Source organism: Pipistrellus hanaki, assembly GCF_964339955.1.
Source record: "Pipistrellus hanaki genome assembly, chromosome: 2".
NCBI lineage: Eukaryota > Metazoa > Chordata > Mammalia > Chiroptera > Vespertilionidae > Pipistrellus > Pipistrellus hanaki.
In genome coordinates this window covers 116,307,603-116,451,781 of record NC_140504.1, presented here as the reverse complement: position 1 = coordinate 116,451,781, position 144,179 = coordinate 116,307,603, and the positions used below count along the sequence as shown (strand labels likewise).

Genomic DNA, 144,179 nt, shown 5'->3' with positions numbered 1-144,179 from the left:
TATAAAATTAAATATATACTTACCATAAGAACTAGCATTTATCTCAGAGAGATTCATTTTCTCCATGAGAAATAAGAAAATTTCCACATAAGGACTTGACGACTAATGTTCAAAACATTATTTATAGCAGCTTCAAGCTGGAATCAACCCAATTGTCTATCAGTGTGCGAATGAATAAACAAGGTGTGTATATCTATACAACGAGTCACTATTTCACAATAAAAAGAAACAAACTGCTGAAATATGCAACCACTATGAGTGAATTGCAAAGGCATTATCCTGCAAAGAAGATGCCAGACACACATATTGCAGAATTTTGTTTATACAAACACTTGAAAAGACAAACCTAATCTATGATGATAGAAAGCAGGTTGGTGGTTGCTGAGCATGAAGACTGGCTGGTAAGGAGACTTACAGGTGCATTTTGAGGTGATTGAAATGTTTTATACCTTGATTGTGATGATAGTTACATAGGTATATATTTGTCAAATAGGAGCATTTTATTGAATGTCAACTATAGCTCAATAAAATTGATACAACTTTAAAAACAAAAAAGAATGAGTCACATATGAGTACTTTAAAAAGAGGTCACAGTAAAAGCCTATAATTACATTAAAAAACAATACAATCTTAATCATCTCCTGATCTATGTAAATGCTTGATAAAGGGTCCAGAAAAATTGCAACAAAGTGATAAGTGGATATCACTCAAGGGGAAAGGAGTAAGATGGAGAGGACCATTCCCTAAAGATGGATATATTTTCACTCAGCGTTGTTAGGTTTTTATAATCAATTGTATGTATTGTTTGTCCACTTTTTGAGAAAAATAAAAATGAAACACGTGCACATGCACAGGCACACGTAAATGCACACGCACACACACACACTTGTTTCACCTGAAGTTGAGCCTGCTTCTGACTCCAGAGCAGGGTGCTAAGAGCCACTAGGGGTGGAGATTCTGCTGAGAAGGACCACAGTTATCCCTCCAGCACTCCAGGCACAGGACATGGGCTGCAGGGCAGGGTGGTCCAGCAGTCACCTTATATGCTCTTCTGGGTTCTGGTCACGGTGGTGGCTCGGCAGGTCCTGGTGGAGCAGGAGCCAGGGTAAAGGGATGCCTCGACTCTCTCACTTCCCCATAGTACTTGATAGGAAAGCCAAAAATAATTGTGAACATTTTTTTAAGTGTGTTGTCTAGTGATAACCCAATAATCCAGTTTGCCATAGACCATTGGTTCTGCACTGGGGGCATTTGTCCCTCAGAAAACACCTGGCAATATCTAAAGACACTTTTGGCTGTCACCTCATCCCTAGTGGGTAGAGACCAGGGATGCTGCTAAACATCCCTCAAGGCCCACAATGGTCCACCACAAAGGATCGTCATGCCAAAATTGTCAGAAGTGCCCTGATATGGGCAACATGCTTCTACAACACTCTCCAATCTTATTGGAGAAATAAAAAGAAATCACTCACTTGGTGTTAGTGATGGAGGTTGATTCTTACAGCAGTGTTTTATCTTCAAATTTTTTGAGTGGTGATGTGGAAATAGAAACAGAAGTTGTCTTTCTACTTTGTTTTGGACAAAAGTCAGTCTTGGGCAAATCTACATGAAAGATGACTCTAGGAAGTTAGGAATTGTGTTGGAAGAGATTGCTGGGGGCACAGGGCCCTGGGGCACAGGGCTTGGATCCCCAAGCACACTTGCTTCCTGTCTTTGGGAGTACCCCTGGGGAGGGGAACAGAGCATCCTCTGGTTCCACAGTTTTTATTCTCCAACAAGTTCATGCACCAGTCAGTTTAGAGAGTTGCTCAAGCACAAGAAACTATGATGGAATAAGGAAGAAGAAACCACTACATTGCCTTCCACTCCCAGCATGTGCTACCCTGTGACCAGCTTCCTCTCTTCTGCTGAAAGAGGAGGAGGTCAGGCAAGCAGGAAGGCTGGCAGGGGTGAGATCCAGGGATGGGTGTGGGAGGGGGGCTGGTCCTGTGAGAGTGGAAGGGACAGAGGAAAGCCTGGGGTGCTTGTTTTCACAGTGGGACCCATGGGGACCAGAGGGAAAGAAATAGTGACTGGTTTCTGACACTATTTTGAGAAGATGTCCTTTTTTGCACTGATGGATACTTCTTTCTGGGATGAACTATAGCTCACTTGGGATATATTTTATTAGTGTAACTCCAGATGCTAAATTTTCTTTTTCAATTTTTATTAAAAAGGTTTGAGTGTTTTGTTTTCAGAAACAAGTAAGGTTATTTTAAAAGTTTCATTTATCTTTATTGAATTTATTGGGGTTGCATTGGTTAATAAAATCACATATGTTCAATGTACAATTGCATTGTGTGCACACCATCCCAACCCTGGTCTCTTTACCTCACCATTTATCCCCCTTTAATCTTCTACCTGCCCCTACTCTCTCTTCCTTCTGGTAATCACCATACTGTTGTCTGTGTTCAGGAGTTGATGTTATTGTTTCTGTTTAATTTCTTCAAGTTAATTTAATTTCCTTAAATTCTGGGTGATTTAAAAAAATATTTACATATTAAATCCTTTTAATACAGAATCTATGTAATTTAAATATTTAAAAAGAATACAGTGAAAAATAAGTCTTCTTCCCAGCTCTGAGGCAGATAATCCTTGTTTCCTTCCAAAAATGGGTTTGGGAGGACTGAAGAAGTTGGAGAGCTGCTGCTTTAGGGGGGTGAAAGCCAAATCAAGGAGAATGGGTTCTGTGACTGCTTAGAAAAGGAGGACAGGAGGGCGTGCCACCAGCTGGAGGCCCGATGGGAGAGCTTCCTGGAAGATGATATTCTGTTCTGGGCAGACGTTCACAGGGCACTCAACTGTTGCACACAGCTTAGGTGGTTGACTGCTGCTAAAAGAAGGCAACAGAAACAAGGGCTAGGAACAAGACAAGAAATTGGAGGCTTTTGGCGTTACAGGGTAGAGTTTTTATTGGGTTTTCTCCTGGATTAGTCAGTCCTTCAGGTATAATAGCCAACCACTCAGTCTTTCCTTATATGTCATCAATTTCAGAGTAAGAGACTATTACCGGAAAGTAACACAAGTTAGAAAGAATAATGTAGGGTTTGTTGGTCTTTTGTGTTTTCTTAGAACTCTATTGTTTTCTTTTTGTGTTCAAAGCAAGTTCTGGTTTGGACAGAAAGTATGGCCTTTAGGGGTTGTGGATGCTGCCACTTACTCAGAATAGGCTTATAATGCTTACGTTGTACCAGCTTTGGTTCTCACTGGGTTCCAACTCTCCGTGGGTCCACTGAAGTTTGTAGAGGGCTGCCTGAGAAGGCATATGGACATTCTTTAAATTGTTAGCTGAGCCCAAGGTACTGGCAGAGTACCTTTGTCCAGGTGTCAGCAGGGGCGGGTCTAGTAATACTAGAGCCTAGTTAAGAATGCAGAAAAGCTCCTTTGACCCTATAAATAAACCTGTGTGGCTTGGGGGGTTGCTTGCTGCCTCTCCATCAGAGAGATGGCACCCACCTAGCGCCCAGCTTGATGAATCTATTTCTGCCTCCATGGTCTCTTCTTTCTTTCTCCAATTTCTTAATCCCCACCTCCTCCACTCAGGAACCTGTCGTTTTCCGTGATGGACACGGAAAACAGAGAAACAGCCCACCACAGGGGTTCTATTCTCATGGAACATCATGAACACTACTCATGAATGGGGCAGCAGGGAAGAGTGGACACACATATTGTGCATATCTTCTCTGCTCATGTGCATACTCTTCTGCCTTATAGAACTTCACTCACAAAACACACGTTCAAAGATGAAATTAAGAATTTCAAGATGGCCACAGCAAAACATTAAACCAAATGTAGAGCCTCTCCTAACCCAGGGCCTTGTAAAGCTGCACAGACTGATGGCCCATGAAACAAGCCCTGCAGATCTGGATGTGAAATCAGGACTGCCAAGGGGTCTTGAAATGATGAGATGAATTATTTGAGGCCAACACCAACACCTGGAGGATGGCAGAGCCACGAGCTGGAAGAACTCAGTTCCTGATGACATTGCTATTCGTGATTTTCATCCTCTTGAAACTTGCCAGACTTCTTATCATATGAAATAAAAATGTCCTTTCTTTAAAAGAAAATAATTTCTTTTATTTTTCAATTTCTGTTGACAAAAAGTTGCTTTTAAATCTGGCTTGAATTGAGTGTTTTCCTACTTGCTGTTGAAATCATTCTACTGTGTATAGGAGTACATTCTGTTCATGAGTGATTGCCTCACCTCCCTTTTTCTTACCTGGCTGAATGTCTCATTCCATGCAATTGATGAAGGTGGATACATAAAACTAGGGGCCACCTACTTAGGCCTGATAAGATTTTTGGACTTGAATGCTAAAGAACACTAAAGGGATCGAGCTGGCAATCGGGACCTGCAATCGGATTCCAGGTGGAATGCTATTCCAAACAATGACAGCCTCCTCATTCGCACTCCATAAAGAGTACATGTGCATGTACTGCCCTCTTTGGGTAGATAACTACCTTGTAAGAATCACCGATGACCTGAAGAAGTAGTAGTCCAGTCATAATCAGGGTTAAGTTAACCCACTGAGTCTCACTGTCTCTCTTCCAACTTTACGATCATTCAGTTTAAAAGGTGAACAAAATAATAGTAAAAAAATAGTTAATCTGAGACTCTCAGAATGTGATCTCAGAAAACATTAGCTAAGCAGAAGAGCTGTAGAAAATTCTTGCAGATAATTAGACAATTCCACTAGCCTTCAAATGTTTAATCACCGTTCCTGGACTTGGTACGTGCTCACATATGCCAAAATTGCTTTAATCATAGTGCAAAGATCTCTGGGAGATATTGTACAGACTGGTCTTAAAGACTCAAAGCCATCCCCTTTTCCTTCATACAGACTCCAAACCTTGCCAACAACCTAAGGTGTGTTACTAATGTCACAGTTGAATATTTAGAGATAATGAACACAAATAGTTGAAAAATGCTAATACAGTCATGAGCCACATATTTTGCTTCATAATGGATTACATATATGATGGTGGTCCCGTAAACTTATAATGTTTCTGAAAATATTCTATCACTTAGTTACATTTTAGCCATTGTAACATTGTGCTGCAACACATTATTCATGTGTTTGTGGTAATGCTGGTATAAACAAACTACTGTGCTTCCAGTTATATAAAAGTATTGCACATACAGTATACAATACTTGATAATGATAATAAACAATTGGTTTGTGCATTTACTGTATTATACTTTTATTGTTATTTCAGAGTATACTCTTTCTACTTATAAAAAACGTTTGCTGTAAAAACAGTTTCTGTGTTACCCCAGCAGCAGCCTCATATATCTTCTTTTGTCCATGTCTCTTGATTATATAATTTTATCTTATGCTTGATTTAACCTCATGTTTTGTTCTGTAACTATACAAAATCTACTGCTAAGGCTGCCAGAAGAGGCCATATATTGATAGATTGATGGACCTGGAACCAAAATTAAAAGTGATTAGAAACTATACAGGTGGAAAATCAGTGACTGGTATTGCTCTCCAATCAGGCATGTCCCATTCTACCACAGCTATGACACTGAAGAACGAAAACAAAGTGACTGAAGCTGTTAAAGGATCTGCTTCCATGAAGACAACGAGACTAATAAAAACTTTGAGAAGAGCCTATATCAGACATGGAGAAACTTCTAATGACCTAGTCTTCAATCTAGTCACAGAGGTTGATCCTTCTCAGCATTATAATAATTATGGCCAAAGCAAAAAGTTTGTGATGTTGAAAGAAGAGATTGAACCCAACTACAATGTTGAATTCATTGCTTTAATCATTATTTATTACATAATGTGAAAGTGAGTGGCGAGTCTTGAGTGCTGATGTAAAGGCAACTGAAGAATTTATGAAGACTGTAGATAAACGGATTATTGGAAAATTACTTGCCAGAGCAAATATCAATATGGATGAAACCTCCCTTGCCTGGAAACAGATGCCTAAAAGGACTTTCATTCATAACCAAGCCAAGTCAATGCCAGGTTTCAAGGCTTTTAAGGACAGGATAACAGTCTTGCTTGGGGCAATGTTTCAGACTACGATGGAAACCCCTTGTGATCTGTCACAGTGAGAACTGCAGGGTCTCTAAATATATCAATGAACACACACTGTCAGTGTGCTATAGGGATAATAAAAAGTCATGGACCAAGATGCCCTTCTGAATTGCCCTGCCAGAGAAATGCATAAATACTGTTTAGAGAATAACATACCATTCAAGATTTTGCTTATCAATATTTTTTTTAATGCTCCTGGATGTCTTCATTCTATCCGTGATCTTTGGCCCAATATATAAAGCTGTGTTACTCTCTCCAAATACCACCTTTTTGATCAAGGAGTTATAGCAGCTTTTAATGTCTACTACCTGAGAAGAACCTTTGCTGAGGCTATTGCTAGAACTGAGGAAGACACAATATCCTTGCTTGGGCTTGGGGTGATGTCACCAAGGAGTAACACTCAAAAGGTTAGTCCATGACTTCAAAAGATTTGCAAAAGATGAGGAGGTGGTAAAAATCAACAAAGTGGTGGTTGAGAGAGCAAACAACTTTAAACTGGGCATGGATGAGAATGACATTGAATAGATCCTAGAGTTGGTACCTGAGGAGCTGACTAATGAGAAGCTGTAGGAACTGGAATGATATGCACAGCAACTAGTAAAGAAGAGGCAAGAGAAAAGGAAACTGCAGGCAAAGAAGAAGAAGGAGAAGGAAAGGAGGAGAAGGAAAAGAAGAACTGTAAAGAAAATTCACAGTGAAGGACTTAGCAGACACTTTTGCAGACCTTAACAAGATCCTATGGACCCCAACACCAAAAGGTTTTCATTAATAGAAATGTTCATGGTGCATCATCTGTTTGCAAGCGAATCCACGATGACAAAAAGAAATAAACCAAGCGAACCACCATGGACACATTTCTTAAGGAGTGACACCTCCTCAAGAAGAGCCTCAGGCAGGTCCTTCAGGAGCAGCTCCAGAGGAAGGCACTTCTGTCATAGCTGACAGCTCCCTGTGTGGTACTGCCTCGAACACCTCCCACTGGGACAGGGTGTGGAGGTGGGAGGTGATCCTGGTCTTGTGCGGGCCTAGGCTATTGTGTGTGTTTGTGTCTTAATTTTTAACCCAAAAGTTTAAAAAGTTAAAAAAAAATTAAAGATAGAATAGGATCTAAAAATATTTTTGCACAGCTGTATATTTATTTTTAAGCTATTTGTTAATAAATAAAAGTAAAAAAGGTTTTTTTTAAAAAAAACTAAAGTTTCAAAGTAAAAATATTATATGTTATTATTGAAAAAGAAAAATATTTTTATAAATTTATTGTAACCTAAGTGTACAGTGTTTATAAAGTCTACAATAGTGTACAGTAATGTCCTAAGCTTTCACATTCACTCACCACTTACTCACTCACTGTCTCATCCAGAGAAACTTCTAGTCCTGCAAACTTCATTCATGATAAGTGCCTTATATAGAAATACCATTTTTATCTTTTGTTTTTATATTGTACCTTTTCTATGTTTAGATATGTTTCGATACACAAATAAGTACCATTGTGTTACAATTGTCTACAGGGTCGGTATAGTAATATCCTGTACTAGCTTGTAGCTTGGGAGCAATGGGCTATTCATTATAGCCTAGGTGTGTAATAGGCAATATCATCTAGGCTTGTGTAAGTGCCCTCTATGATGTTCATGCATCGAAATTGCCTACTGACACATTTCTCTGAATGTATCTGTTCGTTAAGTGAAGCATGACAGTACTGAGAGTTGGACACCATTGTTAACAACATTCTTAAGTACCTGCAGTTTTTAGAATCACAGATGTTAATGGCTGGAAAAGTCCCAGAGAGGTTACCTGGTCTTGCCAAACCAAAGAAGTAATTGAGACACAGGTGTGATTTGCTCAAGGTCAGCAGTTAACGTGGGCCTGGGATTAGGTATTTTGATTTCCTGCCCAGTGCTCTTTCCCCACATCCTACCACCCCTTTATTGGCTCAGGCTAATTTATTGCAGGTCCTGCTTCTACAGTCTTTTCTAATTGGTTTATGTTTACCTGACACTCTCTTCGGGGTAAGATTACATTTTCCCATATTACTTCCCTGTCTTCTCCTCTCTCCCCCAATGCTGAAGAGTTGCTGCTGCTGAGTCTCCAGCTGAAACCAGTTAAAAGGAACTTCCTGCCAAGTGACTTTTACCCAGGCAGCAGCTCAGAGGGGCCGGGCATGAAGGAGAGTCTTGGTTGTGTTTTTGTTTGTTTGTTTGTTTTTTGAGATGTGTTACACATCAGCCTTGAGCTAATTTTGTCAGGCTCAATCCTGTGCACAAGTCACTCTGTAAACACTCAGTCTCAAAGTGTCACACTTAGAGACCTAGAGTGTAATCCAGTGGTTCTCTAACTGAGCTCCAAGGAACCTTAGATTTCCTCAGGGGGTGCCTTCCATTCAACTTCTAAAAGCAGGTGGGCTGAGGAGCTGAGCAGACCCAGAAGAGGGCCTTCATCCTCTCCCTGAGTGATGTTATTCGGTTGGGGGGTTCTGTATAAGATTCCTTGTGAAGAAAGTTTTGATGCTATAAAATGTTTACACTAGGGATCCAGTCCAGCTCTCTCATTTTAAAGAAGGAGAAAATTAATGTTCAGAAGGAGCTGTAATCACTGTGCAAAGCTTCCTAACTAGTTAGTCAGCAGACTCTCCCCCACACCTGGCAGGGGTGGCCAGGCCCCTCGGAGAAGCTGTATTTTTGGCTTGGTCTCGAGGTTATTGGAACCAGCTCTCTAGTGGCTGCTTGTCAGGGAAAGGAAAGGGATAAAAATCAGTGCTCATTGAATAACTACGCCATGGCAGACACTGAAAGTATAGACATTCACTCATTCAGAGCAGATTTATTGAGCACTTCTTATGTGCCAGCCACTCTGAACAGATACCGCCCCTTTCTACCCCACAAATTCTTTCATTAAAACCTCACACCAACACAGCAGGAAAAGATGTAACGTAAGCATGTCAAACTCAAAGGCTAATTAATATGGACCAAATAAATGAGGCACGTGGCCCTCGGGCCACAAGTTTGACATGCTTGCGTGTAATGTGTTTCAGAGATGAATGTTCCAAGAAGGTGACTCAGAGGGTAGCACAGCTGGTAAGTGGCAGAGCTACATCCGAACTGACATCTATTGAACTCTAAATCTGTGCCTTAATACACTGTGTTTTTTTTTTTTTAATAAAGATTTAAAAATATGTTTTATTGATTTTTAGAAAGAGCGGAAGGGAGAGGGAAAGAGAGAAACATTCATGTGAGAGAGAAACATCAATCAATTGCCTCCCACAAGCAAACCCTACTGGGGATGGAACCCGAAACCTAGGTATGTACCCTGACCTGCACTCGAAGTGGTCATGGGGTGATATTCAGCCAACTGAGTCACACTGGCCAGGGCTACCCTGGTTATTTTCTAAAGGCTCGGGAAGTCAGCAGCTGCCAGTTAGTTACATATGAGCCTTCCAAATATTTGAAACTCAGTCAAACACCTTGATTTTCTGCTATCTATTTGGAAAGTAGTAAATCTCCCTCCATGCCTTCATGCAGTGGAGTTCCCCAGTGGACCTGATCTGTCTTCCAAGTCAGGCTCGCATGATTCACCCACAGGCAGCTCAGCCCGCCTCCTGCTCGCAGTGGAGAACATTGCTCATCCAGCTGCTTGGTGTCAGGCTGGGCCTTGGAGCAGCTGTCCCTCGGGGGATTTGGGCGAGTCTAAGCACTGTGCATGTGAGTATGAGTGATGGAGAGCTAACAGCCATGTGCTGGGGAGGGAGAAAGTGCCTGTGTGCACAATGGGCTAACCTTTGGTGGTACAAGAAGTTTCCAACTGTCCTTGTCTTTCAAAAGACAGCAAGTCTCCAGAGTGCCAGCAACTTCGGAAGATATTTCAGCCGGATTTGTTCAGCCATATTTAGGCTTCTCCCTGCTGGCCCTTCAGCCTCTAGTCATCTAAATATTCCTTCAGTGAGATCAGGAGTCATTTTGAATAAATTGGGCTTATGTGGGTGCCCAGAGGGGAGGGGATGAGGAAGAGAATGGGAAGAGAGGCACAGGGTTTGTGCTGGCTCTACTGGGAGAAGTGACGGTTGCCATCCTTTGAACATTCATTTTCAATCTTCGGACCTGGAATCTATTTACCCTGCTTTCAGAGGATGTTGTTAAGTTGGTGGGAGTGATGGTTTGATGGGAACTGTGTCACAGTCATGTGGTCTGAATATTAAGGCTTGTCCTTGAGGCTTGCTTTACAAGCTATAGAGGTAAACATGTCCCTCAACTTAAATATTAAATCATGCATCTTTATGAAAATGTTTATACTTAAAAAAAAACTTACATAGTAAGCTGAAAAAATTATTTCAAGTGAGCACTAAAAATTATGAAGAAATTGAGACCACAGCATCTTTTGCATCATTCTCATTAATTTTTGACTAGTTAGTAACTTATGATCCTATTCTTTCTCACTGGAAAGAGGTAATTTTCTAAATTACCTCTTTAAAAAATATATATGTATATATTTATATTGATTTCAGAGAGGAAGAAGGAGAGAGAAAAAAAGAGAGAGAGAGAAACATCAATGATGAGAGAGCATCATTGATCAGCTGCCTCCTGCATGCCCCACATTGGGGACTGAGTCTGAAACCCAGGCATGTACCCTGACAGGGAATTGAACCATGGCCTCCTGGTTCATAGGTCAATGCTCAACCACTGAGCCACACTGGGCAGGCCTAAATTACTTCTACAAAAGAATAAAGCACCTTCTTCCCCCAAGCAGCTCAGCTCTATTTTTAAAAATTTTATTTATCAACTTTTTAGCAAAGACACGTGACCTTCAACAAAATCCCTCTGGGCAGGAAAACCAATGCCAAAAGTGAGACCTGGCGGGGTCCATGGCCCTGGCCAGCAGAAGGTGGTTGGAACTGCTGTGGTTTGGCCAGCAGAAGTAGCTGCTACTCTCCTGTCCCCATCTCTTGTCACATCTGTGAACACACCCCTCCTCGCTCCCCGCCCCCAGGCCAGGCTCTGGAACTCTGTGGACACATGCTGGACACTGGGGCAGGGACCGGCGGGTCCTGATTTGTGAGTACCAGTGGCAGAGCAGAGGGGATGAACAGTGACAGCAACATTCTCCATTTCTGTGCTGTGATCTGCCTGCCTGTTCTCCTTAGAGGGTGCTGAGTAGAATCTGGACCGGGATAAAGCAGGTTGTCCACCCTGAGAGACAGCTGCCATTTGGCAGTGTTGGCACGCTCTGCAGGGCCCTCCCCTGGCCTCGCTGTGGCAATGGCAGTGAAGCAAGCCTGGGCCAGCGTAAACCCCCGGGACGGCTGTTGTTTAGGCCAGGGTACACGCGGCGGGTTTGTCTCTGTTTCTTTTTAAAAGGAGTCCATCTCTATTCCTCCAGGGCTGCTTTGGCTTCTCTGCCACGGACTTCTTTCTTTCCAGGAGAGCTCTTGGGCTGCGTTTCTCACCGCTCTTTGAAGACTTCAAAGATGTGGAATTGGTGCCGTTTACAGTGCTTGGTACCCAGCCAGGCTCCTGAGCCCTGGGAACAGCCTTATTTAGCGCTAGGAGATTTGGGTCAGAGGCTCCCCAGAAGCCAGTGCAGGGAGAGACGTGAACAATCGCTGCCCAGCCAGCCGGCAGCCAAAGGGACAGAGGGGAAGACTCAGCCGGCAGCGGAGAGTCCCACCAAGTAGCCTTGGGCCCGCTTTCCGAGGAGGCTGTTTTCTTCCCAACCGCTCTGCATCTGCCTGGATGGCAGCCAGAGGCTGGGAACAGCATGGCTGGTATGCTCTGGGTGAGGCTGGTGGCCATGGCAACAGGAGGGGAGTGACTGTCCCTGAGGGTGAGAACAGTGGGTAAGATTAGGATTAGGCGGGAGAGGCGGGGGAGGAGAGGTGAAGGTTGGACCTGCACGGAGAAGGGCCGTCTTATTGTGGACAAAGCCGCAGGCAGAGCAGCAGTGAAGGCCTGTCTCAGACTTGGATTGTGGCTCAGACTTAGACTCCTCCCCTCCAATAAGCAGGGAGCCTGCTAGACCTCGAGATCATCATCACCTGGTGACTGTTCCCATCAAACAGAGTAAACGAATGGAGAACCACCCACCTCCTGTGGGCTCACCCCTGTGAGATATTCCTGTGACAGACTCTCTCCAAGGACATGGTGCCCCATAAGAGAGGGCATGTTATCTCCTTTGGCCCATTCTTCAGTAAGTCTCCTTCTCACGCTGGTGTGAAGGGGAAGAGTGAAACCCACTCTGCCCAGCGATGTGGTGCATGTGCGAAGCATGTGATTTGAGCTCTGGGTTCAGGTTCAAGGGTGTGAGTTCTAATCCCAGCAATGCCATGCCCCTTCCCATGCCCCTCTGTGCCTCGTTTTCTTCATTCATCAAAGGAAGGTGGCCAGGCACTCTACAGGGCCTCTCCTTTCTGACTTTCTGTACGTCTATAGACATAGGATAAAAGATTATAAGGTACTTTTATTGGTTCAGTCTTCTTCATTTTCTACTTTTATTTCCTGGAAGCCACCAGCTGGAGTTGAGGACAAGTTTTTAAAATGGACAGGTTTCTTTTTCTACCTTCGCCCCCTGCCTCCCTCCTCTTTTCCTTCCTTTCTTCCTAACTGTTGCAAGAGTCATCAAGCCTAACCTCTGGAAGGCAGTTTGTTAAGGTAGCAACTGTAAAAGCCATTTCTCTTTGGTCTGTCTTACCTCCTCACCTCTCAGGAGGTGAGCACATACTCCTTAAGGCCTGTACCCCCCGCTGACTTTTTTTGTCCATATTCCACAGCAGGTCCCCATCAAAATCCCAAGCTGCCCAGCCCACACCTTCTTTTGTCCCCTCTGACCTCCACCCCGGCCCTGCCATTATAGCATTTGAAATTGTTCATCTGAGCAGTAATTCTCAACCCCAGCTCTTTAATGAAATCAGCCCAGAAATTAAAAATAAAACTAAAAACAAAACAAAACAATGCCTGGAGGTTCTGATTCAATTGACCCTCATTGGTGTTTTTATCTCTCTCCCCCCCCCCCCCAATAGTATTTTTAATGTTCGCCAAGTGATGTCATTGTGGAGTCACTCTGAAAGCTACTATTAAAAGGGGATAAGCCTGCTATTACTGGATGTCTCTCATTCTTAACGTATGACAGTGGAGGTTACTGTCTTGTGTTCTGATACGTTGCCCTGTTGGGGCATGCCCCTTAGATGTGAGATCATTACCCGAGGGAGGCGGCTAACTGTTCTCAGTGATCCCCACTGTCAATACCGGAGATCCCTGGTATTTACACCCTGTGTAATCTGCTCCCGTCAGCCTGGGCTGGATCTAGTGACTTGCTTCTAACTAATAGCACATGAAAAAAAAGTGATGGAATGTCACTTCCAAGGTTTGGTTACAAAAGACTGTGACTTCTGTCTTGCATGCCCTGTCAATCTCTCTCTACTGTGCCCTCTCCCCTTCCAGAGCTCGTGCGCCGAAGGAAGCGAGTTATTATGTTGTGATTAATGCTGTGGAGAGGACCACGTGACAGGCTTAATGTTACTGACCAGTCGCCAGCAGGGACCTGAGGCTGGCTGAGTTCCTAACAGGAGTGAGCTCGAGAGTGAAGTGCCTGCAGTGGAGCCTATCTCCGCTGCTGACACTGCAGCCTGGCGAGAAGACCCTGTGTCAGAGTTTCCCAGCCATGCCATGCCCAGGATTCTAGCCCAGAGGACTTGTGAGATAATAAATGTTTGTTGTTTTAAATTAAGTGTGGGGGTCATTTGTCGCACAGCAGTAGATAGCTAATACACCGTGAGAGTAAAAGGGGACCCATAGGCAGGGAGGTGTTACCAGGAGGGCCAAGCCTTCTGTCTATTTTTGAGGAGTGGAGTGTCTAAGGGCATTCTGGGGAGGATGTTACCCAGCTTGCTGATGTTAGAAAGGCAGATGCTCAATAATCAGAATCTCGCCCACTAGACCGGAGCTTCTTAATTATTGCAGGCACTCAGATCACCTGGGGCAATCTTGTTAAAATGCCAATTCTGATTCAGTAGGACTGGTTACGGCCAGGAAAGCCTCAAGCTCCTAGGACCTAGGTGGGGGAAAAGGGGCTATACTGCCCAGATTCCTGTGTCTTTCTATGGTTACTTCTTTTAAAAGTCTTTTTGTTCTAAGCCTGACTTAGTGCTGCTTTAGGAAGTCAAGAAGCAGCCTTTGTCTTGAGGACAGAGTTTAGAAGGAGGAGCAGTGCCCCCTGGAGGCCATATGGTGGCGGCAGTGATGAGGCAGAGACCTCCAAAGTGAATCTGAGATTTAGGTTTGGTCACAACAAGTAACCATTTTTACTTATATAAAAGGCTATGTAATTATTGGCAATGTCATAAAGTTCCAATAATCACAGGGTCAAAGCTGGCCCTGCTGAGAGGTCCTGCTCTCAGTGCCAGTCTCGGTGTCTCTGCTTTCATGGGCAGATTGCTCAGCAGCGCTGCTCAAACGGCTCCTTTCAAGTTCTGCTAACCACAGAGGAGCACGAACCCGGGCGTGCAGCCCGTAGCAGCCAAGAGAAAAGCCTTTGAAGTCTTTTTGGAAAAAATCTTATGATTTCATGTGAATTGATGGAATGTGTTTATTATAATATAAAAATAATTTCCTCCCCAAATACATGTGTAAAGCGCTGCCTCAGGAAGATGTGCTGGGTCTAATCGGTGACCTGGGGATATGTCTCTCCCAGCTGAGCAGTGACGCGTACACACAAACTCCCCGATGTTTAACTTTGAAATTCCCATCTCCTATGTAAGCCCCTCCCGTTTCCTCACTCTCACGGACCTCAGGATCTTGACCCTGCTCCCTCCACTTCTCCTGTTCTCATAGTCTGTCAGTTCTCTCTTGCTTTCACTCTGGTGTCTGCCAAGTGTGGGTCCAAGGGCAAGCATTTGGACTGCTCACAGGTACCGCCCCACATGCCCTGGACCTCCCACCACACTCTCACTAAAGACCCCTGCCTAGTGCATGGGCCTCACCCTCCTGAGTAGATTCCATTCTCTTGCTCAGATCCCAGTGTTATGGCTGAACCCCACCACCGGTTTTCTCCAAGTGGGCATTGGGCAGCAGAGCTTTGCTGTGAGAAGGATACTGAATTATTCCCCTCAATTTCCCGTTATCCAGCCTCTCCCGGTTGCTCAGCAGTTCTTTAACTCACCGCTCCTTTGAACTTGCCCAGGGTTAAGTACATGCTCAGGCTGTCCTCATCATGCAGATTTTGGTGTTATCCATTCCGTGTACCGACTCCATCTCCAGGGAAGGAGCTGGGGAATGTGCATTGTGATACTCCTCGCCAGGGATTCTTCAATTCTTCATATGAGGCAAGCTTGGCAAATGCTGCTGTTACTCACCCAGGACGTCCTATTCTAGGCCCTCTGTGGCCGCCTCCCCTTTCAGCCCTGCCTTCGCCCCCGAAGCCCCCTGTCAGTTTTGATGTTGCCTCCTTTCCCACTTAGAAGATTAAGGCATCTGCTCTGTGCTTCCTGGAATGTCCCACCCGTCCACCTTCAAACACTCCCTCCCCACACACCAGCTTTCCCCTGGCTCCCTGGCTGACTTTTCTCCCTAGATCTGGACACACCCCCCTCTGCCACCCCATCTCCCTGGCATACTGCCTTTCTCTATTTCTTCGTGTGCAGTCAGTGTTTCCCTCACCAAAGGATTTAAAAAAAAATATTTCAGTTGTTTGTCTTCTCTCAAAAAAACAAAACATCTTATAGTTAAAGTAGCTTCTTCCTCAGGCTGCCACCCTCTTCTTGTCCCCTCATCACTTCCCCACTGACAGGCCTCATCTTCCCACCTGGCAGCTTTCCCCTTTGCCCTCGCTGGTCCAGCAGCCTGAGCAGTGATGTTAGCCTCTGTGATGCCCCAGGGGCCCACTGTGGCATTGCCAAGTGGAGGTCATGCTCAGAAAGCTGAGGACGCCTGGCTCTGCCACTTAACTTGGTGTCTCTCTGCAAACAGGTCTGTCTTTGTAGGAATAAGTGCAGGAGCCCAGGGAGGATGAGAAAAACGGCTGCCATGCATGGCTCTGGAGGACAGAGTGGCTGGTGCTGTGCACAGATTGTGGTTAGGCCCCCAGAAAAGACCTTCAGGAACTGGGAGGATCTGGGCAAATTCCACCTCTGGACCAGACACCCCCCCCCCCCCCGCCTAATTATTTTTATTCTTACTCACACCCACCAGCCTGACTGCATATATATATATATTTTGTACTTTGAAAAAATAAATTATTGAGGGGAAATTCACATAACATAAATTTAACCATTTTAAAGTAATCATTTAGTGGCATTTAGTACATTCACGGTGTTGTATAAGCACCCCATTCCAGTTCTAAGTTTTCATCACAAGAAAAAATGTTTTGTAACGATGTGTGGTGAAAAAAATTGCTTTCATGTGAAAATTAATTATTTCCTTGCAAAAGTGAATTTTATAGTATATGGTAAAGGTAGAAGAACATATTTTTTCCAAATGTGTGTTATCTTAATCCTTTAGGTTTTAATCCTATACCACTGGAATGTGTTCTCTTTGCATGCTGCCTCCACCCCTGCCTTCACACACCACCAGCAATGGGAGGACAGCCAGGAGCCCTGGGTGTAGTAACCAGAGGGTTCCATTCAGCAAGGAAGGTCCATCCCTCCTCCAGCAGAGCCTGAGCCTCAGGGAGCATGGCATCATCACAGTGACTGGAATCAAGAGAGGACCTGCATTGGTAGGGTGCACTGGCAATGCAGAATGGTGGTGATAAAACCCTCAGAGGCTTTTCCACAGCCCCCAGAAGATTGCCTGACATGGCCATGGAGGAGGGAGAGCTGTTGTGTGGGCCACCAATGCTGCTCAAACCAAGGGTCTGTGATAGACTGTTGTTTTCCAAGAGCACTGAACCATCCTGTATCTGATGTGGGTGAGAGTCAGCCTGTGAGTACTACCCTGATGGCTCAATCTCGCCCAACCCAGAGGAAATCCCTAGGAGGCGAGCTGGAGCGCTCAGCTCAGGCGGTTTCCCTTCGGACAATGCGCCTGACAAGGGAGCCCTAGGACAGCCTCATAGGCACAAGTCTCAGAACTCTTCAGAGCATCTGAGGTGGAGAATTGGAGAGTGTTCTGAAGTAGGAAATGGGGACTGCCATCCACCTAAGTTTCAGGCAGGCCCAGGAGCCCCACCTCGGTGGCACCATCAGCCTGGCAGAGGAGGATAAGAAAGTTTGGAGAGGGCACTCTAAAGCACAGGACCAGGTGATGCCTGGGGCCGGCCCAAGGACCCTGCCTGCCTAGATCTGAGGGGCACCAGTGAATGACCCAGGGGTCAGTTCAGGTTCTCCAAGAAGCAGGTGCTAAGACAGGATTAGATGTGCAAGACATTTGCTTGGGGAACATGCCTCTGCGGGAGTGGGGATGTGGCAGGCTACATAATGTCACAAAGATGTCAATGTCCTAGTCCCCAGAACTTGTTACCGCACGTGATCCTCCCATGCCACTGCCCTAGTGCTGGAGCTTAGAGGGAGCAGGGCCATGCAAGTTCATGTGCTTGCCCTCGAAAAGAAACTTTCTGGGTCTCCAGTAGCCTCCGTGCCACTCAACCACCTCCCTGGTGGTTTTTACAGCCCAAAGTTACAGGGGCTTCTTTTCCAAGCTCTGAACTAGGGCTGTGGTATAGAGCTGGGACTCCTTGTTCCTCACGGGAGGCCTCTGCAGCCAAAATATCCCTCCTGACTAAACAAACATGGGTGTAGGACCAGCCCAATTTATGCCTCAGCTCTCCTACCAGTCTCAATGTACTTTCTTCTTTACTTCTCTAGTTGTAGCACTTCAATTCAGCAATATCTCAGGCAATTATGAGTGATGGTTGTTCTGTATTTTATTTGTAATTTTGATATGGTTGTGGGTGGTGGTGAGTACCGACATTTACCTATGCCATCATCTTGGTTCTCTATTACTCTTTCTTTTTATTTTTAATTTATTTTATTTTTATTGATTTCAGAGACAAAGGGAGAGGGAGAGAGAAATAGAAGCATCAATGATGAGAGGATTATTGATTGGCTGCCTTCTGCATGCCCCTCACTGGGGATTGAGCCCACAACCCAGGCATATGCCCTGACTGGGAATCGAACTGTGATCTCCTGGTTCATAGAACAATGCTCAACCACTGAGCCATTCAGGCAGGGCTCTAATTCTCTTTCTTGATTGAAATTGAAAAGATGTGCAAATTCTACCAGTTTAATGAGTGAATGCCATGAATGATGACCAGTATAGCACCCGTGATCAGGACTAGTATTTGTTTAATTTGTTGTAGATTACAGTCATTCCCTCAGAGCTATTCAGTTTCTGCAGGGCCGGACTGATGAACTAAATAGAAATATGATTGGTATCACCACTTTATATACTTGAAGTCTTTAATGATGGTATAAAGTTCTATCAGCCACCTCAGAATACAATATTATTTTTGATTTACCACCTTGAGTGATAGGGGTATTTTCAGAGTTTTATATTTGGTATTAATCACTATGATAGGTCTTATCCTAGAACTAGGGACCCAATGTTGAAGCTAATCCAATTAATGGGAATGTCAATCACAATTTTATAATTAGGGATCAAGGAAATGACCACAGGGATGTCAGTGGACTCAGCAGGCCCACAGTGAGCTATATATTAATCTGGACTCCATTTATTGCCTGGCTCTGTAGACTTACACACAAACAAGAATCTCCAAGTGTCAATGTCAACACAGATCCTATGTGTCCAATATACCTTGAATTGTCTAGGTCTTTCCCTTTCTCCAGTGATTACTCACTAGTGAAAGACCTTTGAGGAGGATTTATTATCATGGATCAAATTGTGTCTCCTCAAAGAAGATATTTCGAAGTCCTGTGAATGTGAATAGGATTTTTGCAGGTTACACCAGGCTGAGAAAGTTCAGTTCATCAGGGTGGGCCTTAATCCAGTATGACTGGAGTCCTTATAACAAGGGGAAAATTGGACACAGAGACAGACATTCACAGAGGGAAGATGGTGTGAAAACATGGAAAAGTTAATGTGAAGATGGAGGATTGGAGTGATACATCAAGGAATAGCAAAGATTGTTGGAAAACCACCAGAAACTAGCAAAAACAAGGAAGAATTCTCCTCCAGGTTTTAGAGGGAGCATGGCCCTGCCAACATTTTGATTTCAGACTTCTGGCCTTCAGAGAATAATTTTTGTTATTCTCAACCACCTAATTGTGGTGCTTTGTTATGGCAAACCTAGGAAACTATTACAACTATTGTCACAGTACAGCTTGCCATGGTGTTGTAGAATTCTAGCTTTTTAGTCAATGGATTTCAACTATGCAGATTGGCTCAGATCTAGAAACTACGTAAGGGATTATGATATTTCACCGAGACAGCCTCTGAAGCCTTCTGCTACTCTATTTTTGCCTTTGTTGTTGTTGTTGTTCCAGATATTAAGTAGCACCCTCCTTGGAAGCCTGCTTCTTGCCTTTGAGGACATGAGGATCTGTTAATCATGTCCACAATTCCCTGATGGTCATGTCTCTTTGGCTGCCTCTGTGACTTCACCAGTAGGTAGCATGGTTGCAGCCTCGTGGCTTCTAGTGGTCAAGCACAGCTTCCTGGCTGCTAGTGTTTCAGGGACCTCATTCTACCATGGATATCTACCTGAAGCTCTGGGGCCACCCTTCCTATGGTCAGCCTTGGGTTGCAGAGCAGAACCACCACTGAGCATCATGATGATGCTGGTGCCCCCTCCCAGTGTATTCCTAATGCCTTGGTAAAGGTGTGTCCTCTGGCCTCCTGTGGGGAATCATCCACTGGTCAGTTTTCTGCCTCATCCAGTGTGCCCATTCCAGCACACCCTCAGCCCCTTCATCCCTTCCTTGGCCACTTGCCAGGGCAGCTTGGAAATTTCTGCTTCACCCAGCATTGCCCACTAGTTTATTCAGCAGAGCATTTGTCCATCCCCTGGAGTCCGTGCCAAGATATTAAATTCTGACTCTGGGGAATTGCCATTGAGTCAGTGAATTTCTGCTTTCTCCAGTCTTATATCCTGGCTCTTTTGATCAAGTCCCTTCAAAAACCAGTGCCGGGAACACTCCCCTCGCTCCTGTCAGTAGATATGACTCAATCTAGAGGCAGCTTTGGTAGGTAATTTCTTTCATTCCTTATCAGGCACAGCACATCCCCAAACAGGTTATGCGGGACTTGACTGTAGTTATCACTTAGGAGTGGAGCAAAGAGGTGGGGAGTTCCTGGGGGGCACCAACTACCTTGTAAGGAAGACTAGGAAGACCCTCAAATGAGATGCAGGTGTCACCCAGTGGGAGAGAAGAGACCAGTGCAGGTCTAAGAAAGTTTCCACCAGGCTGGTGGGGAATCACAAAGCCAGAGTCCTTCGTTAAAGGAGTCCATATCTTCTAGACACAAGGCATCCCTCCCTTCTGAGTGCAAGACACCCAGGTCCTGGTTAGATAATGAGGCTGACACTTATCACACAGGAAGCTGTGAGGATTGAATGAGGCAGTGCCTGAGAATCAACCCCATTGAGGGCGACAAAATGTACTACTTTCCTTTTCACATCCAAGGCAGATGTCACAAATTCATGATAGCATTTTTCACAGGAAGGCTTGATTCAGTCCCTGAAACATTTCAATATAAAGTAGCAGGTAGTTTTTGAAATAAAATATTATTTCCAAATAGGATCTAGGCACCAGCCTAACTCTCTGTTCCCCAAAAACTTCTTTGTTGGGAGTCCCAAGACATTTTAAGGGCTTATTAAACTGGTCTCTATGAGTATACTCTGTAACTTCCAGGTATTCTGTTAAGATACTGTTATCTAAACAGTGCACAGCAAACCTTTGATTCATGGGGAGGGACATTCATTTCCTTGAGTTCTTTGCCAATTTTTGATGTAGGGAAGTTGAGGGTGGGGGCTCTGGTAACCATGGTGTTGAGAGGAGGGAGGACAGTTGTGTGTGTGTGTGTGTGTGTGTGTGTGTGTGTGTGTGTGTGTGTGCGCGCGCGCGCATGCATGCAGAAATAGAGTGGATGGAGTTGTGGATGGGGTTGTAAAAGGTCTATTTTTCTATAGGGTGAGGAAGAGGTATGTGCTTTTCTGAGGGTAACCACAGGGACACAGGCCTGTTTTAACTGAGCAAAGGTTTAGAAATATTGTGTTACTAGAGGCCCAGCTCATAATATTAGTGCATGGGGTGGGGTGTCCTTCAGCCCAGACTGGGACCTCTTATAATCTGGGATCCCTTGGGTAGGGTCCCTAGGCCTGGCCAGCAATCAGGGCATATAGTGGCTTTCCTTCCCCTGGCTACCAGCAGCTTGCCTTAACCCTGCTGCTGCCACTGCTCCCCCCCGCCCCCTTCCCCACCACCAGTCGCCTCCTTCTGCAGGTGACAGATGTGAGTTCGATTACTTGGCTGGCCTGGGGCTCCCTCTATGGGGTGATTGTTAGGTGATGGTGGGGCTACCTCACCAATCACATTGCATCCACTTTGGCTGGCCTGATGCCAATGCGTGTCATAGAGTGGTTATAATCCAGATGATTCTTCTGTTGTAGTCATTTGGTCAATTTGCATACTACACTTTTATTATTATAGAAAACTAGGAGCCCAGTGCACAAATTCATGCACCTTGAAAAGAACTGTGGGCTGCAAGGCTGCAGTGGGCACAGGGGCAGGTCTTGGCCCATCCTCCAAGCCCCAACCCAGTCTCTCCCACTGTGGCCCCCAGTCCCCTGTCTGCCAGCAGCCCCACTCCTACTGCTGCAGCTCCCACACTGATGGCACCAGCCCCACTCACACCCATTGATGCATGGAATGATTGGGGTTAGCACCAGCAGTGGGTACTAGCAGCACCAGTGCCTTCAGTGGCTGCAAGTAGTAGCTGCTGCCCTGATCACCCCTTAGGAGCAGCGGGAGGTGAATAAGCCCTCAGGGGCAATCAGGACCTGCAGCGATTGGGACTGGTGCTTGGCACTGGAAGTGGGTGTGAGCAGTGGCTCCAGTGCTGACTGTGGGTGTAAGTGGGGCTGGGGACTGATACCAGCAGCAGATGCTAGTGGGGGTGTCACTGGAAGTGGGTGCAAGAGGCAGCTGCTGGCCCCGATCACCCCTCAGGAGCAGGGTGAGGTGGAGAAGCCCTCAGGAGTGATTGGGGCCAGCAGCTGCTGCTTGCAGCTTATGACAGCACAGATCAATTGGGGTCAGCACCTGGCACCTCCAGTGGGTACAAGTGGGGCTGGCACTGGTAACAATGCAAGCTCTGGATGGGACCATGGTGCACAAGAGCAAAGAATTTTCAGTAACCACCAGAGGCTTTTCCCGATGACAGTGACCAGTGTCCTACCTTGGTCTGGTGCCCCTACTCACCTGTTCCACCATCCTGATGTGGCTGACACCCACCATGCTCCCTACTCTGCTGCCTTCTGTTGATGCTTGCCATGTTCTGAGTGCACCCTTGGTGGTCAGTGCACATTATAGTGACTGGTTGTTCAGTTGTTCCATTGTTTGGTCTATTTGCATATTAGGGTTTTATATATATAGACTAGAGTGCTGGGGTGGGGGGGTCCCTCAGCCCAGCCTGCCCCCTCTCATAGTCCAAGAGCCCTCAAGGGATGCCCTACTGATGGTTTAGGCCCATTCCCCTGGGGGTACGGGCCTAAGCTGCAGTCTGGCTTTGCTTCTTAGCACTGGCCCCACCCCCTCTACCCACTGGTGGGATGGGGGCAATCTGGGTCCAGGCAGGTTGGGGGAGGGGCTGTCGGAGATTGAGGCACAGTAAGTTACACCCCATCCAGCCTCTGTGGAGGTGAGGCACTGGAACCAGGCCTGTGTCGAGGTCTTTGCTGCTGCTCTGTAAAAGGGCCTATGGTGCAAGTCTGTCCTGCGCCATCACCTCTTCCACACTGACTCCTCTCCTGTGACATCACCTCTCCCACACTGCCAGCCCTCAGCCCTCATAGCCACTGTGGCTTTGTCTGGAAGGATGTCCGGAAGATGTCCGGTCTATCCGGTCTAATTAGCATATTACCCTTTTATTAGTATAGATGATATTCTACCCCCAAGTCTTCTGTGTTTGGTAGAGTAAAGATGAAGGGAAAGGGAAAACTTTCTTCTGTCTGCTTCTTTCTCTTTCACTCTCCCAACTATAATAATTAGACTGGCTTGGGCAGCTCCAGATGGAATAGAAATAGATTCTTCTCAAAACAGTCATAGGTCCTATTGAGACACACAGACACAGCACATCACCACCACCAAACCAATGTTTTCAGCAGTGTTCATACAAGAGACATTGGAAAGATACTGGAAGTATTTCCTGGGTAAGCAAGACTCTGACACACATACACATTGTCTGGTAGTTACACCATCTTTTCTTTATTTTATTGAATCTTTTTTTTTAACTGATGGAGGAAATGGGTCACATTCTCTTCCCTTCCTTCTTTCTCCAAATAGCTGTCTAGATGTACACTTTTCTATTTATTTGGTGTCAAGGAACAAAATTCTCATTATTTTCTGGCATATAAACTTCTGTCTTTAATGTCTGTTGATCTTGAAAGACCATCATATTTGTTTCTGGACATCCTCAGGGAAATCTCTTCCTAGCCCTACTTCATCCTTCCGAGGAAGAATCTGTTCATGGAGGTCTCTCTTAGTGCAGGATATAAGAGGCCAAGAGGTTATTTGGTTATAATTTAGGATTTTTATACTTTCTCTATGTTCTTTGTTCTCTTGCTCATTGTTTGACATTGGCACATCTTGATTTTTGCTGAATATTTCAGAATACTTCTCTGTTTAAAGAGGAATTTTTTTTTTTTGTGTGTGTGTGTGTGTGTATGTTTGTGTGTATGCTTGGGTGTGTTTGTTATGTTGAGAAGGGAAATGAAGGAAGAAAGGAGGATAGGAAAGCAAATATAGGGGTGCAAATATGGCACAATTCCTGCTGGGCCAGCAACATTGGCCAGTGTCACCAAAGAAGGAACCTAGGAAGGATTTCCTAAAGCAGAGCTCTGGATTCTCTAAAGGTGTGGCTGCTTGGTTATGTGGAGAGCTGGGTGGCCCAATTCTAGAAGACTCTGAATCACAGGTGAGATATTTGCACTTAATGGAGAATGAAGAGCAATCAAAGCTACACATGCCAGGGAGTGCCATGTGCAGGCTGGCCCAGAGGTGGGGGAAGCTCGGGGAGTGGGGGGTGGGAAAGTTTGTGGGGGAGAGGAGGAGGTGCATAGGTGCTGTTGGAATTCTCCAGGCAGAGGGAGAAATACTTGAACTGTGATAGGCCAGTAGGAGAGGAACACTTCAGAGATCTATACTCAGCCACTGCTTGGAGAGGAGTCACGAAGAAGGGGAAGACAGAAACAGAGCTCCAGAGTGAGGAGGGTACATCTGACAGGGCCTTCAGGGGAGCAGGAAGATCATAAGAAAGAAGAGATTTCATGTGGGTGGGATGATTTTGTTTTACATAGGTAGAGCTGATGGTGCCAGCAGAAGGCCCGGGCAGAAACATCCAGTGTGACATGGGACGTGTGGGTCAGACCTGCAGGAAAGGAGCCAAGATGTGGCCATACACTCATATGCATGGAAGGGAAGATTGAGAGGAGATGAGACCCTGAGGGATCATGATTAATGAGGAACTTTGGGTCTCTAAAATCCATGTTGACATTTTTAGGATCCATCTGTCATCTATCTATCTATCTATCTATCTATCTATCTATCTATCTATCTATCATCTATCATCTCAATAGATATATAGTTATATATTTTATGGGCTGAATTGTGTGCCCCAAATTCATATTATAAAGTCTTAACCCTCCCTATCTCAGAATGTGGCTGTATCAGAAAATAGGGGTGACTAAGAAATATGGACAAATAAAGAAATACACGCACATACACACAGAGGACAACCTGGTGAGGACTCCAGCAGAAGACAGCTGACTACAAGCCCAGGAGGGAAGCTTTAGAAGGGACCAACCCTGCTGACACCTTGATATTTGACTTCTATACATTAGACAATGTTTTTGCCTACAACTAAACAAAAAATACCTAACCTTATAGTTGAAAAAGAGGCCAAATAGCACAGGCTCAAAGGAGCTGCTTCAAGATAGGAGGTCTAGCAAACGTATCATGTTAGTACTGATCATTTTTTAATATGCAGCAAATTTATGGCACTCCCTTTTATATTTTTTTATACCATAGGAGTTTTCTAAGGCCTAATGAACAGATTAGAAAGCATGGTGATATTCCTTCCTGTGTAACAACTCATTGAATCAATGGGCTCTCATGAAATTGGATCAGTAGGGAAAAGATGGGGAGTGCACCTGCCTAATATATAGTTTGAAAACTCCCCAGACATTTGCATCTTGTGGGACCGTGAAAAAGCAGTGGTTGATGCAAAGATCTGCCATCTTCCTGATGTTTGGAGACTGCAGTGTCCTGGGCCCATATAAGCACCATCTGTCTTATGATTTGCATCCTCCTCAACCCTGCCTTAGGGCTTGTAAGTGTGGAAAGGAAAAATGGGTGCTGTGTTACAAGCACAGGGCACTGGGCATAAGCAGTGCCTGAGCTCACAAGGGTGACATCTCCGTGGTTCCCAAAAGCCTTGCTGAGCCTCCCTTCATCTAAGCCAAGCATGTCAAACTTGCTGCCCTCGGGGTCATATGCAGCCCATAATGAATATTTTTGTGGCCCAGCCAATATAAAGGTATATAAGATATGTTTTAATAAAAATTTTGTAACAGACCATATCCTGTTCCGCATAATCTATAATAATAAAAACTTAATATGCTAATTAGACCTGGTGTCCTTCCAGGCGACCTTCTGGATGAAGCCTAGGTCCTGGATGCCTGTGGGTAGCCTGGGTCCCAGGTGCCAGAAGGAAGCCGGTACCAGCAGCCAGGAGAAGGAAGACCTACTCTTGCACGAATTTCGTGTATCAGGCCTCTAGTTATTAATAACGAACTACAATGTTCGCTAGTGATTGATTACTATAATCGAGTTGCATTCATTTCCCTTAAGCGCCTTACTCACATAATACTAGCAGCAAATTTTTTAGCAGCCAATTGCCACGTCCTTAGTCTTGGACTGACTTGTTTGGTGTGTGCAACAGAAAATATCTCGCTTTCAGAGAACAAGAAAAATAGGTTTATTTGCATTATGCTTATTAATTTGTGTAGCTATTCAGTCTCTGGTACGTTAATGTTCAAGAAAAAATATTAATTTTTATTAAAATGTTCTATTGTTTTATGTTAACAATTACTCATTAATTTCAGCCCTATGTATTCAGCATGTCTCTATCGAAATAAACCTATGTGTATGAAAATTAAAGGTTTTGTTTTTTTGCAGCCCACATAAACTTAAACCTTGTTTATTTGGCCCGTGTTTGCCTTTGAGTTTGACATGCTTGCTCTAAGCCATCAGAACTCCTCCGTGGTCCTTAGAAAGGTCCACCCGTGCTGAGGTTGTTAGGAGGCCAGGCACTGCAAGAAAAGCATTTAGCGTTGTGCCTAGCACACGGAAAGCTATTGGTCAATAATAGCATTAATCATTATTGATGCATACTTTACTTGCCATCCTTCTTACTTTAGCTATGTTTAACTTTGGTATTTGGGCCCCTCTACAGCTTAATCATGGTAGTTTCAAAAGTGTTTGTGAAATCATTAAGAGTAGGACAACAGGAATTTTCTTTTTAACATCATGGTGTTATATAGTAATGTTTGCTTTGCAGAGTAGTGTGGGACTGGCCAAGCTGAAACTGAGAAGCAATCCTATATCCAACACACAAGATGGCTGCCCCCATGTGTTCAAAGATTGCCACCACAAGATGGCCAGCATGGGAGGGAAGTTGTGGGTTATCAGGCCAGCAGGGAAGGACAGTTGAGAGGGATCAGGACTGCAGGGAAGGGCAGTTGGGGGTGACCTAGGCCTGTAGGGGAGGGCAGTTGGGGGTGACCAGGCCTGCAGGGAAGAGCAGTTGGGGGGGGGGGGACCAGGCCTGCAGGGAAGGGCAGTTAGGGCTGATGAGACTGGCAAGAGAGGGCAGTTAGGGGTTACTAGCCAGCAGGGGAGGGCAGTTGGGATGACCAGGCCTGCAGTGGAGTTGTTAGGGGTTGATCAGTCTGGCAAGCAGAAGCAGTTAAGGACAATCAGGCAGGCAGGCAGGTGTCCTAGTTTGGAGAGGGTGCAGGCTGGGCTGAGGACACCACCCCTCTCCCCCTACCATGCATGAATTTCATGCACTGGGCCTCTACTCTAGTCTCAATAATAATGATCAATAATCAATAAGATTCTTTCCTGAGTTTCAGAATTTGGTCAAAACATTATGAACTCTCTTATTCGTTATAAATATAAGGAAAATTGTAAAATAGCAAAATGAATATTAACTCATCATACTATAAAACATTAGAAATACTGAGAAATAATGTTTTATTTCTTTGTTAAAAATTTCCAGAATTTTATACAGAGCTTTTTTATTATAATGCTTATAGTATGGACCAAGCACCTTTTCTATGCCTTGGTGAATTTTCATACTCCTTTCTAAATCTGGGTCAGCTTCCAACATTCAATTTTTTTTTTTACACTTTCAGTGCCATGAAATATTTCCAAGAGTTCCTTTAATATGAACTGTTTTTTGCAACATCTTCATCCTTTTTGTCACAACCACTTTCCTTACTTATTTCAATAGGTTCACTAAGTTCATCCAGCTGTATATGTAGAATCTCTCAAACAACAGCAGTATTAGCGGGTATTACTCTGCAACTCTGTTTACGTCTGATTAAACTTCCACTTCCAGCCTTATCACTTTTTTGTTTCTCTCTTTTGATTATCCATTTCTGTATAATGTCACGGGGGTTTATCACCGGGAGGCAAGAGGCCACACAGTTACATGCTTTGCTCCCTGAGTGTGAACTGATAACAGATGCAGGGTGACCAGTCGCCCACGGACTCTGAAGGAAGTGACAAGATTGGTCCCTGGTCATGACGCATGTCTGTAATTTATGTAGTGACCTGTGGCCTGGGGAGCAAGCAGCAGAGTTGTACTTGATGAATTGCGTACAGTTAAGGTACTGTAGTAACTGATATTGAAACCGTGTTGTTGGGGGCTGGTGTTATTTAACTCTCGTTACCATGGAGTAACTGAAATTCGTGCATCTGGGAAATGTGTGAGGGGGGACTGCCTGCATATTCCATCATGTGATGTGTGCCTGATGGAACAGTATAAATGAGCTTTTCTGTTATTCTTGACCTTCAAGTTATAGAAGTTCTTGTTGGTGGCACCATGCATGAATGAGCTTTACTCCTCCAAGAAATGGCATTTTCAACCCTCCTATTCAAATCCATTGCTCCAAAGGCATCTGAGGGCAATTTGCTTCCCTGAGGCTTTCTACAGACGTGTCTGTGCTGCGCTACTCAGAGTGGGTTTCTGGATGATGACTGAGTGTGGGTAAGAGCAAGGGTTAGAGTTAAAGAGGCAGCAGGCTTTCCCAAAAAGTTCAGTATGTTCGTGTGCATTATGATGCTCCCGAGATACATCATATTTCCCGGATTCTGAAATGCTATAATTTTTAAAATGTCATTGGTTAATAACAGCTTTATGGGAAATACCTTAGTCTACAAGGGCTGCCATAACAAAACCCACAGGCTGGGAGGCTAAGCAGCAGAGGATTATTTTCTCACAGTTCTGGAGGCTGGAAGCAAGTTAAGGTGCAAGCAGGTTGTTTTTCCTGAGGCCTCTGTCCTTGGCTTGAAAATGGCCACCTTCTCTCTGTGTCCTCACCTGGTCTTCCCTTTATGTGCACATCTCTTTGTGCCTGAATATCTTCTTTTGAAGACACAAGTCAGGTTGCATATAGGGCCCACACTAATAGTCTCCTCTTAACTGAATAAGCTCTTTCAAGGCCTTCCCTTCAAATGTGGCCACACTCTGAAGTATTAGGGTTTAACATATGAATTGAGAGAAAGGGACATAATTCAGCCCATAAGAGGAAGTAAGGAAACATAGCACACTAAAAAATGAATTCCGATTTTAGAAATTTATAAGAACTAGAAAAAAGTGAGTGATAGAATCAAGGAAATGTCCTAGAATACACTACTTATCGATATTTGACTCTGGCACATTTTTGTCATAAATCATCTCATTAATTGGTATTCTTTGGATCATACGTAATATAAAATGTTAAGATGACTGTTAAATGGGCAGTAAGAAATAACTCCCTCATTTTTATTAAATATAGAGAAATGTATCTACTAAAATAAGATCTGTTTTGGGAGCTCCTGGTTGTCTAAATATGTTCATAGAAAAGTTACCGCAATCATCAGAGGCCTAAACTCTTGGTCTTTAAGTACAAGTTTAAGGGCTCTTTACTGTTGTCACTTGCAGAATGTTCCTCTCCAACAGGTATGATCCCTTCCTTTCATGATCCTTACTTACTCTGCGGGACTGCTTAGTGCTAAATTCACTTTCACCAGTCAGGATTCTTTGATTTGCACATATGCCTCCTCCCAACATGGGATGCCCCTAGTTTCCCAACGCAGTTCTCCTCAACCCTGGTGAGGGACTTCTGCAGGACCTCCCCACCACTCAGTTATGCTCAACCTGGCACTCCAAGCCAGTGGGGTGAGGGCAGGGGCCAACGCATAAATGCTCCTAACACTCATCCCTCAGGCAGATGATTCTGAGATGCACTCTAAACACACCAGCAAGATCTTTCTCCAGGCATTTGCCCTGGTGGCCAATTTGATAACAACTCTTTGTATTGACTTTTCCTGCTTCCCTCACCCCACTCCCTGGTCCCTCTTCCCAAATAAACTACTGCCTGTAACACTCTGCTTTTTGGGAAATCTAGGCTAAGACAGATGGGCTCTTATAACTGGCCAGGTCGAAGTCCTAGGCCTTTGCCTGGGGCCCCCGATGGGAGTGGGGTAGGATGAGGTGCTGTAGATAGAGTGAGAAAGGCTGGATGCCCAGTGGAAAGGAGGGCTGTTTCCAGAAGCAGAGTGGAAACAGCTGCACAGGCCCAAATCAGGAGGGAGCAAGAATGAGGAGGATTATCCACTGTGTATAATGGCTGTGAGCAGTGGTGGGAACCAGACTCTTAGGAACATGCTTTACTGAGTGGTCAGGCTGGAGGTTCGCCCACAGTAACACCAACGTGGTATTTAGCATTCCTTCTGTGTTCCACCATTAGGATATAAGACAGCCACATCTCCCAAAGTTTTAGTCCCCAGAACATACTTACAGAAGAGGTAAGACCATTATTTTCATGATAAAGATGGAAAACCAAGGCGAAGTAAATAATTGAGCTCCCCAAACCAGAAAAGAAAGTTGCTGCTGAGTCTGGGATTACATGTGGGCGTCCTGCCCAGGCAGTTGAGCCCCACCTTTTACTGGAACCAACCCCAGGGAAGAAGTTTGCTGGTTTCCTGGAAGGCAGAGGTTTGCTCCTGCATGCCCCGTGCGGGGCCTCTATCTGGGTGCAGCCAGGACAGAGTAAGTGTGCCTAAGGAAAGGGAGGAGAGAGAAGCCACTCTGAGTGAGCCAGGCTTGGGATTGGCCGCGTCATCGCTCACCGGTCCCATGCCAGGACTTGCCACTGGAGAAGTCTCTCTGACTCTGTCCATGGACACCAGAGGACAGAACGGAGCTCTTTTCTCTTCAGACTTGGGTCATGCTAACATATTATACTATTCTTAAAATAAAAATCAAAATGCAAAAGAAAATGACCCACTCATTATCTGTTATTTTTTTATGTGTTGGTGAAAAGCATGATTTTCAACTCAGAAATGAATTGTCTCAACTCAGAAATCTGTGAAATACAGATCAAAACAGGCTTCGGTGGCTTTTGTTGTATTTTTTTTTTCCTGATGGTGGTTTTGGTTGCTTTCAGTCCTTGGGGATGTATATTTAAGGAGAATAAATAGGGGGTCAAACTGTGTTTGGCATTTGTTAATGGCAGTTACATAGGTTACTTTCTTTGCTCCTATGGAACCCTGTAGGCCATGTACTATACTCACCCTTTTGCAGATAAGCAACCTGGAGCTTAGAGAGGATCCGTCACATGAGCAGCGCTGGGCTGTTGAGAGAAAACCAGCTCCCCAGCTGGCTGGGCCTGACCCCCAAGCCAGTGCTGCTCTGCCTCGCTGTGCCTCCAGGTGTCCTAATGCACCTGGTCTGGCTTCCTGCTTCCCACACTGCACTGTTGACCCACACAGCGAACACACTGCAGACCTTCTTCTGGCCTGAGGCAACAAGAATCCCAATCATGAGATCATGGATTTGTCATGTTTTTTTTCAAATGCATTTTTCCCCCTAGTTTTTATTATACCAGGTGTACCGGTTAATAATGCGTTTTTCCCCCAATAGATGGAGTTACACCAGTTGATAAATAGGCGATTTGATAAGTATGCTATTTTGTTATATTGACAGCAAGCTTCAAAACTTCATATGCCAAATTTTCTGAAGGTGTTAACATCATAGATATTTTTATGCTTAAAAATATTGAATTTCGTGCCAGAAAAAAAGAGCCATTGTGGGAAGTTTTAATTCATTACTTTATTTTGAAGACAAGTGTTGCTGAAAGTTATCATATACTTCAGGAAGCTTATGGTGAACATGCTCCATTTCAAGATACTTGTGAACGCTGGTTTAAATGCTTTAAAAGTGATGATTTTGATGAGAAAGACAAAGACATCCAGGCCAACCAAAAAAGTTTGAAGACCTACGATTAACAAGCATAATTGGATGAAGATGAGTGTCAAACTCAAAAACAACTTGCAGAAAGATTAAACGTTGCTCAGCAAACAATTTCCGATTGTTTACAAGCAATAGGAAAGATTTTAAAGGAAGGAAAATGGGCACCACATCAACTGAACGAAAGACAAGTGAAAAACTGAAAAATCATCAGTAAAATGTTGCTTCAATGGCATGACATTTTTGCATCAAATTGTGACTGGCGATGAAAAGTGGATTTATTTTGAGAATCCCAATGCACAGAGCCCACAGGGTTCCATAGGAGCACAAATTCATGGGTTGATCCAGTCAACCATCAACATCGACTGCAAAGCCAAATAACTTCGGAAAGAAGACAATGCTCTGCATTTGGTGGGATCAGGAAGGTGTGGTGTATTACGAGCTTCTAAAACCAGGTAAAACTGATAATACTGATTGCTACCAAAATAATAATAATAATAATAATAATAATAATAATAAATTTGAACCATGCTTTGATTGAGGAATGATCAGAATGGGCCAGAAGACATGGCAAAGTAATTTTGCTTAATGATAACGCACCATTACACACTTCAAGACCAGTTAAAGACACATTGAAAGATCTTGTCTGGGAAGTATTAACCCACCCACTGTATTCACCAGACCCTGCTCCTTCAGATTACCACTTGTTCTAATGGATAGCACACACACTTTCTGAGCATCACTTCAAAATGTATGAAGAAGTAGAAAATTGGGTCTCTGTATGGTTTGCCTTGAAACAAGAAAATTTCTATTGGGACAGTATCCACAAATTACCTGAAAGATGGGGGAAGTGTGTAGCTAGCGATGGACATTACTTTGAATAAAGCCCTTTTGATGTTTATTTTGAAATAATTATATTTTCTTTGATTACAAAATTTGCATTATTAACCAGTACACCTGATAGATGTCAGCTTTTCCTCCTTCTTCAAAATCTTCACACACACACACACACACACACACACACACACACACACACACATACCTGGGTGGGAGGAAGTGGATTAAGGAGGCAGCAGAAGTACATGTTAAATCTGAATGACTGTATGCATAATTAGGCTACAATAACAAAGTACCATAAATTGGGTGGCTTATAAACAATAGAAACATAATTCTCACAGGTGGGAGGCTGGGAGTGAGGACAGGGTGCCAGCAGGGTTAGGTGAGGGCCCTCTTTCAGGGGCATCTCAGACTTCTTGTTATGGCAGAAGGTGAGTGAGAGAGCTCCCTGGGCCCTGTCATAAGTGTGCAATCCCATTCATGAGCACTCCCCCTCATGACCCAATCACCCCACCAAAGGCCCAAAGACCCCACCTCCTGATACTGGGGGTTGGGTTTCAAGGTATTAATTTTGTGAGAAGCACAAACATTCAGTCCATTGCACCCATCTCGTTGGTTCTAGAAGGAACATTTTCTCATGCCCTAACCAGCTATTATCTCTGTGTTTTACACTCACTGTCAACTAAGCAGCTCATGCCATAGTTGTCATTGCCACTGACTGAGCATCAAAGCTCAGGGAAGACAATTGTGGAACACTTTAAAAGAAACATGGCCTACGGCTTTACCGGAACTCTCCTGAAGGTGCTTGGTGACTCACAGGACGATGGTGTCTGGAAAAACATGGATTTCCAAGTCCTATATCCAAGAGCGACTCCAGAAAGGTGAATTCTGGATGTAACACAGTTTTAGTCACACCTCAACCAAGTTGTTAGCCTACATTTCCTTTCTGTATATGCAGGAGAATGAGTGACATATAGTTTAAAAAACTATAGATCTAAAAGAGCTCTTTGAATACATTTAAGACAAAAATTCTAAGTGCTAAGAAAGCATTGTGACACTTGTTTAGTGTTCCATGAAATAGCAGTGTGTCTGACACAAGTGAAGTTTTAGGTTCCGTGAAATGCGGTAGGATTCATGTTTTTAGGTTTCAATAGTCACCAATCTGTTTCTAATGTATTCCTGGAGAAGTATGTGAGCCATCTTGCCATTAAACTATTTTCAAAATCTTATGGAAGCCTGCCAATGGTTTTAAATTGAGCTATGAAACTCTCTTGCTCTTGGCAGGGGAAATTCCAATATTCTAAGGCTACATTTCTGAGTATATTTTTTGGTAAGTTTTTGTTAGTCCTGGCATTTGTCTAAAGCATAATAATAATAATAATAATAGAAGAGCAAAATGCTTGCATCATACATTGTGCCATCCAGAGAACAACAGCCCAGCTGTGCAAAGTGAATGTAGCTTTGACAAAGGCACTTCACTTCAAAGCCTCGCCTCTTTGCTCCTGCATTTGACGAACTTGCCAGTAGGGACATGAGTGACCTTGAGTTCCCTTGGTCATGTCCCATGAGTTTATTTATAAATGTATTTAAATAGAAACTTTACCATTGGTGCTTTTAGATAAACACTAATATCATAAAAATATTTCAACCTAAAGTTACTCCGCACCTACCTCAAGTTCCATGCAGTTCATATCTGGGCATAAAGAGAAATCAATATATTAGTCTAGCTTGAAGGCCAATGGATTTCAGTTTTGTCACACACTTAGAGATAACAAATGTCTCATAAAACAGGCCCATTCTTTCCTCTTTGCACCATTCTTTGCAGGGCCATGCAGCCATTATGTCTGGCTGATAGCAGCTTCTAGGCTGGGAGGAAACTGTCTTTCCAAGAAAGCAGGATGCAGAATCCCCAATTGTTGTGCACCTGCATTAAACACTGCTCCCTCCTACACCCAGCTCCCCCATATAGGATCTGGTGCCCTGTGGGCTTTACAAACAAGCAACTCCGATCTCTCTCCCCAACTCAGAAGCCAAGGTCCTCAGGGACCCCCTCTCTGCCCACTATGGTTGGGCACCCAGGCTTTTCCTTCCACAGGCATTCTCCTCCCTGCTGGCCTAGAGCCTCTGGGGACTGAGGTTGGGGCCAGAGTTTGCTTCCAGTATCCCAAAACCTCAAGAGGGAGAAGGTGGCTTCTCTGCTTAAAACCTTCACATGGCGCCCCATTGCCCTCAGGGTAAGGTCCAAAATCCTAACTCCGCTTCCCAAATCCTCATGATCTCCTCCAGCATCTGTGCATCTTCCCCTTGTACTTTCTGTCCCTGGCCCCCGCATCACTGCTTCGGCACGTAGTTCACTCCCCCCAGACTTGTCAACTTGTCTGGCTCCCCGTCTTTGCACAAGGCCTCATGTGGGCTCGATTGGCTCTTAGAGAGTCCTGCGAGTGCACCGCCCCAAACCTCATTGTTTTGATGGGAAAACATATTTCAAACCAACTTCAAACCCACACTTGCAGTTGTCGGTCGGCTGTAAAGCTGGGGCCTGTGCAGATTCTGTTAAACAAATCCAGTTACATCTGAGGACTTTGGGCCTGGCAGCTAACCCCGCCTCCTGTAGGACCCCTTTTAAGAGCTTTGGAATTTCCACACGGAAGTGTGCCTGCCTTTTTTGGCAATAGATCTATCTGGGCAAACACTGAACTCCAAGAGTGCAAGTTCTCAGGGGCCACCAGCCAGCCAGCCAGCAACAGGCCCTGAAGCAAAGGTCAGTGCCACACCCACTCTCCTCAGAAGACAGCTGGGGCCAGTGCAGGCTCCGGTTCAGGGGTGAATAGGTGTGAAATTGGCATTTATAAGCAGTGCTTTTCATTGTGTGGTCTCTTCAAGTTCCCATCTTCTTCCTGACCTTGGCAGGACACCTTCCCTTCCTTGTAGTTCAAACAGGTGTCAGAGCCTTGGCTGTGCCCCCAGGTCTCTGAGGCCATGGAAACAAACATTTCTAGTTCCTCTCATGGAGTCAGCAGGTGACTTTTCTCTGGCCACAGGGAAAGCAGGAGCCTGCTGAGGTAAACCCTGGATTGGGGAGTCAGAGTCAGGGTCACGCCAGGGGGTAGCATCTGAGAGGCAGAATCTCGGGTGGGCTGAAAGGGTGAATCTCAAGGACATCTTGGCCGAGGCGAAGGCGCGCCCAAGCAGACCCAGTGGGTGCGTTGGGTGCAGAGGGACTCTGCGTGTGCGCAGGTGCGGGTCTTTATAGCTTGGCGGGTATGACCAGCCCCAGGGCTGGCTTAACTATTTTGTGACCATTTTCAGGTCAGGTCTCCGTCTGTGATAACTATTGTTTATTGAGTGCTGACATTGCTCCACTTTGTCCCAAGGACTTATGCGTGTGACTCCTTTAGCCCTCACATCAAACCCCCACCACGGTATTTCCCCCGTGGTGCACGAGGAAACCGGTGGGAGAGTACCCTGCTTTTCCAGATCCCCAAGCCAGGGCCTTCTGAGCTCCAGCAGAGTATTTGCTCTCATTGGCTTTCCTGGGGACTCTATGGAAATGGGGCTGCTTCCCTGCCAAAAGCTGCCAGAGAGAAAGGAAATCTTTAAGAGAGCACATTGCCAGAATTTTCCTCAGCACGCATCCAAATCTGTTACAGTAAAGCCCCCCATTTTGTGGACCTCGATTTAATGGGCTTCGGATTCAACAGACAAAATTCCCGGTCCATATGTCATCTGTGAGAATGAACACTCCATCTATTTAAAAATGCTTTTAACCAAGGTTTGCTTATAATTAAATTAACAGGTTGGTGTTTTGTTATTAATTCACTGTTATTTTAAACAAATTTTAGTTGAATGATCTATATGTTGGGAAAACTGTAGTAATATCGCCCGCATAAATAAATATTACACACCTACAACTACCGCCTACATATTTAAATCCAAGAGTCAGCTCCCATAGACAGTGTCCGGGGATGACTAGCACGTGCTCACATCGCATCCCATGAGGTGGTTGGTTCTGTGGTTGGAGGCATGCCCTTCTGCAGGCGTGATACTGCACAGGGCGGCGTTCCACTGCGTTCCCTCGGCCCAGCCATGGACATCTGTTCACTCCGGTGACTGGTGAATGCACGCATTTACTACACCATTCAGTATAAAGGTAAAATTAGAGTAATGCATATAGGAAACTTTTCTGTGAAATTAAACTTTTCATACACTCTTGATTTTAATTACACAAATATATCTCCATAAATATACAGGTAAATGAACCAATTTGTCCACTTTTAAATGTACGCACATAGAAAACCTACTTTATTATATAATGGACTTTTGTCTTTAACAGACACCCTCTATGCCAAATTAATCTGTTATGTAAAGGTTTTACTGTATTAGAAATAGAATAAAAATGTCTGGATGCTGAAAACATTTAGGGCTAGAAAGCCCATTTAATGTGTGTCCTTCCAACTGTCTTCTCTTCATTGCCACTTCTAACTGCAGTTAGTCCCCTTACTCCCCTGCTCAAAGCCTTTGGATGACACCTACTGCCCACAGGGACAAGTCTCAACTCCTAACGTGGCTTCCCAAATCCTCCAGAATCCCGTGCAAAGGGAACAATGATACCATTACAGTTAAACCTCTCTCGGGAAGCACTATCAGACCTGTGTTTGCATGAGGAAGACAGTTGGGTGTTGCTGATGGGAAAGCACTTGGTCTGAGTGACTCAGAACAGTTATTTCCTGTGGAATCCTTCAGCGTGCTCAGCCTGCCTGAGCCAAGGCCAGTCTAGCAGCCTTCCTACCCTCCTGAGGGCCCACCTGGTAGTGCTGGGCTTCCCTGCAGACGAGGGTGCCCACTCCTGCTGTGTAAATCGTGCAGCTGCATTTTGCTGCTGGGAAATGCTTATTGAAGATCTAGCTATAGCTGGGATAGTTTGACAACTTGTGAGGCACAAACATTCTTTATCGGCAGGATGAGGTTAGTTTCTGTTTGGGCCTGGTGTTTTTTAAGAAGGAAATAGCTTTCATAAGCATCAGATTAGATCCAGGAAGCATCTACAGGGCAGTGAAAGCGGATAGAGGCAGAGCTTCAGGATTTCTCATTGGTCACTACTGCCACCTTCTGGCTGATGCTGTTTACTACATAGTACGTGCCACCTGGGAAAACTTAAGATCACATTCCCCATTTCCCTCTATTTACAAGCTCAGTGTGGTCCAAAGGGAAAAAAAAAAAAAAAAAAGAGAGAGAGAGAGAGAGAGAGAGAGAGAGAGAGAGAGAGAGAGAGAGAGAGAGAGAGAGAGAGAGAGACAGAGAAAGTATTTAGATAAAGTATTTATTGATATTTTTATATTAGAACAATGTAAATCAGAGACAAGAATGATTAATAAAAACAGAGGACTATTCTCATTTGAGATGAGGAAAAGAATTCATCCTAACAATTTATTACCTTTGTCCAAAATAAATGTTCAGCCTTTATCTCAGTTTCTTAAATCTCCTTCTCACTGTCTAAAGTTGCCATCTTTGCAATTTTAGGGAATTTTACCAATCATTTTGGAAAATGAGTGTACAATTAAGGACTTCCGTAGAATTACAACATAAAAATTATTTGCTCTAAAGCATGTCTTTAAATTGTGCAACAAAATATTAGATTTGGTATTAGTCCTCATCATAATTTCATATTGGTTTTATTCTAAGGGTCTTAGTCTCTAGAAATTTAAATTCTAATTTAGAAAAAGGTTTATTGTAGCACACTTTATTTATCCTCACTTGAGGATATTTTTTCCATTGAAATTTTTTTTTTCTTTGAGAAAGAGTGGAAGGGAGGAAAGAGAGAGAGAGAGAGAGAGAAACACTGGTGTGAGAGAGACACATTGATTAATTGCCTCCCATATACACTCTGACCCAGATTGGGAAACCTGCACTGAGGTACATGTCCTTGACAGGGAATGCAACCCAAGACCCTTCAGCCTGCCAGCAGACACTCTAACTCACATGTGTCAAACACAAGGCCCGCGGGCCAAATCCAGCCCGCCAGGCCTTGCAATGTGGCCCGCACCGCACTGTCATCACTGCACTCCGCTGTCAGTTTATGACATTGTCAGTTTATGACTGTTCAGTAAACCATTCGGCCCGCGATTTAGGCTGGATTTTAGATTTTGGCCCCTTCTCTGATTGAGTTCGACACCCCTACTCTAACTAGTAAGAAAATCAGCTAAGGCTACAACACACTTTCAATCTAAAATAATAAAAGCATAATATGCAAATTGATGAAACAACTGAACAGCAGAACTATTGTCCAGACACCCTTTTGGGTGACCACACTATGACACACACTGGCACCAGGCCAACCAAGGCAAGTGCGATGCAATTGGTTGTGGGGGGCACCATTGTCCCACAATTGCCCCAAAAAGGGAGGCCCAGGCCACCTGGCTGGCAGCACTGCAGTGGGTGGGTGGGGCCTCCCTCTGCGGGGTGATCAATCTAAGGGCCCCATGATCAATTGCCCCATAGAGGGAGGCCCAGGCCACTGGCCAGAGACACTATAGTGGGTGTGTGGGGCCAGCCAGCAATCACCCTGGTATAGGGAGGCCCAGGTCAGCCAAGGGATTGCACCCCATACCTATAGCCCACAGAGGACCATAATCTTTTCCAAAATGATTGGTAAAATTCCCTAAAATTGCTAAGGGAGGTGACCGGTGGTGGGGGATGAGGGGCAGCACCTTACAGATGGCAAGCAGTGGCAGTGGAGGAGGCTGGGCCAGCTGCCAGCAGCCAGGGAAAAGAAAGCTCTGATAGGCCCTGATCGCTGGCCAAGCCCAGGACCCTACCTGTGGGGTCCCGGATTGGGAGAGGGCGCGGACTGGGCTGAGGGACACCCCCCTTCGCTGTGCATGAATTTTCTGCACCAGGCCTCTAGTACACATACATTGATAGATGTAGAGTTGTTTTTCCAGTTAGTTAAGTTACAATTTTTGGGAGAGGTTACATTTTACATTTAATGTCAAATGTGCTGAAATGACAGGCAGGTAGTTTCCAAACTGTATTAAGGATATGGGCAGAAACTGCTCAGAATCCTCAGTCCTCTTCCTCAACAGAAACTGCAGATTCTCAGCTGGACCATGGCCACTGTGTTAGTCTGGGTGTTATGAGAAACAGATGCTAAGAAGGAATTAAGCATGCAAGGATCTTATTAGAGGGACCATCTGTTAGAGAAGATGGGAGGAAGCTAAGGAGGATTGGCAGGGCCACCAGGCCTCTGTGCATTTCTGATTCCAAGTGCAGGAGAGAAAGAAGGAAGGAAGGAAGAAAGGAAGGAAGGAAGGAAAGAAGGAAAGAAGGAAGGAAGGAAGGAAGGAAGGAAGGAAGGAAGGAAGGAAGGAAGGAAGGAAAGAAGAGAGGGAGGGAGGGAGGAAGGGAGGGAGGAAGGAAGGATCTTAAACTCCAGTGTGGTTCTAAGGAAAGTTCTGCAAAGCTCTCAGCAGTCCCTATGACAGGCAGATTTCAGAGATAACTCTCTGTGACCTCTGCCTCCTGGTACCCATGCCCTTGTGTAATTCCTTCCCTTTGAGGGTGACCAGACCTAGTGACTAGCTTTGAATGAATAAAAAATGGCAAAAGTGGTGGGATGTCACTTCCATGATGTTATTACAAAAGACTGAGACTTCCAGCTTACTGGACTCCCTTGTTAATTTTAGTGAAGTGGACTGCTATGGAAGGTCCTATGTAACAAGGACTGAGGGCAGCCTCTAGCCAACAGCCAGTTAAGACAGAGACCCTCAGTCAACAGCCCACAAGATGCTGAATCCTGATGCCGACCACCAGGGGAGCTGGAAAGCAGATCCTTCCCTGCAGGCCTCAGAGGAAACACAGCCCTGGCTGACACTTGAACTTCGGCCTTTGAGCATTCTTGAAGCAGAGAATCCAGATAAACTGACCCACAGAAACTGTGAAACAACCCAAACTGTGTTGTTCAAGCCACTAAATTCTGGTGTAATTTGTTACATAGCAACAGATAATTAATACAGTTCTCTCGTCAATGTGGCCCATCAGTGAGGGCTCACAGACTCCTAGAAACGAAGCCACGCTAGTATTCCTGATGCTGTCTGTCGGTGGCTGGCTGGAAGGAGCCTGCAGGAAGCATGATCTCAATGCAAATGTGGTGGTGCATTTCACAGTTACACTTCCTCACTCAGATCTGAGGGGCGCAGTCTCATTGCTGCCAAAGACACTCAGAACAAAGATTACATTTCCCATCCTCCCTTGAAGCTTGGATGGCACTGTGATTAAGTTCTGGTCAATGTGGCATATTGCAAGACATGTATTGTGTACAAGTTTTCGGAAGGGCCCTTTAAAAAGAACTTAAAACAGAACTTAATTCTAATTTTTAAAAAATTTACATTTTCTGTGTAAAATCTGAAGGTTAAAATAGTAGCTATTTCCCAGAGGATAAGTCATGGCACAGAGAAAAGTTTAATTACCTGGGACTATTACTAAGTCACCTTATTCCACACTAGAGGCCCAGTGCATAAAATTTGTGCACTTGGTGGAGAGGGGAGGTCCCTCAGCCCAGTCTGCACCCTCTCACAGTCTGGGAGCCCTTGGGGGATGTCCAACTGCCACATAGGCAAGGAGAGGCTCCTGCCACCACCACTGTGCTCGCTAGCCATGAGTCTGGCTCAGGGCTTCTGGCTGAGCAACACTTCCCTGTGGGAGTGCACTGCCCACCAAGGGCAGCTCCTGCATTGAGCATCTGCCCCCTGGTGGTCAGTACGCATCATAGCAACCAGTTGTTCTGCAATTTGGTCGATTTGCATATTAGCCTTTTATTATATAGGACTGGAGGCCCAGTGCACAAATTAATTCACCAGTGGGGTCTCTCAGCCTGGCCCGTGGGATCCGGCTGAAATCAGCTCTCAGACATCCCCCAAGGGGTCCCAGATTGTGAGAGGGCATAGAGCAGACCAAGGGACCCCACCAGGGCTGGGGAGGGAGGTGGGAGGTTGGCCAGCTGGGAAGGGACTGTGGGAGGGGCTCCAGGGCATGTCCAATTCATCTCACTCAGTCCTGATAGGTCGGACCCCAGCTGCAAACTAACCTACTTGTCAGAGAATCTACCTCCTCGTGGTCACTGCATGTTATAGCGACTGGTTGATTGTTTGACTGTCTGCCCCCTGGTGGTCAGTGCACATCATAGTGAGCAGTTAAGTTGCCTTAGCATATCATTAGTATATTACACTTTGATTGGTTGAATGGCCAACTGGACAATCAGACACTTAGCATATTAGGCTTTTATTATATAGGATGGTGAGGGTGGTAGCAGATAGAGCTCACCTTCCTATTGTGAGGAGGGTACCCTTCTTGGCAAGAACAAGAGAAGGCAGCCACTCACATTCATCATGGATAAGTCTTTGAAAATAGCAAGTAAGAAAGCAGCTAAAACCCTCCTACTGTGTGCCAGGCTAAGAATGTGGGCCTCAGAGGCTAACAGAGTTCACTGAAGGAAGAGATTAAAAAGGAAACCAGCTTGATTTGAATTGCTGTCAAATCTGTTGAAAACTTAATTGCTCTAAACTAATTATTTCTGAAGCTTTCCAAGATTGAGGATGTAAAAATGCTACCCTTTGTCAGACGTGTCTTTGATTCAATACAGAACCGTTCTTTGGCCATGGTCCAGGGTTGGGTATTTTCTGGAAGTATATGGAGTCCTCTTTGATGACTTTCAAACCATGAATTTACTCATCAAAACTTGTTGCCATATTATCGATAGCATTTTTTGTCCTCATGTGCGTTATCAATGTGAGGCATCTGAGGGTTAGCAAGTTTCACATTTATGAAGTGTCCCATAGGTTGGGAGGCAGATGGAGGGTGGGCCAACACTTGAACCTGGAGATGCAACAGCCTCGTCTGGCCGTGGCTTTGCCACTGAATTGCATGGGTTATTATGGGCAAGTGCTTAATCTGTGAGACTCATTTGTAACCGAGAGTTAAAACAGCCCCTAGTCTATGGGCTTGCTGTGCGGATTAAGTTTAATAATGCATGAAGAGTCTCAGGAACTCTGAACAGTGCTGGGCATGTTGTGGATACTTGGTAGGCATTAGCTACTACTGTCAATATTAACACCCCATCTCCAGTCATGTGCCATCCAGTATACTGTCCACTGGTCACACGTGGCCATTTAGCATTTGACATGAGGCTTGTCCAAACTGAGACATGCTGCAAGTGTAAAATACAGACTAGATTTTGAAGACTTCATATGGAAATAAGAATGTAATTTTTAAAAAAATATATTTTATTGATTTTTCACAGAGAAGAAGGGAGACGGATAGAGAGCTAGAAACGTCGATGAGAGAGAAACATCGACCAGCTGCCTCTTGCACTCCCCCTACTGGGGATATGCCCACAACCAAGGTACATGCCCTTGACCAGAATCGAACCTGGGACCTTTCAGCCCGCAGACCGATGCTCTATCCACTGAGCCAAACTGGTTTTGGCAAGAATGTAATTTTTAAAAATATTGATTACATGTTGAAATGATAAAATGTGTTATATATTATGTTAAATAAATTATATTGTTAAAATTAATTTCACCTGTGGGTGTTTTTTTTTAATTCATTTTAAGTGTAGCTACTAGATAATTTTAAATTTCATATGTGGCTGACCTCAGGTTTCGACACAGCCTGGGCCCCAGCATATAGACGGGGTGAGTGGTAAAGTGAAGCAGGAGCTTGAGGTCCACGTGAGCAGTATCTGGTGCTTACCAGGGGAGTAAACAATGAAGGCAGAGGCTTGGGGGAGGAAATCTACTTCCAGGGACACTGTGGATACTGATGAAATTTAGTTCCACAGATATTGACTGAGGTCAAGGGCGGGCACCTGGGGAAGCAGCACTCAGTCACGGGAGTCTAAAGACAGGCTGACAATCTGGGGGTCCAGACGACAGCATCAGTCTGGAGAGGTGCAAACCAGGGTCCAGGGTGGAGCATATTGTTGACAGAGAACCAGATGGCAGGGCGTTATTAGGGGTCTCAACCAAGGGGGCAACGACTTAGGGTTAGAAATCGACTTCCCAGGGCCACTGTTGGTACTGACACAATTCAATCCTGCAGATAATGACTGGAAGTTACTATGTTCCACACCTGTTAGAAACTGGAGAAAACACTGCCTGCCTGCAGGGTGCTCACAGTCCCGTGGGGCAGGCAGTGGAGAACAGGCAGACAGATAGCTACAACACAGAGTGGTAACATGCTGTGCTAGGAGGCAGTGGGAGCTCATTGCAGAGAAGTGAGTCCATTCTGTGGATAAGAAGCAGTGGCCCAGAGAAAGCAGCATTTCAACTAAGATGTGTGAGAAAGTAGCCAGAACAGAGGGAGACTCACATTTAGAGTAATGGAGCAGCATGTGCAAAGGTCCAGGGGTCAGGAGAGTGCTATGGCTCCAGGAACTGCAAGAGGCTTAGCTTTGCTTCAGAGCAAAGTGAAAGGTGGGAGTGGCTGGAAGCTGGAGAAAGGAGGAGAGGGCCAGACTATGAGGGGACAAGGTGGAGTTGTGGGGGGAGGGATGTTTAAAGAATTTTAAACAGAGGAGAACAAGCCAGTTTTGTGCTTTAGAAAGATCTCTTTGATTACACTGTGGGGGGTCTGGTTCTGGATAACATGAATTAAACACATTCCACCCTGTCTCTCCTGCTGAAGTCAGCTATAACACCAGGACTGAATGTGTGGGCTGCTATTTGAGGACTTTGGAAGGTAAATGATAGCAAGTGGACTGTGCAGGAGGGCCAGCATCTGAAGGGCCTCTAAATCAGCGGTGAGTTTACATTTCCACTCTCAAAACAACAACAACAACAACAACAACAACAACAACAACAACAACAACATTTCTCTGGTGAGGATTAACAAAACACAGAGTGTCTTAGAGCATAATATACAAAATATCCAGGAAATAACCCAGCATTGGTTAGTATACAAAGAACCAGAAACAGTTTAATTTGCAGGGGAAAGAACCAAAAGTAGCCAAAACCAAGATGTCACAGATGTTGAAATCATCTGACAAAGACTTTAAGCAACAATTATAAGGATGTTCCAAGAAGTAAGAGCAACTCCTCTCTAACTCAGTAGGAAAATAGAAAGTCTCGGCAAATATAGGAAATACTAAGTAAAAGAGAAAATTGAATGGGAATTTTAGAATGAAAACTATTTTCCATTTTTAAATGGAACCAACATTTTAAAAATTAAATGGTCTTGATGGAGGACATGACAGAGGAAATAGTGAGCTTAAAGATGGAGCAATAGAAATGACCCAGTATGAATTACAGAATGTTCAGCCCACTTCGTCTATACTTTACAGATGGAAAAGAGGCTGGAGCCACTGCACTTGAGGGAGTTGAAGACACAGTGATGAACTTGGTGCCTCTTCATGAGGTGGGGTTTTGCCCTCAGGCTGGTAAATCCAGAAACTAATACTTATTATTTCTCCCTGAAATAACCAAGGTCAGAGGAAGTGGCTCATCTCAACTCGGGAGAGGAGAGCCCATAAAGAATACCTAGTTTGCCCAGATGGCATGGTTTGGTTCCCAGTAAGAGGTCACAGTTCGGTTCCCAGTCAGGGCAGGCTCCATCCCCAGTGTGGGGTGTGCAGAAGGCAGCTGATCAGTGAGTCTCTCTCATCATTGATGTCTCTTTCTCCCTCTCCCCTTTGAAATAAATTAAAAAAAATATATTTTTTAAAAAAGAATACTGAGTTCATTAAGTTGCTGTGAAAAGGTAACTGTAACTGCAGTGGACTGAGATGCTTGAAGATAGGAGATGTTAGGATAAAAGAAAATATGAGATAATTTAGTCCAGGACACTGACCCCAAAGAGGTGAAAACTCACTCAGACTTAGACAGCTTTCCATGCCAATCCCATCTCATTTATAAGCATGCCAGGACTGAGCCAGTCTCTGCTGTTGCAAGAAGAGTCTATGTGAGAAACCAAGTCACAGCGAGAAGGTTGCTTAGCACCCATGGAATAAACAAGGGAGTAACCAACCATCCAGAGGTTCACACCTGACTTAGCTCTCTTTTGCTAAATTCCGTGAAGAAGACCCCTGGGTCATAAAATGTTTAGTTGGGGCATATTATTCTGAGTTAAATGCTAAATCCAGAGCACATTCTTGATTGGATTTCAGTATGTCCCAAGTCACTTGTGATTATAACAAATGATGACAGCTTCCATTATCGAGCATTTGCTCTGTCGTGTTGCGTTGAGCACTTTATCGCCTTTATCTCTATTGACAGACTTACAAATTCTCGCTAAGGGTCTGCTATTTCCACCTCAGAACGTGCTGTTTCCCATAGCTGTGGCATCTGTGAGCTGTGGAGCTGAGCGCCATCCCCGTCTCAGTGTCCCGCCTCCTCTCCCAGCCCTGACCCTGAAGGCCTGTGTGTGTGGAAGGGCTTTGAGGGATGGGAGTTCTTGGGGCCCATGCAGGCTCTGCCAAGCTCACACTTTCTCTTTGACATGGATTCAAATCTCCATGTTGGCTGCAGAGCTGCTTCAGATAGTAAATAGAGGCACTGACTGAACATTGGAAATATTTAAGAGATATTGAATTTTCCAGAGATACAAACACAATACGAAAAGTGTGTATCAGTGGTCTGAATTTGTGGTGTATACCAAGCATGTCAAACTCAAAGGCTAACACGGGCCAAATAAACAAGGTTTAAGTTTACTAGTATGTGGGCCGCAAAAAAACAAAAGCTTCACTTTTCATAGAAACTTAGGTTTATTTTGATGGAGACATGCTGAATACTAAGGGCTGAAATTAATGAGTCATCATTAATATAAAATAATAGAATATTTTATTAAAAATTAATATTTTTTCTTGAACAATAACTTACAAGACACTGAATAACTGCACAAATTAATAAGAATAATGCATATAAACCTATTTTTCTTGTTCTCCGAAAGCAAAATATTTCCTGTTGCACACACCAAACATGTAAGTCCAAGACTAATACAATGCCATTGGCTGCTAAAATATTCACTGCTAGTATTAGTGGAGAGAAATGGTTCTCAGGTGACACATCTGTGTGTAAGGTGCTTAAGGGCAATGAATGCAACACAATTATAATAATCAATCATTAGCAAACATTGTAATATGTTATTAATAACTAGTGCCCTGGTGCATGGATTCATACACATTGAAAGGAAAATAATTAGAAAGTGGCTGGCAGGGCAGGACTGGGCGAGATGGGCTGGACACACCCTGGAGTCAACTTCCAGCAATACCTCCCTGGCTGGCCCCACCTGGGGCCACATCGTGGCTCCAAGGGTGTCTGTGGAGGTCTGTGGAGTGAGCGGGGTCCCTCTGGAAGGTGGGATCCCTCTGCCAGGCCTGTGGGGATTCGGCCAAAACTGGCTCTCCAAGATCCCCTGAGGGATCCAGGATTGCTATAGGGCGGTTCTCAAACGATACACCCCAGAATCGGGCTCCCTCCTCTTTTCTGTGGTGAGTCACCTGAGAACCACCACTGCCAAGTCACCACAGCTCGGCAGCTCCTGTATTGAGCATCTGCCCCCTGGTGGTCAGTGTGTGTCATACCTACTGGCCAGTGGAATGATCTAATGTTTGTTTAGCCATATATATATATATATATATATATATATATATATATATATATATATATATATATATATAACTAGTATGTGTAACAGGATATTGTAAAAAAAATTAAATAACAAAACTTTTATTAAAACATTTTTTCATACTGTTTTATTGGTTGGGCTGCAAAAAAATTTTTTTGTGGGCTGCGAGTTTGACATGCTTGGTCTATACCTTAGGATCTGGAACTCTGTGGGCCCCTAATAAGAGAAAATGGCAGGTGAGTCACTGTGAACTGCCAGGAGCCTCAAAGACCTACGGGGGCTGGAAGTGGAGACTCTATGGGTGCCCTGGGGCAGCTGAGCAGCCACAGAGCTCCTAGAAGCTGATAGAAACAGGAGTCTGGGGCAGAGGTATGTGTATGTAGGGGAATGGGGAAGGGCAGGAGGAAAGTGACAAGGAAAAAAGTAAAGAAAACTTGGTTTAGACTCCAAGGCAGAAGTTTTTAAATGTGGGAACAGGTTCCTGGCCTTTTTGCTGTCTCTACCTGGTCCGGCCATTTAGATCAATAGAAGAGCTGATAACAACCAACTAGGAATTGACTAAGAGCTTCTGTAGTATTTCTGTTTCATTTTCTAATCAGTGATTGAAATTAAAAGAAATCCACAAAGACCTTTCTTATTATGGTAAAATACACGTAACATAAATTTACCATTTTAAGCACTTGTTCAGTGGCATTGAGTACCTTCATAATGTGCAACTGTCACCACTTTCCATCTCTAGAACATCCTCATCATCTCAAACTGAAACTCTGTCCCCACTAAACACCCTCTCCCTATTTTCCCTCCCCAGACCTTAGCACCCACCATTCTACTTTCTGTCTCTATGAATTTGACTTAACTAAGTACTTCATATAAATATATGGTGAGAAAAAAATGTATATACACAAGTTGAATAATTATAAAGGTAGTGTTTACTAAAATACATTTAATTTTCAAAACTGGGCTATCAGCTGTTAAAATGTGTATACATTTTTTTGGGACACCCTATAGAATTAAACAATATTTGTCCTTTTTGTATGACTTATTTCACTGGGCATATGTCCTCAAGGTTCATCCATTTGTAGCATGCAGAATTTCCTACCCTTATAAGGCTGTGTAATTTTCCATTGTATGTGTAAGCCACATTTTGTTTATCAATTCACCCCCAGATGGACACTTGGTTGTTTTCACGTTTGGTTATCATAAATAATGCTACTATAAACTTGGGTGTGCAAATATCTGCTCAAGTCCCTGCTCTCAGTTCTTTTGGGTATGTACAAATACAGGGAATTGTTGGGTCATGTGGTAGTTCTGTGTTTAATTTTTTTCAGGAAATTTCATACCATGTACAAATACTTTAACACTAACTCTGGCTACTTAGACAAACCTATTACCTCTCTATAATTAACTATAAATAATTCAAGATTATCAGATATTTTGTTACTTGGTAGCACGGGGTTAGAATTTTTTTAAAATTATTTTTTTTAGAGAGAAAGGAAGCGAGAGGGAGAGAGAGCGAAACATCAATGCAGGAGCGAAATATCACAACCTGACTATGAATCTAACTAGCAACCTTTTCAGTGCACAGGATGTCACCCAACCAACTGAGCCATGTGGACCAGGGCTGGGTTGGAATATTTCAATTTAATAAAGGATACATTTTATTTAGATTTTAAATGTGAAAATAGTCTCACTAAATCAGCCTCTCCTCTGGGAGTCTGGCCCATGTCCCCATGCCTGTTTAGTGAGGAAGAAAGAATAGGGGCCCAAAAGATGTCCCTGTGTTAATCCCCAGAACCTTCTACCTTACATGATAAAGGAAACTTTGCAGGTGTGATTGGGACCTTGAGGTGTCCTGGATAATCCAGGTGGGTCCAATGTAATCCAAGGGCCCTTCAAGGCATACACAGGAGGCAGGAGAGACTCCAAGGAAGATGTGACTAGGAAGAAAGAGAGAGGGAAGCAGTGGAGGAAAAGGCCATGAGCCAAGGAATGTGGCCGACTCAAGGGCAAGGAAACGGATTCTTCTCCAGGGTCCGCAGAAGAACAGACTCTCACCTCCACCGTGGTGTTAGCCCAGCAAGATCCAGTTCAGGTTTCTGTCCTACTGAACTGAAAGATAATAAAATTGTGTCCAGCAAACCACTAAGTTGGGGGTTATTTAGTAGAACAGTGGTAGAAAACTAATACAGGTGGTCCCAGGGGGTCAGAGTTCACATTTGCACTTTCCCTGTTTTTACTGACCTGAAAGCAGACACAGTGCTGCCTGTTCACAGAGCCCTGGCCTCCACTGCAGGGCCTCCGGGTGGGGCATGACCACCATGCACTGAGGAAACACGAGACTGGTTTGCAGGTGTGTCAGCAGCAGGGGAGAAAGGCCAGGCCAGGCTGGGGTGGGGCACCAAGTGGCCCCAAAGCAGGATGGCAGTGAGACTGGGCCTTTTAGTAGCTTCAGGAGGTTGGACAACAGCCCCAGTTTGGGCTGAGGTGCTACCCACACAAACTTCTGGCCTCCAGAATTTATCAAAACGTGGTTCTGCTAAGAGTGGCTCTATTTAAATTGCTGATACTGGTTTCAGTGACAGTAAATGGGTAATTCATTTAACCTCTTTGAACCTTATTTTTTTTTTAAAACTTTTAAATGGAGGTAGTATTACCCCCAGAGTAGCAGTGACTTTTAAATTACCTAATTTATGAAAAAGTGCTCAGTACACTGCCCTTAAAAGCAATCCCATCATAAGCACTAAGGACTAAAAACACCATTTCCGGTGAAATGCAGAGCCGAGGCACTCTAGGTCACCGATTCTCAGTGAAGCGTTCTCTTCTGCTTTCACTCTTTCTGGGGTATTTGAACAAATTTGTTTGCTTGCCATGCATCTGAGCCTCCAGTTTCCTTCTTTTCTTCAGAAGAAGGGGGAGAGGGCGAGAGGGGTGGGTGGAGGGAACCCTCTCAGTGTTATGAATCTCAAGCGGGCCCAGAGCTTCCCTGTCTGCATTTCTCTGATAAGAGGCATTTTCCTGTCCCATGAAGAGAGTTTGAATCTGTTCCCAGCCTCAGTTAAAGAGACTGCTATCCTCACAAAGAACAAAGATTTTTGAGAACAATTTAAACCATGTCTTTGAACACAGTTTTATTATAGCATCAATATCTGCCAAAATTTTAAGATCAAAGAATTCTTTGCAAAAAATTTAGTGAGTGCTTTGCAAAGAAAACTTAGATTATTGGAAGGGTGTGTCAAGTATTAAACATTCATGGTTCCATTTTTCTTTTCCTTGCCCACTAAGAAAAATAATTTCAGAATGAACTTTTTATTTTTATTAAAAAAAAATGTTTGGTCAACTATATGTAACTAAAATTTACTTTTAAAACCACTTTGAAGCTTTCAGTGGCACTAAGTGCATTCACTTGTGTAACCATCTCCACTGTCCATCTCCAGCCTGTGTCATCATCCCAAAATCAGCTTTGTGTTTTTTCAGATGTAAGTGGCATCAGGGAATTTAGAGCCCACATTTTCCTTTTGACTGTACTAGTATCCAGAATTCTAATGTTCTATATAAATACCAATAGTTGTTTGAATGCAAGTAGCTAAAAAGGACTCAAAGGAAGAAGGGAAGAGGAAATATTTATTAAGTGCCACCAAGCCCAATGTGTTACATATTTCACACAACAGTCTGTGAAGCAGAAACTATTATCCCATTTTATAAATAAGGAACCTGAGGCAAAGAGGAATTAAGCAGCTTGCCCAAGGTCACATAGCTAGGGAGTGTGGAGCTGAGACTCAACCCCTGTCAGTTTTTTTAATGGAACCATATTCTCATATTATGCAGCTCCACAAACATTTTTAAAAAATAAAAAGGGGTTAATTCTGAAACTATCTCCTTAGTGGGCAAGGAAAAGACAATGGAATCATGAACATTTAATACTTGACACATCCTTCCAAAAATCTAAGTTTTTTTGCAAAGCATTCACTAAATTTTTTAGCAAAGCATTGTATAAATCTATTTCAGCACAAAGGAAAGGAGGAGGAAGGGACTGAGTGAAATGTGAACTTTAGGACTGTTGGATTGTTAGCTACTGAAAGATACTTCCAGCAAAACATGGGTTTTGTTTTGTTGGAAAAACTTAAGAACCAATAATCAACTCTTTTCTTGCCGCACATATCTTTGAACTGAAAGGACCTCTAAAGGATTTCCATGATTTGTGTTTGCATTAAAATAGCTCCATTGTTACCTCTCTTTGTGAAATAGTGATACTAGGGACAAAGATGAGGAAGGGACAGATATAGAGAGCGTGGGGCAATGGAATATGGCCGAGGGGTGGATGTCTGGACAGGGCCATTGCTCCCAGACATTCGTGTTTTGCTTGGAATATTTTATCTGAGCTGGAGAAGGCGAGTGCTGAGAGGAAGCATATGGCTTCTTCATTCATACAAGGATGGGTGGGCTTTGCAAGGGAAGTTTCATCCTCTACAGAGATGAACTGGAAACGTATGCCTAATGTCTTACTAAAGTCTGGTACTGTTCCTGGGGCTTCTTAGGAAAATGTAATTAGAGTTATATTATGGTATGATATTAACTAATTTTTGTCAAATATTTGTAATAGATATTACATGGTAATTGTTTTACTTGCATCGTATCTCCAAATGACATGAAGACTTAGGGTCTGTTATTGTGGCTATTTAACAAATGAGGGGATGGAGGTCACAGGGCGAAGGGGTGGCAGGAGCAGGCCTCAGTGGAAGCCCGCCTGAACTCCAAGTCCACGCTTGTTCCCACCATGATGTTCTAAAACCTAGTGTTCAAGTCACATTCACATAGGTACTGAACTTGGCTCCAATACTTACATAGTAAGTCTCATATTAAGTCTCACATATTAAGTCTCAGTTCCATAATATTATGAATAATGGGAATTGTTCACTGAAGTGCTATGAGGATTAACTAAAATAATCCATGTGAAGATGTTGGCTACATTGTAGGTACATGATATGGATTGAATCACATCCTTCCCCCAAAAGATGTGTTGAAGTCCTAACTCTCAGAACCTAAGAATGTGATCTTATTTGGAAATAGGGTCTTTATAGAGGTAATCAAATTAAAATGAGGTCATTAAAGTGGCCCCTAACTCAATATGACCGATGTCCCTATGAAAGGGGAACTTTGCGGACATGCACAGACCTGCATGGAGGGAAGATGGTGTGAAGATGGCGGGGTGAGCTGACGAGAAGGTGGAGGATGGGAATGCTGCACCCACAGCTGAGGGATGTGTGGGGACACCAGAAGCTGGAGCAGCACAGAATAGCTCTCCTTCCCTGGCACCTTCAGAGGGAACATGGCCCATCGCTACCCTGATTTTGGACCTCTGGCCTTCAGAACGGTGAGACAATACATTTCTATTGTTCTCAGCCATGCATCTGTGATACTTTTTTGTTTCAACAGGCCTAGAAAATGAATACGGTACACAATCAAATTTTTTCTCCCCTCCTTAGACCATTAATTCAACAAGAATTTTAAATCAGGCACTGGGGATTTGTTCAAAGGAGAACAAGGCCTTGTTTCTTCTCTCAAGATGCTTATTTCCCAGGAGCGCGGACAAAAGTACACAAGCAATTGCAATTGAATATGACAGTGTTACGCTTCAGTCAAAGCAAGGGGAGGGTGCCAGGTGACCCCCAAGGGCCGCCTTTAACCCAGCCTGGGCATCAGAGATGGACAGTTCTTGGAGGGAGTGATATTCCACACATGATGGAGTAGTGTTTCTGACAAGAGCAAGGCTGTCATGGAGCCAGGTGGCTAATGTCTTTGTTGTTATAATGGAAGAAGCTCAGTTCCAAGCTTATGTGCAAAATGACAAGGGACAAGCTCGATTAGAGAGAAGCCTAGGTGTTTGGTTCACTTAGCAGTTTTGACCCCACTCCAGAGTAACATTAGCTAGGTGCCTCCTCATGAAGGTTGGTGGGTTGGTAATGGTGCATGGAGCTTGGAGTGGGGTGATAATGAGATCAGAGCACATCAATCAACAGGCAGAAGCCAAGGGCTTCCTGAGGCAGAATAGTCCCCTCCATTGGCTCTTTCTTCAACATGCTCCATACGGAGGGACAAGATTTCCAAAGCTTGACCTAGACCCTTGGGTAAGGTTGTATAGGCTGTGGACTGCACAAGGGGAGTTAGGGGACTGAAATCCAGCATGTACTCACCAAGCAGTGTGCTGGGCCTGGGCCCAGACCTGTCCAGAGGACCAGTTCCCCTTTGCTCTGCATAAAGGTGTCATCAGGCAGGAAAACCCTGCTCCGCTGCAAAACTGGAATTTCTTATGTGTCTGCCTAGGCTTCCTAGGAAGACACTCTAACAATGATAAGGTAATAGGCATCACCTACTTATCACTTCACTCGCATATTACAGAATCCATTCACACTCTGCTCCCATTTCCTGCTGATTATTTCTGGATGCTCAAGTGAGCTCAAGAGCAGTGCTTTCCTATTTCATTTTTTAAAATTTATTTAATTTATTTTTTAATTTTTTAAAACTTTTTTTAAAAAGTGAACCTTGCAAAGCACATCTTTTTTATATTTTATTTTATTTTATTTTATTTTATTTTATTTTATTTTATTTTATTTTATTTTATTTTATTTTATTGATTTTCCACAGAGAGGAAGGGAGAGGGATAGAGAGCTAGAAATGTCAATGAGAGAGAAACATCAACCAGCTGCCTCCTGCACACTTCAACATATGTGCCCACAACCAACATATATGCCCTTGACCGGAATCGAACCTGGGACCTTTCAGTCTACAGATGGACACTCTATCCACTGAGCCAAATGGGTTTTGGCCCTATTTTATTCTTTAGCACCTTCCTCCTGGGGCTGGTGTCTAAGCTCTTAAGGCTACTTGGAGCCAGACCATTGCTGTCACTGCTGTTTGGGAGTGGGGGCAGCATGGCGCTCATGCCCAGGTCTGGTTCTCTGTCCCCTCTTTGTGCTCCCTTCCTTCCTTCCCTATGCTAATGGGAAAGGCCACGCTGTGCCAAACCCTCTTGACCCTGTACCACATGGCCATGGAGGCCCCATGAAATGCCACGGGTGTCCTGGGGTTTCTCAGAAACCCTTGTGAAGTCAGCTCCTGGCTGCAGCTTCTCTCTCCTCGTGACTCTGTCTCGCATTGGAGTGGCTGGATGGGGACCCAAGACACCAGGTCCTCCTTTCTCCTCTCCCTCGGCCCCCAGGAGCTCACCCACAAGGTGATGCCACCATCTCCACTTCCACCCACATATCCAGAAGAGATGACACGTGGGCTGTACTAACATGAGGATTGATTTCCTTCCACAGTTGTGCTGATTTTAATTCCTAATTTGTAGACCTGTTAGTGAGATTAAGTACTGAATGCAGGTAAAACACCACACACAGTGCCCAGCACATAGAAAATGCTCAAATCATTGGTAGCTTTTAAAAAATTGTTGCTGTTACTGTTGCTGTTCTGCCCTTTCAGATGTTGTCTTTCTACAACTCACACATCTTAACCTTTTTAGTCTACCTTTATGTGGAAACCTTGTTGTGTCCCTTTGATCATTTCAATAATGTTCTCTGGCCCCTTTTCAAATGTGCCCCCACAACCTCTGAGTGGAAGAGGGGGGAAGCCATGAGACAGTGAAACGGTTCAGGTGCAGGGATGTGATTTCCTCTGTTGTTAGCTGCGTTTCAGGGAATCCATGAAAATATCAGCTCGGGGAAGAACTTATTGTCTTCAACTAAAGTAACATTGATGTATATATTCTCAGCAATAAGGAGACCAAGAGACTGAAGGAGAGAATTCCGTCTTGTAATACATTTTAAAGAAAAGCTGGGTTCGAGGAGAGAAAAAAATTCAGGCTGGTCCATTTGAAGGCAGCTGAAGGCTTCCGTTCCAAAAGGAACAACTGAAGTTATTTACTGACTAGAAGTAAATAGCTCTTTCCCCTCCTCTGGAGCCACCTCGGCCAGATGAAAGGGTGGGGAGATTAGGCAGGAGCGTGTTTGCTGACTGGGAGCCATGCAGCTGGTGCAAGTCTGAGGTTTCACTGCTCCATGAGCTCCCTCTCCCTAACGGGTCCCCTGAAATCAGGATGTAGCCCTTTCCGTTCTCTCACTAGCTATTTTGGGTTATTTTTTTTGAAGGCAGACATAATTGTTAAACTTGCAGATGTCACATTTAGTTCTTCCATCTTGGACATATCTTTTTTCTTTTCTTTTCAAAACAAGTTTAATTAAAAAGTACACACATTTTCTTTCCTAGGCTCCTTTGACCCAGTTATATTCTGTTTGGGGGGAAATTTATACTCGAATGTTTCCCTTAAATTCTTTTCCAAGTTAATGGTCAAATGTACACAGCTCAGCAAATAAGACTCCACCCCAGGTCTAATAAACTAGCTACATTTAGAAGAAATCAAGGTTCCAAGGAGCCATACAGGCCTTGGGGAGGACTGTGGGCTGTGGCTGGAGCTGCCCAGTAACTAGGAGAGGGGAGTGAGGCAATTAGGTGAGGCTTCAGCTCTGTGGGGAACACCCACCCCTTAGGGACCCGCCAGTCCATTTGTTGAAACTCTAACTCCCAGGGTGATAGTATTCAGAAGTGAGACTTTGCCTGTGATTAGGGGATTAGTGCCCTCTAGAAGGGTGACTCTCCCCACCCCCTCCACATCTCCTCCCCCCTGCCCATGAGCATCCTCACCCCTCCCACCAGCTGAAGACCCAGAGAGAAAGCAGCTGCCCATGCACCAAGGAGCAGGCCCTCACCAGACACCAAATCGCCCTGCGCCTTGACCTGGGACTTCCCAGTCTCCAGAACTGTGAGAAATGGATTTCTGTTATTTAAATAAAGTTACCGGCTTATGGTATTTTTACTATAGCAGCTTTAAGAGATTAGGCACCAGTTTATAACAGTCACTCACTTCAAGTTACATGCAGGCATTGTTCCAAGCACTTTACACGCATTTTCTCATTTGATTTTCATCATATTCCTATAAGGTAGGTATTATTATTGTCCACACTTCCAGACGAAGAAGTTGAGGCTCAGAGAATTTAAGTCACTTGCTGAGTTAATAGTAAGGGAAGTTAGAACAGAAACTGGCCTAATTCTAGTTGTATTCTGGATTCTAGTATCCCTCCCTTCTTTTTTCTTTACCTCTTTCACTCCCCTCTCCTCGTTCCAGGGGGACTAACATCAGTCTGGGGCGGGGGCGGGGGTGGGGGGGAAGTGACTTAAGCTAAGCCAATCAGTGCCAGGCCAAAGTGGTCAGGAGTAGTCATGTGACTCTAGACCTTGCACTCAGAATGAATGACTTTTGGATAAAGTTGTCTTTCATTTTTTTGGTACTTTTGACACGTGCAATTATTTGCAGCTATAGGAAAGACTGTTTGAGGGTGAAACCAGTATTTAGGGAGGTGAGAGGTGAAGGAACTGTAGAGAAATGGGGGGGGGGGGAGTGCTGAGGACAGTGTGAAACTCAGCAAACACAGCTGAGGCGGAACCCTGCGGTTGGGCAGTCACAGGGGCCCAAGGTTGCCATGTGTGCAAGTCAGACTGAAAGGGGTCTGTTTCTCAGAGACTGAACAGGTTGAGATGTGATCACACTGTCCCAAACGAACCTTCAGCATTCTGCTGAACCCTAGCCTGGCCACTTCCCTTGGGCACTGGCATTTCCTTAAAAAAAAAAAAAAAAGTAAACACAGAGTTACAATTTTTTCTTAAAATATGAGGCGGGTCCGTGGCACCGTGGTGACGGGCTGGCTATTTTCTGCAGCGTCCTTTGGTTCCGGGGCATAGCAGTAATATTGAACCAATTTATTGTTTTTAGGGACGTTTATTGAGGAGAAACTTTGGAATTCTTGGTGATGTTTTTGAAAGAGTAGCAAACTTTGTTTATGAGAAAAAAGAAGTAAAATAAGTTCTCTGTTCATGCACACTCGCCCCCACCAGCAGGTGCACACACAGACTGTGCACACTCGCCCTCACCCCCAGGTGCACACACAGATGGTTCACCTAGGAGAGCTTGCTCGGTGCTGCCAGCTCCTCAATACCTCCTGCTTCCGGAGGGCAGCTCCCAACTTCGTCCCAGTCACTCTGTTCTGCCAGAGGGTTAAAGAGTGATCCTGATTGTGGGCATTTCTCCTACCAGGACTTTGTATTTTAACAGGAAACTTGTAGACAGTGGGTAATTTTCTCAGTTTGCAAGAGTGAAACTCAAAGTGAAGTTTAAGGCCCATGGCAGGACACTAAGGACACATATTTTGGGCCAGAGAAACGCTTTCCTTTTCTCCCAAATCATAACACCTTTAGTGCAACTGCTGTACATACAGTCATGGCCAAGGTTAACTCCGCATATGAAAGTCCTTGTTTAACCCACACCTATGGCATCTGAAACTCTCAATCTCCCCCTCTTCCTCCCCCCACCCCCACCCCCCCGCCACACACACACTGTTGAATTTTTAAGAAGAGGGCAAAGTATAGGAAAGGCAACAGCCGAGCTGTAGAACCATAAGAAGTGAGCTGTCCCTATTCCTCAGCCTGTCGTTGGAAGGCCGACAGCTGAATGAAGGCTGGCACATGTGGGTACCCAGGGCCTTTGCTAGGACAGGGATGCTTACTGAAGAGGGTGCAGGGGAGAGTCTTGCTGGAGGAAACAGTGAGGAGTCAGAAACTCAGCTTGCTCTTTGTGTGCACAGCAGTGCCACCCTGTGAGTGGCCAGAGGTTGTCTCCCGAGCCTCCAGGCCACAGCTGGTCTTTCCTCCTGAGCATTTAGCGGCACAGGCGAGGCCACACTGTAATTTTGTCTCTCTATAATCTCAAAGAGCCTCAGATTCTGGTTTTTAAGTTTGGATTCACCAGGTATTTATGGATTGCTATTCTAGGTAGTTTAATAATATACAGACAGTAATTGATACCAGTGAACTTTTTAAAACTATGGCATTTCCCCCTCTTTATCTCTAATGTAGTGGCATTGTCATGGATAGGAAAGACTTGCAAATGCTAAAGTCACCCCAGTCACCGGACTCCAGCCCCTTTGCAGGACAACAGGGCCAGACAGGTGTTGGGCCCAGAGACACTGGAAGGAGGGTTAGGGAGGATACGGGATGGCAAAAGAGGCTGTGGGACCCACCAATCAGTTGTGCAGGTGCCGGGACAGGAGAAGATGGGGCTGCCAAGATGGCTTTGACAGCAGGCAGGCAACCTGCTCATAACAGGGGGCACTGAGGTGCTTCTGTGTATGAATAAATGTGTCCACTGACCGACACGTGGCTTTGTAATATTTCAGGGGACCACAAGCTCCGTGAAGGCAGGGACAGTGCCAGCTTCGCTCCCTGGAGTACCAGGCTGAGAGCAGGGCCAGGTACATAGCTGTGCAGCTATCCATCAAATAAGACTTTGGTGTCAGCTTCTCTGCCCTCGAGGTCCAGGGCGGAGCTTGCCCAGCAGAAGGATGACAGGTTTCCCCAGCGAGCTAACTAAGGCAGGGCAACCATCCTCCGGACCCTCTTAGAACCACCCATGCAGTGTCAGGCCACAGCGCATGGCCCCAGCGCCCTGTCTGCAGGAAATGACTTCACTACAGGACTGTACTCTGATTCTTTGAAGAACCATGATCCACTGTGGGCCAGCTTTCTTTATTCTGGTTCCTGAGGAAGCACTCCTAGGGAGCTGCAAAGCAGGGCATCTGGTGTGAGGTGCCCACTTACAGAGGATGGGCCCTCAGGACTGCTGTGACTGCCGGGAGGCTCCTTAAAAGCAAGTGATTCCGGGAGCTTCATTCCACATGTGGAGACTGGGGCCCCTGGTGCTGGGCTAAGTCAGCGCCGGTGCCTTCAGCAAGCCTTCTCATAGAGGTTCTGCTTACACGGTGGGTTCAGTTGGAGATGCCTGGAATTTCCACATGACAAGGCTGCTGTGCTTTTGAGCTGCTCAGGAGCAAATGATGGTAGCATTGGCACAGGCCACCATGGAATGCTTTTCATTATACAGTTTCAGCAAAACCTGGTAGTCTCCCTGAAAAGGACACGAGGAAAGCATGAGGTGTGTGAGCCATAGAGCACTCGACCTTTCAATAAAGAGTCATCGCGCACCTTCCGTGTGAGGAATTGCTCTGGACCCTGGGGATAAAGTAGAAGCAGACAAGCCAAACCTCGCCCTGTGAAGCCTGTGGCTTGCTGGAAAGGCAGACAGCTCATGTGATCACTAGTTTTGTGTGTGGTGTGTCACATGCTGACATTACACAGAGAACTGGGCAGGGAAGGGGTGGTGGGAGTGCGGGGCAGGGCAGGGTAGGGTGGGATGAGGCTAGTGCTGGGTTGCAATTTTAAGTAGGATGGCAAGGCAGACCTGTGGAGAAGGTCAGGAGCACCCCATGCTGCTTGGGGCTAGGATCCCATGCTTAAGGACCAGCGAAGCCTTCAGTGGGGTTCAGGGAGAGGGAACCCCAGGGGAAAGGAGAGGAGATGAGGTCAGGGAGGCCTCACTGGCCATGGGAATGCTGCCTTCAGCCCTGAAAGGGACACAGGTCATGAGAGTGTTTTCCCCGAGGGAGTGGTCTGACCTGGTGCATGTGGACAGGCTCCTGTGGCTGCCTCTAGCTAGTACAAGGCTGCAGGGAGAGAGGGAGCAGCAGGAAGAGTAGTGGGAGGTGACTCAGTAAGCCAGGTGAGAGATGCTGATTTGGAGCAGATGGTGGACATGGAGTGGGGGTTGGATTCTGGATGGATTTTGTAAGAAGAACTGATATGATTTACTAAGGAAACTCATGTGGATGGGAGAGAGAGGGTTTAAGGGTGACTCCAAGGATTTGGCCCGAAAAAGCAGAAGGATAAAGTGGTTTGCTGAGACAGGGAAGATCTCTAGGGGAGTAAAAGCCAACTGTATGAAACCAACATGCTCTGTCAGAAAAAGTATCGCTGTCGTTTAGGGTTCCTTTCCGGCAACAACACTCTGCAAAGGGATCCTCTTGTCTGTGTTAGTGGCTGCGCACAGGCCTGTGTGGAGCTGCAGAAAGGGGTTAACCACATCTGCTTTGCTCCCAGCAGAAGGCCTGCCCAACCCCCACAGGGCCACGTGGTGGGGTTTGTAGACTCAGCAGTCTGGAGAGGAAAAGCTTGGGGCGGGCAGTGGCCACGCTAAGCAGGGCAAGGGCCCAAGAGGGAAGGATGCCGGAGACTCCTGGCACATCTTTGACAAGCCTGTCTGTCACGGGAGGAAGGAAAGGGGTCTAATCTGTGCAAGCCAGAGGGAAGGGATAAATCAGATTGCTGGGTAGAAGTTGCATGAAAGGCAGTTTTTGTTAGAAGAGAACAACTTCCTAGCAATTAGCAGAGGTCCAGGAGCAAGTGGGTCCCCCCACCCCCCCTGAAAACTGTATTGGAGACGCCCAGGCTCCCCTCAGGATGGTGTCTGGGGCATGGGGATGGATTAGAACACCCCAGGCACCATTCAGCTTGAGGCTTCTGTGATGTATAGGTTCCTGTGAGTCTGACTGCTCAAACATGGAGCAGCTGTGGTTACAGGAACAGGGTCAGGAATTTAACCAAAGCAGTGTAAAAGAGAATTAATTATGAGTAAAAACCAGCTCAAATTTGCATCTTATTATGTTTAATTATCACCATCTATTTTTCTTTTAACTGCCCATGTGCATTTATGTCCACACCCTATAAAATATTGAAAACAAAATAAAATTTTTATTATTGTTTTGTAAGCCTAATGTCAGATGTAATATTGGAAGGAAGGGTTTCTAGATTATGAACTACAAGCTATAGATACTTTGGCTTAAGAGACAGTACTATTTAGACAACTGTGCCTGACTGTAGGCAGGTGGAAGGACATGCTGGAAGATGGGGTAGCAAAGGGACAAGGGACAGAGAGCACTGGCCTTTCTGCTGTGGAGACGAACACTGAATGTGTGAGTTAGGAACGTGCAGTCCTTGGCACGTATGCAGTTCAGGCTGTACCTACAATTTGTCCCTGTGCTTTGGAGGCCCAAGGATCTTGAGCTCTAATCCAGAAAACAGCAGTCACAGAGAGATGCAGGGTCCCACGGGCCTCCCTCTGGGCCCAGGCCCTGCTTATGAAAAGTACAGATTGACTGCTGAATGGACGTTTTCAGCCACGCAGATACAGAATTAGCACAGGGCCCATCTCCAGGGGATTTGGTGGGAGGAGGGGATTTTTTTCAAACCAAAAGGCTTCACACTGTCTCTGTCCCATATTAGGAAGGGAAGTCTTTGAGCCTTGTAGGCTGGCCGTCAGCCAAGTACCCTGAGCTGACCGCAGCTGGTCCTCAGCCAACATGGGAGCCCACGTGGGGATTAAGGCCTCCAGCTGCCTCTGCTGCTTATGTGACAGGCCACATGTGTCCCACTTGGGTTATTTCCCCTGCTGGGTCTGGCAAGGTGTCAGCAGCCTGTGGGGTGGGGGTTGGGGGAAGAGGGCTGGCCAGGTTTCTGCTTCCAAGGCCCAGGACTCAGAAGAGGAGGAGGCAAGAGGACCAGGCAAAGACAGTCTATAGATGCTTAAACACCCAGACCAAGGTCCAGGAGACCTGACTGCATCTTTGCCTCATGTTGGGCAATAATCTCATTGGGCATCTTTCCTGGCAACAAAGCTTTGTACAGAAATAAAATTGGTAAATTTTATTTCAGAGGGATTCCATGAGTTCTTTCCCCTTCTATTTCATGGCAATTGCTAACAGAAACTGATTTATTAAAAAAAAAAAAAAGAAAGCCAATAGTGCAAGACGAAAGTATGCAAGATGAAAGTCAATTGTTTGCAAATTTTAAGTCAATCTCCAGTGTGTGTGTGTGTGTGTGTGTGTGTGTGTGTGTGTGTGTATGGGGTGGGGTGGAGGGAATCAGAAAGAAAATGAATAAGGAAAAACAATTCAAATAACAAAGATTTATAGAAAAATCTATCTGGAGAATTTAAACTCCACATTTTAGAAATGAAGAGAATTTGCAAAACTCATATTATACTGAAAGGCTTGCACAGACAAAAAACTCTGGAGAAGAAGAACCTCAGAGCGGGGGAGGAGGGAAGGAAGTTCCCAGATGCTCGAGGAATGATGGTGAAGGTCCCAGATGGCCTTCAGACACCACAGCTTTGACCTTAGGAACCAGAAGTTAGGATAGAAGAAAACACAAGAGAAATGAAATGAAATTAAACAAATATTTTTTTATGAAGAAGGAGACCCTTTGGAGGACAAAAATGATGATGTTAAAAACAAAAAATAAGATTATTACATTTTTCTGATTGTTTTTATATTGTTCCATAAGATTCTCTGAGGAGTAGCATATTGAAAATGTATGGCTTATGTCAGAGCTGCTTACATGCAGCCATCTAATAAAATCACATTGTTTTGAGAAAAATGGAATTAGTGGAAAATTTTACTCTTAACTGTGAGGCTCTCCTGTGAACACTCAAGATATGGACACTTTATTTACTCGGTGGCAGCCCCTGAATAGCAGTGTAAGGACGCTAACTGGGTCACTGTAAGCTCTCATGGTTGTGTTTAGTCCTTTCTCTGAAAGGCCAGCCTTACTGAGCTCTAAAGACAGCCAGCCTGTGCCTGCCTCCCACACCCCAGCAGCTGCAGTAACATGGAGTCCCCACAGGCAGGGCAGCCCTGAAGGGACACATCCCTCTACGTGAGAGGTGTTGAACTGCAGTGTTTCCCAAAGTGTGGTAAGTGTACCCCTAGAGGTATGGGGAGAGTTTGGTGGGGATATGCACTGCACCTTGCTTAGCTGAGCCTAATTCTACCTTCTCATGAGTAAGAGGGGTACTCAACGTTACAAAAATTATAGAAGGGGTACACATATGTCAAAAGTTTGGGAAACACTGAACTAAAGGATCCCCAAAGGTTCGACATGATGTAAAATGTCAAATACCAAAATGACAAAACCAGTGTGTCAAACATTTGAAATTGCCCACTATTAGGTATCAGCTTTGCTGAAAGAGGGTTTTCTTACTAGTGGCCTATGAAGGGTTAACTGTTTAATTCCCTATTCCTCCTCCCTTCCTCTTCCTTATCCACCAACCTCATCATTCTGTTCTTGGAGAAACTGCTCAATATAATAATTAAGTAACAAAACAAAATGGCAAAACAAAACCTTACCTTGGGAATATCAAATCCAAGATTACTGGCAGGGCCAGCATAATAAATCTGCTCTGAAAAATATAGAAAGCATGCATAGTGTTATTCAACCATTTAAAACAAAAATGACTTCTCATATTTTCTCTGCTCACTGTGCCCTGGGGATCCAGTGGTAAAGAAAAAGATCTTTGTCCAAACACTGCTGATATTCTAATGAGGACACTGACAGCACATAAACAGTAGATAGATTGTAAAAAGTGCTAGAAGGAGACTTCAGGTAAGGTGATCGAGGCAGGTGGTGTGATGGTAAGAGGCCTCTTAACCATCACACCACCTGCCTCGGTCACCTTACCTGAAGTCTCCTTCTAGATCCTGAAACCATCTCTGAAGACTGTTTGACCTTGGACAGTTATTACCTCCTTGGGCTCAATTTCCTTGTTTTTATGATGAATATAATGACAACAACAATGCTCACTTCATCAAGCTGTGAAAAATAAAAGAATTAATCAATGTAAAGCACCAGTGTCTGGGAAGCACTCAATAAATGCTTCCAAAGGTATGTACTGGGAGATATCATATTTGATAGGATGGCTGGTCAGGGAAGGTATCTTTAAAGAGATGACATTGGAGATAAGCCCTGAGGGAGGAGAATGAGGTGATGATTGAAAGATCTGGGAGAAGAGAACCCCAGGGCACCAGAAAGAACAAAGGCCCTGATATGGACAAGAGTTTGGGAAGGAAGGACAGAGGGAGATGAGTGTGTTGAAGTATAGTGAACAAAAGGACCCATGTAAAAAAAAGTGGTAAAAAGTCAAATGACAAATGTGAGAAGATGCCTAGAATAGAGGCCATTCAGTGGCTAAGGAGAGTGATGGATTAGTGAAGCATGATGGAAGTGATGAAGAAAAATTAATAAAATCATGACTACACTGGGAGACAGGACTTACTGATGAGTTGCATGTGAAGTGAGGGCAAAGGAGAGTTTAGGCTTGAGCACCTGGGTAGATAGCTGTGCCAGTTACTGAGATAGGAAAGCCTGGGGAGGAAGAAGTTTGTGTGGGGACGGTGATTTAAAAGCTCTATCTTTGGGGTGATTACTAAGGGACCTTGAGAGCAGTTGGATACATAAATCTGGAATTTTTGAAAGAGGTTAGGGATAGAGTATGAATATTGGAGTCATTAACATGTATATGGTGATAAGGGCACAGGACAGTATGAGAGCACCCTTTCCTCCCCCCCTCCAATTCCCAGGAAAATAAAATTAATAGGTAGAAAAGGGAGAAGGGCCAGAACCACTCCTGAAACCCTGTAAACTCCAGGAGAAGAACAGAGAAGGAGAAGCCAGCCAAGGCAATTAAGAAGGAACAGATGTGGAGAGGGGGGCAACCAGAAGTGGATGGATCAAAGAAGTGAGGCTCCTCAAAAGAGAAGGGTGTGGCTCAGTTGGTTGGAACATCATCCCATACACAAAAAGATGGCAGGTTTAAGTTCTGGTAGGGCACATACCTAGGTTATAGATTTGTCCCTCTTTTGGGCACATTCTGGAGGCAACCGGTCAATGTTTCACTCTCACATCAATGTTTCTCTTTTTCTCTCTAATCAATTAAAAAGGAGGGTATTATCAACTGTATTGCATGGTATCAAAAATTTGTTTAAGGGCAAAGATTTGTAGTAGATTTGGCAATATGGACATCATTTAGTGGCCTTGACAAGATCATTGGAGAAGTGAAAACTAATGCCCAAATAGGGTGGGTTGAAGAGTGAAAAAGTGAAAAAGCTTTCTATAGAGAGAAGCAAAAAAGAAATGAACAACTAGAAGAGAGTGTAGAGTTGAGTGGCTTGTTTCTTTAAGACAGGAGATATTGCTCTATGTTTGTCATTTGTAGAAAGAGAGGGATTGAAGATGCAGAAGAAAGGAAATAACTGAAGGAATGAGTGTTTAAGAAAATGAGAGGGGAGGGATTTGTTTTTGAGGGAAGCACAAAGATTGCTCCCATAGTTATGAGGTTGAAAAGACAGCAGTACAGGTTCAGATGTAGATAGATTTGTAGATTGGTCAGTGGACCAATGACAGAGCTCCAGACTGATTACTTCTGTTTTCTTTCTTTCTTTTTTTTTTTTTCCCCAGTGAAGGTCATGGGCAGAGATGTAAGGAAAACCTGAGGGTGATGACTCTGGCTCATTGAGGAGCAAGAAGATGGCATACAATAGTTATGGACAGTGGGGAAGAAATTTACTTGAAAAACACAGTAGGACTACTAGGCAGCATTGTTGAGTGCTTTTTTGAGGCTTGTGGCTATGAATTTAAAGATTCTCTGGTTGGCTCAGATTTATACTTTCTCAGCAACATTCAGTAGCTCTGATGCAAAAATAGAGAGGGTAGATGGTTGGATTAGAGTTTTACTGGACAAAAATGACAAGGAGAGAAAGGCAAAGGCTACTAGGAATAGATACAGGGAGAAGCTTATAACAGCAAGGAATCTAAGGAGGGTAAGAAAAAAAATGAAGGCAGGAGGAGTTGGTTAATAGCAAAACAGTGGTGGAGTCAGTTGAATGGAGTCTCCAGCATTGCAATTAAGGCCATAGAATAGGTAAGCTGGACGGATATGGTGAGGCCAAAGGTCAGAAGGCTTGACTCAGATTTCAGAAGTTAAGCATTTACTGGCAGTATCAGGATGCAGAGTTGATAGTAGGAGGCAGGGATAGAACAGTTGAGGTGGAATGATGGAAAAGGTTATTAGAAGTAAGGAAGTTGAGGAATTGAGGTATCGTGGTGCTGAGTGGTCCATCCATGTCAATATTAAGTCAGGAGAAAGGATGAAACCTTGTCTATTTCCTCAGAGGGTGACTGCCTCCCCACACTGTGCACGTAGCATATTATAAGCAGAGGCTAAGAGCAGAGACTATGGGGCTAGACTATCCTGGCTGGGTTTGAATCTTGGCTCTTCTTCCTACTAACTGGGTAAGTCATCTGACCTTTCTGTGTCTCAGTTTCCCTATTAGGAAGGGCAGGTGATAATAGCATCCATCTCACAGGGTTCTTGTGAACATCAAATGAGTTAGTACATGTAAAACTCTTATAACAGCCCCTGGCACATGATAGGCAATCATTAAGTGTTAGCCTTTAATATATTCATCCAATTTAAATGTACAGTGAATCCACATGACTGGGGTCCATCTGATATAAATTATGTATTATTCAAGGTGCTGGATATGATAGTAGACAAGATTATTATGTGAACCATTTGAATCAGTGAACACCCAGAATTGTAATCATCTGTTTACAGGGCTGCTTTACTCACTAGACTGGGCATCTGTGCCTTCTTGTTTGCATGGTTCTGAGCACATTGCACAGAGTCTGACACACAACTAGGTGCCATGTATGGTTATTGAATGAGGTTACTGAATGAGCAGCTCCAGAGTCAGGACATGGGTTTGCCAACCAACTTCATTCTTGCTCTTGCTATTGTATCCCTCTGGAAGTGTCTGGGCCTGGGATGTGCTGACACAGAGGATGGATTAGGGAATGAATCACTCAGAACAACTGACCTGGTATGAGGGAGAAGGGATGGTGGAGGAGGACAGAGGTGAATACATGCTTATTGCTGTTAGCTACTGAGCTCTTTTAATGACCCAGAGACTTCCTGCTTCACACAGGACCTGTTTGGTAAATATTTGCAGAAAGATCAAACTCTCCACATTACAAGGGGCTTTGGGCCAGGGGCAGCATGGCTGCAGCAAGAGTAGCTGTCCACGTGGAACAATACCAGGAGGGTGAGGATAATTTTCCTTTAAAAAGGCCTCGCCAGGGCAATCTGAGGCTGAACTTCTACCAGGAGACTGTTCTTAGTATAGACTTTGGCTTCTGTTAAATGCCCATGTCCTCAGCATATCTATCCTTCCTAGGGATCGCATGCAAATGCAGTGTGTGCCAGATGGCCAACACCCCCATTTTATGGCACTATATGTACTGGTCCAGTCATGTTTAAAAGAAAGTATGTATTTGGATGTGGATATGGGGAGTTTTATTGGAAATTGAAACTCTATATTATGTGGTATTTGAAACAGAGATGTTAACATTCTGGATCTTGTCCTTAAGAATCTTCTAGTGCACCTGGAGAAGCAATAATTAAGCTATACCGACGTTAACTATGAGGAGCCAGTGGTGTGTGAGGGCAGTGTACATCACAGGTGCAGAGGCTCAGAGGGGCGGGCTGGGATTCATTTGTATTGCTGGTGTATTGCAACCTGAGGGCAGGCCACTCACATTAGACTCTAGGGTGCCCCCTGGAATTGGGCGACACAGTGCTCCAGCTACAGTACATGATTTCATTTTAGGGAAATATCTCTTTCCCAGTGGGTAATCTCTGACCCAAACCAGGATGCTGAGAGAAGAACAGAGAGACCCAGGACCAATCTCTCCTGGCAAGAGATGGTTTGTTTCATTTCAACTCACCGGTCTCTAGAGCTGCCGGGCATAGCAGCCTTCTCATTGATTCTGTGACTCCTTTTGAGAAAATGTCTTTGTTTTCATTGACAAGAATAGGTTTATACCTTTTGCAATTCAGGGACTGCTGAGGGCATGAGCCAATAAAAATCACTCATGCTGGACGTCAGGCTATGGGACACAGTGTGGCTCAAGAGCAGAGTCCAAGGACGGGGACTGAGTGTTCCCGTCCATGTCTGGTCCGACTGGATGCTCTTGGGCATGTGTTATGCCTACTTATGTTTCTACTTATTGTTCTAAAGTGACAATATGCAGACGACCTGACCTAGGGACACACACTTGGGATCCAGACCCACCTCTCCCAGTCACTAAGTGTTGGTGGGCAATTTGTTTAGCCATCCTATGACTCAGCTTCCTAACTGCAGAATATCAATAGGGTTCCTCTCCTTCAGGGCGTTAAAAGGACTTAAGAACTTGTATGCAAACTTGCTGAGCAAAGTCAGATTCCTCGTAAGGGTAGAAATAGTAATCATTTGTTATATTACTGTTCTTGAATATGATGTATGAGGGCTCACTTGGTGGCTGCTGAGGAACAAAGCAAGACTGGGTTTGGGAATTTTTGCCAAGCCAATGTACACAACTAAGACCTGTTGTTGCTTTTCTTTTCTTTTTTCTTTTCTGCTTAAGTAAAAAGGCTGAGCATGGCTCTTTGAAGAATACCATGGGAATGATATCAAACCTTTTGCTCATTTAATGTTCAAAGATTTGGTAATTTACTAATTAGTGCTCTTCACTATTAATGGGCTCTTTACTGGGGTGAGAGGGAGTAATTAAATCAAACACTTTGCCATTTCGACAGGAGCGGTTCTGGGGGCTCATGAAGTCATGAGAATTGCTGCAAGCAAAGCAGAAACTGTCTTTTTTTAAACCCTGATGAAACAACACCTAAAATTAAATTTCTGCTCCTTCCTTTCTCAGATCTTCTCTGATTCTGAGATTCCTTTAATTAACATTTTCACACCTCAGTACTATTAAAAAAGCCCCAGTATATCTCTACCACTTCTTTCTTTTTTTCATTTAAAATCATTATCAGTTTCAATGTACAGTGAATTAAAGAAGTTCACCCTCTGGCTCTGAAGACCTGAAGTCATTTCTGTGAATAGGACTTTTGACCCAGATTGTTGTGTGGTTGGCACCTGAGTCTTTCTGAGAGGAAATTGAATATGAAACGTCACAGAGGGTTTTGGGTTAGACTGACATGAGACCCAGGGCCATGGCCCGGCCCTTGGTTCTCAGTAACCAGGATGTGGCCCGGTCCAGTGCATGGCCTTCCTGCCATGTCCTAGTCCTTGCTATTGAAATGCCCTCATTTTCTAAATTTATTACAAAAATGTCCAATTTATAAATATTATGAAAGTGCTTGACAGGCTAATATAGAGTTCAGAACAATTTTTTTAAAATTATCACTTATTTATTTATTTATTTATTTATTCATTCAGCATTTGAACCCCTTTTCTACCTGCCCAGTGCAGCGGGGGCTGGAAGACAGCGATGCGCTAGAGGAACACAGCCCTCACCCTGTCCTCCTGTGAGTGGAGCCCTCAGGATCAGGGAAGGCCCATTGCAGCAGCTCCTGTGGGCCTTGGGCCCAGGTGAGGAGGGAGGAGGGGAGAATGTTGCAGGCAGACCAAAAGCCTCCTCTTTGGAGTGAGAGGGAGCTAGTGCATTAGGTTATTTTGGTGAGCTCTAAACATAGTCTGCTTCCTCTCCCTGCTTTGGGTATTTCCTTAAAGAGACCCCAGATTTGGCAGGGGGCGGGGCCAGGCACCCTGCTCCTTACCTCTTCCTGCTGCTGCCATGAGTTCTGCTTTTTTCTGTCTCTGGCCTGGAGGCTGTTGCATTTTGGTCCCACAGGATGCAGAGCCAGTTCTTGGTTAGGTATCATTTAAATTAATAATGAGCTTGCCTGGGGCTAGAAACTCAGAAGAGTGCCCATTGCCTGCAGGGTGAATGTGGCTGTGCCAGAATCCCTGTGGGGCCGGAGAACCTTGAGGTTTCAAGGTTTCAATGGATTCCAGGCAGTGTGAGTAGGTGGCTCTAGGATAGACCCAGTGTTTATATTTTGTAGTATTCTTTAGTCCTAATTTTCCGTTTCTTCATCTCCCAGCCATTTTTATGTTATTCTCTAGAGCACCTGCAGTCCTTTTTGTCTGTGCTACACTGCATAGGACTACCTGTACCATCTCAGAGTTGGTCCTGCAGCCACACCACATACAGCTGCATAGACAAGGCCCGGCCAATGGGGTAGGTAGTGAGAACAGAAATCTAGCTCCTGTCCCACTGCGCCGGACTGTGCAGCCTGGGGCTAGGCTGGCCCCCACCCACAGATACTTCTGGTGTCCTGTGCACATCCTCTTGCCCAACCTGAGGTCACGCCAGCTGTGGTGAGCATCAGCTGCACTTCTGCCTATCCCAGGTCAGGTGCTTGCCCTTCTACACTAGCCTGCTGCAAAGATGCTCATGGAGGGAAGTTTAGGGACTCTGTTCCCTGGGGAAATCCTCAACTTAGAAGACTTGGAATCAGGGATAAATGCCATTGATTCCTAACCTTCAGAGGGACAATTCTGAAACACACATTATAGTTCCCCAAGATCCCCACACTGGTCATCAGCTTTTTGACACCTCACTTCTTAGCCCTTCCTCTTGCACTGAGTCCCTCTTGCTCCTCTCCTATTCTTGATTCTTGACCTCACATTCCAATAAACTATTTACCACCAGTTCTTTGTTTCTGACTTTGCTGGGAGGACCCCAAACTAAGAACGCTTCCTGGTGAAAAGCGCACCGTCTCCTAATTCATATGAGGGCCCATATGAGCTATGGGAAGTTCCAGAAACCTGTTTCTGATGACAGAACCACCCAGCCAAGAAGCAAAATTTAAACACATAATCTGTTCTATGACTTTTGTTCCAAAGAGCAGCAAGGAGAATGAATGCCCTGCACTGTCCCTGTGGGGCTCAGGGGCCTCCCTTTGGGAGAAGACAGGGGCTGAGAGAAGGACAAGGAGATGAAGACCACAGCTCTGCCCAGAAGAGGAGGAACAGGGGTGATTAGAGGCTGTGAGGGAGCCAGCAATTTTGAAAACAAAGAAACAGCAGAGAGAGGAGAAGTGCACAGCTAGCCCCAGTTTCTGTTTGCTCCATTTGGTTGGGTGGCATTTTACTGTCACTGAATAGTGGACCTGCAATATAGTGCATTCTGAGAAACTGCATTTGTAAACTCTGGGATTCTGGCCCTGTCAGGTGACCCTCTATTGGAAGGATTATTCCTATTGCTAAGGGGACCTCAATTTTATTTCCAATATTATTTCCATGTTATTTGGCCCCTTTGGGTCAGTGTGTTCTGGTCATCATTGCTTTGGTCCTTTTCAGAATCATGACTATACTGGGGAGCTCATAAATACTTAATTAGAGTTTGGCTTACTACATGAATTATCTTTTTTTAAAAATATATTTTTATTGATTTTGTACAGAGAGGAAGGGAGAGAGATAGAGAGTTAGAAACATCGATGAGACAGATTCATTGATCAGCTGCCTCTTGCACACCCCCTACTGGGGATATGCCCGCAACCAAGGTACATGCCCTTGACCAGAACTGAACCCGGGACCCTTCAGTCCCCAAGCCGACGCTCTATCCATTGAGCCAAACCGGTCTCGGCTACATGAATTATCTTAACTAACTAGACCATTCAAACAGGCTGGGGAGATTCTCTCTGTGGCCTTATACTACTAAAGAAACTTAATGTTATTTAAGCATCCACTGTGTGCTTGCAATGGACCATCTGGAACTATCAAATGAGACCCCTTCCAGGGTTATTCACTCACGGACCTGCTGCTTCCACCTCTCCACCATGATCTGGGATTTGGACAAAATGGAAGGTGCTTGGGCCTACAGCTGAGCTAGCAAGTAAAATTGCTAACATACATGAATCTGAATGTGTTTAGGACAGACTGTTAAAAAACACTTAGAGCAACATAGAAGGTACTAGGTGAATGCTGTCAAGAGAGCATTTTGCAGAGATGGGGCTCGCCTATGCTTGCAACCTCATATCTGGTGACCACTGGCCACTTGTGCTCATTAAGAACTTGAAATGTGTCTAACTTGACTGATTAACTGACTTTTAAATTTAATTTAAACGTAAATTATTTGAATAGCTACATGTGACTAGTGGTTGCCAACCTGGACAGAGCAGCTTTAGGTTGGCACTGTCCAATAGAAATACAATGTGAGCCACTTATGTAATTGAAAAATTTCTAGTAGCCACATTTGAAAAAATAGGAGATACAAGTAAAATTAATTTAATAATATATGTATTTTAACCCAAATATTAAAAATATAATTTCAATAGGTAACCAATATAAAAATATTAAAGATGTTTATAAAATTATTTTATACTTTCTTTTTGCACTAAGTCTTTAAGATTTAGTGTGGATTCTACATTTAGAGCACATCTCACTGTGGACTAGCCACAGGTGGCTAGTGGCTTTGTTCTAGACCACATATGTCAAACACAAGGCCCGCGGGCCAAATCCAGCCCGCCAGGCCTTGCAATGTGGCCCGCACCGCGCTGTCATCACTGCACTCCGCTGTCAGTTTATGACATTGTCAGTTTATGACTGTTCAGTAAACCATTCGGCCCGCGATTTAGGCTGCATTTTAGATTTTGGCCCCTTCTCTGATTGAGTTCGACACCCCTATTAGACTCTAGAATCTAGAGAGAGTGTCAATTATGAAGTCATTGAGGAGGAACCGAGGCTCAAAAAGTGAAATGATTCATTTCAACTGTATTTCTCTGTCTTTACTGCCCCAGTTCCCTTCAGGAGATACATAACTCTGGCAGTTAGGAGGGAAAGAGAAGCTCAGCTATTTTCCCTATCAATCTATTTCTGGATTTCTGTGGATAAACACTTAACTCTCAAAATACAACTTGTGAATTGGTGGGCTGATTGGATTCCTAGAAATGGAAATGAAGATAGTGATGGGAGGAGAGAGTGGAGAAGAAATGGAGTTGATCTCCAGAAACCTGGGACAGTAACAGGAAAGAGCAATGTGATTGGAAATAATGAAATAGACATCATGGGTTGGGGGGGGAGAGCAGGTCGGGGGAGCTTTTGCAGTTTGAGGGCCTCTTGGGTCCACACACATCAGAGCTCTCAGGATGCTTGATAAAATGCAAATCCACTGATCCCTGGGATCAGAGCTTTGATGTGACATGGGGAGCTGGCAGTCAGCCTCCTTAATTAGCTTCCTAATGATTAGTGAACAAGGCGAGTGTGAGTCATTGAGCAGACTTGTGAAATTCCACAGGAGGCCCCTGGTTTGTAAAGGAGCTTGTATTGTGTTAGAAAATGGAAAATGCTTCTGGCCGTAGATCATCACTAGTCTCAATGTGCTAAGCTAAACTTAAGCAGAGACCCTGCTGATGTTGAGGGAGTTTCCCGTATTATTGGTTCTTACTAAAAGGCTTGAATTTGAGGAAGGAGGCGAAGCTCCCAAGCTGTAGGACTTCATAATAGGCAATGCGTTTCCTTTTGTTTGTTTGGCTTTTATTTTTTCTTAGAAAGAAAAGGTCCTCTTAGGCTTGGTCATTGCTGGTGCCTTTCTTTGGTGACCATTGTTTCTAGCTCTATTTTTTTTCACAGAGTAAGTGGGAAGTTCTTGTTAATTCATACTAAACTGCTGTTTTTGTTGATTCTCTATGAATTTGTAGCAGCTGCTGCTGCCCTGTACTCACAGCTGCCTGAAACATTTTGAAGTATGCAAACAAAGAGTAAAACACAAAGAGAAGAAAGGCTAAGGCTGAGTTGCTGGTGCTGCCAATCTCCAGTTCTCTGAGAAGTGCAAATGGGGCTTTCTCCCCAGGGGTGCAAGCAGGTCTGCAGCCCCCACTTTGTCAGCCACTAGAGGACACACAACTTGGACCAAAGTCAACTTTCTGTTATCTCTGGGGGAAAAAAGCCTTAAATTCTAAGCTCGAAAGCTGTACTGCCCCTCCAGGCCTGTTAAAATGCAGGCTTGCACTGGCAGATGGATGATTTCAGGGCTCAGGGCCCTTGCTTGAGAAATCCCTAATCAGCTGCAGGAAGTGGCGAGCATTTATCACTTATTGAGTGCTTACCCTGTGCCAAACAGCTTTCTGTTCTAACTCCTTCACACAGATGATCCCATTTTGTCTTTATAACAGTCCTATAAGGTTACTCATATTTTCCTCATCGTACAGATGAAGAAACTGAGGCTCAGAGAGATGAACTTGCCTGCAGTCACGTAACGATAAATAGCAGTAGAGGTCCAACTCTGTGCATCTAGCTTCAAACCCTGTGCTTATTCTATGCTAGTCTGGTGGCTCTCAGGTGTGGTCCCTGGGCCAGCAGCACCAGCCTCACTGGGGACTTGTGAGAAACGCAGATTTCCCGGCTTCTCTCCAGGTGTACAGAATTGTAAAATGGGGGTGGGCTGTCAGTCTGTGGTGGAACAAGTCTGCCAGGTGATGCTGCTGCTCAGGCTGGAGAATCACCGGATTGGGCGGGGCCCTGCTTCTCATGCAGCAAGTGCGATGCGGCAGGCAAAAGAACACTCTTTCAGGATAATACTGGTTTTGGTGGCATGCTGCCTGCAGCTACAAAATGACAGGGCAAATGATGGTGGCTGGAGAAACTGCCATTTCCCAGGTGGCAGAGAATCACTTGCCCTGCAGATCTATTGATTCATCCCTGGGAAGTGAAACCACGAGGTCCCACCTAAGCCACTCTGTCATCGGGGTTATTAGCAATAATTGATGAAGGATGGAACCAGCAGCTGTGGTTGGGAGAGACTGAGAATCAAGTGCAGGGACCAGCAGAGCAGAAAGCCTGAGCAGATGGTCTAATGGCCCAGAAAATGAAGGTGAACAAACAGGTAGGACAGAAGTGCTATCCTGGTGAAGACATGCTTTAAAACTGAGGCCTTCTCCTTCTATAGCACAAACCAATGACCGCACTCCTGACGCGTGTGTTTGTTAATGCCGGTGCAGAGGATGTTAAACAGATGGGAAATGAGGCCACTGTAGGGGTGTATGGTTGTGGGTGTGCTTCATGGAGGTGTTAGGTCATTGGCATAGATTAACGGTGGAGCTTCTTCCAGGTAGCACTTGCCTGGAAGGTGGCTTTTGCTCATCTTTTACTAGAGAAGTGCAATGTGGAAGGCATTTTGCAGAGAGCATTTATATGATTTTTTCCAAGTTAAGGCAATTTCCAAATGTCCTCCATTATATAAACCTGTGAAAAGGAGCACATAGAAATAGAGATAGCTAAGGCAATAGAAATCTAGCCAATGAAATCTGAATTGCTGTTAGTACTGAATTTTGAATAGTTACAAAGATTGAGAAGGCTCAGCAATTAAAGATGTTTTAAGGATGGCTTGACACGTGTGTTCAGTATGAACTGGGACAGATGAGAAATGCTCTAGCCAATACAAGTGAGGAAGGACAGGGAGCCAACCTGAGTACCTGCTATGCTTGTATCTTTGTCTTATCTGTACATGTAAAATCAGTATTATTGAAGAATCTCGTAGCTGCTATCAGAGAAAATATTTGCCCTGTCATGGATGTCATGTCAGACTTTAAATACATTTCTCATGGGATCTACTCTGTCGTACATTGAAATTCTTCTAATTATGATGTATTCCCCATTTTGAACAGTGAAAGTAGGGAAGTTCAGATTTACACAAAAGATACATCAGGGAACAATTATTTTTTAACTAAATGATTCTTCAGCCTATAAAAGGTGTCACTGCAATATTTAATTGCAAGCTTTCCAGATGCATGAAAATTAAATCCACAACCAATTTTTTTCTGTAGCTTACATACTGCACGAAGTGAGGTGTATTAATACCTGGTACATGTATTTCATAATCGATTTTGATCCTACTAAAAGTGCTTAGTGCTCATGTACAGGGTGGTGCATGCCGCACCAGCAGTTCTCTGGGATCTGTCACACATGTCAGATCAAGTCCGCCTGAGTTTTCACCATGTTTCAACCATGTCAATCACAGTGTCCTACTTTATAATCATAGTATGTACCCAGTGTATACACACACACACACACACACACACACACACACACACACACACGCTGGTTTTGGCAAAGGGGGAGGTATAATTGATAGCCACAAGTCAATCCATAAAACAATAAACAAATCATTTTTGAAAGCTAATTACTACTTAGTACTGGGAAGCCACTGCCCTTTGCCTGTGTTGACCTACCCTGGCTAGAGCTCCAAGAGGCTTGGGCTGAAACAAGCTTAACAGTTGATGTGTCTTTTGTTATCAAGAGTGAAGATCCTATCTTCATTCTACCGTGTTTCCCCGAAAATAAGACATCCTCTGAAAATAAAACCTAGCACATGGAAAGATAAGACATCCCCTGAAAATAAGACCTAGCGCAACTTTGGGAGAAAAAATTTATATAAGACACTGTCTTATTTTGGGGGAAACAGGGTATTTACTCTTTGCCCAGATCTCCAGGTTCATATCCAGTTGAGAGTCTGCTCTTTACATAGCCCTTTACAATATATTATAGACAGCCAAAACATGAGCCCCATATTTCTTTGAGTAATTTTCACTCTACATGTTTTTGGTTTTTTTTTTGGAGGGGGGGGAGTGAGTGGGTCTTAGAGGGGCTTATCCATACTTCCCAGATTATAAATCCTACAATCATTTTTTTTTTTGCTCTATTTCACTTATTATTTCACTCTTATCTTCCTAAAATGGGATATTCTAGAAAATTTGTTGAACAAAATGAACCCCATTTTGTTGAAAATGGACATCAAGGTGTGTTGAACTCTTGATAAATCAGAAGAGAATTAAAGAGACAGGGGTGAACTCAGCTCATTTCCAAGTTAGACAGGCAGTGGGTGCCTTGTTTGTAGTGTTGCTTTCTGCTGACAATCCCAGACTTCGGGAGAAGTCAGACGACTGTGGGGTAAGCTTGTTGGGGCTGTGGGAATGGGTCACACCTCCATGGCTAAATGTCAGCTTTCCCTGAAGAGAGTGGGCATTTCCATGGGCACTCATTCAGAAAGGAAATCAAGCTTTTGACAGAAAGTGAGAGCTTTAAGGGCAAACCTTAGATAGAGGTGAGAAAACAAAACAGCACAATTCATTCCATATTGTCTGTGGCCCCCTTCATACTATAAAACAGCAGAGTTGAGTAGAGAAAATATAATCTGCAAAGCCTAAATGTCTGCTATTTTGTCATTTATAGAAGTTTGCTGACTGGTGACCTAAAGTACATAATTGTAAGCCCTAAGCCCAGAGTTGCTAATTTAGTAAGTTTGGGGAGAAAGTAAAAATTTGCATTGTTAAAATTTCTTGGATGCTGCTGATGTTGTTTGTTTGGGGACCACACTTGGAGAAACACTGCCTTATATAATGGCTGGTTATGCCCCCAAATGATGACTTTCTATAATTTGGTCATGTCTTTTGATCACTTCTCAGTCTTAGTGGAGCGCTAAAATGAGATATACTTCTCCAGCAGTTTCATTCATGTTACAAGAGGATAGGTAGCAGACAGGATAAGAGCATGTCTCTGGAGCCCAACTTTTTGGAGAGAAACCCAGCTTCACTGCCTGCTGGCTTTGTGACTTAGGGTAAGTTACTTACCACTCTAGGTCTTAGTTTCCTTATATGTTAACACTAATAGTCCTGCACACAAATTTGTAGCTCGCTGCCACCCTCCAGTAGCTCTCCGCCCGCTGCCCCACCCTCCTGTAGCTCCTTCCACCCCCCAACCCTGTCTTTCCCTCTCAGAGCTTGCTGCCCTGCCCCTCCTGTAGCTCTCCACCACCCACTTGTAGCTCACTCTCCCAACCTCCTGCTGATCCGTGATCTGGTCGTTACATGGTCAGTTGTTATACTTCACGGCGTAATGACCATTTGCATATTACATCTTTATAATATAAGATGAGGCTAATAGCAGTAGTTTCTATATGTTATAAGGTTGGTACAAACAGTAAAGTAGTTATTGTCTGGAAAGGTCCTTGGCACATATTGTGCAATACCTACCTGGGCTAAGGTCCTTCTCCTTCCTCAGCTTTGGCTGAACATTGAAATCACCTGGCTTGGTTCTTACCTCCAGAGATTCTGATTTAATTGATCTGGGAATCTTGAAAATTGCAAAGGGAGATTATAATGCTCATTGCCTATACTAATAAAAGCCTAGGTGACCCTCACACCCTTGTACCCTCGTATCTTCATGTCATCATAAGATGGCCACCACAAAATGGCCACCCCCACATCATCACAAGATAGCTGCTCCCATGTTACAACAAGATGGCCACCACAAAATGGCCACCCCCACATCATCACAAGATGGCTGCTCCCATGTTACAACAAGATGGCAACTACAAAAAGGCTGGCAGAAGAGGGCAGTTGTGGGCTATCAGGCTGGCAGGGGAGGGCAGTTGGGGGCAACCAGGCCTGCAGGAGAGGGAAGTTGGGGCAACCAGGCCTACAGGAGAGGGCAGTTGGGAGCAATCAGGTTGGCACAGGAGGGCAGTTGGAGGTGACTAGGCCTGCAGGGGAGGGCAGTTGGGGATAATCAGGTCTGCAGGGGAGGGAAGTTGGGGGCAATTGGGCCAGCAGGGGAGCAGTTAGGTATCATTCAGGCTGGCAGGAGAGTGATTAGGGGCAATCAGGCAGACAGGCAGGCCAATGGTTAGGAGCCAGCAGTCTCAGATTGTAAGAGGGGTCCGAGATTGGAGAGGGTGCATGCTGGGCTGAGGGACACCCCCAAGTGCACAAATTTCATGCACCAGGCTTCTAGTCTCTATATATAAAAGCCTAAGTGACCATTATGACTGAATGACTGGCCAGTAGCTATGATGCACACTGACCATCAGGGGGCAGACACTCAATGTAAGAGATGCTCCCTGGTGATCAGTGTGCTCCCACAGCCAACTTTCTGCGGTCAGCCAACCTCCCAAGGTTCCTCCCCCTGGCCAGCCAACCTGGATTGGCTCTGATCAGCCACAATTAGCTGGGAGGGACCCCAGCCATGCATGCATTTGTGCACCAAGCCTCTAGTAGAAATATAATGATGGTTGTATGTATAATTTCATGTATGTGTGTTTTTTTTATTGGGGGGGGGCACATTTAAATAGGTAAACTTAATTTTATCAATGTTAATAATATTTTTATTGTTGATAAATGTAATAATGATATATTTTATTCAAGTCAATAGATCCCAAATATTATCATCTAAACTGATAACCAATATAACAATTTCATATTAAGTCTTTAAAATTGAGTTTGTATTTTATACTTACAGTGCATCTCAACTTAGACTAGCTATGTTTTCATGGCTGAGAAGCCACATGTGCCTAACTAATGTGTAACCAAGACAACAGCATGGGACTAAGTAATATGTAACCTGGGGAAAGGGTGCAGTTGATGATTGTGGACGAGGCAAAATCTGACTAACCACATAGAGGTTCTACCAGCATTACTGTTCTTTACTTAAATATTAACAAAGTTGCTGCAGCTTCCTTCCTTAATGTTTGTAACTGGGTGTAGTTATTAAACATTCAATTTAATTGATATGGAGCTGATGGAGTCAGTTTAAAAGCATGAAGATAAAGTAAAGCAGATTAATCCCTGTGACCAGCAGAGAAAAGACCTAAACTAGCATTAATGGGATAGAAATTAAAACAGTGGCCCATTTTGGCCCTCAATGAACCTGGGTAGAGGGGACTAAAGGTGCCCCAGAGAAAAGATATAGAATGGATAGTAGATAGTCCCATGACATTTTATGCAACACTTTGATTCAGAAATTGCTTTTTAACTCCAAATATTAGTAAATATTAAGTAGATTATGATTTTTATAGAACTCTTATTTACGAACGATAATTCATCCTCTCTAGTCTTTTCTACAACTATCAACTAATAATTAAAGGGGTAACCATGTATCCTATATAATAAAAGCATAAAATGCAAATTATCCCCTCCACTGGGAGTTCCACCAGGAGTTTGACCAGGGGGTGCGGCCAGCCAGCCAACCTCAGGAAGTGAGGCCCTGGCCTGCGACAGGCAGCCACTGGGGGAAAGAGACCCCGGCCAGTGGCAGTGACAGGCAGCCTGGAGAAGGGAGGTCCCGGCTGTCAGGGACCCTACCCATGCACAGATTCCATGCATTGTGCCTCTAGTATTTATTATAAATAAAAATAGATTTCCAAAAAAAGATAAAAATAAAGATCTGCAATTCCATTACTTAGAAATAACCACTACTGAGCACCTAAGTATGTGCTATTTTAAAGCTTTTTTTGGTGTATATATTTATATATACTTAAATAAAAACTGGATGCAGTATTGATTACTCTTTTATAGTAAGCTTCTTTGTCACTTAACAACAGCCTTATATGTTTGTCTTTCTGTAATTTTAGAATCTCCTAGCAGGTCTAGTAATAATTAATGTCGTTTTAAACATTCGTTTAAAATCTTGCTTGGCGTTGACTTGTATTGACATAACCTTCAAACACGTGGTATCTACAGAACGTGTGAAGTGCAATTAACAAGTTTTGCTTGAAAAAGTTTGTGTTTGGTTTGGTTTTTGTTGCAAAACTAGGGCTAAGAAGATGGTGGATGAAGAGCATATTCGGCACTGCATGCTTTACGAGTTCCAATTAGGAAGAAAAGCAAGTGAGGCTGCAAAAAACATCTGTAGTGCTCTTGGTCAAGATGCAGTTAGCGCCAGAAAATGCCAGCGTTGGTTTGAGAAATTTCGCGAGGGAAATTTTTCGTTAGATGACAAGAGTGGTCGAGGCCGTGTGTCCAATTTTGATCAAGAAGCTCTTCAAGCTCTTTTGGTGCAAAATCCTCAAATTACCCAACAAGAGCTTGCGACAACTTTAAATTGTTCACAAAAAACAATTTCCAATCAATTGCGTGCACTTGGCAAAGTCCAAAAGTTTGGAAAATGGATTCCTCATGAGTTGACTGACAACAACCGTAATCAAAGAGTCACAATTTGCAGTTCGCTCCTCTCTCGTCAAAACCGTTTGCCGTTTTTAGAGCAAATTGTTACCGGAGATGAAGAATGGGTGCTGTATGTTAATTTGTAAAGGCGGCCTCAATGGTTGGACAAAAATGAGGCTCCGCAGCCCCCGCCAAAACCTGACTTGCATGCGAAAAAAGTGATGTTGTGTGTTTGGTGGAATTTTAAAGGAATTCTTCATTATGAACTTTTACCATCTAACCTAGGGGTGTTGAACTCAATCAGAGAAGGGGCCAAAATCTAAAATCCAGCCTAAATCGTGGGCCGAATGGTTTACTGAACAGTCATAAACTGACAATGTCATAAACTGACAGCGGAGTGCAGTGATGACAGCGCGGTGCGGGCCACATTGCAAGGCCTGGCGGGCTGGATTTGGCCCGCGGGCCTTGTGTTTGACACATGTGATCTAACCAAACCATTACAAGTGCAGTGTATAGTGCCCAATTGGAAAGGTTAGCCCAAGCTTTAAGAGAAAAAGAACCCGCACTGATTAATCGGAAGGGCGTAATTCTTCACCACGATAACGCACGACCGCATACTGCAAGAATCACTGCTGAAAAACTGCGCCAGTTGGAATGGGAAGTTCTCCCTCAACCTGCATATTCTCCTGATATTGCCCCTTCCGATTACCATTTGTTTCGTTCTTTGCAAAACTTTGTTCTTGGAAAAAAATTTAATAATGAAGAATGCCTCAAAAATGCATTGACCGAATTTTTTGCATCAAAATCACAAGAATTTTACAACAGAGGGATTAAAATGCTTCCTGAGCATTGGGCACAAGTAGTAGAAAACAACGGCAACTATATTGTTGATTAAATTTTGTTGTATTGTTTAAATAAATTCGATTTAAAAAAGTATTAGAAAACGACATTAATTATTACTAGACCTAATACAAAGTCATTTAAATACCTTAGTTTGGCCCAACAATACTCTACTTAGTGAATCCACTATGATTGGACTTACAAGCTATTGCCCCCAAATTACCAATGCCAAAAGACTATCACTTGGTTTTCAAATCCAATGTGCTCTTGTCTTAGCTAGCTAGGGAAGATGCAGAAGAAAAGAGAACATTTTGTCCACACAGTCTCATTAAACCTGACCCATTTTGTGTTTTTATCTGACTCGGATTACAGCCAGCTGGGTGCAGGTTGTAGCGGGTGCACTGTAATGCCATGGAAGTATCAAACAATTCAGCTGCAACTGGCACCATAATGGGCTGCCCACATTGGACACCAAGTTTTCTCACTGCTTTGCTAAGAAGGACCTATGAACCCCAGAGGGACTTTGCTTCAATTTAAAATGTCAGCAGCAGCTTGTGCTTGGGTTTGTATTGCCTTAGGTCCACCTTGGTGCATGTTTTTCTCTTAATTCTAATCTTAGAAGTCATCATTTCTTTTCAACAGCATAATTCCTGCACTAGGTTGCTGGGTGGGTTAAAAAAAAATGTAATTACTCAAGAAGCCTCTGAATTTAAGGTTTTAGTTTCTCTGGCTTAGTAGTTTACATAATTATTTGTTCATGTAGCATTTGTATGTTACTTTTCTGATCATTTTATGCTATATGAAATTTCTTGGCAATTTCCCAAGTTCTGGCTTCTCAGCATGTCTATGCAGATATCAACTCCATGACAACAAAGCAAATAAATGTCTGAAGGGCTGTCCAGCATTTGAATAAGGCAAAACCAGCTTTTTGAGCTGCCAAATGGAATTGAACACTTTAATTTGGAGGATAATATCTCTTCTGTTTTACTAATTCTACTAGAGGCTAGTGCATGAATTCATGCACTGGTGGGGTCCAGCTGTCACGCCTCCATTGAGGGTGGTCCAGATGGGCAAGGGGCCATGGACAAGGCCAGTTTGCCAGATGGCTCTACCCCTGATTGGGTTCCAGGGATTTGCTCAGGGGTGGAGCTTGCCAGCTTGAGGGGCTGCTGGTGGTCTGGTCATTCCACCATTCAGTCAATTTGCATATTATCCTTTTATTATATAGGATTGAAACCACTCACAGTTCTTTAAAACTGGGAGGAGATGTGAGGAGGGAACAAGCTGGAGGGGGTGCTCCTAGGCACTACTGAGGTATGGGTGGCAGGGATGGGGTCTAGTGGGTGGAGAAAGAGCAATAATATTATACAATGGGTTTTACACATCTGTACTTTGAATGTAGCCTCCTACTGCCCCATCAGTCAACGACTCAAGTGAGAAAGACTACAGTAAAATGCTGACAGTCAGAAAGCTTTCTTCCTTTTTTTTCTTTCTCAGAATCCATTCCTATATTGAGGAGACCTTGCCAGTAAAAAGATTGCTGAGGAGAAACTTGGAAACACTTTGAACAGCAATGGATTTCAGGAAGCTACTGATTCTTTCTGTTGCCAACCCTCCTTTTCTTATTTTTATTTTTATAAATAAAGTGCCACAATTAACACACATTGTGTTTATAAAGTACCTTATATGTAGGTGTTCAATTTGATTTTCACACTCACCTTGTCAGGTAGGCCCTGTGGACCAGCCTTAGGATTATTGTTATGTAACAGCATACAACATAGCACTTAGATGCTGACATATGAGATGAAACTTGTCCTCAGGTGAGGGGCAGGCCCAGATCCCCCCAAGGTGTCCTGACCTCAGCAGAGATCTTGTTCCTGGGCTCAGCAGTCAGTGAGAAAGACAGACAACTTACCCCCTTTCCTTCTTCCACAGAAAGAAAAGTTGGGAAGATCCTCTTCACAGATGGGATAGGAATAATTCAAAACGGACTCTCCTCCCCTCAGGAGACTTGCATCAAGAAACAACCCTTTGATGTCCTCTCCTAAAAAAAAAAAGAGATGGGCTTTACCTAGTGTGGGTTTTCCTGCATTTCAAAGCATTCAGAATTTATACAAGTATGAGCCCCAAGAACTTGCATTTCCAGCAGTTTGTGCTGCACAGGGAACTGTTTTCTTGGCAAAACAGCATGTGGGCAGTGGTGCAGGGGATTGTGGTGCCAGCCCTGAGTATGAGATGAGGTGCTTTCACAAACTTGATTTGCTTGGAGGAGGTAGTTTATCTGCTGCGCTCCCCTACCCTGATGCCATGGCCCCTTAATGTGGAAGGAGTCTGGCTTCTATCACTTTTTAGCCCCATAGTATCAGGTATTCCCTGATAGCGCTGGGGTGTGGGCAAGCTTGCACACCCACACTGTTGCTGGGCAGATGTAGCATAGTCACACAGGAAGCTTCAGGATGCTCTGCAGTGCTGGCTTCCAATTCTTTCTGAAACTTTCTTCCATTCCTCTTTTTATGTTCTGCTCCATTCTCCTTTCATTCTGAATTTCTCTGCCTCTCCTCATAGCATTTATTGAGCTGCTGCTATAGGGTCCAGATGTTGTGTGAGGTTTGAGAAATACAAAGATGCATGAGCGTCTTTGGACTCTTGGAATGTTCCCTCCATCTCTGTGGACTGACTCCCCATGCTAAGTTTATTAAATTCTCTGCTCTGGTTTTGATAAACTCTTTTAGAAAGGAGATATTCCAGTAACTATAGCAATATTGTGATGGCATGACCATACAACTATAATTGTGATGGCATGACCATACAAATATAAACAATCAGAAAGCATTTAAGCTCATTGATTGGGGTGGAGTGAGAAGATATTGCATGCCTTTAACTGAGGTAAGGTTGAAGAACTTATATGAGTTGTCTGGAAAATGAAATAACACAAAGACTAGTCATGTTGCTGGCAATAGACTTGTTTGTTGCTGAAATAACTAAACAAAAACTCTCTCCTGAGCAAAATATCAATACTTAGGCTCAAAATATTTTCTTTCTCTGCCAGATATACTGATCCCAGGTGCTTATATTATCCAAATGCGTGCCTAGAGTCTTTTCAGTACAAAAATCACAACATTAAATGAGAGTTTTACTCTATCTGGATGTTACCCAGAGAGAGAACTGAAGAGGAAGATGGAAATAGAGTTAATTCCACAGAGTGCTGGGGAGCAGGGGCTAGCCAGCCACGCCAGTTAATACATGTAATTGGGTGTCTGAACCAGGAAGAGGCTGTTTTATTTCATGTCAATAGTTTTACTTACTCAGAATGATTCCAAATCTAATGTTGATATTTGATTTTAAATGTTGGGAACACTGGTCAATAGAAAAGCCAAAATCTTGTGATGGATCTGCCAAGAGAAAAACAGCAGATTAGGTGTGAGTATACCATATACTCTGCAGACTCATATTCAAAATTCACACAAAGATATTATTTTTTCTATGTGAGTCACTAACATTGATTCAGAAACATACTGCCCTATACATTCCTTGCATAGGTCCCTGATACTTTCAGCAACCCCTCACAGTCTCTGTGAAGGCAACGCTGCTCAGTGTCACGTTCAGTCTGAGAAAGGAGCATAGTGTCTTTTTGGTGGGTTACATCTTCACTTGTTAAATTTTTATCATTGCTTGAATCTTTTTATTTCCTGAACTTAGACTTAAAATTGCACATTGATTGCACAAAACACTTCACAAAGTATTTGTTATTATAATTAAAACAAAAGAATCTATATGCAGATTTTCAAAATTAAGACCTGCCTTAAAAATTCCATCCCATTCCCTCCCATCCTATTCAATGTAATGCTTTCCCCCCCGCAAATATTTCACTATATGTAAGGTATCGTGTTAGATCTGATAAGGACCTCAAAGATCACTTTTTTATAGACAATTTCTACTTATTAAAAACTCTCCAGTGGTTCATCTATCCCCTAGAAGAGTGTCAAGGGATGTTCTACCGGCCCCATCTTCCAAGCTCCATGTCACAAGGCCGTCCTCCATTCCCTGAGGTTGGGGCTGCAATGTAAGCACCCAGGAAGTTCCCACCATGCTTGAGTAATGCACACGCTTCCTTCCATTTATAATTGTCTCACCCCTTTGGGACATTGTCTAAGTACTAAGGTGTTGCTCATTCCCCTCTTCTTGGTGAAGGCTTCCCTGACAGTTCCCAAAAACATTTGTTTGCTCCTGAATTCTTAAAACAGTTACGACTGAAATGCTTTTTAAAGTGTATAAACATGTATGATCTTACACTTTGCTTTTTGATTTACCTCATAATGCAGAACTCCTAAAAGGCAGGAGCTGCTGTTTTGTTTTCTGTTCCTTTTTCCTTTATGTTTCTCACTGGGCCCAAGAGAGGAGAGCTGGGTCTACATTGCACTAGGCACTGAGCTGTGCACTTTATTTATAAGTTTTCCATTGAATTCTTCAGACTTCCAGCATCTAGCAGAGAGCCTCACAATCGGACACACAGCAAGCACTGGATAAATCACTTAATGGCCGTGTAATAAGCCACTGTCTCTCAGCTCCAAACTCAGCCTCCCAACTCTTGCTTTGTGAAACTGGGGCTCTTTGAAATCACGATTCTCCTCTGCTAGAGGTGCCAGGGGGAAACTGAGGCTGAGCAGGAGGAGAGATGTGCTCCTTCCTGCATACTTGCTGGTACTTGAGAGTGTCACCTGGTGAGGGCGTGTCACCCTGTCAATGGAATTGGTTCATGTATAACTCTCATTTGCACCTTCCAGGAATCAGCAGAGGCTCAGCTTTGCGGCCTAAAGCTCCAGTGATGACAGTTCCTCAGAAGCTGTCACTCCTTCCCCCTGAAGTGGGTGTCTCAGCCCCACAGGGCTCTTCTTTCAAACTTCTAGGTTCTAATAGCTCCAACCTCTGGCCTCAGCTCTTCCGGCCTTTGGGGTGATAACTGCATCTTCACTGTCCCCTTTTTGCTTCTTTGGTTCTCTAGGAACTGCTTAGGAAATTCTCTATATTAAATTCTCTATATTAAAATAACTGACGTGGTCCTGTTTTCCTGACCAACAAATAATGATCTTGAGAGATTGGTATGACTTTCCCCATTTCATAGATTAAAAAAAAAAAAAAAGACTCAGAGAGGTGTTATTAACCAGATTAAAACAAGAATTAAAAACAAACAAACAAATACATAATTAATTGCCACTTCATGTTGTGCAGAGACATTCACAAAGCAGAGCCTCAAAGATGCATGTTAATTACTTGATTTGCAAGATGGCCTGGAATATCTGTGTGCAGGCCTGTGGCATCTGCTAGTTCTCTTTCATAACTGGTTTCAATTTTAGCTAAGCTATGAGCTCATATTTGTCAATGATAGTGTGCCAGACAGTTTCATCATCCGAATTGCTGACCTGAAGGATGCATAATTGTCTGTGGCTTTTGCTGTAGAAATGATCGTTAGGCAATTTCAGCATTGTAAACCGAATCTAGTGACCTTTAATCTGGCCACTAACTTTTCTGGGGGGAAAGCCATTTTCTCTTCTCATTTTACTTCAGAAACATCTCTGTGCTGTCCAATGGCTTCCTTCAGCTTGGAAAGGAGGAGCAGGGAGTAAAAATGCAATTGTTTCTGTTACATACTTGGCAGTCGGTATTGGAAAAGAGAGTCCAACTAACAGATGTTTAGAAAATTGTGAATGAATTTAAGTTGCTATCTGAGGAAAAATAAGAGGCCAAGTGTGTAATGTTTAGCTACTTAGTAGTTACAGAATGATACTGTGTGTTTATCAATATTTAAAGAAATAGAGAGAATAAACTAAGGGCAAAGAAGGAAATAAAATATGTCTTTGATACTGGAAAATATTGTTAGGAAAATAATCATAATAAGGAACAAAGTCATAAAGAAAGCAGTAGGCTACTTCTTTCTGAAGATGTGTTTATAAAAACAGAAAATTAGATTGCTGGAAAAGTGCCTTGGGTTTGGTGATCTTTCCTATAAGTTATTTCAGTTTTACATTTGAGAGTGAATATGCAGCTTGCAGTCATCTTGGGGGGCATGATATCAGTTCCTCCCATACCCCAAGTCTATCCTCCCAATCTCATATCCTCCCCCTATTGGTTTGTGTCTGCACTCAGGCACTCAGGATGCCCTACATTTCACTGTACTGTCTGTAGACCTGACATTCCTCCACTAGATGCTGCCAAGCGGGCACCCCAGCCTCAGGGCCCGCAAAATGCCTTAAGATTACACAGGTTCCACATAATTGTTTGCTGAATTAATAATAAGAGTTACATGCACATTTTTTGTGGTGTTGTGCATCATAGGAGGCATCTTTAGCGTCTCCCCACTAGATACCAGCAGCACGCCTGCCCCCAACTCCAGCTGTGAGGACCAAAAAATGTCTTTAGACATGGACAAATATCCCCTGGGGGACAGACACACCCTGTGGAGAACCACTGCTTTAAGAAATTGCTTCCTCAGTTACCAGATTACCAACTATCTCAGAATCACCTGCCAAAACAAAAGGTGGTGGATTGCATTTTATTTTATTTTATTTTATTTTATTTATTTTTTCCCTTATTTTTTAAAAATTAAATTATTATCTTTGTAGATATCTTACCATTGCCCCCCCCCATACATGCCCTCCCTCCCCAGTGTTTTGTGTCCATTGGTTGTACTTCTATGCATGTATACAAGTCTGGTGGATTGTATTTTAAAAGTCATTCTTTTTATAAAGAATTTGAACTTTTTATTTTGATGTAGTCCCATTTGTTTATTTTCTCTTTAGCTTCCATTGCCCTAGGGGAAGTATCAGTGAAGAAGTTCTTTTGGCATATGTCTGAGATTTTGCTGCCTGTGGATGCCTCTAGTATTTTTATGGTTTCCCGTCTTATGTTTAAATCCTGTATTCATTTTGAGTTTATTTTTGTGTATGGTGTAAGTTGGTGATCCAGTTTCATTCTTTTGCATGTATCTGTCCAATTTTCCCAACACCATTTATTGAAGAGACTGTCTTGACTCCATTGTATTTTCGTGCCTTCTTTGTCAAATATTAACTGAGCATAGTGATTTGGGTTGATATCTGGGTTCTCAATTTTATTCCATTGATCTATATGTCTGTTCTTATGCCAGTACCAGGCTGTTTTGAGAACAGTGGCTTTGTAATACAGTTTGAAATCTGGTATTGAGATCCCTCCTACTTTACTCTTCTTTCTTAGGATTGCTTTGGCTATTCGGGGTCTTTTGTTGTTCCAAATGAACTTTTGAAGAGTTTTCTCTAGGTCAGTGATATATGCCATTGGTATTTTAATTGGGAGTGCATTGAACTTATAGATTGCTTTGGGAAGTATGGACATTTTGATGATGTTGATTCTACCAATCCATGAACATGGTATGTTCTTCCATCTGTTTACATCTTCCTCTATCTCTTTTTTCAGTGTCGTGTAGTTTTCCGTATATAGGTCTTTTACCTCCTTAGTTAAGTTTATTCCAAGGTATCTTAATTTTTTTGGTGCGATGGTAAATGGGATTGCCTTTTTAGTCTCTGTTTCTGCAAGTTCACTATTGGTGTATGGAAATGCCATAGATTTCTTGGTGTTAATTTTGTATCCTGCTACATTGCCAAATTCATTTATTAAGTCAATTAGTTTTTTAATGGAGTCTTTTGTTTTTGTTTTTATGTACAATATCATGTCATCTGCAAGAAAGCCTTCTGTATGGGAGAACATATTTGCAAATGTTATCACTGATAAAGGTTTTATCTCCAACATCTACAGACAGCTTACACAACTTAATAAAAGGAAGATAAATGACCCAATTAAAAAATGGGCAATGGAACTAAATAGAATATTCTCAAAAGAAGACAGAAGGAAGGCCAAGAGGCACATCAAAACATGCTCAAAGTCACTAATTATCTGAGAAATGCAAATCAAAACAACAATGCGGTACCATCTACACCTGTCAGAATGGCCAACATCAACAAATCAACAAATGACAAGTGTTGGCGAGGTTGTAGAGAAAAAGGAACCCTCGTGCACTGCTGGTGGGAATGCAGACTGGTTCAACCACTGTGGAGAACAGTGTGGAGTTTCCTCAAAAAACTGAAAATGGAACTCCCATTTGACCCAGTAATCCCACTCCTAGGAATATATCCCAAGAAACTAGAAACATCAATCAGAAAGAATATATGCACCCCTATGTTCATAGCAGCACAATTAACAATAGCTAGGATTTGGAAACAGCTTAGGTGCCCATCAGCAGATGATTGGATCCCAAAACTATGGTACATTTACACAATGGAATATTATGCAGCCATAAAAAAGAAAAAATTCTCATCGTTTGCAGCAACCTGGATGGAATTGGAGAACATCATGCTGAGTGAAACAAGCCAGTCAATGAAGGAGAGACACACATGACCTCACTTATTTATGGATGATAAAGAACATTATAAACTGAAGAACCAAAAGATAGATATAGAGACAGTAAAGCAACAAGCAGACTGTCAAATTACAGCGGGGAGGTTGGGGAGATCTGGGGGAGATAAGAGATCAACTGAAGGACTTGTATACATGCATATAAGTACAACCTATGGACAAAAAACTCTGGGGAGGGAGGGTATGTACGGGAGGGGGGGCATTGGTATATGTACAAAAATAATAATTTAATAAAAAAAAAAAAAGAATTTGAACTGATGGAGGCGAGGCAGAGACTTGCCCTTGGGCACTTGCTCAGATGATTTGTAACACATACACAATGGATTACCTGAATTTGGGTGTTGTGAACATTAGTGAAACATTATTAATGTTGGAACATTAGTGAAAGTTGGTGTTCTCAGGCTACCAGGGCAGAGTGAATGTTTCCTCCAGCCTCATCATTGTATAGAGAGCAGCAAACAAACTGAGCAAAGAAGCGGAGCTTCATGGTAAAATATACACTTTGTTCATGTAAAGTGTTTTTCCTTAGCCTCTAAGTTCCTTGTTGACATGTAAGGCTTCCACCCAAGGGAAGATGGTACTTAGAGTGAGTGAGCCCAGTGTGCCCCGAATGGCCCTGTTGCCCCCACCATCCTGGGACATGGGTGCATGGAAGCAGCCTCTTCCTGCCCCCACTTCCACTGTCCCCGCCAATAGCTGAGAGCCAGTCCTCTGGGACCGAGAAGAGGCTCCAGGAAAGCAGAGCAGCATCTGCCTAGCTCAACAAGGAACTAGTCAGTGGGTCCATGTCCTGGAACTGCTTCTGGATCACTCACGGAATGGAACAGACCTGGGTAAACAGGAGGGCTTAGCCTGTGCAGGGTCTAACATATCTCAGCTTTGGAAACATTCTTGTGCCTGAAGTTCTGAAGGTGGGCTGTGCTCTCCAGGGCCGGGCTGGAACTGTGCGGTAATCCAGGAGAAGATAGAGAGGTTTTAGGTACCCTTTCCCTTTCCCAGCTCCCCTCCATGGTAACATCTGACATAAAATATAGCACAATATGAAAACTAGGAAACTGACATAGATATAATCCACAGCACTTATTCAGATTTTACCAGTTCTACATGAGCTTGTGTGTGTCTGTGTGCTGTGTGCACATACATGGCTTACAGTTCCATTGCTTAGGTTTTAAAACCTGGTGCCACTCCTCCAGCCTCACCTCAGCTCACCTTCCAGGTTTGTATCCAAGTCCATCCCCACACTTGTCCATGTCCTTGCTGCTGCATGAAGTTTGTCTCCCTCTCTCTTCTCTTTCCCTCTCCCTCTTCCTGCTGCCCTCTTCTCTCATGCTCTCTTCCTACCTCTCTCTTCTTCTCCCTCCTCTCACTCCTGTACTTCTCTCCCCCCCATCTTCCAGGCTTTCTCTCTCTCTCTCTCTCTCTCTCTCTCTCTCTCTCTCTCTCTCTCTCTCTCTCTCTCTCTCTCTCTCGTTATCCCTCCCTCCCTCTTTCACTCTCTTTTTGTCCTTGTACCCACCCAGTACTTAGACGAATGACATCTGAGACCCAGAACACTGACTTTCCTTCTAATACTATACCTTAACCTCCTGGTTCACCCCTATAACCCATTACTATAGGAGCTGGTGTTGCTTCCTACATGTTTTGTGAGAGCAGAATACTGGCTGACTCTAGGAGTTAGAAATTACAAAGCATATTTCATAGCATGTTTTCAATAGAGGCACAGCTTGGGGCGGGGAGGGAAGGACAATAGAGAATGGGGAGGCTTTACCATTAACACATAGTTTAGCTGCACTGGTGAGATCAACTCTAACAGTTTATGGAGAGGAGAAACACTTGGGCAAAGAGATTGCGAGTGAAGTTGGTTTGCTTCTGGTTGCTTAATAAAATAGCACCAGGTAACTTCTTGTTATTTAATAAAAGGGGTATATTAGGGTTCTCTAGAGAATATACATGTGCTATTATATATGTATAATATGCAGGGTGTCCCAAAAATGTATACACACTTTAAAAGTTGATAGCTGTTAAATGAAAATGAAATGCATTTTAATAAACACTGCTTTTGTAATTACATCCTGTATATGTATTACATAGATAATATAAACTGAGTGGCCAGATTATTATGATCTCTGAACACATAATAATCTGGCCACTCAGTGTATATCCTATATAATAAAAGGCTAATATGCAAATTGTCCCCTTGACCAGGAGTTTGATCAGCAGTCAGGCCAGCCAACTGCAAATGTCCCCTCCCCCTGGCCAGGCTGGCTGGACCCCACCCATGCACGAATTCATGCACTGGGCCTCTAATATATATCTATATACATGAGTGGCCAGATTATTGTGCTTTCAGAGATCATAATAATCTGGTCATTCAGTGTATATAGTAAGTACATATAATATATCTAATCTATGTTTCCTATCATCTATTTATCTATCTGAGAGGTTTATTATAAAGGACTGCCTCACATAGTTTGGGTTGGTAGACACAGCTGATAGGCCAGCAGACCAGAAATTTGAGATTACATGTCATAGTCTTGAGCCTGGACTATGTCTTCCTCAGGAAACCTCAGTCCTTCCTCCCAAGGTCTTCAGCTGATTGGACCAGACCCCCACACAGTGTGGAGGACAGTTTGCTTTATTTAAAGTCATCTTATTGTAAAGTTAATCACACCCACAAGGCCTTCACAGCAACATCCTCACCAAACAGCTGGTGCCAGAGCCTAACAAGTTGAGACATAGAGTTCCCCACCACAAGGGCCTTTTGTGTCACACTGCCCGAATCCTTAACAGCTCTTCCAGTTGAGCATTCATAGCCCTTCCCACTATGGTCAATTGTTAGCTCAAGATTTAAATGCCTCTAACTTGCTCCATACATTTGTGGGATGTAGTTTTGAAGCCCCTACAGTGGTAGGAAATATGTGGAGTACTTGGGATACAGAGGTTAGAAAAAGCCATCTCAGTTTCAGGAGTATTATGAATAGGGATTTCCTGGTCCTGTGGAAGCACCAAGAGTGAGCCAATAACTTCCTGGGAGCCAATAATGATTTTAGAGGGAGTAAGTGACATGATATGATCTGTGATTTCAATGCCTTTCTATCCAAATCCTGACCTCTATGGGAAATGTTACCTCATCCCACAAGCTTCTTCTCTCGATTCCTATGAACTTATGATTTATGCCAGTTGTTTAGCATCTAACAGACTGCATTGTGTACTTACTCAATATGTTATGTGATAATGCCTTGCCTCCCCAACAGATGTCTAATCCTCCAGGGCTGGACTTTTCTATTATATCTTATCTATATATATAAAAGGCTAATATGCAAAGTATCCCCTCAGGAGTTCGACCAGGAGACAGGGAGTTCAATCGCTCACTATGATGTGTGCTGACCACATGGAATGAGGGAAGGCCCTGGTCAGCAGCTGGCAGCTAAGGAAGGAAGGCTCTGGCCAGCAGCCAAAAGGCCCTAATGACTGGCCAGCCCTGGAGACCCTACCCATGCATGAATTTCATGCACTGGGCATCTAGTTATATTATATCCTCTTATGTCTTTGGTTACTCTTCCCTTCTCATTGTGTCTGATATGCATCTGCAATGGCAGGTGCTAACTCACTATTTGCTGGATAAATGGCTCTTGCTTTAATTCTCTACTTTCAGAAGACATATTTACCTCTATCTGCAGTGCAAAAATCAATTTTAGCAATTTCCAATAAATGTCTTGTGAGAGGTTTAGTTTCATACAGGAAAAATTTGATTGCTTCTCTGGGGCCTTTGTTCCTTCACAATTCAGCTCAACTGCATACCTCTCCAGGATGTTATCTTTCCTTTCATCATCTGTCCTTCCTCTGGTCTCGCACTGCAGGCTGTATATATCTTTTCATACCTTTATCATCACGAATGTGCTAAGTATTGCTAGTGTAGGAACTATTAGAGTACCAGAGTCTATTCTAGTAGATGTGTCCAGGAATGCCACTTGGTTGAATAAATAGATGGAAAGGAAAGAAAGTCACTTTGATGATAGCAGAAGGGAAGTTGAGCTTGTACTTGCAGGTTTGCTGGGCGCCAGGATTACTTGGAAAGCCTAAGTTGTGAGGCTACTAATATTGATTTCTCCTCACACTCTGAAGATCTTCCTGAGAAGGTGCTAGTGCATTAGCTTCGTCATCGTAATAGTGGGAATTTGCTTTGGCACTTAGGATAGTTTCTGAGTGTAGCTGAAAACCCAGTCCCAGTCCAAATGGTAGCAGATATTCCTGTCATCTTTCAGACTTCTTTTCCGAATAAAACAAAATAAACAGAATTTGCTCTTGACATCTTTCTTTAGGTTGGGTGATTACCAATTCTACAAGCTTATACTCTGTTTACAATACAGGTCTAGTTATGCATGAATCTGGAAATTTGCCTTCTTATGTAGCTGTATTTTAATTGGGATGTTTTAATTTTCCTGTGTGATTTATAGGAAAACATTAAAGGGTCACTGTGAATCGCTAAAAGGAGTATGATGAGTAAGGCTTCAGCGAGATGCCATTGCTGGAAATTCATTATCATAACAACACAAATTAGCCTTCATTTTGTCTGTTCTTGATGCCACTGTGGTGTGCTCCTTCCACTCTTCCCTCACTCCTCCCCTGACTTAAAAGAGAAAGACATGGCATACAATGTGGCAAATATATTCTAATTTATGTTGTTCTGTGATTCCTGATCTCTTCTTTTTTACACTTGTCAAATCTTATCACAATAGAATGGCACCGCAAGGACCCCTGATGGACCTTTATTTCAAATAAGAGTAGTTCTATCCCCATTCAAGTCTTGTTGGTTAGTATTTCATTGGAAACACACACACCTTTAACGACTGATATATGACATGGCTTATTGTTTAATCCACATGTGTCAAACACAAGGCCCGCGGGCCAAATCCAGCCCGCCAGGCCTTGCAATGTGGCCCGCACCGCGCTGTCATCACTGCACTCCGCTGTCAGTTTATGACTTTGTCAGTTTATGACTGTTCAGTAAACCATTCGGCCCGCGATTTAGGCTGGATTTTAGATTTTGGCCCCTTCTCTGATTGAGTTCGACACCCCTAGTTTAATCAAAATGCTTAAATATATTATTGATATTGACTACAACAAAAATGGAATGGACATCATCACAGTGGATTACTTATTGTTTGTAATGTGAGATGGTTCTAATACCTGCAGGCTGTCTGGTAATCTTAGTGAATGCATTGTTGATTATAAAGGTATGTTTGGTGCTACCAAATTCAAAATTCTAGGTCCCTCAACTTGTCTGCTTCTAACTGTAAAAGAAATGAAATTCAATGGAATTCATTATTGATGGAAAGGGGTATTTACCTGCATGGCCCCCTTGGCTTCTGAATTCCACTCCCCCAGAATAACCTGAGATTGGCTTCCATCAGTTTAGGATGAGATGATTTTTGTATCATAATGTAAACATTAGAGACCATAAAGAGATAAATGGCAATGAAGACAAGCTTTTATCCAAAATACCTCATCAAATGTATTAAGAAAAATAAGGACTCATTAGAGGCTGATATGATTGATGTTTTGGGTCTTAGGAGTAGATCAACAATGAGCACTAAACACAGTTGTATTGTGTGTTACCAAGAGGGCACCATGGTGCCACATAGCACAGAATCTTAACATGAGGATGAGAGAAAACTAGAACCTGTCCTATAGGTAACAATAGTGGCTTGAGAATGGGAATTCTAATGTAGCTTCTCATTCATTTCACCGAGTATCTGACATTTGGCAGGAAGAGCACCAGGTTTTGGGTGTACAAAGTCAAATAAAAAAATGAATCTGCTCTCATCTGGATTGCAACACTTCCATCATCTAATTACAATGCCACACAACTGAATGATAGACTCATTAAAAGATACATTTATACTTCACTCTCTCATTTATAGTCAACATAGAGTCAATGTTTTATGGTCTTCTCTGTGCAAGGTACGTCTTCCATGGATGCAGTTCATTCTGTCTATTTTTGCCCCTTTTATTCTTAATGACAATGTTGCTATCCACTCTTTTAATCATATTTATTAATTGTGTCATACGCACCAGACACTGCTAGCTAGACCAATCAGGGCAGGAGGCTCTTGACCAGGCCAGATACCCAGAGCCCCAGTATTGGTTAAGTAGTGATGAAAATGCCAGGGCTCCCCAAGTCTAGAAGCATCGGGGAACTTGTCTATTCTGTTTGGTATTGATAATTGTTTAACTTTCTGTAACTAATCTGGAATCAGTCCCCCTGGGATAGGAAAACTGAGTAAAGCTAGCTTATTCTGCTTTTTTGTTTTGTTTTGTTTTGTTTTTAATGGGAGAGTAGAATTCAGAGCATGATTCCACTACACTTTGAGGGTGGGGGTTTGGGTTTCACAAGCAAGCAGACCCCCTTCCCAGGTGGGATCCTTGGTGACTTCATGAGTCCTGTGCTGAGGAACAGTGGGACCCATGGCAGTACTTGGTAACATCAAGAAACCACCGGATACACCTGTCATATTTCATTAGTTTTGCACAAATCTGTTAATTTCTGACAGGGGACTAGAGCTGGATCCTGATGTGCAGGGCGGTTCACCTGATGGTGTGTGGCTGCGAGGGTGAGTGCTGGGTGTTTTTGGTTAATGCTGGGAAGAAATCCCCTCCAACTTCTGGAAGTTGTGAATTGGGTATGTTTTTTTTGTTTGTCTGTTTTTTGTTTGTTTTTAAAGTGCTAAGGTGTCCTTGGCATCTGATGCTGTGGAACATGATGCATGAGTGACAGAAACTGGTAAGCTGGCTGGGAGGTAACAACCAAGGGCAGCGCTGGCCTTGCTCATTTACAGGACTGCACCTGAGCCTTGAGTCCCGGGAGTTCCCAGCTGTACTAGTACTGGATCATCCATTCTCTCCCAATCCTGTGAGTGGCCAGGACACTGGGTATTAGTATCTCCATCATGTGATGAAGAGGCTGAGATCTAGGGCAGGGCGGACTCAGTCTCCAGTGCTCTCAGTGCTGCTCCTGTGGTTTGGCCCCCCTGCTGCCAGGTGGGAGACACAAAAGGCACTAAGAAAAGGAAAGAAGCAGAGCTTTGGACAGAGGCAAAACTAGTCCAAACACATGCGCCAAGACCCTGCTCCTCTTAAGCTGTGGGCTGATCACAGGCAGGAACAAAAAAAAACAGCTTCCCAATTATGCTACGCTTGCTGGCTGGGGTCCGGTAGGTCACTGCCGCCCTGCAAAGGAACACATGTTTCTCTACCCAAAAGACACTGGCATGGCACAGATTAAAAAGCAGAGGCATCAGAAGGTTTTTGTAGGAATCAAAGAAAGTGAAGTTTGTAGAGCATCTAGGTCAGTCCCAGGCAAATACTAGTAGATTCTCAAAAGAAAGGCACTGCTGACTATTTTCATTGTAGCTGTAGAAACCAACTTCTTTTAGAAACTTTCTTTTTAATGCCAGAGCACTATAGGTTTAAAATAATTTCGTCAAGTTCAGTAGATATTTCTGGAATAAAACCTAGATGTCAGTGAGGGCCTTCCAGCCCTTTGGCTATAAATAGGATTGCATTGAACACAATTTGTGGTCCAGATGCTTGCCTCCACTGGTTCTCAAACTTGACTGTACATTGGAATCACTTGGGTGTCTCTAAATTAAACACCCAGGCCTGGGCCCCACCCCAGGGGGCTGGGTGCTGCGTGGGCATCGAGATTTTTCAGTGCTCCCCACTGATGCCACAGCTCAGCCTCATTGGAAACCGCTGTAATAAGCCACACCAAGTTCTGCACTCAGTCCTGGTGCATGTGCTGTGGGTGGGCTCCCAGATCGCCAATGCATCCCTTCAGGCTAAGGTCTCACCTCTTCAAAGATTTCTTCAGAAATCTTACAAACCTGCCCATAGTTTAATAGAATTTATGAAGATTGGGGATTTCAGGAAGACATGCCCCTCCCCGTAAGCTACCTGTCATCATATTCCTACCTCCCTCTCTTTAAAAAAAATATATATATTTATTTATTTTGTTAAATTGATTGGGATAACATTGGTTAATTGGATCATATAAATTTCAAGTGTACATTTCAATGACACATGATCTGTATATTGCATTGTGTGCCCAGCACTCAAAGTCAAATCATCTTCTGTCACCATATATTGGACCCCCTGCAGCGCCCCTCCCTTCTGGCAACTACCACACTGCTATTTGTATCCACAAGTTTCAATTTTACTCCACATATGAGTGAAATCATATGGTTCGTAGCTTTTTCTGACAGACTTATTTCACTTAGCGTAATATTCTCAAGATCCATTCATGTTGTTACAAATGGCAGTATTTCATCATCTAACTTTTGTCTCTAGAGAACAATGTATTTCTGTCTCATTGCCAGGACAGAAACCACACCAGGCCCCTGGGCCTCAGCAGCTACCTCAGTGACTCCTTAAGGAATTCTTTAAAAAAAAGCAGGGTTCTGTTAGAATTCTTGTATCAGCCCCTAAGATAATTTTTTTTTTTTCATTTCAGGATTATTGACTTTGAGCCTAACACTAACCTAGACACAGAAAGGTGGGAGATGGGATGAAGAGTGTAGAGCTAAATGATGAACAGTGAGAGCTGTTGTGGAATGGGGACATGAAACATGGTGTGTCCATAACAAACTCCAAAGGTGGGGAAGAACTTCCAGGGAAACACTGCAGGGATTTGGCAGGTGTGAGTGGGAGCTCTGGGGCCTGTGTGGAAGTGGTGGCCTCCTGCAGGGGCTCAGTCAGGCCTCTGTGCTGGGGTGCAGAGCATCATTTGTGGATGGGATCAGAGCAGTCCCTGAAATCAAATTAAAATAAAACAGCCCGTGGTTGTAAATGAAAGACTTTCAGCCTTAATTAAGGAGACAGCAGCACCTTTTACAGCCCGGTCACCTTTGTCTTTCTCTGCCCTCTGTGTTCAAAGAGGTGGCCAACTCTGCAGTCTGGGAATTGGGGCACCCTCTTCCCATGGTGGGAAGTTGGGCGGAGTGTGCTGTGTTGTGTTGTGTTGTGTGTCCAGTGTCTCTCCACAAACCTCCAGGACCTTTGGGAATAGAATAGCAACTCATCCACCTCCTTATTCCTGACACCATTTCCTGTCCCAAGGCTAACTCTGGTCCTGGACACAGGCACACTACGGGCTACACAGAGAGAAGAACTTACCTCTTTTGAGAGAGGTAGCAGGGTTTAAACTGAGAATTCTCTGAACAACAACTCCTTTAAGAATTTTAGAATGAGAAACCAAAAACAACACAGTCCTTTTACTATTGGGTCGGCAACTAAGTAATTGCGGATTTTTTAAAGAAAATCAAAGACAATTTTTTCATGGAACTAAATAACTTTATTCTGTAATGTATTGCCCATTTTGATCAATGACCTTTTGCCATCTTTCAGGCAGCATCATAATCCCATGTTCAAAAAACTTCTGGTTTTTATTAGCAAAAAACTGAATCAGGTACGATTTGACATCATCATCATTATTGAAATTTTTACCATTCAAGGAGTTTTGTAAAGATCGAAACAAAAAGTAATCAGATGGTGCAAGGTCAGGACTATATGGTGGATGTGGCAAAACATCCCAACCAAGCTCCATTAATTTTTGCCGAGTGACCAAAGATGTGTGTGGCCTTGCATTGTCATGATGGAATACAACACCTTTTCGATTTGTCAATTCGGGCCACTTTTCTTCAACTGCATTGTTTAATTTCATTAGTTGTTCAATGTAGACATCAGAATTGATCGTTTGGTTGGGTGGTAAGAGTTCAAAGTAGACAATTCCTTTGTAATCCCACCAAACTGATAACAAAACCTTCTTTTGATGAATATCAGCTTTTGATGTTGTTTGAGTTGGTTCACCTGGCCTGCTCCACGATCTTTTCCGCTTGATATTGTTGTAAACAACCCATTTTTCATCGCCAGTTATCAGTCGTTTTAAAAATGGATCATTTTCATTACGTTTCTTTAGCAAATCGCAGCTGCTAATGCGTTGCGTTAACTGTGATTCTTTCAGTTCGTGAGGAACCCATGTATCGAGTTTTTGAACATAGCCAAGTTGTTTTAAGTGATTTTCAATGCATGTATGTGATACATGAAGCTTCTCTGCAATCTCACGTGTTGTACTGTGACAGTCCGAATTGATTATTGCTTTGATTAGGGCGTCATCAACTTCAACTGGACGACCAGAGCGTCTTTCATCTTTGAGTGAAAAATCACCAGAACGAAATTTGGCAAACCGATTTTGACACTGCCATTCTTTTAAGGCTTCGTCACCATAAACAGCACATAACTTTTTATGAGCTTGTGATGCGTTTTTCCCTTGCAGAAATAAAAAAGCAAAATATGACGAAAATGTTCCTTTTGATTTTCCATTTTTCAACGAACGCCAAACAAAAACTACAAAACTGATCAAAAAACTTTTTTTACTGATTAACAGCTGAATAGCCAACTATCAAATACAAAATGTGTTTTACATTTGTACTACGTCTGCAAACCTAAAAATTCAACTGAAGCCATATATGTGTGAAACCCGCAATTACTTAGTTGCCGACCCAATATGTATGTCGGCAATAAATTTAATTTACAGTTTTCATTTCTTAATTATATAAGTAGTGTAGTTGTGTGAAGGCACATTTTAATACAGTAGAGGAAGACTACATTGACCATATACAGGAGCCCTTTGAATAAACCACTTCCCCGCTATGGGGAAGGAACCTGCTGGCTGATGGGCAGTGGGAACCTGGACACCAGGTTCTAGCTTTCTTGATGGGGCTGGTGCAGTTCCTACCAGGCCATCAAGGGGAGATGTCAGGCTTCAGATAAGGGAACCCACTGGCAGCACTTTGGCTAAGCAGGCAGCCTGTGAGAAAGAATCTTCAAGTACAAACTGTGCTTGAAGGCAGCACTTTCTGGGCTAGGCACCTTTTCTCTCTCCCCCTAGTCATTGGGTGGTTTCCACTCACCCCATCCTGAAGGCAGAGAGACACTAGAAGGGCACTGGCATGGACTCTCAGAAAGGGACGCGGATGCCTTCCTGGATCCCACACAAGGAAGCTGACCTTGCATCTCCCACTGCACATGAATCCGCCGTTGGCTGCACCCAGATGGATAGTTGTTCCCAGGTAAACCCAGTGTGCATCTTCTGATGCCCACGTGGCTTCTCTGGGATCCCAGAACAAAGCTACTGGGTCAGAGGCCTGGGATAGCACTTCACAAGGAATCTAAGAAAAGGACCAAACACCAGCCCAGATGGCACAGAGTTCCTGGGCAAGTCACCCCACCCCTTTGTCACCTGGAACCTGGTGCCTGCAGGCTCTTCCAGGTGCTCCAGCTGCCCAGCTGGGGCTGGGAAGGGGCTCTCTCACTGTGCCTTTCTTGGCATGAAGAAAAAATTTGCTTTGCTCCCTCACTGTCCCCCTTCTGCTGCCTGAGCACAAAGCCACACCCAGATCTTCACACTGGCAGCTGCTTTGGGAATATGTTTTCTGTGTCATAGTTTCTACAAAAATAGCTGCAGAGCTGGAGGACAGCCCTCCCCCATTTCCTCCTCTCCAAAGGTCCTCCTCCAAAACAGGAGCAAAGCTGCCCATCGGGATTTGGCCTGAGGATGGGAAGACCTGGAGAGACATTTTCTGTCTGTACAGAAGAGGCCTCTTAGAATCTCACTCTCAGCTTTTAATCCTCTTTAGGTCCCTATTCATAAGTTATTCGGCATCTCTTTTTAAAGATGGGGAATTAGCAGGGAGGAACCCAGTGGTTTGGTAGTGGAAACATACCTACAAGCTTTGTTCTCTTCCAACTTCTGTTCCGCCTGAACATTTTCCTGTTCCCATTTATAAAAATATGCATCTCAATGTTAAAACGCAAACAACACACACACACACACACACACACACACACACACGCACGCACGCACGCACGCACGCACACACACACACACACACACACACATTTGCATGTCAACTTCCTGTCTTTAGATGTGGCCCAAAAGGCCTCAGTCTGCTCAAAGCAGCTCACTTTTTAATACTGCACAAGGTTAACCCATTGGGATTGCATCTTTGCTTCTTTGGTGCTCTGTCTACTTGCCTTTCATTGTACTTTATTTATATCCCTAATAGTCTTGAAAAATAAACTAAGAGAGAAATGCTTTCTGTGTGCAATATTTTAAAGTACTGCTAAAGGACTAGTTGGCCAGTGATGTTTTCCATTATTGCTACTATTTTTCAATGTTGTTGCTTCTTTTGGGTTTGTCTTATGCTCGTTTACATAGAAATTATTAGGTTTGAGAAAAGCAGGTGTTTTTTCTCTCTCCTTTTCCTCCCAGGGCAGCTTTGAAGAAATTTTTCTATGAACATTTTATCAACATGCCTGTTCATTCTGCTACGCAGCTAGGCCATTTGCAGCTTACCCTTTATTTTGGAGGAAATGTTGCCAGCATTGCTTTGCACTCCTAAAGTCTGATTAATTGTCCTGTTTGACTCTTGATGAATTATCCAGGTCCCCACGACCTGACTTTGATTTGTAATTAAGGACTTTCTGGAGGTCAAAGGCAGTACCTGCCCTGCAGCAAACTTTGGCAATGCACAAAACTATTCAGGCAGATATGGACAAGACTGTTTACCTTCAAGGAGAGGAGAGCGGGTGTTTGTTACAAAGTTGAAGCATGTGACCGGATGCCATGGTTTCCTGACCTTAGAATCTCCCAGGTGGCTGGCCAGGCCCCGTAGGAATCACCCACAGACCTCAACTTACTACCAGAGATAGGGCTTCTGCTGTGCACCCTCCCCACTCACCAACCTCTCCACAGAGGAAACTGCTGTCAGGTGTGGGGGACATAGGGCTTCCTGTGGAATAAGCATATACAGGAGGGCTCTGATTGAAAAATATGCTGTTACTGATAAGAAAATGGTAGATGTCATTTTAATTTGGAGATGTTATTTCCAGACACCATTGCAATAAAAGGGGACTTGGTACACAGGGCTGAAAAATATAGATGTGAGTGCTTCTCCTCTGTGGCTGCCATAGGCCTGATGCATGCTGGGAAGAACCAAACTGGCCAAGTTCTGAGTGTGTGCAGAGGGGGGAGGCTGGAAAGTATGGGGCAATCCTTAAATCAGAGGATAAATCTTCTCTTTCCCTCCTCTCTTCCTTCTTCTCCTTCTCCTCTTCCTCCTTCTCTTTCTAGTCCACAATATATTTGTGTTTTATCTCTTCACCCAAGACTTAGTTTTTGAGCTGTGCCTTCTCTCTGTCCCCATCCTGTGTTTCTGGGATCAAATGGCACGAGTTGTTCACTATTCTAATTCCACAATCCAGCTTTAAGGCACTGGCATGGAGTTAGACCTCAGGTTCGTATCATGGCTCAGGAATGGTACTTAATTAAGGTGGTTAATATGTATGTGCTTTAGCTTCTCTACCTGGGAAAGGGAGATAAACATCCTACATACCTCTTATGGCTGTTAATAAGGATAGAATGGCACTTTATAAATGGAAGGACTTTGCAAATTAGAAAATGTTATGCAGAAGCAGGAGATTTTTATGACAGTGATGATGCTTTCAAGAGCATCCTATAAATTCTTTGCAATTCTGGTGATTTAGGTGTCAAATTAACTTGACCATACAGCCTCTCTATGACTAGACTCATGCAGGAGACCTAGAACTTGAGACTCTGATCTGGTGAAGAGCTTGAGAGATTTCTTCCTAATCTTGACCAAGGCCTAGTCACACTTCTCAACTATGCTATTGTAGCACAGTCAAAGACAATCCACAAATGAATGAGTGTGACACATATTTATGGATACTGGCATTTGAATTTCATATAGTTTTCACATGCTACAAAGATTATTCATTTTTTGAAGTTTTTAGCTGTTTAAAAATGTGAAAACCATTTGGGCCAAACAAAAACAGGCAGTAGTTGGGATTTGGCCTGAGGGCTTCATTTTCTGACACCTGCCCTACACAACTCCCAGGAGCCTCTTAAAAGGCCAGGTTACTATGAGTGTCAGAGAGATTGAAGAGAGGACAGGAAGTCATTTAGACATGTGTCACAGGACCCATACTTTCATGACCCCTCACTCTGCCTGGTTGATGTCAAAGCATATTAAATGACAACATTGAGATCTACACTCAAGGCTCTTACAGAAAATTCCACCTAGATCTCTACTCTCCAATCCTCATCAAGAATCACATAACAGTGTGAGAAATGCTCACCTGTCTGAATTCAAATAACGAGCTCAGAGACAGAAGTATGGTGAAAATGAGACTTTTCATACATTCTCCAGAGTGGGTGTCCGGTTGCACAGGCACATATGGAATAGCAATCACAACCTATTTATCCCCAAAGTGTAAGAGTCCCTCCTCCAGTTCCTCAGTGGCTAAGTACCATGGGGTTAATAGTTTCCTCATATGTTGCCTAGGTCTTATTGTCTCCCATTAGGCCATTTAAAATAATGGCCTGAGGCCTTTTATAGTTGTGTCTGCCTCCTCCTGTCTAGTTGAGGCTGGAACCTCAGTGGGTTTCCACCATGATGCTGGTTCACTTATACAGTTCTTGGTTCTTACTCTTCCCTCCTCCTTACATTCTGTTTGCCCTGGGGAAATTCAGTAACCGTTGTTTCCATTAAAAGTTGACTATGCTGGAGCTGGACCACAGACCCACTTCCTACAACAGCAACAATGGCAGCAATAATGGTATGCATGGCTAATTTGCCTGGGGCAAATGCAGCTCACCTAGTCCTACAGGCTGTTTCTTTGAGTAACCCAGACTTGCAAGTGCTGCCTATGTGCAAAGCTCCACTGTGGCCCACTGCAAAATTGATCTTGAGTTGTGTTTTGTTAATGAGCCCTTGGTCCACACTGAGGGACACCACAAGAAACAACAGATGTGAGTCACTGTGGCATCTCTTATTGAGATGCTGTCCAGGATGCCATCTCTCCAAGGAGAACTTTCTCTCATAACACATCCAGGTAGGAGAAAAAGCTGGACATCTCCTTAAAAGCTGGGTTTACCTTGCAAATATTGCAGTGTTCTTGTTTGATTTGGTTTCAAGAGAGCTTATAGTCAAATACCTCTGGTGACTATAAAATGTCTTATAAGTCATGAGCAGCAAAGATTTACTGAGCATGCAGTATGTGCTAAGCACTTTTTCATGCAGTCCTTTGCACTTAATCCTCCCACAGCCCTGAGAAGTAGATTAATTTAGTATCCCTTTGTAGAGGGATGATAAATGGCTTCCAAAAACATCCATGTTCTCCCTTGAATGTTACCTTATCTGGCAAAAGAGAGTTAGCAATTATGATTAAACTAAGGATCCTCAGAGAGTGAAATTATCCTAATCACAAGTGCCCTCATAAGCGGGAGGCAGAGGGAGATTTGACACAGAAGGAAGCAATGTGAGCTGAAGAGAGATGCTATTTTGTTGGCTTTAAAGATGGAAGAAGAGGCTGTGAGCCAAGGAATGTAAAGCATGCAGTTAAAGAAGCTGGAAAATACAAGAAAAGACATTTTCCCAAAGACAGTATGGCCTTGACCAAGGGAAACTGACTTTGGACTTCTGACCTCCAGAATTCTAAAAGAATAAATGTATGTCATTTTAAGTCACCATTGTTATAGCAGCAACAGGAAACTCATACACCTTTTGTACATTCAAGAACAGGTGATTTAAAGAATATTGCCTAAGGGTTGGAATGAGATTTGCTGACTCCAGACCCCAAAATCTTATCCCTTATGCTGCTCATCTGTTGTGCCTGTCCTAACCACCTTGGCATTATTATTTACTTTGTTTTCTCTCTCCTTATCCTGCTTCTCTCACTGGCAGTTCATCTTCCCATCTTGTACTTTTATAATCTACTGCATGTATAATAGAGGCAGTGTATAAACACACTGGTGGCCATTTGTGGCATGTGCGTGGGCTTTTTCTAGGCCTACAAATTGTCTTATGATTTAACCAGAGAAAGGCTCCTGACTGCTTTTGTTCCCCATTGCTTTCATAAAGACTGCTGCTCTTTTCTTTACTGTAGCACTAACAGTTGGACAAAGCAGGCCTTTTGTTTTTTCAGATAGGTTTGTTCATTTCCTGCTCAGTGATCAGAGTCCTGTGAGTGCTTATGAGGTTCTTTCGTCTCAAGGATTTTTGTATTATTCAAAACAGTTTGTAGCCTAAGGTTTTTCCATTCCCACTAAAATTATAAAATAGAAAGAGAAGGGAAAAAATGAAACAGAAAACAATGGATCCTTTGTTTTGTCAGCTGACCCTCCCACATTCCCATGCATATTAGAATTCTTAAAGCCCCTAAACACGAGGGCTGGACTGGGCGTCACACATGTAGCCTTTGCACTGTGTTTCCCATGTGTAGGCCTTGGGGATGGAGGCTGGGGGGAGGCAGGGCGGCTGCCCCACTGGGAATCCAGAATCTGAAAGGAAACCTTCTCCATCTGGGAAGGACTGTGCAGCACGTTGGTCTCTGACAGCTCAAGGGCTATGGAGACACTCTTGAGAAGCTCCCAGGACTCTGCTTCCCTTTCTGTTGATACCAAGCGAACCAAAGATTCCCTCTGACATTAAAGCTCTTAAAATAATGCTGGTTCAAGCTCCTATAGTTTCTTCCCTAAATTATTATTTTTATTTTTTAATATATTTTATTGATTTTTTACAGAGAGGAAGAGAGAAGGATAGAGAGTTAGAAACATTGATGAGAGAGAATCATTGATCAGCTGCCTCTTGCACACCCCCAACTGGGGATGTGCCCGCAACCAAGGTACATGCCCTTGACCTTTCAGTGTGCAGACCGATCGATGCTCTATCCACTGAGCCAAACTGGTTTCGGCTTCCCTAAATTATTGATTCTTTAGGCTACAAACTCTGCATCTATCCCTAAACAACTTTCAATCTAATACCCATACTCCTACCTATGACCTGAGGGATCTTTTCAAAATGCATTTTCCTCATTGACAGAGGGATGCAGCCCAACCTTGTCTGGATCTCCTGGTGTATTAGTCAGTTCTCAAGAGAAACATTACCAATGGAATTACATCTGTAATGTATACATGTGATATATGATATATATTATATATAATAGATATGTATTCAAGAAGGAGATTTATTATGGGGTACAGGCTCCTATGACTATGGAGGCTAAGAAGCCCCATGATCTGCTGGCTAGGAGCTGGAGACCCAGGAGAGCTGGTGATGTAGTGTGAAGGCCTGTGAACCAGGGGAGCTGCAAGCAGGAGGTACAGCCCAGCTCAGCAGTCAGGTGGAGTGAATTCTCCCATCTTCTGCTTTTTTGTTCTACCCAGGCCCTCAACAGGTTGGAAGATGCCCATCCTCACTGATGAGGGAGACCTGATTTACTCAGTCCACTGATTTAAATGCTAATATCTTCTGGAAATACCCTCACAGACACCCCTAGAAATAATGTTAGCCACCTTCCTGGCATAAAATTCACCATCATACTCAGGTTCTGACCCCATTGCCCACTTCATCTCTCATCCCCTTTTGTCCCAGCTCTTCCTCAGAGTTCTGAACTCTGTGCCTGGTCACATGTCTCTCCTTCACACATGCCATTCCTTCCTTCCCCACCTCTATTCCATTTGTTGACAGACAGAACAATAGACAGCAGGACATTAAGAGCAAAGGCTATGGAGTCAGAAAGGCCTCAGATCAATTCATTAATTGCATAGATATTTACTCAACACCTTCTCCATGCCACCAGGGATGTAACTCTGATACTGTTGTTTGTGTGGCCTTGGACAATTACCTGACATCTCTAACCCTCAGTTAGCACTTTTGTAAAATAACACATAGGAAGCACTTGGCCTGATGCCTAGCACATATAAATCTTTATGAGCATGAGATGCTACAGTTACTATTTATATCTTTCTTTAAGGTTAAATTCAAGCTTGGTGACCCTGGCCCAGACATTCCCCAACATTACCTCTCCAACTACCATGTCCTGTAGTGTGTGATGCATGCATCTACTCCAACCTTTACTACAGAACACTCACCCTGTTATTTAATTGTCTGACCCCCACTATTCTTAGAAAAGAACAGCATCTCCTTCATTTTTTTTTTCTATATGCCCAGATCAGGGCTTGTGTCCCTGTTCACTGATCCCTGGAGCAGAGGGAAGCATTATCCCCAGGTGGGTGAATGCTATGCTCCTGTTCTCTCCCTGATTCATCTGCCCCTCTTGCCTCTTCTGGCAGCAACTTGAAAGGCTGTACCAAGCTTAGTTGTAAGCTTAAGACTAGTCAGGGAGCTGGACCAGCCATGGCAACTTTTATGGGAGGATGAATTGGGAAAATGAGTCCTGAGCAATCCATTCATCTCAAGTCTTTCTTGTCATCCTGCACATAAAATGAATAGATGTCAGCAGATAGCATCTCATTCCCTCGGAAAGAGCAAGAGTAATGAGATCAACACACCAGCATCAGCTTTTCATTCTTTTACATTAAAAAATTATTTACATTTTAATGTTCCATGTTCCTTCTTTTAAAGGAATAAAGTTAAGTTGGTGCTGCCTTAGAGAGGTCTAGACAGTCATCTCCTTGGATGGCAGCTACAGGGATAGGGTGTCTGCTCATAACATCTCCACTTTTCCCCAGCATATATATAGTACAGCCAACTTAGATGCTTAGCAAGACAAGATCTCCTTCCACCTCCTTCAATCAAGATAACAGTTTGCCCACAGTCTTTCTCCAAAGTGTTATATTTCATATGTCATGCCCTTTCACAAGTGCATTCCTCTAATCTTCATTCAAGATATGATCCTGAGGCCAGGCTTATTTCTCCTCACTCAGGCCCCCTGAATGGACTGAATTGTGTCCCTTCCCCAATTCATACCTTGAAGCCTAGTCATTTAGAATATGTACTTTAGAATATGATTGCATTTGGAGACAGGATCTTTAAAGAGGTGGTTAAACTTAAATGAGCTTATATGAATGGACACTAATCAAATAGGACTGGCTTTTGAGGGAGAGACACTAGGACTGTGTGGGCATAAAGGAAAGGCCAGGCAAAGACACAGGAGAGGCTGCAGGAGGAACCAAACAATTTTTGTTGTTTCAGCCACCACATCCAGGGTGTTCTGTATGACATCCCTAATAGACTAATGTAAACCCCAAAGGATCGACTCAGACACTGATCATTGCCATTTCCTGCATTCTGTGCATTAATTGCAATCTCAGTTGGTTTATCTGTTTTCCATGTTGGGGTGACCACTAGGGTTCATTCCCTTCTACCATGTGCAGCACTAGAGAAAGCCCAGGCACTAACACTGCAAGATAAGTTTTTGCCTCATTAATGAGCGATGCTACTGCCGCAGAAACTCTGGAAGTGTTACAAGAAGGACAGAACTCTCCTTTTTAGCTTAAGTGATCTTTTCACTCAACTTCAAACTAAACAAACTATCCAAGGTTACAATTTGAGGGAGAGGTGGGGGATTGGAAGCATCTTTTCCTAATTTTGAAGAGGTGAGGTTTCATGACTTGTACACTCATTGGTCACTGGGTTCCTTTTCAGGCTCTGTGGGATTAGTGGATTCTATACTTAGATTCTCGGTGTCTTTATCTTGTTCTCTTTGTCACTCTATTCAGGCTCTTTCTTACCCCCACCCTTCCTTCTCCTAAGGGCTCCAAATGGCCCTTGCAGATCTGCTGTAAGTGGAGAAAGTATTTGGCCACTAATTCCCTCACCCTTTACCCACCCCAACTAAGAGCTATAGCAGCCCACGTTTGTGGGCCTTAATTTCCCACAATAAATGGATATTTATTTATTTATCTTAAATATAGCTTTGTTAATTTTAGAGAGAAAGGGAGAGAGATAGAGAAATAGAAACATCTCTCTATGTTGCCTCCTGCATGCCCCACACTGGCTGCTGCCTACATGCCCCACACCGAGGTCCCAGCCCACAACCCAGGCATGGGCTTAACCAGGAAGCAGACTGTGACCTCTTGGTTCATAGGTGGATACTCAACCACTGAGCACAAAGGAATAAAGACCTTACCACAACTCTGGTAGAGCACTTCCAAGCTCGAGTCCTTGCAGGCTGTGTGTGTGGGCCAGGCTGGGGGGCCACCACCACTGGGAGAGATCAGGGTCCAGATGAGGAAGGCAGCAGTGAAACCCTTCATGGTGCGGGCCAGGCCTGTGTGTGACCAACAGAAAAATGACAGGCCCAACTAAAAGGGCCTTCAGGGTGGTTCTTCCTCTCCCCTCCTTAAAAGGGTGACATTTCAGTTTCACTTCTCATATTTTATGCTCCTGGGGAACCACTGTGAGAAGCACAGGCCTTTAGCAGAGGCATTTGAATACTGTTCCCCCAGGACCTCTGGCACTTGAATCAGAGTGAAGCTAGTCTGGGTGGGAGGTAGGTTGGATGTTGACTTTCTGCTTTCACAGAGACAAACTAGGAAGTGATGTGTGGCTTTATGCTCCAGGTCCCCACAAACATCCCTCCTAAGAGTCCCCACCGCAGGTGGTGCTGTGAAATCAGGAAAGGTAAGCCAGAGGCCACCTTGTGCTTTCCATCAGCAGGCCTCTAGGGACAGGCATCCCATGCAGGCTGTGGACCTGGATCTGGCTGGCACTGGTAGGCAGCATCGGGCATTGGGGATCTGAATGAGGCTTTTTCCCTATTGGCATTTTTCTCTCTGATTTCAGCTCCACTCTCTGCATGAGGATGTCAGCAGCGACTTGTGCAGCTGCTAGCATGAAGCCTTTTTCTGGGAGCTGCAAATGTGGTCTCTGAAGACAAAGGGGAGGGAGTCACCCTGAGAAGTGAGCTGTGGGCTATTTCTGGTTCAGCTTGGTGGACGGGGTAAGGGAAGATGGGGAAGTGAGGGCTTCCCTTTTAAGAGTGGGAGTCTAACTGCTTTGGTCATGGGCGAGATTGTTAAAGTCATGTCTCACTTTCATTTCAAAGCCAAGATTCTGGCTCCCTATCTCAGCACTTTGCCTTGATTCCAGACAGCAAGGTTTCTGAACACTGATTCCCACCCCCACCCAACTGTACCTTCACTGGAGAGAACTGGAATCAGAGCCAACAGCCAACAGCCAGCAGATTTTAGGAGCAATGGAGAACACTCTTTCCTCTGAGAGAAAAAGCATTTCACTAAGCACAGCAGGTGACACTGACAATTTCTGCCCACGGCTAAATAAAAATTAAAGTCACCTCAAAACTTTTTTTTTTTAATTGCCCATGAAGACAAACAAATAAATTGACTTAGTGGATGGATCCTTTACATTTTTGGGGGGAGACATCAGAGACTAGTCATTTGGGGCAGGTCTGGATTGATTTTTTTAAAGGTATTCATCTGCAAATAAGTACAGTGTTATTCACTTTCAAAAGTGGTTCTCAAAGTATGGTTGCTGGGCAATAGTGCCAACTTAAACCAGGAGCTTATTACAAATGAAAATTGTTGGGCTACATGCAAGACCAACTGAATCAGAACCTCTGGGTGGGGCCCAGCCAGCACTCTGTGTTGTAATAAGCTCTCTGAGTGGAAGACAGTTGGGGGAGGGGACCCAGGCCTGCAGGGAGAAAGTTGAGGCCCGAAGAAGAGGAGGGAGAGTTGCTCTAAGAGGAGGCAAGATAGCACCGTGTGGTCTGTGTGAACAGAGGTCAGCTGTGCTGTGAACAAGAGCTCAGGTGAGAGCCAGAAGCTCAATGTTTAGAGCTGTGGGCCCAGGGGGGCATTTAAGCTCTTGTAGTTCCAGGACAAGGCCATGGCAGCTTTCCCTGGGGACCTTTGAGGACTCTAAAGGCTGTGAGAGAGCTCTAAACAGTGAGTGAGGAGAGCAATCAAGGTGAAGCCCTTCCACCCTGCAGAGCACAGCACAACCAATATACCAGCAGACTGGCCTAGGGGTGCAGAGCAGGGAGCAGGCAGGCTGGCAGAGAGCTGTGAGCATCTACTAATATGGAAATCAGGGCATCTGAGGACCGGCCACAGATATTTTGTGAATCAAAGGACCAGGCAGTGTAAAGAATCATGATTCAAAGATAGCATTGGCATACAGAAATGTTCAAAAGGGACCATCCATTAAGAGGCTCTGGAGGTGTGGTGATGCTACAGTTGTGTTTCTCAGACCTGGGGGTGGAGGGAGTGGGAATCAGCATCAGCTGGATGGCTTATTAACACACAGATTGCAGGCCCCAATTAGAGGTCTGGGGTGGGGCCTGATAACCTGCATTTCTAACAAGTTCCTAGATGTTGCTGAAGCTGCTGGGCTGGGGCCACAGTTTGAGAATTTTGCCCTAGATTTTGGAATTTGTTCTCTTGCAGAGTGTACCATTTTTAAAATCCTCTTATTAGCAATACTAGAGGCCTGGTGCAAAATTTTGTATATGGGGTGGGGTGTGTCCTGCACCCTCTGAATCTGGGACCCTTTGAGGGATGTCCAACCACCCAGGCCTAAATGGGTGGTTGGACATCCCTCTAACAATCCAGAACTGCTGGTTCCCAAATGCCATCCTCTGTAGGCCAGCCCCCCCCACACACACCCCCTCTACTGCCCTCCCCTGCAGGCCTGGTCTCTCCCAACTGCCCTACTCTGCTGGTCTGGTCATCCTTAACTACCCTCCCTGCTGGCCTGATTGCCCCCAACTGCCCTCCCTGCAGGCCCGGGTCCCCTTCCCCAACTGTCTTTCACTACAGGCCTGTCCCCCTTCCCAAACTGCCTTCCCCTGCAGGCCTGGTCCCTCCCAACTGCCCTCCCCTGCAGGCCTGGGTCTCCCCACAACTACCCTCTCTTGCTGGCCTGGTCTTCCCAAACTGCCCTCCTCTGTTGGCCTGGTCACCCCCAACTGCCCTCCTCTGCTGGTCTGGTCACCCTTAACTTCCCACAACTGCCCTCCCCTGCAGGCCATCTTTTGGTGGCCATCTTGTATCTTGGTGTGATGGTCAATTTGCATATTACTCTTTTATTAGATAGGATGTTCTTTTGTTATATGATGCACAACATTTTGTAAAAACACATAACACACCCAAAGAAGAGTAATGAGTGAGCAACTTGCTGGAAGGAGTTTGGCATCCTGAAAAGGAGGATTTGACTGAAATCATCAGTATGGCAAACTAGTTCCATCAATCTATAGCAGCTTGAGGAATGCTTCAACTAGAAGCATTGTAAAGTTCAGAAGAGTTTATTGATAATGTCCTGCTCCTAACTACAGAATAAAATTAGAATGAATTCATGATATTTATTTTTAAAAATCATCTTATACACGTAAATAACAACCGAATATACTGTCAGACTCTGATCCTGACATCCAGGACCTTATAGAAGCTGGGCTGTTCTGGTCTGGTTCAGACTTCTACTTCTTTTGATAATCCTCTTCCTCCATGTCTCAAGCTGCTCTCTTTTCATTGAGTTTTGTTTGGGGATGGTGTCTATAGTTCTTTGAAAGGTAAAAATGTTATTATTAGGATGGCTGTCACTAAAAATCTTCTTAAGAGGAAAACTCATTTTTAAGAAGAGGCTTCATGAATAAAAGGTGAGATTCTGAGGGCAAGAGTTCAACTGCATTAAAGGGTAAGGGGGAAGCTGCTTCACACGAGGAAGCTGGATTGACTAGTCTTTGCTGTAGAGAGCAAGGTAAAGAAAACAGTGTAGAAACAGTCTCCTTTCTACAGAAAAGAAGAAAAATTTCACCTCTTTCCTGCTTCAGATTAATTCACTCATTTATTCAGCAGATATTTATTAAGCATTCCAACATTCCAGGTACAATTCCAGGCACCAAGAGTCCAGCAAAGCAAGGAGCCTATTCCCAGAGCTAACTTTCTGGTGGAAGAAAATAATCAACACATTTGTTGAATAAATGTGTTCAGTAAAAGAAGAGAGACTTCACTTCTTGAAATATTGCTTAGTTTTCCCATAAAAAATTGAATAGAGGTTTCTGAAATACTAGTATTTTCAGCTTCCTGTTGCATGTCTGTATATACTATCTGTCCCCCCCTCCTTTTAATTTGCCCCAGACTGGTAGTTCATCAGAGCTTCTAGTAACTGTTCTAATAGACAAACTCTAGCATGTCTTTCTGAACTACTGACTCTTCCAATTACCTTATTATTTCCCCATTTATTAACATTCCTGTTTACATGCAAAGTACAGGGCCATAAATTCTATGACAAACTACAAACAGAAATGATATTTTGTTTGTTTGTTTGGGGAACAGGTATGCTAGGCCAAGAAAGAAGTGGGCTTTTTAGATTAGTCTGATCAATTTCCCAATGATGAAAAAGGCCACAAATTATCCAATGATTAAGGCACAAGAAACTGCTCTGAGATTTAGAGAGGGTAGATCTAGTCTGAAATGACTCATGTACACTGTCTAAAATTTCTCTGCAGCCTGGGACAAAATAGTAACTTGGAGCTAAAACTCTCTCCAGATTCAGATATTCTCAAGACTTCATTCTGTTAAGATTGAAATGATTTTGATAAGCTGAAGGAAACCAAAAGTATGGGTAAGAATGAGGAGAGTCCTTTTACCTGCTATGAGGAGGGGTCCTAATTTACAGTTGTAGCTTGTGCCTTGGCTCTGGCTTCAGTATGTACCTCCCACTCTGGTTGGTCCCAGATTTCCAGCTGTTCATTATGGGGTTTACATGAGTCACATTTGAGCCATCTTGTTGGAGAGAATATTTTGCTGGACAGCATATTTTGCTGGACTAGCAGGTGGTAGTTAGAATGAAATAACTTGCCAATTGTTTGCATCAAACCTCAGAACATTTTTAAAAAAATATATTTTATTGATTTTTTTAAAGAGAGAAGGGGAAATAGAGAGCTAGAAACGTCGATGAGAGAGAAACATCGACCAGCTGCCTCTTGCACACCCCCTACTGGGGATGCGCCCACAACCAAGGTACCTGCCCTCGACCGGAATCAAATCCAAGACCTTTCAGTCCGCAGATCGACGCTCTACCACTGAGCCAAACCGGCTTCGGCTCAGAACATTTCCTTGATTTTTCTCTACTGATATTGGCTATGGGATCCATCTAGAATTCTCCTTGAAGTATTAAGCTTACTCAGCAGTAATTTTAACATATAAATAATAATCTTTGAAATAGCCTGTGTTTATTTCTTCCCTGGAATAAATAAGAATAAGCCAAATGTGCTGGACCACTGTTGTGTGCCAGGTACTCTCCTAAGCACTCAGTATGTATTCCCTCACTCATTTATTCCTCAAAACAGCCTTGCGTATAGGTGTGGTACCATCATTCTGCTACCACAACTTTGAAATCTCAAAGTTTTGGAAAATGAGTTTTTAAGCATTCTTTTGGTGGAAAAATATGATCTAAACTATTTAGTCTCATCAGTTTAAGAGTCTTTATTTAGAGATTTATCCTATATGATAAAAAGGTAATATGCAAATTGACCATCATTCCAATACACAAGATGGCCACCCCCATGTGGACACAAGATGGTTACCACAAGCTGGCCAACAGGGGAGAGCAGTTTTAGCAATCAGGCCAGCAGGGGAGGGCAGTTGGGAGAGATCAGGCCTGCAAGGGAGGCAGTTGGGGGCAATTAGGTCTGCAGAGGAGGTCAGTTGGGAGGAACCAGGCCTGCAGGGGAAGACAGTTGGGGAGACCAGCCCTGCAGGGGAGGGCAGTTGGGGAGATCCCAGGCCTGCAGGGAAGGCAGTTGGGGGCAACCAGGCTGGCAAGGGAGGGCAATTAGGGGTGATGGGGCCAGCAGGGGAGCAGTTAGCATTAATCAGACTGGCAGGGGAGTGGATAGGGGTTGTCAGGATGGCAGGCAATAGTGGTTAGGGGTAATCAGACAGGCAGGCAGGTGAGCCATTGGGAGCCAGAAGTCCTGGATTGTGAGATGGACATCCAACTGCCCAGTAGGATCGGGTCTAAATATACAGTTGGACATCCTTGGAGGGGTCCCAGATTGGAGAGGGTGCAGGCTGGGCTGAGGGACACACACATCCTCTCGTACACAAATTTTGTGCACTGGGCCTCTAGTTGAATATTAATTAGTCTTACTGCAAAAATATTAATGTGATTGATTAGTGAGCAATGGACCTTGCACCATAACCCACTTTGGGTGTTATAAAATATGAACTCTATTACCTTTTTAAAATTAAGAAATTCTGAGTTTTAAATAAATCTGTACTAGATATTCCAGTGAAAGGTTACTAGATTTGTTCTGTGATGATCCTCATTATCAAAATGAGGAAACTGAAGCACAGTTAGTAACAAGTCCAAGATCACACATTTGGTAAAGCCAAGTTGAAAGTCAGACAGATTCCAGAATCCAAGGTTCTTGACCCCAGAAAAAATAGCCTCTTTATTCCTGTGCCTTTAAGTTTGCTTGTCCTCCTTTCTTGTGAAGTCAAAGCAAATTATCCCCACCACTTAGAAACTGATGGGACTGGCCTTTGTAGCTTCAAGGAGTAGGCATCTCTGTCAGAGAACTGCCGCAATGGGAAGTTGGTTGCTGGGGCAAACAGGGACAGTGCACATGGAATGGGTTTTGTAGTCAGCTGGCTTGGGCAAAAATCTTGCCTCTATTGTGTGGTATTGGAATGTCACTGACTGTAAGTTTCTTTACCTTTGCAAAAATCAATAATAATCAATAAATGGTACATGATTTTATTACTATTTCTAATCATATTTATTTATATTAAAGGAAATAAATAGATATTTAAAGGAAACCAGATCCTGGGAGAGGCTGGAGAGTTTCTCAGGAATCTAGTTAGCATGCTTTGCTCTTTACCCAAAGCCAGGCCCTCCACCCTATGGAAAGGTGACTAGCTGGATGAGCTTATGTGGCACATAAATATATTTTTATGGGAGAAATATACCCATTAGAACTGTGAAGTGACAGATCAGGATTGAGGCCATGGGAGTGGCCCTGAAGGAGTCTAATGAAGCACCTTTCCTATGGCCCCGGAGACAGCAGAAACAAGGGCTCAGGTGATTTCACTGCAAGCTGCTTAGCATTCAGAAGCAGAGTTCTTCACTTTTCCTTTAAAGATTGGATATGTTGGCTGCAACCACAAGGTTGTTGATGAATAAAGCAGGAAAAAACCCCACTTTGTGCTTTCAGGCAAACCCACCAGCAGTTATACATTTGTATTTAAAAATTGTTTTGCTTATATTTCTTTCAGAACAAATAGAGTTGAACATTTTTTCATCTTATTGTTATTGATTATTTATATTTCTTCCTTAGAAAATGCCTATGCATAGCTATTTCCCATTTTTCTATTATGATATCAAAGGTAAAGAAAAGAAATGGAAAGTAACAGGACTAAATTTAGATCTTCATGAGAACCTAATTAACAAACATTTATTGTTACCTCCTTATTGCATGGTGCTTTTTTTTTTTTTTTTTTTTTTTTTTTTTTTACTTTTTAAAAAAAATTTCTTTATTGATTAAGGTATCACATATTTGTCCTCAACCCCCCATTCCAATCCCCCACATCTCCCCACTCATGCCCCCATTCCCCTATTGTCCTTGACCACTGGTTATGCTCATATGTATGCACATAAGTCCTTTAGTTGATCTCTCCCTTTTATCCTCACCCTCCTTTTGAGGTCCAACAGTCTGACCCATGGCTCCTTATCTCTGGGTCTGTTCTTGTTCATCAGTCTATGTTGTTCACCATTTCCCCTAGATGAGTGAGATCATGTCCTACTGGAAATATACTTATAAGAATAAAAAATGTGCTGAGACCGGTTTGGCTCAATGGATAGAGTGTTGGCTTGGGGACTGAAGGGACCCGGGTTCGATTCTGGTCAAGGGCATGTACCTTGGTTGCGGGCATATCCCCAGTAGGGGGTGAGCAAGAGGCAGCTGATCAATGACTCTCTCTCATTGATGTTTCTGGCTTTCTATCTCTCTCCCTTCCTCTCTGTACAAAATCAATAAAATATATATATTTTTTTAAAAATGTGACAAGCAATAATCGTAATGCTCAAAGGCATATGAATCAGTCTCTAGTGAGTTTCTTTCTTGGCCAACAGTTCTTTTGAGACCCAATTTCAATGTCAAACAGTTCCTTATGTGTACATGTCAGCATGATGACGCCTTGCCATAATAGCAATCAGCAGCTGTGTATCACTGCACGGTGCTCTTTATCCTTGGGCAAATGGTGTTATGAGCTGGTGCAGGTAAAGAAAAGCCTGCCATGAGAAATGTTCGAGACTCAAGTTTTCTAGGAGGAGGATGCAGGCTATTAATAAAAGACACAGTGCTGACAATACACATATACAAATAAAGCTGCTTTAGGTACGATGTTGTATTTGTGTGGGTACTTTCTTTACCTTTGTGATGATTACCTTAGAAGTTGTGTGGAAATAGATTTCTCCTGGTCCGTAGCTGCGGCTGCCGCTCTGGACAGTGAACTCAGGCCTGGACTGCTGCAGCTGGGAGTGTGCATTCTCCCTGGAGCCCCTCCAGAGGTTTGCCAAGACCAATGGGAGGCCAAAACCGGTTTGGCTCAGTAGATAGAGCGTTGGCCTGCGGACTGAAAGGTCCTGGGTTCGATTCCGGCCAAGGGCATGTACCTTGGTTGCGGGCACATCCCTAGTAGGGGGTGTGCAAGAGGCAGCTGATCAATGATTCTCTCTCATCGATGTTTCTAACTCTCTATCCCTCTCTCTTCCTCTCTGTAAAAAAGTCAATAACATATCTATATATTTTTAAAAAGACCAATGGGAGGTGTGGGACCCATTCCTTACACTTTGAACATAGAGGAAATACTATCACTCAACAAGTGCTCTCTCCTAAGGACCCACTAGAAGAGCAACCTTTTTAAGGGAGAAGTTGGGTGGCAACTTGGTTCTGGTCCCACCTCTGACCACTGTGTGACCTTGGCAGGTCACAGAGTCATCTGTAAAATGAAGCTCGCAAACCCACGGTTTGGGTTTGAAAAAGAAACTAGATTGAGTATCTATAGAAAGTGCTTTTTACATATTTGGCACTAAAAACCTGATAATCCTCATTAGGGAATAATTCTCTCATAAATTAGCAGCTGGGTCCCATAAATGAGCACAATACTTTGTGAAAGGATGCTGAGGAGGAAGACTATCAGTAAAACACTACTCCCTAACAACACTGAGTAAAATTCAGAAGATTTGAGCTTCTTTGTGAACGAGTAGAAACTGCTCTTTTAAGTTAAATGGAAAAATTTATTCCCATTCACAGATAGAATAAAGCCTAATAATTTTTTTAAAAAAATATATTTTATTGATTTTGTACAGAGAGGAAGGGAGAGAGATAGAAAGCTAGAAACATCGATGAGAGAGAGTCATCGATCAGCTGCCTCTTGCACACCCCCTACTGGGGATATGCCTGCAACCAAGGTACGTGCCCTTGACCGGAATGGAACCCGGGTCCCTTCAGTCCCCAAGCCGACGCTCTATCCATTGAGCCAAACCGGTCTCGGCAAGCCTAATAATTTTTGGAAAGAATAACTATGAAACCAAAATGTGGGGTTTGAGTCCAAGTTCATTGTTTCATGAAATTGAAGAATAAAGTCATGGACCAAAAACAGTTAGTAGAACCAAAGTTTATTGAGAAGCCAGTCCTGGAAAAGGTACAGCTGGGGTTCCAGAAGCAGGCCAGTGTCCAAAGCTTCCTTTCCATGTGGCACTGGGAGTAGTTTAGCATCCAAGTTAAAGGCTATTAGTCCATGTGTGGATGCTCACATGACCATAAGCCACATGGGTGCAGGGGAGTGCATCTCCTGCCATCAACCCAAGATCTTAGCAAGTCTGGGAGAAGAGAGAGGGGAGAGGAAGCACACACCTTTTAATTAAGGAGGAAAAGATAGCCTTGCTAGCTCCTGATTGGTCTTTTCAAATAATTCTGCTTTAGCAATACCCTTGGAATTGGTTTATGTGCCTTACTATCTTGTGATTGGTTATATGCTTGCTGCCTGTCGTAGAAATATCCATACATTTTACAGCTTGTGCCTCCCGAGCACACCCTTCTTTCCCTACCCAATAGGTGCGTCTTACTTAGTAACTCTGCCTAGTTGGGTTCCTTCTCCATGGTTCTGCCCCAAGCTGCCTAGCTTCTTTTGTCTCCTCAACTGAATTAGAACTATATTAATAATTTTTCCAGGCTCCTTGGTTACTGTATTTTACTAAAAAAAAAAAAAAAAAAAAAAAAGTACACATCACAATATGAACACCGACATCGCAACATTTATATGGTTATCGTAATGGTTCTGTTAGGGGAAAAAATAGAATATTGGGGACTAGCTATAGTTATAAGAAATATTAATTATGCTCTATTAACTGTGATTATTTTGTTCTGATTAAAGAAAGGATATTCTAACCTGGATGGGAGTTGTATACCCCCTTACCACTGGGAGTCAATCTTGAACCTGAGAGTCAACCTTGGAATGTGGTCTATTCTCATTCAAGATTTACCAAATATCATAAAATGATTAATAACCTTATTGCCTAAACAATGGAGTCCTACCCCTACTTCCATATGCCTGTAATTCCTACTTCCCCCTGTAATATTTGTCCTAGCCAATATAAACAACTGTCTTTTGGGGTCTTGGAGAACAGACTTTTGTTGATGACCACTGTTCTCCCATACTGCTGGCAGTATTGGAATAAACACTCATATATGACTTAACCCTGTCTCTGTTTAATTAACTGAAGTAGTGACAGGCAGCCCAGATCCATTGGTTGTCTGGTTTCACTTCTCTGAACTTTCTTACTTCAGCCTCAGAACAGCCATTTCCATCAGTCAGATATTGCATGTCTCACCTCTCTGTTGAAGAAAAGGCCTTTGCCATTCACCTTTGAATCCTTGCTGCCTTGAATGGTGTCTACCTCATAGTTCATGGTCCTTGAGTTAGTGGAGTGGATAATAATAATAAACAACTAATATTTTAAGGGCTTCCAAGATGACAGATACCATGTTTTACATGGATTTAAGGTAAGTATTATATAGTACCCATTATATAGATGAAGAAACCAAAGTTTAAAGCAATTAAGTAATTTGTCCAAGGTCACACAATGGCAGAGCTGAGACTCAAACCTGGGTCCATTTTCTTTTAAAAAATTTATTTATTTTTTACAGAGAGGAAGGGAGAGGGATAGAGAGTTAGAAACATTGATCAGCTGCCTCCTGTACACCCCCCACTGGGGATATTCCCACAACCAAGGTACATGCTCTTGACAGGAATCCAATCTGGGACCTTTCAGTCCTCAGTCTGACACACTATCCACTGAGCCAAACCGGTTTTGGCTCAAGTCCATTTTCTTTTTTTAATAAATCTTTATTGTTCATATTATTACAAATGTTCCTCATTTTCCCCCCCCTCCATTGCTCGCCTCCACCAGGTTCCCACCCCACCCTCTGCCCTTTCCCCACCCCCCATTGTCCTCATCCATAGGTGCACAGTTTATGTTCAGTCTCTTCCCGTATCCGCCCCACTCCCCTTTTCCCCTAGAATCATCAGTTCACTCCCCTTCCATACCTCTGATTCTATTATATTCACCAGTTAATATTGTTCATCAGATTTTTTTAATTCCGTTGGTTTTTAGATTCACTTGTTGATAGTTACATATTTGTTGTTCATAATTTTTATCTTTATTTTCTTCCTCTTCCTAAAGAACCCCCTTCAGCAATTCATATAATTCTGGTTTGGCAGTGATGAACTCCTTTAGCTTTTTTTTTTTTTTTTTTTTTTTTAATCTGTGAAGCTCTTTATCTGGCCTTCGATTCTGAGTGATAGCTTTGCTAGGTAGAGTATTTTTGGCTGTAGGTTCTTGCTATTCATCACCTTGAATATTTCTTGCCATTCCCGTCTGGCCTGCATGGTTCTGTTGAGAAATCAGCTGACATTCGTATGGGTGCTCCTTTATAGGTAACTACCTGATTTTCTTTTGCTGCTTTTAATATTCTCTCTTTGTCTTTTGCTCTTGGAATTTTAATTATGATGTGTCTTGGTGTGGTCCTCTTTGGATTCCCTTTGTTTGGGGTTCTATGTGCTTCCTGGACTTGTAAGCCTAATTCTTTCACCAGGTGGGGGAAGTTTTCTGTCACTATTTCTTCCAGTATGTTTTTGGTATCTTGCTCTCTGTCATCTGGGACCCCCATAATTCTGATGTTGGTTCTCTTGAAGTTGTCCCACAGATTTCTTACATTATCTTCAACTTTCTGGATTCTCTTGTCTTCTTGCTTCTGCAGAGGACTGTCTTCTGGCTCTTTATGTTCCAAATCTTTTACTTGATTCTTGTGATCTTCCATTCTATTTTTAGGATTCTGTATAATATTTTTTATTTCAGACAATGTATTCTTTATTTCTAGTTGATCCCTTTTTATTTCTAGTTGATCCCTTTTCATATCCTCATAGGTCTCATTTATTTTATTGGCCTTTTCTAGGAAATTCTTGAAAAACCTTATAACCGTGGTTTTGAACTCTATATCCAGTCGCTTGTTGTCCTCCATTTCTTTCATTTGTGATCTGTTTCCTTGTCTCGGCATTTTCACTGCTTCCCTGAGTTGGTAGGGTGGCTTTGGGTGCTAAGGTGTCATATATGGTTCAGTGGGTCAGCCTCCCAGTTACCTGAGGTGGACACTTTTGGTGCACCCCTTTGTGGACTGTGTGTACAGCCTTGTTGTAGTTAAGTCTTGATTGTTTTTGGTATCACTGGGAAGAACTGACCTCCAGGCCAATTGGCTGTGAGGATCAGCTGTGTCTATGCCAGGAGTCAGCCTTATTTGACTAGACTTAGAAAATTGCAAAAGCCTCTGTGCTCAGCTTGGATGGGGCTGAGTTTCAGGGTGGAGCCTACAGCCTTGGCTTCCTGTCAGCCCTGCCCTATGAGGTTCCTGAGTCTCAGTGTTCCTCAGTGTCCTTCGGTACGTGCTGCAAGCACCTCTGAGAGAAGTGCCTTCTAGTTTCGCCTGCTACCAGACAGTCTAGGCTCTCCCCCAGTGAGCCCAGAACTGAGGTTCAGTGTAGTTGGAAGTGGAGTTCAGAACAGTCTGGAGCTTTTGTTTCCTTCCTGCTAGGGCAATCCAGTGGTACAGTCAACAGTTTGTCTTCTGTGCACAATGTGCATGCCTCCAGGACTCTGCCTTTCGCTGCTCCCCTGAGTTTCCGCCTTACAGCCCAGATTCCCTCCGTATGAGCTTGGGTCCCCAGGGTCTGGCCTAGAACTGGAGTTCAGTGCAGTTGGAACTGGGGCTCAGCACAGTCCGGAGCTTTTGTCTCCTTCCCATTAGGGCAATCTAGTGGCAGAGTCAACAGTACATCTTCTGCGCACCTCCCAGACTGCCTTTCGCCTCTCTGCCTTACAGCCTAGATTCCCTCTGTATGAGCCTGGGTCCCCAGGGTCTCGTCCAGAACTGGGGTTCAGCACAGTCCAGAGCTTTTATCTCCTTTCTGCTGGGGAATGCCAGCCAGGCACTCAGCCTCCCGCTCCTCTCTGGCTTCATCCTCTCCCCACTTGTGCACCGTGTCTCCGTCCGTACCGTAAGCTTTTACAGCTCCTCTGATTTTCCTTCTGGTTTTCTCTTTCCTTCTAGTTGTAGAATTTCCAGTCAATTTTCCTGTAGTTCTAGATAATGTCCAATTTGTATTTTAGTTGTATTTTTTGAAATTGTTTTGTGAGGCTGCAGTTAGGTGTTTACCTATGCCACCATCTTGGTTTCTCCCCGGGTTTTTGTTTTTGTTTTGTTTTTGTTCAGTTCTTTTTGGTTTCTAAGAGATTTCATGAGTGAAGTCACTTGGTATTTATCTTTCTCTTCCTGACTTATTTTGCTTACATCATACCCTCAGGGTCCATTCCTGACTTATTTTGCTTATATTATACCCTCAAGGTCCATTCATAGTACCACAAATGACAAGATCTCATTCCCTTTTATGGCTTAGTAGTACTGTATTATGTTATGTGATATCTTTATTCATTCATCCATCAGTGGACACTTTGGTTTTGTCCATATCTTGGCTATTGTAAGTAACGCTGTGATAAGCATAGGGGTGTATATTATCTTCTTAAATTAGTGTTTTCTTTTCTTTTCTTTTTAACCCTCACCTGATGATATTTTTTTCATTGATTTTTAGGGAGAGTTAAAGGGAGGGTAGAGACAGAGACATCAATGTGAGAGACACATTGATTGGTTGCCTCTTGCTTGAACCCCAACCAGGGCTGGCGATCAATCTTACATCCCAAGTAGGTGGCCTTGGCTGGAAATCAAACCTGGGACCCTTCAGTGCACAGGTCAACACTCTAACCACTGAACCACTTAGGCAAGGACAATTTTTTCATATTCTTAGGATAAGTATCCAGAAGTAGAATAGCTGGATAATATAATAGTTTTATTCTTATTTTTTTTTTTTAGGAATCTTCATACTGTTGTGTGTGTATGCATAGTACCTGTACCAATTTACCGCCTTACCAACAGCATATGAGGGTTAACCTTTTCTCCACATCCTCTCCAATACTTGTTATTTTGTATTTATATTTTATAATAGTCATTCTAATAGTTGAGAGATGATATCTCATTATGGTTTAGACTGTATTTCCCTAATAATTAGTGATATTGAACATGTTTTCTGTGCCTGTTGGCTATCAGTTTATCTTTAGAAAAATGTCTATTCAGATTTTCTGCCCATTTTTTTAAGGGGGTGTTTTATTTCTTTTGTTGTTGAGTTGTGTGAGTTTTTAAATACATTTTAGATATTAACATCTTTGCAGATATATGATTTGCAGATGTAGTCCCATTTGTTTATTTTTGTTTTTGTTTAGCTTTTGTTTGGAGTGTGAGCCACAAAAACATTGCTAATTGTAATCTTGTTTACTTTGACTTGTTTTGTCTTTTAATCTGGATATTTGCTTTATATATTATTGATTTGCTACATTTACTATATATTTACCTTTTCAAGTGATATTTAACTTTTCAAATGTTTTTTTAAATTTTTTATTAATTAGTGCCTTTTTTTTTAGCTTAGAAAAGTTCCTTTAACATTTCTTGTAAGGCTGGTTTAGTGGTGATGAACTCTTTAAGCTTTTGCTTATCTATAATACTATTGATCTCTCTTTCAAATGTTAATGTTAACCTTTTAGTTAGAGAATTCTTGGTTGGAATTTTTTCTTCTTTCAGCCCTTTGAATATGTTATGGCACTCCCTTCTGGCCTATAAAGATTTGCTGAAAAAAATCTGCTGATAGCCTTATCCTATATAATCTTATTTAATAAAACTGTAGTATGCAAAGTGACTGAATGGCAGAAAGACTGGCAGAATGACCAGTTGCTATGATGTGCACTGACCTCAGAAGCTGCCTCCTGGTGGCTAGTGCATTCCCACAGGGGGAGCGCTGCTCAGCCAGAAGCCAGGCTCATGGCATGTGAGCGCAGCAGCAGCGGTGGTGGTGTTAGCCTCTCCTGCCTCTGCTTCAGGCGGGTGGCAAGGAGCGAAGAGTCCTGGACTGCAAAAGGGTGCAGGCTGGGCTGAAGAACCCCTTCTTCCCCCTCCCTTCCAGTGCTCGAATTTTGTGCACCAGGCCTCTACTATGTAATGTTATTTATCTGTTGATGCTCTTAAGATTATTTCTTTACCCTTAACTTTAATGTTTTAAAAAATATATACTTTTTATTGACTTCAGAGAGAAAGAGAGAGGGAGAGAGAGAGAAACATCAATGATAAGAGAGGATCATTGATCAGCTGCTTCTTGCATGCCCCCTACTGAGGATCGAGCCCACAACCCAGGTATGTGCCCTTGACTGGAATTGAACCCAGGATCCTTCAGTCCACAGGCCGATGCTCTTTTCCACTGAGCCAAACCAGTGAAGGCAACTTTAACATTTTAATTATAATGTGTTTTGATGTGGTTCTTTTTTGTTTCATCTTGTTTGGAATTCTGGGCTTCCTTCATGTGGGTGTCTGTTTTCTTTCCAAGATTAAGGGAAGTTTTTGCCATTTTTTCTTTAAGTAAATTTTCTGGCCCTTTCTCTCTTTTCCTTTTGGGATCACTTGATGTTGTCACAGAGGTCTCTTGAGGTAGCTTCTCTTTTTAAAATTCTTCTTTTTTAATTTTGCTGCTCTGTCTGGGTGTTTCATTGCTTTCTCTTCTTACTTACTGATTTTTACTTCTACTTCATCCAGTTTGCTGTTGAACCCCTCTATTGTATTTTCCAGTTCAGCTATAGTTTGGTCCTTTTTTATATTTTCCATCTCTTAAAGTTCTCATGTTTATCTGCAGTTCAGTGAGCAATTTTATGACTATTACTTTGAACTCTTTGTCAGGTAGGTTGTTTATCTGTTAAATTAAGGTATTTTTTCTGGATTAATTTTGTTCTTTGGTTTGACCCATATTTGTTTCCTCGTTTTGCCTGACTCCCTGTGTTTGTCTATATGTATTAGGCAAAATAGTCCTGAAGGAGTGACCTTGTGCAGGAGATGATCTGTGGGACCCAGCGGCACAATCTGCTCTTGCTACCAGAGCCAGCTGCTCAAGGTGCATCCCTTCTGTGAGCTGTGCTTACCTGTGGCCTGTGGCAGGGCCAGCTGCAGTGTGAGATGGGCAGGTTGCAGGTGCTCATCTGCCTGGCTGTGGTGCAGCTGATATATGGGGAGGGTGGGGTGTGGTGTGCTTGCCTGGCTGGTTATAATGTGGCTGCTGTTTGGGGTGCTTGACTGGCGTGGGGTAGGAAGATTGCTCTACCAGTGCTGGCAGGCTAGAGGAAGGGTTACCAGCAAGTTAGAATGAGATTGCATAAAGGGTGCCAGCCAGAGCCTCTGTCCCCAGGGAAAGTCTTAGCAGGTTATGGCAGCCAGATTAAGTTGTAAGTGGGTCTCCCTCACTTATGGTCTAGGCTTTTTCAAACTGTTGCTTTTTCTGGATCTCGGGTGAATGGGTCTGCACATGAACCCTTTAAAAGCAGATTCTCCATTCCTTACAGCTCTATGTTTCTTGTGGACTTAATCCCCATGGCTTTTCTAAAACCAGACATTTTGGGGGCTCGTTTTTCGGTGCCAGATCCAAGAGTTGGGGAGTGCTTACTGTGGGGCATAATCTCTTCACTCTTCCAGGGAGAATTCCATATTTTTCAGTATTCCTCTGGTTGTAGGTCTGTCACCACATCTGGAGTGGGGACTCCAGTGTGAGCGTGTCTCTGCCTCTCCTACCCATCTGGATGCATCTCTTTTATCGTTTGCTGGGGAGGTGCTGTTCCTCTAGCTCTTGGGTCCTTTCAGGAGAAAATTGAATTTGTTGTATCTGTGGAAGGAAGTGAGTTCAAGGTCTTCTTATTCCTGTCCTGAAATAAAATCTTCAGTTTTAAATCTTGATATCCACTGTTTCCATGAGGCACTAGTTGGCTCTGAGCCAGCCCCTGTCTTATTGCACTTATTTGTGGCCTGATGCATGAATTAATGCACATTGAAAGAAAATTAATTAGAAGAAATATTTTAATACCACAGCAAGCTAGCCCATGGCCAATTCTGTGAGAAGTTGGGCTCCCTCCTCTCTGGGTCTGGGGTGCGGGTGAACCAGATTCAGGGCCAATGGTCCCAGGAGCAAGCTAACCCAGGGCCAGCAACCTAACCTACCAGTTGGAGCACCTGCCCCCTGGTGGTCAGTGTGCATCATAGCTACTGGTCGAACGGTCGCTTAGACTTTTACATATATACTAGAGGCCCGGTGCACAAAATTTGTGCATGGGGCAGGTGTCCCTCAGCCCAGCCTGCACCTTCTCTAATCTGGTACCCCTTGGGGGACATCCTTCTTGCAATATGGGACCGTTGGCTCCTAACCACTCACCTGCCTGCCTGCCTGATTGCCCCTAACCACTCTTCCTGCTGGCATGCTCTCCCCCAACTGCCCCCCTTGCCGGCCTTCTCGCCCCCAACTAGACCCCTTTGCCAGCCTGCTCACCCCCCCCCCCCCCCCGCCGGCCTGATAGCCCCCAACTGCCCTCCCCTCCTGGCCTGATTGCCCCTAACTGCCTCTGCCTTGGCCATGCCACCATGGCTTTGTCCGGGGTGGTTTATAGGTGTCCCAGTCTAATTAGCATATTTCCTTTTTTTTTTTTAGTATAGAGAATAGAGGCCTTGTGCATGGGTGGGGCCCGGCTGGTCTGCCCTGAAGGGAGTCCCAGATCAGGTTGGGGGTCTCCTTGGGGGATGGGGCTGGCCTGGACAGGAAGCCTGGGAAAGTTTGTAGGCTGGCCACACCCCATTCAGGTGAGGGTCCCTGCTGGGGGCTGGCTGGGCCCGGGCAAGGGGCTAATGGCCATTTGCTACGCCCTCATTGATATGAGGGTCCCCTCTGGGGGGCATGGCTGGCCTGAGCAAGGGGCTGAGGACTGTTTGGGGGTGGTTTTCAGGCTGGCCAAGCCCCTGGCTTTGTCCGGAAGGACATCTAGAAGGTGTCCGGAAGGTCTCCTGGTCTAATTAGCATATTACTCTTTTATTTGTATAGACTGGAGGCGCAGTGCACAAAATTTGTGCATGGGTAGGGTCCCTAGCGATTGCTGGCTGCCAGCTGATGCCTCCCTTCCTCTGGCTGTCTGCCGTCACTGCCCCCTAGTGGTCAGTGCACATCTGACTCCCAGTTGGTTGAACTCCTGCCTGTGGGGACAATTTGCTTATTAGCCTTTTATTATATAGGATAGGTGTTAGCACTTAATTTTATGCTGTTCTTTTTGTAATTAAAGTATATATGTATTGTTGACTTATCTCTCCCAGTAGAGGTCTGGGACCATGTTATACTACCTTAGTGATTCTTACAGTCCATTAAATACTTCGTTGTATATCATTTGTTTCTTCTCTACTCTCATAACGTTGTGATCAAGTTTGTGTTGCTGCTAGTGTTTTTTGTGTTTTTTTTTGTTTTTGTTTTTTTTTTGTTTTTTTTTTTTTTTTTACAATTTGATGCCTGATTTTTTATTACATAAATATTCAAACATATTCTAAAGTGGATGGAATTGTCTAATGAACCCTTCCTTATGTACATGACCCAGTCTCAACATGTGATCTTATTTTATTTATTCCCCCATTTAGCACCTTCCTAAATGTGCTAAGTCTTCTCCTCCCAGTTGCTTGGTAATGTTGGAAACATCCCAAATACCTTTCGTCTGCAAATACTTCAGTGTGTATAGTTTTTCTTAGTAATTTATCTCTGGCCAGGGCTTTTTCAACATTTTATCCAATCCTAGTTTCATTGATATCTTATACTAGAGGCCTTATAATCTGGGATCCCCCGAGGGATGTAGTAATGTGCGAAGCAGCAGGCAGCTGGGGAGGAGCCCAAGCCTGGGCTGGGGCTGTGCCTTTCCTGCTCATTCTGGCCCAGTTCCCGCTGTGCCTGCTGCCACTGCCACTCGATAAAGCTGTTGTGGCAGCAGGAGAGGCTCCCGCTGCTACAGCTGCACTCGCCAGCGGTAAGCCCCATGTCTGGCGCACATCAGTCAACTGAGCTGCCCTCCCGCTGTGGGAGTGCACTGACTACCAGGGGCAGCTCCTGCATTGAGCATCTGCCCCCTGGTGGTCAGTGTGCATCATAGTGACTGGTCGAATGGTTGAACACTTGGTCGGTCAAACTGTCGCTTAGGGTTTTATATATATAGATAATTTTTTGTTTGTTCTGACTTAGAATCTGAACTTTGACTAATTTCAGTAAAATATTTATCTTTAGTATAGTTACTATGCATAACATACTGCTGTGGGGTATGTAAAGATAAATGCGCACAGATACCTATCCTAAAGGAATTATTATAGTTTAAGAGATAAAATGATTTTTCAAAACACAGATTGTAGTAAGTGCTGAAATGAGGTGAGATCAAAGTGTGTGGTAGAGGGATCAATTTTTTAAAAGTGAAGATTGGTGTAGGCTTCATAGAGAAGATAGTATTTGAGAGAAGGGAGAAGCAGAGGGTGGGAGGTAAGTGAAGGTCTCTTTATAGGCTCTGTGTGGTGGCTCTGTGGATACCGTGTCTGATAACATTTGGCTTCCCAGAGCTCACATAGAGCTACTGGGCAGAGTCATACAGGGAAGTGCTAGAGCTGAATTGGAGTTCAGGTATGTATGACTTATGCCACTCCCTGAGGTAGGCCTTCACCAATCTTAGATTTTCCACAAGAGAATATAGTGGAGGAGGGGAAATAGTGGGTAAGGATTTTCCGGGTGGAAGGACTAGTGTTCCTAAAAATAAATATAAGTAGAGAAGTTTTCCAGGGACCCAAGTGCAATCCAGGGTGGCTAGAATGTAGGGATTTTGAACAAGCATTCAGGAGACATTTGACGTTTATGTGGCATAGTAAAATCATGGAAAACTTCAAAGGCTGTATTAAGGAGTTTAGACATTGTTCCATTTTACTTCAGGAGCTTTTGAAAAGTTCTTTGAGGTGGGGAGAAAATCAGTCAGACCTGAGCCATAGTGTGTCTCTGAGATTGCCCCTTGTTTCCCATACCTTTCTTCTTAAAACTTTCCTAATTAGGCACACAGGAACCAACTGTGACCTTCTATTTCACTTTCACCTAAATAGTGACCAGCCCCTGTGCTTGACGATGCTATAGGATAAATAGGAAGGAAAAAAACTTTGAAATGGTTCTTAGGTGAGTGACCTATAGGCTCACTGGGAAGGTGTCTGTGAAGTGACCTTGTGTTTCATGTTTTGTCTGTCATCTTGACTTAATTATAAGATTTTTTAGAAAAGAGTTTTACTTGTAAATCTCGAACATACAAATAAATTTGCAAAACTGGAAATAATAGAAAGAACCCTGTGTGTCTTTTATACAGACACCATTGTTAATATTTGCTCAATTTGCTTGTCATTTGTACTCTTTATTGTTACTTTTTTTTTCTCTGTCTCTATCTGTACATTAATTTTTTCCTAACTGTTCATTATGATCCTTTATTCCTAATGCTATTTCCTTTCTAAGACTAGGGTTATTTTCTTGCATAATCGTAGTATAGTTATTCACTTTAACAAATTTAATATTGATATACTTTAATCTGCCATTCATATTACAGTTTGACTTGCCTTTTTAATTTATCTAAACTGCATACATCTCACAATCCACTGTATCATAGCTTTTAATAAATATTTGATTGTCAGCAGTGATTTATTTCTAGCATTAAACTTAATTTTTTGAACAGCTTTCTTATCTGAAATCCTGTGCTTAACTCTCTAAGGTGATTCGGGATGTGATAAATGTGCACATGGAAGAACTCAGTCATAATTGGCAAGAAGAGCAGGAAAAAGCACAGGATGATGCTGAAAAGTATGTCATTGTGTTTATTGGTGAAAATATTCTCTTTTTAAACTCTTACTTATAATCGTTTAAGTTTTAGTATTTCCAAGGGCATTATTGCACACTAGTATTCATCAGAGCACTTATTGTATCTCTTCATTGCTTAGGATTATTACACCAGAGTTGTAAACATGTTATAAAAACTGTGTTTCTCTGCCTTCTTATATGAAATGTAAAATTACACACTTATTTAGATATTGTATCATTGGTCTAATGCAGAACATTAACTTTAGGCTGGGGCACACTGAAGACCAGTGAAGAAAGTGAACTGATGAATGGTCCTGTCTGTTTCAGGAGATGAGAAAGGCGATCAGCTTGAGAAAGGCGATCAGCTTCAGTAGATTCTCGGCAGTCTGGTGGAAGCTATTTGGATGCTGAGTGTTCACGGCATACAAGGGATCGGAGTAGGAGCCCACATAAACGAAAAAGAAATAAAGAAAAGATAAAAATTGGGACTCAAGAAGGAGGAAAGAGAGGTAGGTCTAACATTGTTTTGTCCAACAGTGAATTGTTTACCTTTAAAAGGTAGAGTTTATTAAGTATTGTGTAGGTAAACAGTTAATTGTGCTAAAAAGGTGTTTGCTTTTTATCCTGCTGCTTCCTTCCTCCCTTCAACTGTCCCTCTCTCTTTTTTTTTCTTCCTTTGCTAATTCCTATGGTGTGGTATATAGTATTATTGAGAAGATCCAAACTTTAATAGCAGTCAATTTTGCCCTGTGAATATCCCTGATAAAATTTTGATAGCTGAGAGATACAAACTAATGCTAAAGTAATAAATTGAAAGCAGTTGAGGTCTATTCCTATATTTCAGCTGCTTCCTGGGCATCCGCCTAGATCCCATGTGCAGTGGGGCTATACCTAAATTTATCTTTTTCTCAGTCTGCTCCTCTTTCCCAGCATTTCCTGTCCTGGTTAATGAATGACCATCATTTGTTCATCTGAGCCAGAAATCAAGGAGTCATGTTAGATACTCCTTTCTTATTCCTTACTACCGTGTTTCCCCGAAAATAAGACATCCTCCGAAAATAAGACCTAGCGCATGGAAAGATAAGACATCCCCTGAAAATAAGACCTAGAGCAACTTTGGGAGAAAAAATTAATATAAGACGCTGTCTTATTTTCAGGGAAACAGAGTATCCAGTCTTAATTGCTGTCAGTTCTACCTGAAGAGTCCTCATTTACTCCTCCTCTACCTCTGTCATTATTGCTGTCCATCTGGAAAAGGAAGTTGTTCTCCTAATTGCTCTACCTGTCTAGAAGCTTGTCCCTTACGGATTCATCTCTACCCTGCTGCCAGAGTGAACTTAATTTCACCTCTTACAACTCCTCAGTGGCAAAATTCATTTTCCTTAGAATGGCTCTCAAGGATCAGGGCCTCTGCCTACCTATCCTTGTATTTTCCCACTTCCCATGAAATGGGTAGCTAGTGCTTTAGCCAGCCGGAATTACTACAGTTTCTCATCCACACTGTGTACATTTCTGCCTTGCCATGTCATGTTCTGCTGCCTAAGGCCTGCTTGGTAAAGTCCTCATCTTTTAAGACCCAGCTTAGTCATTCCCACGAAGCCGTTTTTCATTCACTCAAATAAAGCCGATCGTTTCCATTTTATTACTTGTCTACCTGGCACATGCGCAATTATTACTCTCCCTCTAGGCTGTGAGCTCTTTGAGGGCAGGCCCCCGTCTTATGTAGGATTTATGTGCACAGTGCTTGTCTGATAAATGGGCTCGCAAATGATACCTTGTCTCTCCAGGGTCGCTGGTGATGAGGAAATTAATTGTAAGGCTTATGGTTTAATAACTTTACTTATCTTACTATCATTCAGTTCAAGGATTTAAAGCTAGCTATGATTTAGTTGTTCTCTTATAAAAATTAAATATTTACTTAGTAATCCCTTTTGATTCATGTAATTATGATATAATAATTTTATACAAATTAACTCTTGATTAGTTATCAGAAATCCTGCTGTTTAACTTCTTCCTGGTTTATTAGTGCTTTTTCCACTTAAGTAAAATTTGATATGTCTGATCAATCCCTATTGACTTAAATTCATTAGACAGTCTCAAAATCTAAACGTGATAATTTTCTTTTAAAGAAGACAAACTGAGTATTAGCAGAAATGTTTCTAAATAGGCTAATCTTTGATATTCTTCCTGAGATAGAATGAGTTGAGACAGGAGCCAGGATAAAGACATCAGACTGTTTCTAATTTCTCCTCTGACTTTAGTATTCTACTTGAAATAAATTCTCTGATCATCAGCCATGTACGTATATTCAAAGTTAATTTTAAAGTGGAGCTCCAAAGTGGAGCTTTTAAAAAATTCATTTTGTTTATCCCCATCTCAATTTAGTCCCTTAGTTTTAATGATGCGGTTTCCATATTTACTCTTTAAAAATAACTTTTCAGTTATAAATGCTTATTTTAATTTGTCCTGGTCTGTATCTGTTGTATGAATTATTACTTTAAAGCTCTCCTATTAAAGTGTTCATCACTTGTGACAGTTTTTATTTTTATCCCTTTCATTTCAGGGATGGGGAAAGACATCATAGTTATAAAAGAAGAAAGCAAAAAGTATAAATTAAGTATTCATGCATGTGTTAATTATGCTAATGGCAAGATAACCAATATGCAGATATTTTCACTGTAATTGCTTTGATTAGGGGAAAATGTTTATATGATCTGTTTAGTGCTCAGATCACTATTTTTCAGTAAGTGTTTATGTCTCAAACCATAAGCACTATAACTTTGTTTCCCATATATTTTAATAGATGACAGCTTCCTGTTACTAATTTTGTTCTTTTTTTCTTTTTCAATAATTTATGTATCAGAAAATTCTTTAATTCAGTACTTAAATTATATAAATAATACACGAATGCATTCTCATTATAAAAACTTTAACCTTACACAACACCATCTCTCATTCCTATGGCCACCCCAGTGGTAACTGCTATTTACCATTACACTGGTGAGTTGTAATAGAGAAAAGCAACCTTAATATCTGTCAGGAGAGGAAAGGCCTGGCTAAATAGAATGCGCTATTGTCATATAACAGATTATTTATATAAGATTTTAAAAATAAACTTTATATGAATATGGATACATTTCAGAAACATAATGTTAAGTGACAACAGCAAGTTACAGAAAGATATATACAGTACTATACATTTTCAATGGCTATATATGTATGTAAATATATTTTTAAAGGTTCAGAAGAACCCATATCAAACTCACAGCAGTGACTATTTGGGGTGACAGGTAAGGAGTGTCAGTGAATATTGGGAGGGTGGTCAAAGGAAACTAACTTTACCCGTAATACATTAGTTTCTTAAAAATAAGGTAGGTATTCAGCCTGGCCAGTGTGACTCGTGGTTGAGCTTTATCCCATGGACCGGGAGGTCATGGTTTAGTTGCTGGTCAGGGCACATGCACCAATAGGGGGTGTGCAAGAGGCTTTTATCTCTCGATGTTTTTATCTCTTCTCCCTTTCTCTGAAATCAATAAAAACATATTTTTTTAAAATGAAAAAATAAGGTATTCATATTTTACTTGATTAAAAATTAATTAAAAATTGTCATTTTCTTTTTTCTAAATGAACTCTTAAAAATATACTGTCATTTTGTTTAGTTTGTAAATGAAATTTATTGAGGTACTGTTTACATAAAATAAAATGCATCCATTTTAAGTGTAATTTTTATTGAATTATTAGAAAGCATATGTGCATTTTTATTAGAAAAGTAAGTGGAAAAGGAGTGGGATGGTGGGGTTTTGGAAAATTGGATAGATGATCTAAGATGCAACCAGAATTCTTTTGAAGCATCTATCTTATATAAAAACTGCTGTTTGATATTTTAACCCTGCTATTTTGGCTCCTGTGAATGCTTGCTTCCTTAAATAAGAAGGAAATAAGACTACTCCAGAGAGGCCATAACCCTCCCCCAGACAAAGTTATCAGCCAAGCCTTTGGTTGAGGTCTCAAAGCCCCAGCACATAGGGCTGTTTAAGAACTTGCAAAGGGGACTGGAAACATCCCATATTTGGGAGACAAAGAAGATAAAAACATATACTGAATAGGGAAAGTTTCTCCATGTTGGGGCCGGAATTTGAAATACAGTTTCTCTCGGCCCGCGCATAATAATAAAGTGTACTCCATCTCTCCAAGCGTTGCTTGGTTCTTCTCCCACCTTCTGTAACACTTTGAAGTCCAAAATTTTAAGTAACTCCTGCAAACTATCCTATAAAATATGGAATTAAGTAAGAGGTATTTGATCCTTGAACATATTACTTTTCCATGCTTACCTATTTGTGTTTCGAACTCCTTTATCAATATAACCCTAATGCCTTGCATGTAATAGTTGTAAATTAATTTAAAATTTTGATGAGCATTTGAAGACCCCTTTCACCTAACATCGAACTTTTTATTCAAAAAGGGCTGATGTTAATAATTATTATAATTACTATCCATCTTATTTATCCACTAAGTCCCAGCTCAGATGACATCTTTCCACCTACATTTCTGATCTAAATTTTCTCTCTTGAACGCTTTCAAAAGCACTAAGGATAGTTAATGTTTATTGACCATTTACTATTGAGTAGATTCAAAACCCAGGAGAACGTGGTAACCATGTGCTTTGCCTCGTGGAATCTGGCTATAAAATAAAGAGGCTTATAGGCTGTGACGCTGTTGCTAGCTCTCCATCAGAGAGGACAGCGTCCCACTGAGACCCAGCTTTTTCTCTTGTCTGTCTTTTCCCAATCCTTCACCACCCCTTCTCAGGCTCACTGAACCTGGCTGAGCTGGTTCGGCACAAAAAAATAAAATACACATTAAAGTTACCATTTTTTAAGGGTATAGTTCAGTGGCATTACATACCTTCCATTGTTGTACAACCATACACCACCATCCATCTCCAGAACGCTTTCATCTTCCCCAACTGAAACTCTGTGCCCATTAAATAATAACTCTCCATTCTCTGCCCCACAAGCCCCTGGGAACCACCATTCTGCTTTCTGTCTGTGCATTTGTGCCTGGCTTATTTTCCTTGGCAAAGTGTTTTCAAGGTGCATCCATGCAGTGTGTGTCAAAATTTCTTTTTAAAATTAAATATTTCATTGTATGTATGTGTCAAATTTTGTGTATTCATCTGTGCACGAAAATGTGCTTCCACTTTTTGTTCCTTCCACACTACTGTGAACGTGGGTGTAAAATACTTGTTTGAATCTCTGTTTTCAATACTTTGAATGCATACCTAGAACTATAACTGCTGGGTCATAACATAACTTTAACTTTTTTGGGAAACCACCTTAATGTTTTCCACCATGTTTGTATATTTTCATATTCTCATCAGCAGTATGCCAGGGATCTAGTTTCTCTACATTCTTTTCAACATTTGTTATTTCTGGTGATATTTTGTTTTTTTATAATGGCCATCTTCATGGGTGTAAAGTGGCACTTCATTGGTGGTTTTGAGGAGCTCTTTCTATTAAATTTTCTTAGTTTTCATAAAACACTCATGTGTAAATATTATCACTATTTTAGAAATGAACCTAATGCTCATGAGTTAAGTAACTTGCTCTAATTCTCAGGCAAAGTGGTGGAGCTAGAATTTCAATTTAGGCGATCTTGCTCCAGGGTTCACACTTTCAATCCACCCTCCCCCTTCTCCCCACTTCATCTATAAATATAAAAGACTAATACACAAAGTGTCCCCTTGGGAGTTTGACCAGGAGACTGGGAGTTTGATCACTCACTATGAGGTGCGCTGACCACCAGGGGATGGGACGGAATGAAGGAAGGCCCTGACTGACAGCCACAAGGCCCTAATAGACCCTGATCACCAGCCAGGTCTAGGGACCCTACCTGTGCACCAATTTTGTGCACTTGGCCTCTAGTGTATTGTAATTATGTACTGTTTCTTATGTACTACTGTCTCTAACTAGGTTTTAAACTTTTTAAAAAAATAAAACATATGATGATCTTTAAATCCCAAAGGGCTTAGTATAATTCTTGAATGATAGGGGTGATAAATGTTTATGGATGAGGAAATTTAGGCATAGAGATGCTTAGTTATTTCCCTAACACACAAATAATACAACAAAGATTGGAACTAGAATCCCTGCTTTTGATCACGGTATAAACCATTTTATTAACTGTGAACCCTTTTAGTGGATTCTGACATCATGGTAGTAACTATCATTTCAAAGCAGTCTTCATATCCACTAGAGTTCTTTGAACTCCTTTATAAAATTAAAAAAGAAAAATTGAAACACTTTTCCACCTGCCATTTTGTTAAACTCAAACTGATTCATAAATAAATTTGGATTATATCTTGATGCCATTTGGTTATGCACCAAAATTCACTGCATTGATTAATTTGGCAAAGCAGGATTTCACATAAAGAAGTGAAAAGAGCTCAAAGCACCTCCTAAAATTAAGACTTGCTGGACAATTAAATGTCTACTTCCTGGAGGAGTCGCAATCAACATAAGGAAGTCGGAATCAGCTGAGGAAAAATTGAAATCTTTATCTTCCTGTCTACTGTACCCCATCTGCTCAACCCAAGGAGGAGAATATGCTTGTCTTCAATCTGCCATCAGAAAACATTGCTTATTGAAGTTCAAGAGAGGAGGCATTTGTGAGCAAAAGCATTGTAGGGAGCTTCTCAGATACTTAGACTGATATGGTCACTTAAAAGTATATGTTGTTAAGGCAGCTGCTGCACAGAGCCCAGGGCACTGATAACATGAAGTAAGAAACTGAACTCCGTCAATGATCTCTGCCATTTTTGAGTAAGACTGGATAATCTCAAACTTTTTAGTGAAAACTAGTTATCAATTGGTAAATTGGAGGTAGAATATTTTAAATCGGTATTGAGAAAATACTTTCTTTTTTAAAGCTAAAAAATGTAGTGCTTTTTTTTTTTTTTTTTTTTAATGTTTAGTGACTTTATAAAGGTCCAGTCTTGTTAAATTCTGAGAGTAGAAAATAAAGTCCATTCACAGTTGAATATGTTTATGAGGCCAGCTTCTTTTTGTGTATTTTGCTTTTGAGTTGCTACACTAAGCCAGCAGGTGTGTTTATTATTAAGCAAAGGCTCTTTTAAACCACACTAGTTTTATTACATTAGTGATTGTACTTCCTACTCTGGTCACAGATTTGGGAGTTTGGTGTTATGGAAACTCCTCACAGCTTTTGTATATTTTGACTGGGACCAGTAGTTTTTAGTGCTCCTTTCCAGAAAAGAAAAAAATATATAATTTGTCAGACTTAAAAAGCTGTAAATGGATTCATCATTGAGCAAGCTGAGTCACTTTCCCATTCAAAATACAAGTAAGGCCACATCCTTTGATGTAGTAATACAAGGCAGGAGCCACTTCCAGTTTAAAGAGCTTCTACTCATACCACATTGATGATAATGAGTTAGGAAAGGCTGCAGGCTCTGGGCGTCCTGCCTTAGGATCACTTCTTGTGGCACCAATTAAGGGATGTGGAGTTAGGTTGCTTGAGTGCTAAGTATTTAGGAGATGAATTTCCCACATGCGTGGGGCTTTGGTAACCCATCTTGCTCCTCCAGCTTCAAGCCATGATTCCCCCTGTAGACTGAGAAAGCTAGTTACCGTATTTTCCGGCATATAAGACGACTTTTGAAATGAAAAAAAGCCTGTTCAGATTGGCCAGAGTCAGAGAGGCGGTCTATTAAAAAAAGAACTGGTGTTGCCTCGGAAGTGGGGGGTAGTCTTATACAGCGAATATAGGCCTAAACCTATGTTTTAACTGTAAAATTAGGGGGTCGTCTTATACGCCGGAAAATACTGTAATGGAGGTGTCAGGCATAGAGAGATGAGGCATGAGCCTGGACTTTATTCGGTATCACTAACACTAGTGCAAATTAAACCATTTTAAGTGACTAAATTCTTCACATATTGTAAGGAAAAAAAACCTTGCTCAAAAGGAGCAATGGAGTGAGTCATAGATATAATATAGGTTTTTTGCCATATGACCCTGGGCAAATTCTTGATCTTACCTCCTAATCCTCATCTATAGATTGAGAAAATAGTGTATTCAAAAGGTTGCAAAGAGGTTTAGAGATAGATGACAAGTACTAAAATACTGGCCATTATTGATTTATAAGACACTTGTAAGCTCTTTTCTTTCTGCTCTGCCTCCTATGTTTGACTCTGCTGATGGATCAACCTCTTCTTGTGCCCCAGAGAATTCTCTCACACTGTATTAGCAAACATGCCATAAATTATTGGAGACTCCATAGGAAGTATGTGTTGGGGGACTTCACTACCTCTAGGACATACACACAGTTGGTGTGCACCTGAATGGCCAACCAGTGTTAAAATACTGAACTACTTCTAAACTGCTTAGTAAACAACTACTATCCTGAACCTCACCTTCCCTCGCCCTGTCTTAGCCCTGGAAGTGCCTGGCCCTCTCCTAGACACTACCATTACCCAGCAAATAAAAGGCCAATGCTTGGTGCAACCAAGGCCCTTGAGCACCCTGCTCCAGGGAAAAAGCTGGTTGGTGGCTGTTCTGATTAATTTGTAACTCTGCAGTCAGTCTCTCCCTAAATAATATTACTAACATGGGACATTATATTCCATTTCTCTCTTTCCCCTATATTGTGGGCCCTGTGTGCTGTGTTGTGGGACTATTGATCATGGACATGGTTACATACACTTGAATCAGCCAAAGCTGTATGTAGACAACAGTAGTACAAAGTGTGAAAGAGGAGTTAGAAGTATATTGTTGTAAGGTTCTCACACTATACATAGAGTGGTGTATTATTTGAAGATAGACTATGATAATTAAGAGTGTATATTACAGCCCTAGCCAATTTGGCTCAGTGGATAGAGCATTGGCCTGTGGACTAAAGGGTCCCAGGTACAATTCTGGTCAAGGGCACATCCCTGGGTTGCGGGCTCAATCCCCGGAGGGGGGTGTGCAGAAGGCAGCCCATCAGTGAGTCTCTCTTATCATTGATGTATCTATCTATCTCTTCCTCCCTCTTCCTTTCTGAAATCAATAAAAAATATATTTTAAAAGTGTATATTATAAACCCTAGAGAAGTTACTAAATAAGTAAAAAAAAGTTTAGTTAATAAGCCACAGTAGAGAGGATATGGAATAATTAAGAACAGTCTAAAAAAAGTAGCAAAGAAGGAAAAAGGGAACAAAAGAACAAATAAGACAAATAGAAAACAAATATCAAAAAGATAGATTTAGCCCACCATATTAACCATATTAAACATTAATGTAAATGTTTAAACATTTAAATCAAAAGGCAGAAATTGTTAAATTGGATGAAAAAGCAAGACCTAACTATATGTTGTCTATAAGAAATGTACTTTAACTACGAGGATACAAATAGGTTAAAAAGAAAAAGATGACAAAAATGTATTATGTTAACACTAATAGAAAGAAAACTTATTTTGCCATTGCTGGTGTGGCTCAGCAGCTTGGGCATAATCCCTGCACCAAAGGTTGCAGGTTCAATTCCCAACCAGGGCACATGGTTGCAGGCTTGATCTTTGGTAGGGGGCATGAAGGAGACATTAATGTTTCTCTCTCATTTTCCCTTCCTCTCTCTCTCTCTCTCTCTCTCTCTCTCTCTCAAAAAAAAAAAAAAAATCTAAAAAACGAAAGAAAGCTATTTTACTATCAGATAAAGTAAACTTCAAAAACAATTAATAAAGGAATAAAGAGGAATATTTCAAAATGTCAGATTTCAATTTATCAACAGGACCCAACAATCATAATGAGACAGGTTTACATACATAAGCAAAGCAAAGACTGCTTCATGACTGAAGGGAGAAATATGCAAATTCAGAGTTTATAGGTGGGCATTTTGACACTTTGCCCTCACTAATTTATAGCACAAGAAAACAGCAAATCCATAAAAATATAGAAGACTTGAACAATACTACCCACCAACTTGACCTGACATTTATAGAACATTCAACCCAGCTACCAGCAGTATACATGCCTTCCCAATATACTTGTGATAGTCACCAAGATAGACCATGCTCTGAGCCATAAAACAACTCTCAATACACTTGAGAGGATTGAAATCACAAATAACTAATATTAAGAATGAACATGGGGATGTTGCTATAGATTCTACAGACTTTAAAATTATAAGAAAGGGAATATTATAAACAATATTATGCCAATAGATTCAATAACTTAGATGAAATGGATAAATCCTTGCAATACACAAATTACCTAAAGAAGAAACAGATAATATGAAATAATCCTATATCTGTGAAATATATTGAATTGATAGTTAAAAACTTTCCCACAAAGAAAACTTCAGTTCCTGATGACTTCACTGCTAAATTCTACCAAACATTTAAGGAGGAATAATATCAATTATTCACAACCCCAGATAATGGAAGAGAAAGGGAAATTTCCTGTCCATCATTATCCTGATACCAAAACTGGACAAATTAATTACATAAAAATTACAGACCAACATACCTCATGAACATAGATTAACAAAAGTATGGCAAATTTTGGCAAATAAATGAATCCAACAATACATTAAACACACACACACACACACACACACACACACTTTAAGACTTATTTCAGGAATATAAGGTTGGTATAACATTGAAACTCAACATAATTCACCTTTTTTGACAGACTAAAGAAGAGAAAGTCACATGTTCCTCCATAGATGTAGAAAAGGAATGTGATAAAATTTAATACTCCTTGCTGATTAAAACAAATAAACAAAATCATTCTCAGAAAACTAGAACTGGAAGGAAATCTCCTCAACCTGATAAGGGACATCTACAAAAATCCCAACACTAACGTTATTCTTAACGGTGAAATATTGAATTTCTTCCTATGACTGGGAGCAAGGCAAAGATGTCTGCTCTTGTCACTTATATTCAACAGTAGAGGCCTGGTGCACAAAATCCATGCGCAGGGGAGGGGTGTGTCCCTCAGCCCAGCCTGCACCCTCTCCAATCTGGGATCCCTCTCACAATCCAGGACTATTGGCTCCCAACTGCTCACCTGCCTGCCTTCCTGAGCCAAACTGGCTAGGGCAGGATGACATTTCTTAGCCCCTTCAGCAGTGGACCTTCATTTTTTCCTCCAGGAGTGTGGTGGAAAACCCTAGATCACCTTCTTTTATTCTTATTACCCAAGTTACCAAGAACACTGCAAGTTGCTTACTTGGAGCTTAGCCAATTAGAGGACAGAAGAGGTGTTTTCTCTGTAGCTCACACGCAGAGGTGAGATTGCTGGTGCACTGCAGCTGGAGCAGCCCCAGGCCTTCCTGTCAGTCTCTGCCCTAGGCCCCAGTCAGTGTTGGCTCCGGGGTGGCCCCCCTGTCAGTGTCAGCTCCAAGGCAGCCCTCCTGTCAGTATTGGCTCCAGGATGACCCAAGCTGCTGCAGTTCAGGCCCTATGTCTCTGTCTCCACTCTGGGCCTCACCTGTGCACACATCCTCTTTCTGACTGGTCATGACTGTTATAGCATCCTGGCCTAATTTGCATATTACCTCTTTATAGCTTATCTAATAAAATAATAATATGAAAATTAACCATAACCCTGCTACACCCACAAGCCACGCCTGAAATATCTGGCCAGGACAGCCGCAAGAGCACCACACGCAGGCGGACTCCACACGACTGCACTGCTTCAGGGGCAGGTAGTTTTTTTTAAAGGTTCTGAGAAGGAAAACCCCTATTTTGCAACAAACTGTTGTTTAAAATTTTCTGCTGTTGTTCCTAGACAAAATGTTGCTGTCTGACCTTGTAGGCAAGAGACTAGATATGCCCACAATCTCAATACCATGCCAGGTGCACTTTTTCAATTGGATAGAACTGTATTGTTTTTAAGGCCAGCATCAAGATAACCACTAAGTGCACATAGGACTGGCTCTTTAATAAAAAAAAAAAAAAAGTAAGTTCTGCCTGTAATCTTGCTTAGAATTTGAATTCATCCTTCCTAAGCCCATCATGTGATGAACAAAGCAAGACTCTCCAAACTCTCCCCCTGCACCGTCCGACCCCTTGGGAACTCTGCAACAGTTCAAACCACAGAAATTTTCCTTTGTTCTAAATTCTAAATCCTAAAGACTATATTCTAAAAACTGGGGTCAGCCCACAGGGTCGTACCCAGTCACATCCTGCTAGACATTGGAATGTGGTCCTATCTTACAGAAACAGGACTCAGTGGTTAATCTCCAAAGGTTATCTATAGTTTCTACCCCTGAAGCTACTGAGTCTGTGGGAATCAATCTCCTGTAACTACCCTATTGTTTAAGCAAGTAAGTGAAGGTCAAAGTCGGAATGGTAGGGTTAAAATTCAAACAGCAGTTTTTACCCAAGTATGATTGCTACCATATTTCAACACCCACCAGCCAATCAGGAGCAAGTATGCAAAATAACCAAACCAAGATGGCTGTGGCCACAGAGAGAGCAGGAGGAAGGCTTGGGTTTTCCCGGCAATGGAGGAAGCCAAGCTTTCCACACACCCTGACCAGCCCAGGCCTCCGCTTAAGACTACAAAGTTCCAATTGTAGAAGATACATAAATCTCAACAGAAATGGCAGCAGCCACAGAGCAAGCAGAAGGCTTGGCTCCACTCCAGGATACAAAGTTTCAATTGTAGAAGAAAATAAATCCCAGATATAGGGCCTCCACTTGGGTCACACCGGGGGCATGGCCAGCCTGCAAATCACCACAGGCCCCTTGTCCAGGCTGCCCCATGCCCCAAAGGAACCCCCATCCTGATCCAGGATACCCTTCAGGGCAAACCAGCCAGCCCCCACCATGCACCAGGCCTCTGTCCTATCTAGTAAAAGTGTAATATACAGATTGACCATCACTACAACACACAAGATGGCTGCCC

General features: G+C 43.1%; 1 protein-coding gene and 1 long non-coding RNA gene across 2 annotated transcripts; one reads left to right on the top strand and one right to left on the bottom strand.

The window, feature by feature from the left end:
* Positions 1–57,665: 57,665 nt before the first annotated feature.
* Positions 57,666–111,172, bottom strand: LY86 (lymphocyte antigen 86). The gene is made up of 6 exons (XM_084871930.1): positions 111,072–111,172; positions 110,064–110,204; positions 84,914–85,000; positions 83,524–83,652; positions 63,340–63,392; positions 57,666–59,228 (listed from the first exon to the last, which is right to left on the bottom strand). The coding sequence occupies exons 2-6, from the start codon at positions 110,188–110,190 to the stop codon at positions 59,145–59,147; spliced, it is 480 nt and encodes a 159-aa protein (XP_084728056.1). The 5' UTR covers positions 110,191–110,204; positions 111,072–111,172; the 3' UTR covers positions 57,666–59,144.
* Positions 111,173–111,604: 432 nt separating this feature from the next.
* On the top strand, positions 111,605–134,816 carry LOC311617131. The gene is made up of 4 exons (XR_014794058.1): positions 111,605–111,707; positions 131,183–131,283; positions 131,626–131,777; positions 133,832–134,816. It is a non-coding gene; the product is annotated as an uncharacterized lncRNA (long non-coding RNA).
* Positions 134,817–144,179: the final 9,363 nt, after the last annotated feature.

Excerpts from the sequence above, each read along its gene's own strand:
- LY86 (XM_084871930.1), bottom strand. The coding sequence starts at position 110,190 with ATGAAGGGTTTCACTGCTGCCTTCCTCATCTGGACCCTGATCTCTCCC. Across the intron at positions 85,001-110,063 it reads AGTGCTCTACCAGAGTTGTG|ATCCATCACAAGATTTTGGC; the intron begins GTAAGGTCTTTA and ends TTCTCTTGGCAG. Across the intron at positions 83,653-84,913 it reads TAGATTTGGAATCATTCTGA|GAGAGGACATCAAAGGGTTG; the intron begins GTAAGTAAAACT and ends TTTTTTTTTTAG.